At 33.2% G+C, this 144179-nt stretch overlaps 4 protein-coding genes across 6 annotated transcripts; 1 reads left to right on the forward strand and 3 right to left on the reverse strand.

Annotated features, from left to right (window-relative positions):
- Window positions 1-8058: 8058 nt before the first annotated feature.
- On the reverse strand, window positions 8059-14961 carry LOC149477581 (trypsin-like). Its single transcript, XM_089710433.1, has 6 exons — window positions 14888-14961; window positions 13808-13965; window positions 13380-13507; window positions 12715-12970; window positions 11923-12072; window positions 8059-8211 (listed from the first exon to the last, which is right to left on the reverse strand). Exons 1-6 carry the CDS (start codon window positions 14955-14957, stop codon window positions 8059-8061), a joined length of 915 nt encoding a protein of 304 aa, XP_089566559.1. The 5' UTR covers window positions 14958-14961.
- Window positions 14962-35825: 20864 nt separating this feature from the next.
- On the reverse strand, window positions 35826-77912 carry LOC149477582 (dual serine/threonine and tyrosine protein kinase-like). 2 transcript variants are annotated; one of them, XR_016317573.1, is made up of 23 exons: window positions 77687-77912; window positions 62578-62707; window positions 61185-61345; window positions 56765-56881; window positions 55798-56202; window positions 54928-55112; window positions 54421-54515; window positions 53887-54110; window positions 53335-53451; window positions 51110-51224; window positions 50287-50564; window positions 49107-49221; window positions 47603-47690; window positions 46630-46794; window positions 45983-46112; window positions 45449-45567; window positions 45049-45140; window positions 43996-44128; window positions 42693-42874; window positions 41096-41321; window positions 40260-40345; window positions 36975-39665; window positions 35826-35930 (listed from the first exon to the last, which is right to left on the reverse strand). XR_016317573.1 is itself a non-coding variant. In XM_089710418.1 (22 exons), exons 2-22 carry the CDS (start codon window positions 62684-62686, stop codon window positions 39448-39450), a joined length of 3360 nt encoding a protein of 1119 aa, XP_089566544.1. In that variant the 5' UTR covers window positions 62687-62707; window positions 77687-77912; the 3' UTR covers window positions 36970-39447. The 2 variants fall into 2 exon arrangements, 1 of the variants encoding a protein (XP_089566544.1); XM_089710418.1 differs by lacking the exon at window positions 35826-35930 and having other exon boundaries at window positions 36970-39665.
- Window positions 77913-83172: 5260 nt separating this feature from the next.
- bol (boule homolog, RNA binding protein) lies at window positions 83173-134511 on the forward strand. 2 transcript variants are annotated; one of them, XM_089710436.1, is made up of 4 exons: window positions 83173-83957; window positions 121590-121652; window positions 122920-123070; window positions 129637-134511. In XM_089710436.1, the coding sequence occupies exons 1-4, from the start codon at window positions 83589-83591 to the stop codon at window positions 129795-129797; spliced, it is 744 nt and encodes a 247-aa protein (XP_089566562.1). In that variant the 5' UTR covers window positions 83173-83588; the 3' UTR covers window positions 129798-134511. The 2 variants fall into 2 exon arrangements, with proteins under 2 accessions (XP_089566562.1, XP_089566563.1); XM_089710437.1 differs by having other exon boundaries at window positions 129652-134511.
- LOC149477584 (uncharacterized) lies at window positions 97903-100414 on the reverse strand. The gene has a single exon (XM_089710407.1). It carries the CDS (start codon window positions 100320-100322, stop codon window positions 97953-97955), a length of 2370 nt encoding a protein of 789 aa, XP_089566533.1. The 5' UTR covers window positions 100323-100414; the 3' UTR covers window positions 97903-97952.
- Window positions 134512-144179: the final 9668 nt, after the last annotated feature.

Consider the following 144179-nt stretch of genomic DNA (forward strand, 5'->3'; position numbering starts at 1 on the left):
TAAATTAATTATTTAATACGATAGTGCAAACTAAATAATGAAATAAGATTATCACGGACAAGTAAATTCAAATCAGTTACATAATTTATCTATCGTGATTTTCAATCAAACTGAATGGAGTCAAATTATACATTCACTATTCGCATGGAGTTAATTTGCGATTTGCCGCCATTTTCATAAACTTAGTGATTTAATGGAATGAACTCGATTTGTATTAGTTTTAGGTTTAAATTTTTAGTTAAATATGAATAGAAAGTGCCTAACACTATTTTATTTAATTGTATACTAGCTTCGCCCGCGTTTTCAAAGGAAAAGCCGCATAGTTCCCGTTCCCGTGGGATTTCCGGGATAAAAACCTCTAGTTACCCTCTATCTGTGTGTTAAATTTCATTGAAATCGGTTCAGTAGAATTTGCGTGAAAGAGTAACAAACACACACACACACACTTTCGCATTTATAATATTAATAGGATTAAATAATAGAAACATTTAATTGACCTTTGCACACAATAATATAAAATCATAGGTATTAATTTATAAATTGTTTGTAATATTATAAAGTAAACAATGATAAGATATATACAAGTTAAATAAATAATATGAATTGAAATACAAATACAATTATTGGTAACACTTAATAAAAACGCAAACAAAATAGGTAATATTTTACAAACGAATTAGATATTATTAAAATATTTGAATACTTCATCACAAAAGCGCAATTTAATCTTATTGCGTTCAAAAGATATTCATTTCGCTTCGTATAATGTAAATATAATTTGGTAATAATTCTCATTTGTAACATATTCTATAAAAGAGATAATAATGTTCTGTAATTTATTGCTTGGGAACTCATGCGAAGTTATTCTGAGAATATGCAAGGGGTGCAAAATTAGATATTATTTCAATATTTTTTTTAATACAATTGTGTGTATTCGTGATAATATTTTGTTATCAGATAGTTTCGCCAGAAGGTGTAACCTGTCGATTAGAACTATTTTTTAGCAAATTTTATTCAAATCGGTTTAGTGGTTGATGCATGAAGAAGAGAGAGACAGACATTGCTACTGTCACATATTTTATACTTAATGTTAGTAGGTACTCAGTAGTTATACTTACTTCTAGAACGATTTTAACCAATAACTGTTTCCCTTCAAATATAAAATTTAGTTTTATAACGGCGAAAAGAAGCAGGTTCGAATCTCGCCAAACGATCGAATTTTTCATCTAAACAAAAATTTTCACAATATGAAAAATCGTCTAGTCAAATCTCTCAATCAAGATCGTTTAGCAAACTATCATCAAAAAGGTTAACATAAACCGTATGAGCTGTACGAACAACGTGACAAATACTTTTATAACGACACGTCGCGTGACGCGCGTGACGCGTCGCGTGACAGAGGGCCGGTCAGTGCACAAACAATTCCGACACTAGTTTCATTAATAACTTTGTTGGGCACGAAGCGAGCGAAATTCGCTATAATATGTGTGTTGCTGTAAGATTTTAAAAACCGTTGGGTTATAATCTAAATCTATCCCTCGACACAATCTAATGGTGTTAACAAATTAGCGGTGACAAGCGACTTAACTTTGCTCAATTGCATTCATTACACGAATTATCAATGTGTTTAATGCATATTCTATAGTAATAGCTAGACTACAAATGAATAAAAATTAACATTAAAATCTGCATTCAATCAATAACACTAAGTCTCAATGTTAACTACCAGCTGATCGATCAGAAATGTGATAAATAAAATAAATAGGTTTCCATTTTATTTGTCAAGTTAACCATTAGATACGAAACCTAGGTACTCATTAAAAATAAGTTTAATACTAATTATAAGTTACTTCCCTAATTCACAAAATAATCTCCACCTAATACGATACTCATTTCTTAATGAAAATAAATAAAAACCGCGTATTTCGTGGCTCACAGACGACAAGCGGCCATTAATTGCGACGGATGCGCGGGACGCGCGGCGCGCCACCTGCCGGCGCGTTGTACGCAAATTATTTGTATTGTTTATTTTATATTCATTCTTTATTTTAATACTGAACACTATTTTATAAAACTGCGTTATATTATAAGTTTTTTGTTCGTTTGTAAAAGCAGAAAGATGATAATATGACATTTTGCGTGTTAATATTTGAAACAAGGTATGTAAGAAAAGTTTATGGGATACAATAAAACTGTGGGTATGCAATAAAAATAAAAATTTTGTTTTAATAATGTCTGCATGCACAAGCAAATCTTGTAAATGGAGTTATTTAATTGGTGTAAGATTTTCATAAGACATGATAATCTTTTAAGCTACATAATAATAATATATTATCATATTATGAACTTAAATATTATAACGTTAATTAATTAAAAATCCATCGATATTAACATAAAAAATCGTTACGAACCTGCATCGATTTTGGGTCGGTTAAAAATACACTCTTTAAAAAAAGGATATATATAACAAAAGAGGGTACTCAAAGAAAAGCACATAATACCACAAATACTATTTATATACCGTTTGGAGATGGGGCCAACAATAAACACTTCAGCATGTGCTATTTATTTGATTTACGATAAAAACTGCACTTTCAGTAAGTTTTTAATGTATTACTGCAGGTGGGAAATATATTTTCAAGGCTTTGGAGTTGAACTACTGTTTTGTTTGTAACTTGATGTAGGAACTGTTATACAAATTTCGATGAATTCTGGTGCATGGATAGCTTCTGTAGGAAATTTATTGTTTCTTTGAGTGGGAAGAAAATCAGTGTTGTAATGAAATTTATGGTATTCTAAAGTACGTAAAGGATATAATATTAAAAAATACGAATTAATTACATATATTTATACAAACACAATAAATATTTGTATTACGAAATAATATGAAGCTAAAGATTTTTTTCAATCTGACCATATACAACTTAATTTTTAATTAAATTATCAGATTTTCAAAATCAATTAAACGAGGCGCATATACGAAATTAACTGAACCAACATAAAGGTTGTATTTAAATGTAATATTCCCTGATAGATCCGGGACAAGGGATCGCTTGAGGAGTTTTTAATTTAGCCGGGTAGACCCCCGGGAGCCGGACCGCGATGTATTAATATCAAGCTATTTATATATTCATGTTGCAGGTATGTTGTGAAAAGTGGGCGTTTTGTGAAGTGTCTACATTATGTTTTAAAATTGATTCGTCAGATGAAATTACATCAACATTTATAATAGCAATCCAGTAATAGGTTTAAAACCTAAGATGTCACATAATTTGAACCACCTGATAACATTAAAAAGCGTTTACCCTTTACCCTGTTTTTTTTCTGCCTGTTAAAATTGACATCAAAAGAAGCCGCTTAAATTTAACGCCCTTATCTCAGGAACTACAGGAATGAAGGGAATAATATTAAATCGTGTATTTATAAAGAAGCTACAATTTGAATTATAACATCATGATACGAGTGGAGCAGTTATGAAAAATATTTGCTAAAAATATTTCGTTTCAGAGCAGACGAATTTTCGTGCGTCAGTAAGTAATTATTTAATAGAAAAAATTAGTTGATTACAAACTTAATTAATACCTACTTTATTTATTTTTATATAATTATATAAAGTTTTTTATTTCGAAGTCAAATTTCAAACAAGTTAAAAAGCGTTTCCACAATGACCGCAGCACGGGCCGTGAAAGCAATATTCAAAGATTGATGACCGTGTTCCCGTCTCATAAGGACATTGTGGAGAGTCGGACCGCTCACAGAATCCGACTTTATGAACACCATTCAAAATTATCGTAACATAATGAAATTAAAATTCCTTGAATTCTGCGTATATAATGTACTAGCTGTGTCCTGCGGTTTTACCCGCAGTGCTCCACTTCTGTTGGTATTAGCGTGATGAGATATAGCCTAAAGCCTTCCTCGATAAAAGGGCTATCTAACACCGAAATAATTTTTCAAATCGAACCAGTAAGTTTCTGTATAGTATAGATTAATATCTTGTGGGATAGCTAGAATTATTTTCGCAAAAAGTCTATACAATATTATAACGTGTTTGGAATACACTAAGTAAGCTCATATATTATTTGTGTGTCACGATATTCCCCTTTTCTTTAACACAATATAATGTAAAAATAAAATTACTGCAAACAATGGAAAAGATAATAGCATGAGAGAAAAAGTGTGCATACATCGTTATAGCATAATATGTAACATTTGTAACAATGGAAAAAATAATACCGCCTTAGAAACATTTTTCTTTCTATTCTAATTGTGCTAAGATATATTTAATAACTAACTAACCCCCCCCCCCCCTCTTATCCCAACCAACGTCTATGCTAAACTAAATGATGTTCAGTCAAGACGTTGAACGTTGCATTCAAAAACTTGACGAGTTGTCCTTTACCCAGTCAATTACTTAAATGCCGTCATTTAATGAAGGCGCTAGTCATTCAATCAAATAGCAGATTGAACCAGATGACTGCGACATAACAATCTAAGTACCTACTATAGAATCTAAGTACCTTTACATAATTTATTTCCAAAAATAATACACTAAAAATAATACTTCCCTACTAAACACAATTTTCGTCTTAAAATATATTGTTGCTGGCAAGAATCGAACCTTAACCTTTTGCTAAGCTTTCTCTTAGTCTATACTCAACCTATCCTATTCGTTAAAAATAACATTAGCATAACTATTTTACAATATAACCATGCGTATCTATAGTATATACAATCACAGTCAACCCGTAGTGAATCCCAGGAGCGATCAAAAGTTGATTTTTCCTATTATCGACACATTCACATATTCAAGCGTCGAAGCCTTGTTGGTTGTTGCAGAAACACACGGGAGAACGTTTGACACGGTAACGACGCGTTTAATCTATTTATATTTGTGATTTTTTTTTCGTATTTGTAATGAAACCACAAGGTAAATTGAAACTAAGCATTAAATTTACAAATCGAACAAACCTACGCTCTTTTAATAAATTTCCAAGTTGGTAATACGAGACGAGATACGTTCACGAATGTACGCAACAATGGACGTTACGTTACGAAAAACGTTCATCTGCATGATTGAACATTAATTGATATTTCAAAGAGCTATACAATTTCTAGTTCGAAAATTAATTATACGCAAACAAAAACAAGAAGTGCATAAAATGTACAAATAAATAACACAGAAACAATACAAATCGTGAGCTAAAACGTGCTGCCTAAATAAACTTTACTAAAACATGTAAATATCTTAATTTTACGTTTAACTTTGATATTACCTACCTCATACGGTCTATATTTTTAAAGTGAAACTTTTATTACATCGTCTCAAACTTTTTGGTCTGTGTAGCGCATGTTGCGTGACGTACGATAATTATTATCGTACAAATACGATAATTATCGTAAGTTTCACTTTTACCGTGGTTTCATAAAACCACACAACATTTTTTTTTATTTATTTATATCAGGCAGCATCGCCCATATATTATCATTAGTAGTACTTATTCTTGTGTTAGTAAAACTACATATACTTATTTTTAGATTTAAGAGCACTATAGCAAACCATACTTTAAATTTTCCAGAAGGAATGAATTAACACAAAAAACGCAGCGTCCCGCCGCTCTTTACGAACCCCTACATCATCAAAGCTATCTGCATTCACAAAGAGTCCGATCGAGTGTTTTCCTAACATTTACGCTCCGAATAACATTCTGTATGCGCACACGTGACCATGATTTATCTAGGGGGATGGGGAGGGGGGGTGTCTCTCCGTTGTTATTTATCTCTGATTCGACAATGCCATGAATTATCGTCTGAGATCTTGTAAAGGGCTAGTTATTTTCATATTTTTGACAGTGATGGATAACCTTTGGAAGTATTTGATGTATCGAGTGATGTTTGCGTCAAGGTTGGAGTCGAAAGGTTGCTGATGTAATTATTTATGGGTGCTTTTTTCCTTGTTACTAGGGGTTATTGAATATCGATGTGTCTTTTCTAGATGATTTTAAATTCAAAAAGTAGACGAACAAAGATCTAACTACAATATTTGCATTATACCCGTTTACCCTTTCTAGTAAAAGCTTTATAATGAATTAAGTGTGATCTGATATAGATTATAGCCTATACAAAGAGATCCATCAAAAGCCATTATAAATGGACAGTATTTCTACACGCAAAATATTGTTTGCGAATACCCTTCATAGTGCTAAATATGTACTTACTATGTTATACATTAAAAGGTCGTGGATTATAATATGGAGCTCATATTACACTTTATTTTGTGCTCCTTAATAATACATTTTTATTAGAGCAACATCAATATTTTATTATGTACTAGCGACCCGCCCCGGCTTCGCACGGGTGCAATGCTGATACTAAATACACTACAGAAAAACTGTGAACGTTGTATATAAAAACATAGCGGCCCGGCGCGGCCGGCCGGTACCGCCGCAAATGCTACTTCCCGCAATTTTTAAATCTGTAATATCTTCGAAAATATTCACTTAAATCATACGGTGTAAAGGGCCATATAGATCTATATTAAATGAACAATGTATTCAAGGTATTTAATTGGTTAAGGATTAATGCTGTATTGGTGAAAATCGCTTCGAAAATTAGCTATTATTTGTCGTAAAAAGTAAATGACAAAAAAATGTTATTGTGGGTTATCCATAAGAGATAGACATATACCATCGCGGACTTTTCTGTAGACCTTTTCAATATGTATAATACTTAGTACATTATTTTGATAAAACTCGTAGGGTTCAGCCTGCGTTTGCAATATAAGCGGAAAAAATGTAATTTTTTACGACATCACATTAGAAACCTCAAAAATAACAGTACTTCTCCACTATTTAATGGATGTTATTATACATATAAACCTTCCTCTTGAATCACTCTATCTATTAAAAAAAACCGCATCAAAATCCGTTGCGTAGTTTCAAAGATTTAAGCGTACAAAGGGACATAGGGACATAGGGACAGGGAAAGCGACTTTGTTTTATACTATGTAGTGATAGTGATGATTTACTGAGAATGGAACACAGTTTATTACTCCTCCAGGCAAATCGACTCATTGTATCATGGATTAAATTCATCATAGACATAAGTCAACATCTATGAGTCTTTACTTTATAGTCGAGATAAGAAGAATATTATTTTTCAACCAGGAACCAAAAAGTGAAGCCGCAATATGGTACTGTTTAAATACAATTACTGATTCCACCACCACCGCACCTAACTCAAATACAAGAAACACACACATAGACATAAATCCCGTTCCACTAACATATTTCCCTTACAACAGTAAAAACTCGCTAGCAAAATAATATGACACAATTTCCACCACAATAGCTATCTTAATGAAGCGAGGGAACCAATTTAATTTTTTAAAAGATGTTAATACGATTTCCGACGAGAGATAAACAATATTGTGTTCAGGGAAGTCTCATAAAGCCTTACTTCATTATCAACTTGATTCAATTAAGTTTACGCAGCATTTTTTAATTTCGTCGCCTTTATTAAGCAGTGCAGGCTTTATTCTTTTCTGTAATGGCATTAAGATTAAATGTCGGAAAGGAATAAGAAGAAGAAATAATATTGTTTCGCTTGCTGTGACGTCATGGCCAGCTACGTGTATCGACTTATATCAGTGATCGAGTTTGTTCTCGTCTTTCTAAGCTAAAAGGATTGTTCAATTCTTGTTAAAAATGCTATCGAAATGATAGAATAGTAGTTTCGATTAGAAACTATAGAAACTTCTATTGTGAATAAAATAATGTAGTTGGTACCTAGTACGATAATTTTAAAGAACTGCAAAAATTGTAGTTACCTATATTAAAAAAAATCATTTAGCGATTTAGCGGTGCATGACGGAGCATGTTTTGTGTAGTGCAATTTACAATTAACGTTTTAGTAAGTGCCTAATATCTATAAATTACCTACTTCAATTTGGGTTCAACCTAGAAGAATAGCTTATTTATATTTTCTAAATTCTATTAAACATTTTTTTATTACAGTTCAACCACACCAAATAAAATACGCTTTTAATCATAAAATTTATTACAAAGGCAGTCCAGTAACAGATCGAATCCAGTCCCTGGCCCTCGGCACCAAACTGTAGACCCCAGGGTGCTGGGCCCCACCACACCCCACTCCATACGATACCATCCCCACGAGACGACCGTTCACCACCGCTGGGCCACCAGAGTCACCCTGGAAAAAAATAAACGGTGAATTAAAACGTTGGGAGACAAAAAATCTGTAAAAATCTTCAAACATTAATTCAATTAGTTTAATAAGATTTCTAGAAGCACTTTTCAATCGTAAAGAAATTGTTAGCATCGTTATTCTATACTAATATTATAAAGAGGAAAAGTTTGTAAGTATGTATGTATGTATGTATGTATGGTTTTCACGCATAAACTACTGGACCGATTTCAAAAATTCTTTCACCATTAGAAAGCTGCATCTTTACTGAGCAACATAGGCTATATTGCATTTTCAAAAAAATTAGAGATCCTTACCAAAAATGCAATAATGTAACCCAAGGTGTAAAAAAATCCTCAATAAAACTTCTGTCATCGCGTGCGCTGCGGAATCTATTGAAGATAGAACAAAAAAATGTTCTACGGTATTATAGAATGGATCAATATCTACAAGAAAGTCCGCGATACCATATGTCCATCTTCAGTAGTTATGTTACTACAACAACTTTTTTACGTTTTCAAAGTAAATAGAAGTGCCGACAGTAATCAAATATATGACAGTAATCAAATATATATAAAAAGTTTGAGTTAAAAAAAAAAATCAAACCATGTTATCCATACACATATATTAATCCTTATCCCATTAAATGATGTTTTATTATAGACTGTTTCAATACCAGCAAAATACTTTTTAAATGAAAAGAATTGGATATTCCATTCAAAAGATATAACGAATTTTTAAAAGTGTCAATCTACAGAAAATAGTAGGTATACTGTTCGAGCAGGCCGTAGTGCGGGGGTCACGGAGGAATTCTACCAATATGCGTCTTGACGGAACACAGTGGGGTTTTGGTCGGTAGGAATCCGACATAACCCACGGCCCCTCCCCCGGAGGCCGTGGGTATCTATGAAAGATTTCCCCACTAAAACAAAAAAAAGGCCGTAGTGCGGGACGGGGTAAAGGTGATTTTCATGTGATTAAAAATTAAACCTATAGTCCGACCTATAGTAGACTTTTCACTGTAACGATATCGCTATCTATGCGGGTGAAACCGCAGGGCATTGCTAGTAATATTATAAATATGAAAGTATGCGATCTAACTAATAGTGGGATTAATTTTGCGTCATTTTGTGACGTCATAGGTTAATTATATGAATGAATAGACCAAGTTAGGAATTAACTTTTCTAACATAACATGAAATTGAAACATGAAGATCGTGATGTCCGTCTGATCCGTTTAAATAACTTAAATGACCATAAATTCCCTTCATATTATCATATAGATTTAAAGGTTAATTAACTATTCTCTCTAAAGTGTTATAATTAACTAAGTATATTAAAATAATATCAATACATTATCATTAAAAAACACAGTCAGAGGCTATCAACATGCTAACTCATGTGCATTTTAATTATAATTCAAAAAATAATTAATTTCAACTGCAAGTTAAAAACATAATTATAATACTCGTCATAAAGATAAAAATTCCAAGCTGACTTTTCGCCCCAGTAAAGTTCAAAATTCTTTTGTGGGTCAAGGTATTCGTTTTATTATAAAATTCCACACATCAACTAGACTAACTTCAGCGAATTAAAAAGGCTTTAAAATCAATTTTATCCAGAGGTCATGGAGTCAATTTATTTTTTATTAAAAGAACTCATTTGTAAAAAAAAATACATATTGTGGCACTCGAGGACTGCCGCGGTAAAGCTATTGCATAGCATCGCATCGCTGTGCCGGTGGAGTGGGGGTTGTTAGGTTTTTTCGTTACGGAATTTTTACATTCGGTCGCCGCGCTCAAAGTCTGAGATAAAAGTTATACAATAGCTTAAAACTGTTAAGGTGATAATAACATTTTAACTCATATTATTAATTCATGTTCAGCCATGTGCTGTGACAAAAAATTGGCCAAATATTCCTTCGAAATATAAAATAGAATTTACTCTTTTAATGCGTATTTTAAACATTTCAACCGCAAAATCTTGAAGCATTTACTTCAAGCTGCACTCATCCCATCAAAATCTGAATTCACAATAACAATTCCGCAGATGATAAAACACGCTTAATTCCATTAAAGTTTCTCAAACAAAACAGGAGAATCTCACAGTTGCATTATTCATATTTTCTCTGCAATTTTATTCGGAGCATAGTTTAATTATATACGGGATTGTTCAGAGTATAATTAGTCGTGTTTGTTCATTAATTGGATTGCTATAAAAATGTAGGTCAGCCTGGGACACGGTGACATGTATTACCAAATTTCATATTGTTTCTACCACAGTGCCGGATTGATACTAAATTTAAACCACTTTAAACTGTTATTTCGTCGTCCAAAATGTTTCGATGACCTTTCTATCACTAACAGATCCTACTCTAATATAGTAAACTTTTGACACTATACAATATGGTAGTAAACTTTCTTTTAATTTTTTATTTAATGTAAAAAGGAGCTTAAATTATACCGACTCTCATTCTCACGCCCCTAAAATCTGTCGCCCTTAACTGCTACTACTATTAATTACGTCACTGTCTACATTTGATAAAAACTTTCGTTTGTTCAACACTCAAATTATATCATGCATGTTATTGTATAGGCCACGAGGTAATATATTTTAACATTTTGTAATAAATTAGGACGAAAATAATATTTTCGTCCTAATTTATTTCATTCATTACTTCACATATTATGTGAAGTAAGCCGCAACTGAAGTAAGTTTACAGTTTCATAATTATAATTATAAAGATAAGGAATTATAAGTATGTTTTAAAATAACAAGAGCATAATATTTTAACTCAGAAGTAGACAGTTTTACATCTTATTGCAGTAGGTTTCCTAATTTTAATGGATTACCTACTTAGGTACACGTGGATAAATTTCATTTTTTTTTACAAAATTATAGGTACCTAATCATTATTTTTCTTAATTTCTCTAAAATGACAATTTGTAAAGATATGTGATTCTAATCTAAATTGAGAATTAAAATGTAAGCAAGCTTTGATATTATAATAATATGTAGTACATTGATCAACAATGGAACTTACCGAGAGTAATATTGTAGGTATTATGATTCCAGGAACGAAAAATATATTATTAAAAGTATTTAATATTTTATTACAATTCTTCGAATCCAAATTCAATATTTAGATTTTGTATTCATAACAAAATATAATAGTATTATTGCATTATTTATAAACAATTAATTAGCATAATATAAATTATTTACTGTTATACTAATTACTTTAATTATGTTTACATAATCATTAGCAATTGTTTACATTTAGCAGTAAACGTTTCAAATAATTCAATTCTAGATGGCGTTGACGTATCACAAATAGTAATAAATCATTTAAAAATAAAAACTGGGAAAATATAATATATCCTATGTCCTAGACATCGAACAATACTTTGTTAATTTTTATATGCAAACCAATTCAGTTGTTTAGGCGCTAGAGACGAAGAGGCACAGACAGATTTACAGGATTTACTTTCTCATTATAATAATACTAGCTTATCGCCGGCAGCTTCGCCCGCGTAGTCAAAGCAACACCCGCATGGGAAAAAAAACTATCCTATGTGTTAATACATGTTATCCTCCTTGTGTGTGCTAAATTTCATGAAAATCGGTTCAGCAGTTTTTACGTGAAGGAGTAACAAACAAACAAACAGACAAACTTGCAATTTTGAATATTAGTAGGATAAAATAGTAAGTATTTACCTGACAAGAATCCTTGGTACCATTCACATATCCCGCACAGAACATTCTGGGTGTGATCTTGTCGTAGTTCCCGTCTGGCATCGTCCGGCAAGTTTCGTCGGCCATGACAGGCACGTAGGCACGGCGTAGGTACTCTTGCATTTTGCTTTTCTATTAATTAAAATTTTATAGTAAACTAGTGGTCCACCCCGGCTTCGCCCGTGGTACATATTTCGCAATAAAAGGTAGCCTATGTCCTTTCTCGTTTATCAAAATATCTCCTTACCAAATTGCATGCAAATTGGTTCAGTAGTTTAGGCGTGATTGAGTAACAGACATACAGACAGAGTTACTTTCGCATTTATAATATTAGTATGGATGTCAAGATTGAAGAACCCGTTATTGGTCAAATCTCGAAAAAAATCGTGACAAGTGGTTTACCTGAATTTAGATTATTGAAGTAAAAATATCAATAATCCATCCATCTTCATCCTGAGCAATAACTACTCGCAGATAGAGAAACGTAACTTCTGACACGACAAAACGACTCTAAAACAACTTTGGAGAATCGAGTAGGAATTTTCTTACGGATATTAAGTTTAGTAGTTAGTACCTAGAGTTTTTTAGCATTTCAGGTCAGAATGAGGCGCTTGCCCCACCCTAGCCATGGGTTTGATCTTCACAAGTGTCCAGATGTACAATTACGTACGTATAATTTAGTGTTTATCAGCAAGTCATTATCTGTTAAGCGTAGCGTTAGCGTCAATTACCATCAAATGCAACATAGCTATTTTATATAGTAAATCAACATACCTTATACTGCAAATGTCCCCATCCACTGATCGACACCATTACCCCTGGCTTCACATCCTCGATACTCCCAATCGCGATCGGCCTGGAGTAGTCAGTCACTGGAACAGCTGTCTCCAGCAGCACGAGCTGGTAGTCGAAGTCGTGGCTGTGGAGCCTGGAGACGTTCCACATGGGGTGGATGAAGTGTGCGCAGACCTTGAAGGGGGCTGCCTCGCTGCGTTGCGTCGAACCGATGTAGACGTATTTCTCGTATGACCTGTGGATTGTTATATTCTCGTAATTGTGAACAGATAAAGGATTAGAAGCTTGAAAATTTTACATTATTTTTTCGGGTTCTATGGATCCTTGGAAATATTATTGTTTCGTAATTTTGCTCTCTGTTCAAATCGGAAGTATGAATAAACCAAATTATAATTGTATAATAATAACAATTATGATTTCTTTATGCAATAGATGTTTCTTTATCAAACTCCTTTGAATTTAAGATCCCATCTATGTATTTTAACAGGTTTTATTATATTGTAAAACATAGTACAACACTATATTATATTCTGTTAAGTTATAAAAGTAATCTACATAGACTAGATCATACAAGACAAATGCATTCTATGTCTTAAAATTATAAAAAGTATTTCTTCATACTATGTTTGATATACTATACTTACTTACAATGTGCAGCTGTGATGACCCATTCGGGTGCTATGAGCGCCCCTCCACAGTACTTCCCATACAGGACCTGGAAGGGCACCTCCTGGATTCTCGCAAACCGACCTCCCACTATCCTCCAACCAATCTGTAACATAATATTTTTTTTTTGTTTCATAGTGTTGTCTATATTATGTCGTGGCCATATCGTAGGTCGCATTTCATGAAATGGCCAACATAGTTTGATCAGATCGTTAATAATTATATTTAAAAATGTATTTTGTCTGTGCGTTATTATCACTGAACCCCTCATATACCTACGCCCTTACCATATTTTGTGTGTCATCAGGGTAGTTCAGTGGTTTAGACTTAATTAAACACTTAACAGTAAGTAGTAAACAACCTTTGCTGCGACTAAATAAATTACCATTATAACCAAAAAACTTACATCAACAGTCCGTTCAGCGCTGTCCTCCTGATCATACAAGGCCGGCGAGTTGACCTCGTGGTAGTAGCGGTAGGTGCGCGGGGGGACGTAGCGGGAGATGAACAGCGCGTGGTACTTTCTGACACATTCTGGTGTGAGGAGACCGCGGTATTCGGGAACTGTGGTTGGAGATAAAAATATAAAAGTATATTTTATAGCATACTAAGGAACTTTGGTAGGTACAATTTGTGTTAAGGTTCTTTTGATTTCTATTAAATTGATTTTTGTTTTGATCTTTCCAAAATTCAAAGTTACGGAAGTTTAGTTTACTAAATATTAAATAAGCTATAAGATTTATAGATTAAAATATAAGTACATATAATAATAAACGAATCATATGCTAATAAATGTTTGAAAAAAATAATGTAAAAAGTTGGACCATGAAGCGGTATTCGAATCCGCATCGTTTCGACGTAGGTACTGTGGAGAGAAAACGTTTAATTCACATCTTGTTTAGTTGTACGTATTGTCAGTTATTAATACAGTGTAATTTTTTAACTTTTTATATTGTTAATTTTTATTAGTTTCAAAATCGTTCAGGAATACTTTTGAAATTTTATTTACCTAATTTTCTGTTACACTTGCTGTAAACGATGCAACGCTTTTAACCATAAAAAATTAAATAACTTTTGTATGATACAAGTGTAACAATACATTAAATCTTCTAATAAATAAATATTTGACACAGACGAAGTAATAAATACCTACATCTTTGCTCTGTATAGAGTTGCCAACATTTTGACCACTTGATTGAGATTTTTTAGATCATAATGTAAACAGTAAATATTAAATAAATAAACAATAGTTAATGCTATTCACTCGATCAAAGGAACTTTAAGAAGGTATAGTAATTTTAAGGTAATAATAAACTTAAATAAAAACGTTCTTGTGTTGCCGACACCTTTTCCAGTTAAATTTCCTTATATTTTCATTCAAAATATTTGCCGATTTAAAATAACATGTTTGTTTGTAACAAAATAGCACCACAAAGCTCTACCTTAAATAGATAAACCTGTGTATTTTATAAGATGCAACACTAACCTGGTTTATCATCATCTTCACAAAAAGAAGAAATAAACAACGCGAACAGAACCAGCACACACTTGCACATGTTAACAAACACACGAACTAAATGTAATGTGACTAATGGAATCTTAACGCCTCTCTATATAATTATATTTATATACAAGTTTATGATGTGTTTCTGTTTGTGATACTATTTCATTTTTCAACTGTATTAGAAATATTTCAATGTAGGTATGTTTATTAGAGGGGTGATTTAGTTTGAAAATTGTAATTTTATTCCATGCGTACCTATATTACTAGCTAAATAATCCTACTATAAATGCGAAAGTTTATATGTTTGTTTGTTTGTCACTCCTTCATGTAAAAATTGCTGATCCGAATTCATGAAATTTGGCACACACATAGTGGGTAACTTGAATTAATACATAGGATAGTTTTTATGTCGAAAATTGAATACAAAATTATAATATTATGAAAATCAGTATAGGTAGCTGAATATTTTTCGATAAACAACCATAAGTATGCACAGAGGTACATATTGTAAAATTTTGTATTGCTACGATATAGACCGGGAGATATTGACACAAAATTTCGAGTCATTTGTAACAGGATGGCGGTTCTACAGGGGTCTTAGTACGCAATGACAAAAAGAAAAATGATGGTGTGAACGCTGGTACCGGCGGCTTAGTCGCGTGGGCGTTAGTCGAACTCTTCGGAAAAATAGCGAAAGTCAAACGATTTGTAACACAAAAATTTTAGAATTTACCGATAGCCCATAAAAAAGAAGTAGGCGGTAGTGTCATGCCATACTTTTCCGGTGTGACTTACAGCCCGCCATACCGACGCGAATGTGTTGATTTAAAAAAAACAATTCAACCATTTGTACCAGGCAAACTTTTGCACAGGTAACCATTGTCGTGCAGCCATTTACGAAAATCGCCATGCCATACTTTTCGGACGATTCCAAATGGTCGCCATACCGCCGAAAATCTGCAAATTTTTTTTTCTCGCCGAACGATTTGTACCAGTATTGCATTTGGATTTTTGTAGAGTCACTACATAGTATAAAACAAAGTCGCTTTCCCTGTCCCTATGTCCCTATGTCCCTTTGTACGCTTAAATCTTTGAAACTACGCAACGGATTTTGATACGGTTTTTTTTAATAGATACAGGTCTCCCGGTCTAATAAGAAATCTAGCGAACTTTATCGCGTAGGAAAAGGATCAATGAGTATTTTTTTTGTTCGATATGTCAAAATAATAGCTTTAATTTTAATTAAAAATAATCGAGCTTGATGCTTTAAAAACAAAGATCTATAAAATGTGTTTATTTGGCTATGAAAAGTCTAAACAGATTTTTTCAACAACTACTTTTATTTGGACAAGCGTAATGTGAATTTTCTATGTACCTATTGATTTTGTTTTAGGTGAAACGAAGACATTTTATACAATAAAATCTATAAACTACATAACATTTTATTGTTTACTCTTTAATTCTTCAAAGTAAAACAAAAATAAAATAATTGTTATAGAAAATTATTCCGATGAAATAATATAGCTCTATTAAAGCTCTATTATTGAAATAAACATAACATAATTTTAACTTTTCAATACATCAACAGTTGCATAAATCACTGTCGCATAAAATTGACATTTAAATTATTAAATTGTGAATATAAAAAATCAACAAATGAAAGTATAATATATCATTATAGGCATTATATTATTTTAAAATCAAATTAAGCCTGTCTTATTATATGAAACGTATAATAACTATTTCAACAGATTGCACGTTCCCTAAAAACTTCATTAAAATTGGATCATCCTTTTGTTACTTCATACCTAATTCATAAGCATATTAAAACAACACACTCCTTTATTTTGGGCTAGAAAATAAGGCGAAAAATTGAAATTTTCGCAATCAATATAATAACCGTGTTATCAAATATTAAAATCGTGTCGAATCAATAATATTTTAAATAATTTTTAATGCAAAATAATATACAATTAAAACGTCTTGTATTATGTGCGTCAAGATAATTTAAAATTTACAACGTTGAAAAGATCAACGTTTCTTATAAAAATACTTATTATGAAGAAATTCCTGCATAAACGGGAATAGGTACCAAGAAATTCCATAGCATAATATTATTCCCCTAGTATTGTTTTTCCGAGAATTGAATGGTGAGTTCGTCTAGCATTTAAGTCTACTGTCTAGATACCTAATTAAAATCGAGAATGATTAAAACTTTTAAACTCTGACAGACTGAAATACAGAAATCAACTAAAATATACATAATTATATAACATTTTGTTTCAGGAGCTTGACTGCCTTTGACTGCCTCCTTGGTACAGTAGTTGACGCATGAGCGTAGAGCCGAGGGGTCCTGGGTTCGATTCCCGGTGGAGACGAAGAAAAAAAATGTCTCGGTCTGGGAGGACACAGAAGGCTGATCACCTACTTGTCCCTAAAGAAAATCGATCAGTGAAACAGATGTATAATTCATCTGCTCCTTACCCCACTATGGGACATGGGACTTCACTAACCTTTAACCAAAATAAAATTAATTACCGAATCTATTAGATTACCTTTGAACTTTCCCTATAAAATAGCAATTTATCTTTATTTATACTATCTTTACTCATAAGAAATATAATTAAATCGCAGAGTTAGAAGAAAACATATTAAGTATATAAAATTATCAGAATATATTATTTTATACGTGATACAAAATTACAAAAGCTGTTAGAGAGATGAAGATCTTATTTTTGCTTCAAATATATTTTTTCTGAGGCGTCACTTATCATTCTTGAAAATTGGGGCCTAATTTTTTTTAGTTAATTATTAAATAACTATTAATATTTAATATTATGATCTGTCATACAATTCCTAATCATTATTCTTTGCGCAAAACTAGAAATAGATAATTCAAATAATTTATATACGTCAGTGGGTCGACCACGCAAAATCAGATGGACCCATTTAGATAAAGTTTAGTTCACTTCATAACCGTTATTACCGTGTAAGCTACTTTGGAAAGGGCAAGTTATAATATGCATTAAAATAGACGACTCTATAAAGAAATAACATAAAGGATCTTTTATGGTATTCTATGAAAGAACAGGGATTTACATGGGATTTCTGGAAATACCTTTTCATGGACCAGCAAAGGGACTGAGATATCTAAAAGTGAACCATCGAATATAGCTAAATCTATACTATTATTATAAAGCTCAAGAGTTTGTGTGTTTGACGCGCTAATCTCAGGAACTACTGGTCCGATTTGAAAAATTCTTTCGGTGTTAGATAGCCCATTTATCGAGGAAGGCTATAGGCTATAATATATTATCACACTAAGAGCGTATACGCACTATGCGGGTAGCCGCATTGCGGGTAGCCGTCCGGCTGACCGCAAGCACAATTATGTACGGAATATTCATTTCTATGCGCACTGTGCGGTCTGCGGTAGCCGCATCGTGCGTATACGCTCTAAGACCAACAGGAGCGGAGCAATGCGGGTAAGACCGCGTGGCACAGCTAGGCGTTAATACGAAAGATGCTTATTATCATTTATTTCTGAAACAATAATTATAATGTTTCAAAGGGTTTCCCCTAAAATACATTGAATTAAAGGAGACGAGTGAGGACGATTTAACAAAAAGAACAACTTTTTAATTACGAACAACAGTACAAACAAATCGATTATATATGTATAATTGTATATAGTGACGTAAGCAAAGTTTCAGATACATCAATCACATGATTACAATGACGCTTCTGTTGAAATTTATTAGCGTATCCTAACGCGTAAAACATAAAAATCTAAGACGTAAATTATTTAAAAATAAATTTATGGAAACATAATTAAAGATAAAAAAACGTACAAATGAACTAATAAAAGTTTTGATTACGTTCTATAACTAATGCATAAGTACCACAGACATGTATCAAGATAGACTAAGCGAGTGTATGTACTTCCCGTGTCCAAACTAAGACTATGAAACTTACTTGACGCTGGCCTACACTCAGTCCGCGCTTGCAGTTCGCCAAGGAAAGACGTGAAGCTGAATAAAGTAAAATGCCGAATTACGCCGTTATAAACTGTAGAAACTCCACAGCTGTGAGTGGCCGAGTTAGCAGAGATGTTTCCTTCCACCGGTAAGTAATTTTCTAATCAGAATATGCACTATTTATTTTAAAATCAAATAAAGAATATCTGTGGAAAACGATCGTGACAAACACGGATACCAAATCATACGAAATGATTCGGAATACATTGCGGCTTTTACTTGGCACGGTAAAGATCGAGTCGTATGATAACAAGCAATGAATAGCGTCTTCTCATTTTTCTGTTCTCATTTTTCTGTCCAATTTTGTGGTTAGTGATGTTCATTTGATGCAACAGTTCTCGATTCTAATCGATTTTATAATCGAACAGAAAAATGATAATTTGAAGTAGCAATTTTTCAGAAAAAAAGGCATAGATTTTTTTTGTCAAAACTCCTTATTGCTCAGACTATGTTTGTTTTTTCAGTTTTCCAAGTAACCCGAACATAAAAGAAAAATGGATTGATGCAACGGGACATAAAAATTGATTGATTGACAGTTTCATTACTTTCTTTCGATGGCCTCTCTAGTACGTAGTACACGGTAACTCAATGGGCATATGTAAGAAAAAGCTAAAACACATTAGTTTACTTGTTAGAATATTAAAAGGTTTATAAATTTATTTTATCATTCCTCTGTCTATGGTAATTATCATTTTTCTGTCTTGAATCGATTTAGTAATCGATTACGATTCATTTATTTAATTACCTCTTAGACATAGATCTAGTTTGATCTGATTTCTTTCGATTTACTTCGATGGGATAGGACGATACTAGAATCGCCGCGCGAGTGGCGTCCTAATCGATTTAGCGTAAAATGAAATTACCATCACTAAAAAGCGCTCGTGACGTCATAACGCGTCAAGGTCAGTACAAAAAATATGACACGCTTGGTTTTCATACAGATCGCGGTACTTGCGTAGTCTATCTATGTCTGTGATAAGTACGCATATTTTATATGAATTTTGCTTATAAATCTATAAGGTGAATATACAGGGTGTCCCGCTGTTGGTATACTAAGCTCAAAGGAGGTTATAGTTTTGCATACGCTGAGTACGTAAAAAATACTTAAAAAAATCCAGACGCATTTTTTTTTCAAATAGATGAATACTTAAAACTCTATGTGTACACCCATAACAAGCAACCCGCCCATTTTTGCCACTAGCACGTGAGCTATCGTTTAAGATTATGTTTTCATAGACAAAATGCTCACATTAGAGAAGCGGTATATGACGGCTGCGCGAAGCTAGAGAAGAAAACATGGATTTTCAGGAAAAAATTATCAAAAAATTTTTAACGTAATTTTGTTGTTTATGTATTTTTTACGTGATCAGTGTATTCAAAACTACAAGTTCCTTCGCGCTTAGTATACCAATAGCGGGACACCCTGTATAAATCCGTCTAGGTCTGATAATATGTTAATTTATCAGCTGATAATAATATGTATCTGGTAATGTGTTATGTTTTCAATACTAAATCGGGTGAATTTAGGTTATACTTATACAGAATTATTTATTAAAATAGCTGGAAATTTGAGGGAAAACATCGCATTTTTAATCCGAAGAAAAAAAGAAACTAGACGATGACTCTCGAAGTTAAATTCGACATTATGATATTTTACAATTTTTATACATCCTGTCACTCACAATGAGACGATTAATCGTCCATCATGAAGCTTTATTAGACTTCTTCTAGAAGCACTTTTGAATTGCCATAGCATATTTTTAACATTTACCACCGATTCGGAAATCAGTATCTATGGAGAATAACCGGCAAGAAACTCCATAGTTGCTTTTTTATCGAACACTAGCTGTGCCCTGCGGTTTTACCCGCATTACTCCGCTCCAGTTGGTCTTAGCGTGATGATATATAGCCTATAACCTTCCTCGATAAATGGGCTATCTAACACCGAAGGAATTTTTCAAATCGAACCAGTAGTTCCCGTGATTAGCGCGTTCAAACAAACAAACTCTTCAGCTTTATAATATTAGTATAGATTATGATACAAAAATCTTCTAGGAAGTCTTGATAAAACCTCAAGCTATATTGTTATGAGAAAAGCGCGAGTTAGCAAGTTGGCCCATCAATTTTAATGACACCGTAAATAAAGGAAAAGGAATAAGGCCATACATTCAGCTCGTAAGTAACCCTCGATACGCCATAACTGAAATCGCGACGAATGTACGAGTGCTTTCAATGTTCTTGTTTTAGATAGCGGTTTTGTTTTAAGAGAGAGCGGAATTTATTATCCTCTAATCCATAGTATAAAACAAGTTGTTGATACTGTCCGTCCGTCGCTATATATGCTTAAAAATTTAAGTGTATAAATTGTTAAGTTTTCTACAAAGCGGGCGAAACTGCGCGCGGAAAGCTAAGAAGTATATTATAATATGAAAGTTTGTGATGATGAATGTGTGTGTTTACAAGTTTTATTCATTTTGAAGTTAAATATTAATTAAAACAATTTTAAACACATGAATTAGGAATTATATGATGTTCAAACATTACATCTTTTATCCTGATCGAACATAATAGCAAACCTCACAGTTTGCTTTTAACTAAGTTTATCTGCTGTCTTAAATTTCCTAATATAGAAAATAATTAATAACTATATTTTTTGGTAAGTATATTTTTAGTTGTTGAAACGTATCTATGTATATCGTGTTTATTAGATCAAAATATAATGGGGATGTTTGATTATTTATTTGTACAATCATTGAAAAGAGCGTATTTTCAGTTTGACAGTAAATATGGGTACGGTGTACCCAATTATTGCTTTTAACTGACATTAATTGTAAAATTACTTAGCTCTTAGAACAGTTACCTATCTAATGTTTAAGTGTTGTTACATCACATAACGTTTTCTTAAACATTTACAAATTTTTATAAGTATTAAATATCGTTACTTGCATTATTTTTTCAAATCAAACTTCTTCCAACCTAATGCTAAGCGTCCATTACAGGCGGATCGGGCCGGGCCGCATCGCAACGGGCCGTCTCTAATGGACGCGCTGTTTGCTCCTGCGTCCACCTGTACGGGGCGCGGCGGACCGCCTAGGCGGATTTTTATCTAACAGACGCTCGCCGCTCACATCCGCCTGCCTGCGTCCACTAGACGGTTCGGGGCGGGCCGGGCCGCAGCGCACCGCCGGCAGAAATCCGCCTGCGAAGCGATATCCGCCAATGCGTTGCGGCCCGCCCCGGCCCGATCCGTCGCTAATGGACGATGTTTCATACAAAACATAGGCCGGCGTATTTTTGCGTTGCGATGCGGCCCGGCCCGATCCGCCTAGTGGACGCCAGCCATTACAGAGACACATTAAAGACACAATAGAACATAACCTCAATTTTAAAACCCGCCTCACCCACGCGTATACCATAGTCCCTTAAACAGGAATCAATTTGCTATCCACCGTCAGAAAGCAGTAAAATAAAGTGGAGGGGAGATATCTGAGATAAGAGGCGTTTTGTTAGGGACCATCGTAAACCGAAAACGGTTTCAATAGCTCGGGACAAAATGTTGAAAAACTATCAAAATAATATGGAAATGGGTGACTGTGTCCATTGTCACACGGTTTTTCGGGTTCAATTTGGGGATTGTAAACTGTATTGTTGATTGTTGAATGGAAATGGTCTTGTATTTTTACAATGTTTTAACTGGTTTTATTTTAGCTTGGCCTGTATGCTCTATGAGTCAAGGGATATTTTGTCCTTATTTTCATTGAAATCTAGGTGATTCATTCGCAAGCAAAAAATACGTATGGTATGATTTCTTCATAAAAAATACTAAGATATTAAAAGAAAAATAGCATTATGCTCCAGAATATTAATAATTTATTAAAACTGTGCCGAAAATACAAAAAAAAAAACCATTTGCAAATGATCAACTAACATAATACGATTATAAGGCAAGACGTAAAAGAAGTATGTAGGTAATATTTTTATATTATAATATAGAGAGTTTGATAGTAAAATATGTTATTTACACCATAACTTATTCATATTTATGGAAAAAGACGTCATTAAATTGAAATAATGGTGCAATATTTTTGATTACAGGTTTTATGGCAGCTCCTTGACGTGTATGGTCTTTTAACTTGAGTAGTTCCACTTAAAGATTTTTATGTCTGAATTTAATAACATATTATAATATTATGTTATAATAAAAAATATATTCAAATTCATATGGCTCGTTGGCGTTTGCAATAAAGCCATAGAGCCATACGCTCTATATATAATTTATTATATATACTAGCGGTCCGCCCCGGCTTCGCCCGTGGTACATGTTTACGTTTTCTCTCCATAGGAACCATCCTCGTACTTCAAGGAATATTATAAAAAAAATTATCAAAATCGGTCCACCCGTTCATGCGTGATGCTGTGATCAAGGGAAATAGGGATTCATTTTTTATATATTATATGTATAGAGATTATATTTTATTTCCTCGGTATGTATGATTATAATACCTAACATCGATTAACGGGATACGATGTGTGAAAAACTAAAATGTAATATCGACATCAATTAAGAGAGCAACTATAGGTAGGTAGAGTTGCCTGTGCTCTTATCTGTATTAATAATTATTAATAAATATAATATTGAGTTTATTACACACAAACAAACATAACTCCTCATCCTAGTATAATATAAGTAGATAAATTAACTTCATTTCCTTTATCGAAATAATTCAATCCTAACAAATTACAGGATCAATGGAAACAGCTTCCGGCCATGTTAATTTGAACTACGAGTCGTCAAATATTATCCAATATGAGGAACAATACATTTTAACATTTGTCGAATGGAAATTATTAATTTTGAATATTGGAATATGGAGGGTAGTCGCAAAACAAGGAATGAAAAGCGCTTGACATATCTGGGATTTCTATTTATGTTTTTATATTGGTTTCCGCTCGTAGCTTTGTTCATATTCATGTTTATTGTATCAAAATATAGAGTTTTTATAAGATTTTCAACTTAATTTTACAAGATAAAGGGCCGACCTACTTAAGCCATAAATTTTGGTGTCACAGTGTTTGTATTCTATGTATTTGTGAATTCCAATGAAAAAGTTAAGAGAAATGAATTATATTTTAAAGTTTTTTAGTACATAATATATAATTATATACTTAGTGAGTGAATTTATTTTAATTTGTTCTCTTTAATTAATGACCCTGAAACGTTATAGAGTTCATAAATTAATCACATCATCATCAACATCATGCCTTGTATAATAAATAACAACATGTATGATGTACGTTCTCTTGTCTTTCAAATACCTGAAAGAAACAAAATATTAAACGAAATCTAGGTCAAATTTAGCGTTACTAATACCAAAACGGGAAACGATATAAAATAATGCGTATTGCCACATTAAAGGCATATCGGTGACGATGTTTTCGTTTTATTACCTATCAAGGAATGTGTTTATTGAGATATTTATAAAATCAATACTAAAAGTAGCTCAGCAGTTCAATTTGATTTGATTGAATTTTTGATTTGAATTTGAATCGAATTCAATTTGAAATCGAGGTTTATATACTCGTACCTACTAAAATATAGAGCGGAGAAAAAAATATATCAGGAAGTAGGATAAATTCTCAAATTGATGAAGGAAAACTTCGTTATAAAACTCTCATGCCAAATTTCGTAATATTTATGTATCATGTACCATAACACCTAAAATCTTACCCCAAACTAATACTCCTGCAAATCACGCAATGAAAACTTAATACATACTTAAACCGAATAAGAAATCAAATCCAACCTTTTCTTATCTGATGAGGTGATCCAGAAAGCCTGCAATTTTCCCCGCAGTCGGTCTCGTCAGCTCGGACAATAGCAATCTCAGGCTGGCACCTTGAGCCGGTATATTTCAAGAATTTAAACAATTGCGCGCCGACATTATAAAGACGCAACAATACAGAACCTTGCTCGTTACGGGACAAAGGCCCAGAAACGCCTAGTTTTAATTTTAATGAAGCAATTATCCTTCAATTGCTGAGAACTGTTTCAAAGGAGACCTTATAAAAATGTTAATTATGCTGTATAAAGGGCATTGGATGCGGATTCAAACTGTCATGGCGACGAAATCCCTTCGCTTATTCATGAGCTCCTTGTGGAGACGGTTGCATTGCGGTTATTAACTAGCTAGGATAGAAAAGAGAAAGAAAATAAGGATTGGTATAACAGATACATTAGACTAAGACAGAAGAGAAACTTTGCTTCTTGCAATGGTAATGCATATTGAAGCTTTATAATGTTATGCCTATATCACTAATTAATCATAAACAACCATTATCTAACTAAAATTATTTTCTACGTTAATAACTGAGTATCACTAAGGAAGGACGTGGGCGCGAAAAACTAATACACGAAGCCCATTCGTTAAGAATTTATTGACAAAACGAACAAACAAAGGTTATACTGAAAATTTTCGAGTTGAGTTGTTGTTAAACTTACTACCTATATTAAAGCCAAAAGCTTATAGACCGAACTACGTACCCTTTATAACCATTTGTTTGTAAAAGGAACGGCGGTTAACGTCTGCAATAACAAACCAACTCCACATTACAAAAGGCTAAATTTTCAATCATTAAAAAAGATAATAAGACGGACAAGTCGGAAGCTGTCAAAATATTCATCGCGGGGGGTCTCAGGGCGCTCGTTAGCCTCGCATTCATTAAAAGAAAACCTTTTGTTAAGGTGCAAAAATGACTTAAATAGAACTTTTTAAGTGTATATTGTCCCTTTAGATTACGAAAGGGGAAATCTTTTGGGAGGGGAGAGCTGATAGCGACTGTTTTTGCACTCGTAAAAACTAATAAGAGCCTCTGAAAAAAGGATTTTAGAGCTTTGTGAAAGGGGGTGGATAAATAGCAGGCTTTAGGAGGTTTTAAAACGAGATTAATTTAAGTGATTGCCTTATGTAGTCGCAACAGAATGAGGTAGTGTTCATGCACATAAATTAATAGAACTTTAAAGAATTATTAGTATTGTTTCGCACATTACATCTCTGCCTAATTATCTTACAACAGGTTCAGAAAGCAGTTACAGCAGAGAAGAGCGGGCTTCGGTATGAACCAAACCAAAGCTTTAAATTCGATAAAAAGAGGTAGAATCTATAGTTTAGTAATAAAGAAATAACAGCAACACAGAAGAAAGAAAATTATTTATTTCTAATCAAAATAATTCACGTGTAGGTACTTACATGAATATACTATGTGTCCTGCCTGCACAAAAATAATTAGGTAGCAACCTCCTTTAAAAATAAGTAAAACAATAATAATTATTTAACTAAAACAAGGAACAGTCCCAAGGGATGATATCACAAGATTTATCAAAGTCAGCTCAAAACTGTCACATCATTACGACTCGCCCGGGGACTCCGGCCTTATAACAATTATTTTATGTTACGATTTTTTTGCGAATCCAAGTCATTTTACTTGTCATATTATCCTGTAGATAAGAATGGTTTAAATATAAATTTTAAATACGGAAAAATATTGGTTTCATCTTTTCATTTAATCATATAAAAAGAGCGTGTTTGCCGAGCACACGTGTCAGAAGGGAAACTTCTTTGGCAAGATGCAAAGATACCATATTTCGCCTTACTCCATGACGTGACGGTATTGCAATAGTTCTACCTACTTCTCCTTTTATGTTCTTATGAATAATCTACAAATACCAAATTGATAAATATCATTTTGTTTACACGTTAGTAATAATGTTAAATTGTTAATCATATAATTTTGATCTGATTGTCTTTAAAAACAACAAACTTTAATGCAATATTCAGAATCTCTAACCACCTCAACTCTTAATTTCCCTATCCCCAACATTTATACAACTTAAATGCATTTTTAACAAACAAAACTTAATTTTTCCAAAGACTAACAAGTAAAACCTAATTCACAAACTCTAAGCTCGAATGAACAATCCTGGAAAGTTCTAGAGTCTATGAATCGAAGTTGTTGACAGGCGAGCTGAGCCCATGGGAACGGCTTATCTCTTCACAACTACTAACTGATATTAATTGAAGATTAACGTCAAACCATATTTTAAAATGGCAAAAAACTAGACTTTCCATCTACTTTTTATGAATTCCATTGAGATGCTTTATGTCATTATCGATTATATTGGAAAGTGGATATCAGTATTCAGTACGGCCGTACTACTAAATATCTAACTACTTTAAGTACCTACATAATATGTATTTAAAAACAAAGATACTTAGTTATTAAAATCATTTAAAATTTTTACAAAAATAAGTAAACATTACAGATGAAAAAAACTCCCGAAGGAATAACATTAATTAAGAGAAAACGAAATCGCAAAAACTGATAATTTTAAAATACATTTCAACCCTCAAATGAGTAAATAACCCTTGAGAGGAATAATTTAAAATACAAGAAAGTGGTAAAAAGGGCCCCCGTAACCCTGAAAAGGTAGCGAGAATTTTAAGGGTTATTTGCAATTAGAATTATTCTCTAGAGTACTTGAATACGGGTTGAAATGAAACCGTTTGGGCCACTTCGACCCCGTGTTTACGTGGAACGGGTTAAAACGAATATAATAGAGTGTTTGCGTGTGTTAATTGTATTTTCTTGTGGAGGGTTATGTGTTGGGTTGAAAATTATTAGTTTTTAGTTTGAATTTTATGTTGGCTTAAGGCTTTTTATTATAAAATTTATTTGCCATTTTAATCCATCAGTCCTCGGAATCACAGACACAATAGAAAATCTATTGTGTCGCGCCCCGATCGGGGCTTACGGTGGTCAATGGGTTAATGAGGTATATTTATATCATTATTTCATTATACAAGCTATTCTTTATTGTAACTACGATGGATGCTCCAACTTAGAGCTAAAAAAATTGAAGTGCTTTTTACAAGAAATTGGTAGAACATTCAGGATGAAATATAGTCGCATTAATATTAAAATTACTAGGCCATATCCATCTTAATATACAGTTTCAGCCCAACCGTTTTCAGTAATAAAGTGGTTATTTTTTTTACATTTCTGGACAATATGCCTAATGCTGCACAACATGTTTTCATAGATAACTTAAAATTAAGATGGACGCTTTATATAATTATAAAGAGCGATCTCTTTCAGACAACTTACAGGGCTTAACTATGCTTAAGTAAAGCTTCAAGTATAGTAATAAATTATCTGTAGTAAAGCCATATTTAATAGTAATAAATGTAATCTACTCTAGGCACTTTACAAATTATTTATTTACCTAGATATGATAAAACATTCTTCCCTACCAAAAGTCACAAATATTAAAAAAAAAACCACAAAGCTAATTAATAAGTGATAATAAGCTTGGCTAGAATTAGTGTCGCTGCAACGGTGTCGCGTTAGCACGTTCGTTCTGCTCACAAATTAACATAATTATTGCATTATACTGCGATACGCTGGATTATCACGAAAACAATTTGTACATTGTTTTTTAGAAAGAATTGCGAGTAAAAATTGAAATTATTTGTCTCTAAAATTAGTCCTAGAAGTATTTATGCATATGCGTTACAAAGCTTCTTATAATAATTCCAACATTCAAAACATTACTTTATTATTAAACTGAAGAGATTAAAAAGAAGGATCATTACTAAATAATGTATCATTATAAAATTATATATTTGTACCTCAAATATTATAATACTGAAGTCTATTGTATGTTTAGTGTTTACATCCGTAACTATGCTTGAGAAATAAACGTTTCGATTTAATTTGAAAGTCATAATTTCTAATTACGTGTATACGTAAAACGTACGTGTTTCATACGTAAAATTTAAGTCTGGTGTTACCAGTTCGTATCACTAATCGTTATTTTTAAACCTATGAAGTAAACTTTTTGTGTTATTGCATGCAACAAATAATGCTCGATGTTTAGATTAGCCATCAGATTTTTTATAATTTACATAAATATTCGAGAAACGAACCGAACATCTCTTGATTTCATCTCTTGCATAAAGCACTTTACCAGAAGTCGGTCGACGTTATCCCGTGGTAATCCAAAAAGGATGATTCGATTTTGATAACTCTTACCAAGAAAAAGATCCTCTATCTTTGAATATTTAAGGCTTTATTTTATTGGGATAACTGAATATTTCAGTCGGTAGGATAAAGCGGGTTACCTTCACTTCATTCACATTTACATAATATTATATGGAGGAAAGTTTAATTTTTGTTTATTTGTAAGAAGCTCAAAAATTGCTTAATCGGTTTGTAAATTATTTTGCAAGTGGCCAGCTCTACATCTTATAACTTATTATGTTTTAGAAAATTGGAAAAATGCGCTGACTCCCACTAGGTTAACTCAAACAATCATCAAGTAGGTAAAATAATTACTCGAATTATAAAGAAAGAAAGAAAGACGAAGAAAATACTTTTATTTAATAGCACGTCATATTGAAAAAAAATACAATTAATATATTTTGAGTTACTAACAAACTTTGCAACAAATCCGTAAGCTGTTTAAAAAATAAACTGTTTACTATACAGCTACATAATTCTACGAACTTGGACGCAGACAAAGCTAATCCACAATAATATCATTGCGCAGTGGATTGAGGGCCTAAAGGGCTTTATGAATAACTCCTCACTCGGTAATTGAATGAGGCGAGTGTCACGCGACACTGCGAGTTGGTGATTACTGATCTAATTAAGGCTTTCACGAGCTGTAGGCCAGGAGCTGGTTGGTTTTTAGTCTTACATTCATAATTTTATTTCTGTAAACTTTTACTTCTTAGTTGTAGTGGAAATACATTTTAAAAGTAATTATAATACCGAGGTATGTTTAAAGCTAGAACTTATTTTTCATTATACTAACACTATTGAGCGGATCCAAAGATACAAACATGTAAAGTTGAAAACCTTCACGTTAAAAAACACAAAACACAACTTACATTTTCATAGATAATATAAAATATAGGTAATATTAAAAATAATGTTATGAGCTTACGGAATCGAATATGTGTACAAAGTTATTTTCTTTTCTTTCGTAGGCAATATATATTCTGATATTATGTTTGTGAGTTAATTTGAATAATACCGTAAGGAAAATATGTTTGGAATATTATAACGATCGGATTAAGACCCCAAATGGTGTTTTGTAAATTTATATGAGTATAATAATGTAACAAAAACAATTAATGCTATGTAAAAAAATATTTTTTAAGTTTTTAACATTTAACAGGTTGCGGTTTCTTTCTTAAAATAATATGTATGTACTCCTATTTTCAATGAAATCAAGGAAGCCTGTAATTTATTTCTTTCTTTTTATATTTTAACGTTTATAAACTTCAAATGCAAAAAATACAAAATAAAGGTAATTTAAACAATCTCGAAGTCGTCTCCCGTACCGTAATCCAGGAAACACAGAGCAGTGAAAGCATAATATACTTCTTTCAATCTTTTATTTCACTTCAAACAAAATCAAAGTAGGTATAATAATTTGAATTGTTTGAGCATTTAAAAAATAGGATTCTTAGGCGCGGGTCAAACACAAGCGGCGCGGGCGCGGGCGTGCCATAAGCGCACCTCTTGAATCTGTTTTGCACCGCGTCCTTCTTATACATTTTGTATGAAAGAATTTTGGACAGGCGTCGAGACGGCACGCCACGGTTGTGCCACGGTTTCGCCGCCTTTCCAAAATTATTTCATACAAAATGCCAATAGTGCACCCGATGCACGCCGGCCGGCAGCGCGCCCGCGGCGCGCCCCCGTCGCGCCGCGCCGCTTGTATATGTCCCGCGCCTTACAAACATTCACGGATGCTCCATAATTTAAGTATTATTGAATTTAGTATAGAGTATATTGTAAAAACAATAAAATTGTACTACTGACTTACTTATACAATTCAAGCTATTAGTTATAGTTAAATTGCACAGTTTAACATAATTAATAATAATTATTATAAACGTAACATTTTTAATTTTCTAATACTTACTAATAATAATTATTTTTCCTTACAAAATTAATCTGCTTAAAAATCAGTATTTCCTCTCTGAATCGCCTACTCTGTGGCCTAACGTAATAAAGTAGCAGACTGTTCATTTGATGTACGAATGTGCTCGCATGAAGTTATGCAAATATCTAGTAATTAATCGATCTACATAACTCTGTTTGCTGAGTTTTAGTTTTTGTTGAGTCTTACAAGATTACAGTAGAGTCTTGTAGTTTTGACCGTGAGCGAATTTTGATATATCTATACTAATACATATTATAAAACTGCAGAGTTTGTTTGTTTGAACGCGCAAATCTCAAGAACTTACTTCTCCGATTTGAAAAATTCTTCCGGTGTTAGATAGCCCATTTTATCAAGGAAGGCTATATGTCATCACTCTAAGACCAACAGGAGCGGAGCAAAGCGGGTTAAACCGCGGGGCACAGCTAGTAATGTATAATATAAATAATATTTCGCATAAGTCAGAGCAAATATGGCAACGAAGCAATTTCGCTTGAAATTTGGTGTAGGATTAGCTTTATGTAAGTTCTTCAACTTGATGGGATGGAACATAATATGAATAACAAACAGAGTACTTCAGAAACAGAGTACCTAATTATAAAAAAATTACTATTTAAGACTTTTCTAATTTTGTTTGAAAATGATACGATGCTACGTCATAATATATTTAACAATGAAGTGAAGTAAATGTAGAAATACGTATACAATTGAATTTTGTAAGTAGAAATTCTAGCAAGAAAAATGCAATATCTGCCCTAGAATATACACAACATACTACAAGGCAGCGAGCTTATTCCCAAACATCTTATAATAACATTCCACTCACTCTGAAGATTTTTCATTAAAAACGAAATCTCAAATAAATAAATTGTTTGTGCGGCTCATCGTTTGAAAATCAACAAGTTAAGTAAACGAGGTTGGCAAAACAGAAGAGCGTCGGCATAAGCCGCGCGGATATCTTCAAAATATTTACACAAAAAATCCCAACGAATATAATTTTACTTTTTCGGACTTCTGGGTAATAGATTATTTTGACAGATGCGCGCCTGTCTTATGCGTTTAAATCCACAAAACTCATTTTTGAAGTGAAACTTATTTAGGCGCGTTGAAAGCAAAATTCCAAGGTCGCGTCATGGCAATACCGTCACGTCATGGGGTAAGGCGACGATATTGGTAGCTTTGAATCTTGCCCAAGAAGTTTCACTTCTGTGTGCTCGGCACACACGCTCTTTTTATTCTAGCTAGAGTCTTAGAGCTCTTTTACATTCTTGGTTTGGTTGTAGCGTCTTTGTTGTTGGGTATTATAACATTAATTATCATGTTTAATTTGTAATAGGATCAATTATTGAAATATTCGCGCTTTCGAAAAAATATCCGTTCAGTAGTCAATATATATACAAAAAGGCTTCTATCATATTACTCCACATTATTTTTTCCTTACGTGTTGAAATCACTTACAAATATTTTCATAGCAACCTAATAAAGCACGTTCGTTGGGCTGTGGGCATAAACTCGCCTGCCGCATCTACGCCATTATTCTGACAGCTAACGAAGGCGCGAAAACCGAGTTACTGCGAAGGGTTGTTTTATCAAAGACTTTGTTTCTCTCATTCTTTTGTTTTTCGTATAATTTCACGTCAATAAGTGCTGTACGGACAGATGGCGATCTGGAAGTTGGTTGTTTGCTGTTTGTTACGTTGAAAAGACGTTTGATTTGGGGCTGACTTCGAAAAGGTTTTCTAAAAAAGAAGTTAATGAATTACTCTTGTTGACGACTATTGTATTTCTATAACTGAAAATTATTAGGTATCCATACCTACTTAATATTATAAAGCTGAAGTTGTTTGCTTGTTTGTATGAACGCGCTAATCTCAGGAACTACTGGTCCGATTTGAAAAATTATTTCAGTGTTAGATAGCCCATTTATCGAGGAAGGTTATAAGTAGGCTATATATCATTACGCTAAGACCAACAGGAGCGGAGCCACGCGGGTGAAACTTACATAACTAGCTTACCAGTTTACGAGATTATTTAACCATGAAAAGCTTATTAAGCTCGGTTGTTACCTACTTCAATACAAAGCATTTAAGATTCATCTCCATAAGTCAAGTCAAGGAATATCCAGGCAAATAAAGAGCCATGGAGAGCATATCGCGATTACATCCCGCATCTTATTACAGAGGTCCATTGTTTTGATCCACAGAATTTCGGGATTACTAATCCATTGTTTGGTTTGTTTGTTGGGTAAAGTGCAGTTGAGTTTGTGGTAATGAAGTTAGGATCGTTTTTAATATTGTTTTGATGTGATGATGAGCTGTGGGATTTATGTAATTTATACCTAAATATTATCGTGTCAAGGTGTTTGATATTTTTAATTGCATAGATATTTTTTATTCATATCGTTCTTTTTTATCAGAAAGCGTTTTGAAATGGATGTAGTAGTCAAAACTTTTGGTAAGCTACAACCTACTCACTCTGTAGCAAAAATGAGAAAGTTTAAGTGACATATCACACTAGCGGATTGCGAGCGGTTTCAAAGCGGAGCGGGTGCGCAACGAATACGTTGCGGGCGCGCAACGAACACGCCGCGGTTGCGCAGCGAATTCGTTGCGGACGCGTCATTTTGTATACTCTCGCACAAAAGCCAGCCCTTCCGCCTTGCCTAACTTCCATTCAATATTTCCATCGTTTCTGTAGCACTCAATTTTTTAACCGTACTGTGGAAATGCACTTACTTAACAGTTAACTAAAGATGTAATAACAACTGGAGTTGTTAAAAAAAGGTGCTATAAAATTGAATTACTAGGACTTTTAGAATGTACCATACATTCCAAAAGTATGTAACGACTGACCAGTATAATCTCTCCCATAGCAACGTATGTTATAAAGAGATTTTGTGAACCTAATTATGAGCAAAGTGATAGTGAGTTGCTGGTTGCTTGATAAAATTTTCTATTCACTGCTATTTATCTAATAATAAGATAGCCCTGTTTTAGTTAAGGAGCTTTAACATTTATTTCACTAATGAACTTTCTTAATGAGCAATTAAGTTATCTGATTGCATTTCGACCAAGATTTAATAGATAAAACAATACCCTAATCATTAACATGTTATGAAACTCGTAAAAAATAATGATCTCATAATTATTATACTATCACAAGTTATAAGTAACAACCAGCACGGATTCCATTTTGTTAATGAGTGTACATGACTGCGACGTAAACGTTGCGCATCTGCCACGCGTCCGCAACGAATTCGCTGCGCAACCGCAACGTATTCGTTGCGCACCCGCTCCGCTTTGAAACCGCTCGCAATCCGCTAGTGTGATATGTCACTAAATGTTTTTAGTTACCACTAAAATATTGAATTTTTTTGAAATTGGTATCTGAGACTTAACTCGAGTAAAAATTTATATATTCATATTATTCATAATACTAAAAGGAACCTAGGATAAAACATGAGACATTGAGACGTCTTGTATCTCGAGACCAACCCAAAACTATCAGCGAAATTAAATCCCATCTCAAGTGAACTGCCTCCGACTCCACTGTATGACGGATGGTATCTTTTTTCTGAATAAAATCACATATCACTGAAAGGGCCCGCATTTACATAATACTCGAGTTTGAATTCGTACGCGACCACAAAGACTAAATAATGCATGCAAATTCTGGGGTAGATTTAATGAAAACCTAGCTTCTATTGAAGCGGTTTATAAAAACGAGCGAATTGTTCCCAGGCGCGCGGAGAATGGGTTTAAAATCCTTTTTTCATAGTTTATTACTTATTGAATAACGGTGATTTACACGGTTTGGAGTGCGGGAACCTATGTGCAGTGTTAGCTGGAATTATAAAGGAATGCAATGTCGTAGAATTACTCCATAATGAATGTTAATACCAATAGATAGGTACCTATACAAGATTGTGGTCGATTTTGATGAGATTTTCTTTTGATATTTATTTTAAATACAAAAAGAACCGTATTTCCCGTTACATTATATGAATATTGAGAAGAAAATTGTCTTATTTAGCAAGAGAGTAAAAATGTCAAAGTAAAAATCGATTCAGCAAACTTATACGACCTATTGGATACCCAGTGTTAATCTCAAAGAATAAGAGCGTATACGCACTATGCGGGTAGCCGTCCGGCTGACCGCAAGCACAATTATGTACGTAATATTCATTTCTATGCGCACTGCGATGCGGCTACCGCAGACCGCACAGTGCGCATAGAAATGAATATTCCGTACATAATTGTGCTTGCGGTCAGCCGGACGGCTACCCGCATAGTGCGTATACGCTCTTAGGGTTCATATACTTACGTAAACCCACGAGAAAATTAAAGGATAATTTGGTAATAATTTTAATAATTAGACTGCACGCGATAAATTCTTCACATCCACAATATTATATTTTATGCTAATTTTATGTCTGCTATAAACGTTATAAACCTATATTGTAAACGTTATAAACCTAAACGTATATGTTAAAATGTGGATTGGCCTTGATAGGAACTGACTTAATTCTTAAACTTCCTTTATATTATTTTAAGTAGCTGTAGATTAGTAGTAGTAGATTCCCTGCCAAGCTGTTTCGAAACGAGATGTGTGTGCACTTTTTATAGTGAATTTTTTTATATTTTTGGAGGGCAAGCGAGCGGATGCAATGCCTGAGGTCAACAGCAAAGTGCCATAGACGTTCACGACGTAAGATTGTCATTCAAGTAAGGGAATGTAGGTATTTTCAAAAGTTCAAGTTACTTTATCAGATCTAATCGTAAATTTCAATAATTTTTCTGTTTAATGAGGAATTATAGTCTTGTTATAATTAATAACAGTTGTGAATTGTGATGTGTTAAAATAAAACAACAAATAGCTCATATAAAAATACTTTATTAAAGAAAATATAATTGTTCTTACAATAATATTATTATTGGATAATATTTTGTGACAATAATATAATACGCACTTTTTGTTACTAGACCGGACTCTCAGTGGAGTTTCGTTTGCAAAAATAGCGGACCTAAATCTGACTTCTGATATATATTGTATAGATCCCAGACATCCTATAGACAGATGTTGCCAACCAGTTTTGTGGTCCCCCTCCCCCCACCCCAGTAATTAAATATGGCATACAAAGAAAAAAATAAAAATTTCCAAAACATGCCGTGTGGGGTATCAAATGAAAGAGCTTATTGAGTAGATCACGAATATATAGCATACTATAACATTTCTTACACTTTCTCTAAGATTTTTTAGAAAATTTACGAAAATGCTCCATTTTTGAGTTAACTTTAAACCACTATAGATTGAAAACTCATGAATATATTTTTTAAATTATTATTTTAAATAATTAACAATAGTCCATTGTTTACGATTCAATAGTTCGTACAGTGAAATAGTTGCATGGGGGAGTGGGGGGAGCATTCAAAGATGGCGAGTATATTTTCAAGTTTATGCCAGAAATAAAGGCCTAATACAAAAATATCGGTGTCAGGGCTTACATCACATTAATCATAATGAACATTCTTGAATCAGCCTCTGTGTGATTAGATTTCAAATCGGTAACTTCAGTGAAAGTTGCGCCTTGCAATTTAAAACATTTTGTGGGGTCATCAAATCCACCACATACATATAGCTCACTTATATTATATTACGAACTATTGAATCGTAAACAATGGACTATTGTTAATTATTTAAAATAATAATTTAAAAATGGAGCATTTTCGTAAATCTTCTAAAAAATCTTAGAGAAAGTGTAAGAAATGTTATAGTATGCTATATATTCGTGATCTACTCAATAAGCTCTTTCATTTGATACCCCACACGGCATGTTTTGGAAATTTTTATTTTTTTCTTTGTATGCCATATTTAATTACCGGGGTGGCGGGAGGGGGACCACAAAACTGGTTGGCAACATCTGTCTATAGGATGTCTGGGATCTATACAATATATATCAGAAGTCAGATTTAGGTCCGCTATTTTTTCAAACGAACATCTCCTTGGAGCCTGCTCTATACACAATACATTCGTTTTAACTTTTATTTAACGAAAAAATAACATTCAACAAATATCTTAAAATATCGATAGATGGCGCTGGAATAAAAAGTAAAACAGATTTATTTAATAGAAAACACAACTGAGAAAATAAGTTAAAATAAAATACATACACACTCACAATTTCTTATAAATGTAAAAATATTAAAAAGGAGTAAATTGTATAAAATGAAGATTTTGAAACAGCGCCACCTATCGTTTCTAACCTAAAACGTTTATAAGCTTACTGTACCAAATTTCGAGATCATTCTTACATAAAAGATTTTAACAAAACACTGAGGGTATATACTCATAACAATACTTATATAAATATCACATAAATCAAAGCAAGCAGACTTAACAATACATAACCTAAAATATTTCACCGCCATTTTGAATTATTTAAATTACAACATTATAATTAAAATGGCGGACGCTTATTGTAATGAAAAGGGCATTTAAAATATTTATCAACAATAATTGAAAAATTAGGAATGGTCTGAACCGAAATGGAAGAAAATTGATTGAAAAAGGATCGTTAATGACAAATATTTAAAATCCATAATTAATATTATAAATGCGAACGTAACTCTGTCTGTCTGTCTGTTACTCAATCACGCCTAAACTACTGAACCAATTTACATGAAATTTGGTATGGATATATTTTGATACCCGAGAAAGGACATAGGCTACTTTTTATTGCGAAATATGTACCACGGGCGAAGCCGGGGCGGACCGCTAGTTAGGAATAAAATCATTCAAAATATAGGTTATAAAGCTTGTTGATACAGACATTTGTTAGATTATATCAATACTATATTGTCTTTTTTACTAATTAAGATACTAAAAGCCAGTTTCACAACTTCTGGATATTTTCTGTTTAACTTATCTGTAAATTAAAAATGAATATAATGTATGAAATGGAAAAACTTCAATCAAGGTGTAGAATAGGCTATCAGTGACTTTATCAGCAAGTCGTGAAACTGGCCCTTAGTTGTAAATTATAGGATTACGTGAACTACATAATAAACATCCTATTTTCATTATTGCTATGCGATTAAGAAACTGTATTTGGAAATAACTTTTAATATCAAATTGGTACTGTAATTAAATTGCTAGCTAAAAGTTGTATTGAGTTTATTCATAACAGCTGTTAACTAAATAACAATAAAAAACATATTTAGAACATTACTACACTATATTGTATAAAGTTATGAACATGTTAAAGAGAGCTTAAAATATGGATATTGTAATAAACTGGAAACTAAAAAGATCTTTTCTTTATAATGATTATTTTATTGAAACGTTCAGAATTATAATATAGAGAAGTGATTCTTCTGTTTAACACTGAACTTTTTCTTACAGGCAGGAAAGCAAAACCGGTACGATTGGCTAGTAGTTTGTAATTTTTTTACAAATATAATAACTGATAGTTAAAAAAATAAATAAAAAGTAAGTATACTTTCATCAATCTTTCCTAATTAAAAATCTGTTTAAGGAAGGAATAATACGTATTACAAATAATCCAACAACAAATCACAATTACTATGAATGTACAAAAATACAGAAAAGTTATTTTAAACAATTTAACGCAGAAAAGAAGATTGCGTTTTATACGAGTTTTAAATATAATATTTAGCACCAATTATTGATAATATATAATTTTATTAAAACCTATTAATACATGTATCAAATTCTTATACACAAAAATACATAAAGTTTGAAAAAGTAAACGCATTTAAAACGTGTTGCTATTTAGTTATTAAAGTAATTATTAATATTTAAACTTTTCTTTCATTTCAAACACGATATGGATCTGTTCCTAGTCTTCCAATTATCTTCTTTATCACAGATCTACAGTAGAAGATCTATTATCTCCTATAACTATAATCTTACCATCTTATACAACTCTTTTCAAATCTTCTGAAAAAGTTGTTCAGAAATATAAGTAAGTGCCCAAAAACATACATTTCGGAAAATATAACATTTTTATCTCCTAAAATTTTTGGAAGGGATTCTCTTCATGCGCAGTATACAAGTGATTTTTCCGTTACTACTAGAGATATAAAAAACTTATAATATATACCGAAAACACAGAAATAACTATAAGAAATTTACGATATACATAAATATTGCTATATTATTTCAACATAGGAATGTTTGGCTTTAAGTTTATTTATTTTAACCGTAATTTTATTAATTCATCGTTGTTACATTGTTAACACCTTAAACTTCATAATATTATAATGTGATGTAAATCAACCCTGACTGGGATGGATGGTTGAAATTTAGAAATTTGAGACATTTTTAACTTCAAATACTCAATTCAAAAACTCAGTAACATACAATACAATACAAATATGCCATACATTCAACATCATTTTTTTAAACCGGCCAATAGTTGCATATATACATTCAATAAGTTTTTTTCACTAAATTAATCATCCTGTATACCTCCCCTACCCATCCAACCCTGTCATATTCAAGCTATCCTCCTCCCCCCCGCTATTATACGTGAGGTTCTGGTTCCCCTCCCTCTCCGCGTCCCTCAGGACCCTCTCTAACCGCGGCTGTATGTCCCCCAGTAGGGCCCGCTGGCTGGGGTCCGTGGCCCAACACGACTGCATTATGTCCCAACACTCGTCTGAAAATTGGGGCAAACGCTCCGGGCGGAGCCCTGGGAAAATGTGTTAAATTAGAATAAAAATGTTGTGTGGTTTTATGAAACCACGGTAAAAATGAAACTTTCCGAACACTGCTTTATACCTACTCGGCAGCCGACCGTCACGCGACATGCGCTACACAGACCAAAAAGTTTGAGACGATGTAATAAAAGTTTCACTTTAAAAAAAAATAATGGAAAATGTATTTGTAATCAGAAAAACAATAATAATGGTGGATCCGGCTCGAAGGACCAAATAGTTCCTACCGTCATGTTTTTGGTTGGACACATCACACAATATTACATTTCGTAGATACAACTTTGCTCCATTTATGAGGGTAACGTAGTTTTTCTAATAATAATTTATATTTCTTAATTTATCGATTATCTATACTAATATTATAAAGCGGAAAAGTTTGTTTGTGTGTTTGTTTGTTTGTTTGAACGCGCTAATCTCAGAAACTTCTGGTCCGATTTAAATAATTATTTCGGTGTTAGATAGCCCATTTATGAAGGAGGCTATCATCACGCTAAGACCAACAGGAGCGAAGCAATGCGGGTGAAACCGCGCGGAACAGCTAGTAATAAATATAGTGATACTACACACACCTTTTTTCACTTTACTCCACAATTGTTCTTTATTCTGGAATGATTCAAATGCTGCGGGTAGTTTGACGGTACCAGCACACAGATACCTGAAAATAAATAATAGTGTTAGAAAACATCATTCCAATAATAATTATTAACCTGAGTTGTTTCTACAGTAAATCACAACAGAAAATCGATCCAAGATAACTACTGTCACATCATTGGTGCTACTTTTTAAATAACAGTAGAAATAGAAAAAAAATGTACTTAGCAGTGCAAAGCGGAATAAAAAAAGTCTTGTTATTTATTTACCTAAAATCGGATTTTGTTTTATTATACCGCTTTATACTGCTAAGAATATGCTTTGTACCCCCGTATGTACCAACGAAATTATTCGATTATACCTTACTTCAATATAGGATAAATCGGTAAGATTAGGATTTATTTACCTCTAAGTCTTGTTTAATTGTAAGAAATATTTTAGAAGTATTTTATATTTATTTCTGATTGAAAGATATATTTTTTACCTCTATCTTAATTCGGGATACATCATAAATATGAATCTATTCGTTCTGTAGATTCTTCTAAAATATAAATAAATATTGCATAGCATGCCTTCAAGCCACACCTCCGCCCGTCGGGAGTGGGGAGCGTGAGGTTTTTTCGTTACGGAATTTCTAGATTCGGTCCCCGCGCTCAAGGCCTGCGATAGAAGCTATGCAATAGCTTAATAAAATATTTCTCGTTCCTGCATTTCAATGCAAACATTTCAAACGATTTTTTCACGTAGTAGAATAGAAACCACAAATTTAATTGTAATCCTTTTCTTTCTTTTTCGATTATTATATGCCACTCACCACAGCAGCACTCCCAGCGCATACACGTCCACCGCCGCGTGATACCGCCCGGCCAGCAGCTCGGGCGCCATGTGCAGCGGCGTGCCGACCAGCGAGCCGCACACGAGCGCGCCGGCCGCACAGAACCCCAGGTCCGCTAGTGCGGCCCGACCCGACGCGTCCACTACTACGTTCTTTAGTTTTACGTCCCGGTGGACTAGGCCGAGGGAGTGCAGGTAGCGCAGGCCTGGAAACGATTGAACTTTGAAAATTTGCTTGAAGAGTGATCTTTGAATTGAAATCGTGTTCAACGAGCCGTTCCTAACTATCTGCAGACACGAAATTCATGCCATAAAATGGCTCCGGAGCGAAATTAAAGACAAACAAACTTTTATCATATAGTGTCATCAATGGAGAAATCTTTTGCAAACACAGATACTATACTGGAATAGTGTTAACTGAATTAAGTTCTGCAAATCGAATAATATTGAGTGTAGGGAAATACAATAAGAACACGATTCATTTTATGATCAAAATTGGGCTTCGATAATTTTACATTAACATTATAATATCAAAGTTTTTAGAAAAATAACGCTTACTTAGCGATAAAAATAGTAGTTGAAAATTTAATAATGATCTAAATAACATTGACTGAAATACGCTACTATAATATGGATACAGAATCTGCTGTTGTTTATTTTTACACTTAACTACATCGGCATCGATTGAAGGACATATTCTTAAGCGTAGATGATGAAGGTTTCGCCAACATCCGGTCCTTGTCATTCGTGAAAATTTTAAAATATACTTTCGATGTATAGAATAATGTTTTTTATTAGGAATTTAAATTATTGCGATCACAAGAAAAGAAAATGTTTACCGAATGTCACGTTAGTCTATACTTATATTATTATAAATCTGAAGAGTTTGTTTGAACGCGCTAATCTCAGGAACTACTGGTCCGATTTGAAAAATTCAGTTATTTAGTCAGCTATGGACTGCTAGTTTTTAACATAAAACAAACAAACGAAAATAATGTTTTTTGGTCGGTATTTGTATTTAAATGTAGACTTAGTGAGCCTCGGACATAAAAAGTTACGTGCAGACTGAAAATCAGCGCTGTTCAGGTGTTGAAGCCCGACAGTGTAGTTGTTAAGCGTGTGTAACATGTGTAGTTGTTAAGTGTGTGTAACATGTGTAGTTGTTAAGTGTGTGTAACATGTGTAGTTGTTAAGTGTGTGTAACATGTGTAGTTGTTAAGTGTGTGTAACATGTGTAGTTGTTAAGTGTGTGTAACATGTGTAGTTGTTAAGTGTGTGTAACATGTGTAGTTGTTAAGTGTGTGTAACATGTGTAGTTGTTAAGTGTGTGTAACATGTGTAGTTGTTAAGTGTGTGTAACATGTGTAGTTGATAAGTGTGTGTAACATGTGTAGTTGTTAAGTGTGTGTAACATGTGTAGTTGTTAAGTGTGTGTAACATGTGTAGTTGTTAAGTGTGTGTAACATGTGTAGTTGTTAAGTGTGTGTAACATGTGCAGTTGTTAAGTGTGTGTAACATGTGCAGTTGTTAAGTGTGGCAATAAATATTTTTTATTTCTTTCTATGAAGGCCACTGACCGTCCACGACATCGCAGGCTATGCGCATGCGCTGCGCGGGCGCGAGGCCGGCGCGCACGGCCGCGTGCAGGTCGCGCGCCCACCGCTCCGACACCAGCACCACGCTCACCCCCTCGCCCCCGCCGCTTCTTTGTACCAACGAGCCCAGGAGACGCACTATGCGCGGGTGCGGGGGGATGCTCCTAAGGGACAATTTCCATATACATAGTTTAGATAGGTAGCGGGAGGACATTCACTCCGTGACCGCGCTGCTAAGTACGCGAAACGTCGGGATAATAATATAATGAATATAAAATAATAAGGTTTATAATACGTTAAAATAAGTTTGTTTTTGCAATAAGAAAATTAAGAAGTACTATTTCATACGAATCTACTTTAACTGCTTACCATACTTATATAGTTTCTGTCTTAAGATATAACATACTATTACTGGGGTTACTCAACAGTCAACAGTCACAAAACACAACAAACACAAAAGTATTGATTGACCAAAAAAATGTATAAGAGTAACGCATTTTGACACTGACTGGTCTTTATCTATTAAATGCTGCCCTTTTATCGTCGTCGTTGGTCTATTTGATCTACAATAGATCATATGATCTACTGCATAAATATGCAGTTACATTTAAATTTCAAAAGTTGAATTTATTAGTGTTGCAATTTTCCTATTAATTTGATAAACTATTTTATAACTGTCACGATTTAGGGCAGCGTCATTCGCGGCTAAAAAGCCCGATTCTGGAGCGACAATAAGGCCCACAAGTCTCACACTCATATATGATGACGTGGATGGTGATAAATCGTTTAATCTAGGCCAACGATCACGAAGCGCATCGAACCAACTGCAATCGTGTGCTCAACCCTCACGAACGAGACTACGCCAAGAAGTACGGTTCGGGCGAGCTTTTCCCAGGCCGTACGAATTCTACCTATACCCGTGGCCCCGTCGTTGATGCGGCTTGACGGAATACAATGGGGTTTTGGTCGGTAGGTATCCGACATAACCCACGGCCCTTTCCCCGGAGGCCGTGGGTATCTATGCAAGATTTTCCCATTAAAAAAAAAATGGTTGTCTGTAAAGTCGGTTTACTGACGATAGTTGAACGTGACAACTTCCGATTGTGCTTCTTTGTCGCTCGTTCCGCGCTCTCGCTTGCACTTCAAGCCTTACATGGAACGCCTCAGAGCGAGGTAACGCCGCATGAGTCATGTTTTTTGCGTGCAGCCGGCTCTATCGAATTATAAGACGTTGTCACGTCAAAAAGGCCGTATCGCTAGCCACCTATAACTCCCCAAATCTCACCTGGTATAAAAGAACTCCATAGCCAGTTCGTGGTAATGCCTTGTGTCGGCTGGCAGCACGGACTTGGCGGCGACCGGGCTGTGCCCCGCCCACGCGCCGCGCACCGCGTACACCACGCCGTACTGCCCGCGACCTGACCAGACCACAGTTATGTAATATAATCCATACTAATATTATAAATGCGAAAGTAACTCTGTCCGTCTGTCTGTTACTCAATCACACCTAAACTACTGAACCAATTTGCATGAAATTTGGTATGGAGATATTTTGATACCCGGGAAAGGACATAGGCTACCTATTATTGCGAAATATGTACCACGGGCGAAGCCGGGGCGGACCTATAGTAATAATATAATTAATAAATCGCATTTAAAATCCAATTAATGTCTAAATATTTAAGTCAAAGAAAAACCCGTTGAAATGCCGAACAAACAATAAAAAAGCATTGAGTTACCATATACTACGTACTAGAGAGGGCATCGCTACTAAACTATATTTAACACGAGTTAGAGTCAATCGTCTCAAACCATTTTTGAAGTGAAACTTCTATATGGGAGTTGGAAAAAAATTTAGTGTAACATTTTTAGGTTACGCGTGACATTTTTCCGTTACGCGCCATCTTTTTCCTATCCCTACCACGCGTGATTCGGCGTATTTCTGTAAAGTTGCAAGTAGTAAATTATTTTTTGAAAAATAAGGTCTTAAAGAAGTTTCACTTTTTACGTATGTACACTGGTACACGCACACATATTTTTTTAACTAGCCGCTTGTCCATGCTTTACCCGGTTTGACACATAAATTAATAATTATAACAGACAAAAGACCCTATGTCGAGTGTCACGTTCCACCTTTTCACTTCGACTTTCCTCTAATTTATTTTCTCTCCGGTTGTCTGGAAGAAATCGCTGCATTATTGTAATAATTCAAAGAGCGATAAAATATTAATAAATAAATAAATGTTTTTAGTAACATATCAACTTTCAAATACGATTAAAAATAAAAATAGTAATGGAACACGATTGAAATAATAATAAAATATTGTAACATACGCACCGATCTCTCGGCCCAAATCCGGAGTTCCGTACATGAGCAGATCACACATCGATGTACTCTCTAAACATAGACGAGCGAACGATGGTGCGTATCTGTAAGAAAATACCATCAAATTGTCATTCATTCATTCATTCATTGAGTTGTTTTTTATAGCATTACTCGTAACATACATAAACAATAACATAATAAATTTATTTTTTTCTTATTCTTCTTATTCTAAATTTGAAGGTAGCAGTCAATAGATGAAAAAAACATGTCTTTCCTAACTACTAAAGTCTACTAAGTTTATATGAACAGAATATTTTTGAAACTACCGTCAAGGACTTAAATATTATCGTCCGTGGCTTGATAATTCATTATTTTGTACAATAATTTATATACAATTTAATTCGTAACTTACTTCTTTCTTATCGCCAACTTAACGTCTTCCGTGTGATGCAATCGATTCGACAAAGCGCTTTCGAGCGACGCGAGCGCTGACTGATAGCGCTCGTGTGCTACGCTTAGACGCTCTAGGATCTGGAATTTAAATTTATACTTTTTTTTTTTTAAATGTATAAAAAAGTGGCTCACATTTTAATTCAGTTATCTATTTTTCGATAGTTGAATAAGGCTGTCTCATTTTGATGTACAATCGCGTGTGCGTTATTGTGCCGTTGCCGTGCACGCACAAGCGTGTTGTATATGCGTGTCGGTGTTGTGTATGCGTGTTTTGGATGCGTGTTGTGAAAGTGTTTTGTGAATGCGTGTTGTGAAGGTATGAGTGTTGTGGATATGTGTTGTGGATGCGTGTTGTGGATGCCTGTTGTATATGCGTGTTGTGTATGCGTGTTGGTGATTAAAGGTCGCGTGGCAATACAGTAACGTCATGAAGCAAAGCGTTAATTGTCGATCTTCGAATATCGCACAAAGAAGTTCCACTTCTGCCACTTACCTGGTGGGAGAGCATGCGCGCGGTGCGGTGCGCGCTGAGCGAGGCGAGCGCGCCGAGCGCCGCCTGCCGCCGCCACGCCGCGCTCAGCGCACAGCACGCGTCCACAGACCCGCCGCCCGGCACGCGCAATCTGCGGAAAAGCTTTATTAGTTAATAGTTACAATAATGTTTTATTTTAAAAACTCTGCCTAAAAATGCGTACTTAGGCAGAGTTTTACTGCGCTGTGAAAAAAAAAGACGTGTGGCACTCGGGGACTGCCGCGGTAAAGCTATTGCATAGCATGCCTTCGAGCCACACCTCCGAGCCCGTCGGAGTGGGGAGCGTGAGGTTTTTTCGTTACGGAATTTCTCGATTCAGTCCCCGCGCTCAAGGCCCGCGATAGAAGCTATGCAATAGCTTAACAAACATACAATTTCACATTTATCACCGTACATGATGTACTCACTAATTTAGGAATTACACCGCAAATGTTTTAAATAAATAATTTTTAAGCCTGTTTGGGTCGATTCCAAGTTGTGAACCAAAAAAAACTATATGATATAAAACGATGTCCTCTATCGCATCTATCTCGCAATATACTCATAATCTACTGCACGAATCGTTGGTCTATTTTCACGAATAAACAAAACACAACACTAGCGGGTACCTGTGCAGCAGCCGCCGCAGCGAGTCGAGCAGGCCGCGCAGCAGCGAGTAGGAAGCAGCGGGCTGCAGGTCCACCGCCCGCGCGGCGCCCGCCAGCGCCCGCGCCGCCGCACTGGCCGACCGGCCGCACGCCTCCGCGCACGTGCCCTCCAGCGACTGCAGGCACCTGCGGGACGTGGGACAGAAGGTTCACTCCCTAACAAACGTCAACTTTAGGCATAAATAATAGCTAGCGCGGAACATACCTAAACTTCGGAGTGAAACACCCTGACGTGGTACACTACACGGGACATTCGACACACGTGACACAACACGGGACATTCGATACACGTGACACAACACGAGACATTCGACACACGTGACACTACACGGGACATTCGACACACGTGACACAACAGGGGACATTCGACACACGTGACACAACACGGGACATTCGACACACGTGACACTACACGGGACATTCAACACACATGACACAACACGGGACATTCGACACACGTGACACAACACGAGACATTCGACACACGTGACACTACACGGGACATTCGACACACGTGACACAACAGGGGACATTCGACACACGTGACACTACACGGGACATTCAACACACATGACACAACACGGGACATTCGACACACGTGACACAACACGAGACATTCGACACACGTGACACTACACGGGACATTCGACACACGTGACACAACAGGGGACATTCGACACACGTGACACAACACGGGACATTCGACACACGTGACACAACACGGGACATTCGACACACGTGACACAACACGGGACATTCGACACACGTGACACTACACGCATTCACAAGACGCGTCCACTTCCATTTTTTCGAAATGTATTGGCTCGGTGATTTATCATTCTTTTTTGAATCAAGTATGTATTCAAGTGAATTAAAAATATATAATATACACTTTAAATTGTAAATATAGAATAAAGAAATAATTAATTATTACCTTTCTAATGTACCGAAATATGCATCCTTCAGACAATCGACGAAATTGACTAGCTTCAAACTTATCTTGTGGCTAAGTTTTGAGAGAACTGAAACAAAAACATTGAGGTATACAAATCTCAATTATGTATACAAAATAAACATACCTACTCTATTGTGTATTTCGTGTCGAAATAATTGTCAAAATAAACTATAAGATCAAAGGAGAATGACCACGGGTGGTATCGGTAAAATTTTAGTTGTGCCACGTATTCGTGATATTGTTAATTCCTATTTGTATTTATAATGATCATATGTATCAATATTAAGTCTTAATTATACCGGATAAATTGAAATAATAGTAAAAGTTATTCTTTTGAAACATGTATGACCACGTATGGAATCGGTAAAATACTAGTTGTGTCACATGTTCGTGATATTGTTAATTCCTGTTTGTATTTATAATGATCATATTTATCACTATTAAGTCGTAATTATATCGAATAAATAGAAATAAAAGTAAAAGTTTTTGTTTTGACACATATATCTATCTCTCTTGCAAGCGTCCTGCGTCATATGTCATAGTTGAATGAATATGTTCGACGCACTGTTCGACGTTATTTATTTTGAAATAATGTTTATTACGATTTACTTTTCACATTTGTCTTGTAAATTAAAATATTACCTATGTAATAAATGTAAAACTTAACGTTCATCGTTAGTTTAAACTCGATAAAGTATTTTTTTGAAGCGTTGAATAAAACTATTGTTTTATTTTTATTGTCGTGAACTGCGGCTTATTTACATAAAAACTTTAATCGTTTCTAAAAGTACTAACATCAAGCTTTAAATTGAGCTATATTTCATCTTGACACAATAAGTTTGATTGTGATACCAAGTGCCATAGTCACTTGGGCAATCTCCTTTAAATAATGTTTATCAAAACTCTGCTTGACATTTGCATAAGCAGAGTTTAGCTTGTGAAAAAAATGGTGTATAATTTCAGTATAGCTGTTTTTTTAGCATGTACGTCAATAATTATAACAATATAATAAAACTAGCTTCCACCCACGACTTTGTACGTGCATCCCCGTTTTTCCCCGTTCCCGCAAGAATTTCGGGAAATCCTTTCTTAGCGGATGCCTACGTCCTAACATCTACCTGCATGCCAAATTTCAGCCCGATACGTCCAGTGATTTGGGCTGTGCGTTGATAGATCACTATATCAGTCACCTTTGAGTTTTATCTTTCTTAATACTATTATAAAGGCTAAAGTTTGTATGGATGTTTGTTACTCTTTCACGTAAAAACTACTGAACCGATTACAATGAAATTTAGCACACATATAGAGGGTAACTTGGATTAACACATAGGATAGGTTTTATCCCGGAAATCCCACGGGAACAGGAACTATGCGGGTTTTCCTTTGAAAACGCGGGCGAAGCCGCGGGCGGAATTCTAGTATATTATATAGATAAATATGAAGTATTGTGATAACAGATATAAATATTGCAGTTAATACTAACCTGTCCTCTGTACATCAAGCGATGCGTGTTTAGTAGACAGAGGAGCGGAACAACCGGACAAACTCCACACGCTTGAAGATTGGCAGCGAGTGCCGAACGAATCGCCAACTATGCTCTGAAATGTGTGTGAAATTGGCTTAAAAAAGTACACGACGTTACTAGTCTATACTAATATTATAAAGAGGAAAGGTTTGTATGTATGTATGTATGGTTTTCACGCATAAACTACTGGACCGATTTTGATGAAATTTGGCACAGATAATCTTTAGACCCTGAGAAAGAACATAGGCTACTTTTGCGAAATATGTACCACGGGCGAAGCCGGGGCGGACCGCTAGTTCTTGAATAAGTGAAAAATCTTAGAGGAAATTAAGATATCAATAAATGAGACTGCGAGAAATGTATGTTTAATAAAAAGGTACAGTACGATTCACGACAAATGGCGGCCGTCTGCACACGTACACTCATGAAGAAAAGACTTAAGACAACATAATATTTTAATGTTGGTTAAATAATTTGTGTAATGTTGTAAACGCTGGTTATGCAAAACCAAAGTCTTTTCTTCATGAGTTCTTCTTTGGCATATTACTATAATATATTATGATGTTACATATGTATTTTGTAAAATTAAATTGTAAAACTGACATGATTAAAAAGAGCAACTATGGAGTTTCTTGCCGGTTCTTATCCCTAGATACTGCTTTCCGAATCGGTGGTAAATGTTAAAAATATGTACCTAATGACGTTTCGAAAGTGCTTCTAAAAGAAGTCTATTTGAATAAATAAATGTTTGAGTTTGAGTTTGAATAATCCCTACTATCCCTACTAATATTATAAATGCGAAAGTAACTCTGTCTGTCTGTCTGTTACGCTTTCCCGCTTTAACCTCTCAACCGATTTTGATGAAATTTGGCACAGACAATCTTTAGATCCTGAGAAAGAACATAGGCTACCTTTTATCAAAACACCATGCGGGCAAAGCCGCGGGCGGAAGCTAGTAAGTTATGAAATAAAATGTGATCGTTACTGACATACCTACACTCAAATAGGTTGTTTTTTTACGCCTGAAAAAGTAACATTATTCTAAAATTAGTTTGCAAATAAGCCCAGACGTAACCAAGGCCACCAAAATTTAATTACCAACGGCACGAGAAACTATTTCATATCCATATATTTTTACCTGTAATCCATAACTCTGACTACCCGCAAAACTTTCATCATGCGACGGCACGATATCGTAGTCGTCGACGTTAAAACTGTCGTACGACAGCGCCTCTTCCACGTCCGACAATTCTTCACTTTGCTGACTCGAGTCCGTTATATCGTAGTCTTTTTGACTTGATTTATGACCGGTTTCTTTGGGTTTAAAACGGTTAAGTTGTATTATGGGCGAGTCGCGCGGGGAATAGAAAGTGGAGTTCGATATTAGGAATTGCTTGTCTTGGTGGCAGGGGAGATCTGGAAATAATAGATTTATCTATAATATAAAAATGAATCCCAAAATGTGTTGGTAAGCGCATAACTTGAGAACGGCTGAACCGATTTCGTTAATTCTTTTTTTATTATATTCCTTGAAGTACGAGGATGGTTCTTATGTAGAGAAAACGTAATATGTACCACGGGCGAAGCCGGGGCGGACTGCTAGTTATTAATAATAACTGCTTTTTACGTTTTTCTGTGTTCGATTTGTATTTGGACGATTCAATAGCGCTACTAAATAAGGTCGAGTTGAACAAATAAATGATAAGCTTGAGTTCAAACATCAAAGCAATAACAGATTTCTTATAGAAGAAAAAAATTATGAATTATTTTTATAATAAAAAAAATCTTGCCATTATTATCGTTGCTATTATTTTTTGTAAATTTAAAAAAGGTTAAATTTATTAAAGTTATTATTGAACATACAAATAAAAAGTTTTCTATATCTTTTAAGGGTTGCTGTTTATATTTTTTTGTATGTTATGAATTCACTCAAAAACGACTTAACCAATATTAAAACAAACCATCCACACTCCAGTCCATATTCTGAATATCGGTTTTCATTTCATCCAGCACTTCTTGGAGTAACTGTATCAATTCCTGTTTTTTCTCTCCCTCTGTGAATTTCTCGGTTATCGTCTGAAAATAAATTTTAAATGCTTAATTTTAAACTCAAACTCAAACATTTACTTATTCAATTAGACTTCTTTAAGAAGCACTTTCGAATCATCATTACATATTTTTAACAATTAACACCGATTCGGAAAGCAATATCTATGGAGAAGAATCGGCAAGAAACTCCAAATATAAAAAAGACGTGTGGCACTCGGGGACTGCCGCGGTAAAGCTATTGCATGCTATGCCTTCAAGCCACACCTCCAAGCCCGTCGGAGTGGGGAGCGTGAGGTTTTTCGTTACGAAATTTCTGGATTCGGTCCCCGCGCTCAAGGCCCGCGATAGAAGCTATGCAATAGCTTAAAAATCTGTAAGTGCATAAAACATTCCCAACATGAAAATTGTAGTATTTTAACTTTTAAACTGAATGTGTTTTTGACCAACGAAGCTAAAGATTTTAAAAAGGATTAAAATAAAGTCTGTAATGCATCTAAATTATATGCTATAAGATAACATAATATATTGCTTAATCGATCGAGAATAGATTATAATGTGTATATAGAAATCTATATTATATTCATATTAACAAAACACAACGCATTTATTAATTTATGATGATTTTTATTCACAAGTAATCAATGCATTCGATTCTAGATGGCAGATTTCGATTTTTTGAGTAACGTCTCTGGTATTTAAAAATAAAAAAGGTTTATTGACACAAAATTGTAGCGACGTCAGTTCTTTAAATCAGAAATTGTTTATTATGTTTAGAATGGTTTATCAGTAAAATCAAATCTTAAAATTACTTGTATCGGTCATTATTATCATAAATATGTAATCCCACCAAAAACATTTTCATGTAAAATGTTGCCAAGACGAGTCCATATGACTCGCCCTGTCAAAAAGTTATCAGATCTGATGTAGAGCCAAGCTTCTAACACTACACGCCCTAACTCTACAAGGCCTAACTTCACAAACTCTACACCTTAGTCAAAATATGTGGCTTGGCCATTTCGCTACATTCACATCGGCGTAAGGTGAAAAATTAATTCACTGTTCATTACTTTTGTGTTATACAATAGTTCTTTTAGTAACGAACGGCCAAGCCACATATTTTGACTAAGGTGTAGAGTTTGTGAAGTTAGGCCTTGTAGAGTTAGGGCGTGTAGTGTTAGAAGCTTGGCTCTACATGAGATCTGATAACTTTTTGACAGGGCGAGTCATATGGACTCGTCTTGGCAACATTTTACATGAAAATGTTTTTGGTGGGATTTCATTTCTTTTTGTAAGTTGTTTGTAACAATTTTTTTATATTTTTAGCTACTGTGTGGACGTAAGAGGCAGGAGACGTTCGCTACACTTCTATTCATTCATATTTATATGATCTGATCTGAAGTATATGTCTCAATATATGTCGATTAAATTTTTAATTTTTTTTTTAACAAGGAGTACCTATACATAAATATATCTAGGGGAACCAAGTTTTAGATTATTAGATTAGACTTCTAGCGTCATCAAAATTTAATTTAAAATTACAGGTCTCATACAAACCATCCCCTAGTTTAAGGGGTTGGGGGATGAAAGTTACAAGTTTTATAATTTTTTTGTTGTTTGTGTGCTAATACTAGCTTACATACAAAATTTCAGCTTTCTAGGGCATTAGGAAATACCTTAAGAATTTTGATGATCATCAGTGAGTCAGTAACGAAATTAGCGTTTTTTAGATATAAATAAAATCTGAAGTATAAAAGCTAATGTAATTAAAACTTAATATGTTCAATAAGTCCGCTATTGACAATATATCCCTAAAATTTTGTTGATCTAGCATAATCCAAACCCAAGTTATGAGGGTTCAAAAAAAGTCGAAGCGCTTCGAGAAAAGGTAGGTAGTGCCCGTGCGCGTAGTCGCTTGGCTCGTCTTGGCGTCAGATCGTAATTGAAACAAGTTAAGCAAATGTGCAGTTCAAACAAAACAAAATAATATATTATTCTATGTCGTCGTTACTAGGTTACGTTTTTGAATTTTGTCGAACTGTCAAATGTTGCCTATTAAAATGGCTCTACTATAACAATGAACATTAAATATATGAAAGTACTTTTCATAATTCTCTAGTGCCATAAATAAATAAATTACCTCATACAAGTGCTGTTCCTGTCTTGCAACGTATTGTATCTTTTTGGGGATCACTTGTAATTCCCTCGCAAGATCGAACGACGCGAGAATCAAACGCTGTAGTAATTTCACGTGAATCTGTAGAGAAAAATTATTTTAAGATTTTGATTTCCACGAATATAAACTTTATTCCGATATTAATAAAGATTACAGTATCTCTTCGTATTCTATAATAATAATATTCGTATTCTATAGTAAAAGTCTGTATTCGAAAACAGACTCTATTGCTGAAACATTAAAACACAAAACCGCTCAGCTCTCTCAGCACAGAGCACTGCGTCAACAGAGTACCTACTGCGCACATTCCGTGGCGAACTAAAATTATTACTTTAACCACACATTCGAAAATAGACTACTACGATGATAAAAAAAGTACAAAACCGCTCACTTCGCTCAACATTGCAACAACATTTAAGATTTGCACGCATTCCATCACGAACTAGAGTTATTCCTTTAACCACACATTCGAAAACAAACTCTATTTCTATAGTAATAAAACACAAATTCCCTTACCTCGCTCAACACAGAGCACTGCTTCAACAGAGAACTCTGCGCACACTCCGTAGCGAACTTCAGCACATTGCTCAATAACACAGTGCGACTCTTGACAGTTCTATTGGCGGGCTCTTTTTTTCGTTTCTCAGTCTCTGTGTTCGATTTGTCTATGTTTTTCAATATGTCGCTATCGTCTAGTATCAGCCAAGTTGATCTTACGTGGTGTTTTGGTGGTGGGTTTGCTAGAAATTAAAACATTATAAATAACAATAAAAATGTAATTTTAAAATTACTACGTGAAATAGAATATGAAATATTTATGTTGAAAATAATAATATGTATTCCTTACGCAATAAATAAAACAACAGGGAGAAGTTGATTTGAAAGAAACTATGATTCAACAAATAGTAGTCGTTGACACCGCGAGAGAATGCACGTGCAACAGCTAGTTCATAAGAATATCTTTAAATATTATGGTCTTCTTGAATTTATAAAATTGAATTTTATAAACTATTAAACGTACTGTACCATTTTTGATAAAACTGTACTCACATATAAACTCCCACTGATCGAGCAGTTCATTCATGAACGCGATCTTCTCTTCCTGCGCACGCACATCAGATTGTGCTGGTTGTTCTTGTGTGTGTCTGAAATATTTACACATTGCATTTACTGAAGTATCAAACATCGTATTTGATTCAGGTTTTAAGGACTTAAATTGCATAATCAATTTAAAAAGTTTTACTGGAATGCGATTCATAGATAGATATATTTATAACGTGTAATAAAAATGGAGTTTCTAAGTTAGATCTTTCTAAAAATAACTACATTCAGACGAAATATATACATTTTATAAGTCTGGTCTTAATAAATGGCCAGTTAAACTAAACCAACATATAATACGGGATTATATTATGTAGATGAATTATTTATTATATTATATTTGTAACTACTAATAGCAGTTTCAAACTTATAGTTATCGTTTTTAAAGCTGAACAACAGTTAAAATCTGTCCTTTTCCAACTTAAACTATATCCTCCTTCTCTTCTTATCTCTTACCTGATACCACCTCTCAACAGATCTCTATCCGACTCCGGCAGCTCACTCCCGTCTCTAGCCGACTCCGTGCACTCGCTAACTTCTCCCAACTCTTCTTGACAAGAGAGAGAAGAGTCAAAGAAGAGAACGAACAAGAGTTGCGCGTTTGGATCGATCTCCTTTATTTGGTGGAAGTCTTGGAGATTCTGGAAGTATTATACACATAATCCTACTAATATTATAAATGCGAAAGTTTGTGAGGATGGATGTGTATGTGTGTGTTTGTTACTCTTTCACGCAAATACTACTGAACCGATGACAATGAAATATTTTAGCATTTATAGAGAGGGTAACTTGGATTAACACATAGGATTGGTTTTATGCCGGGAATCCCACGAGAACGGGAACTATGCGAGTTTTTCTTTGAAAACGCGGGCGAAGCCGCGGGCGGATAGCTAGTATATTTTAATGCGATTGTAAGAGAACGGCGTATCTACCACGCGTTGTTATTTACGTCTTAATAATAACTAAAACTGTACTAACTTATCACCTAGACATATACATAATATTATCGAATTGTAGTAAAATATGAGGTGATAATATTGTAAAAAACGTAACTGTTCAAAAGTAACATTATTAAAATTTACATAATATAAATTACACAATTATTTTTCAACGTGCGAAAACCAACATTTCAATTTGTTTCTACATAATTTAATGCACATTTACCGAAATATAATTCACCAATAATAATTTTTCACAAAAAACTAAACAGCGTTGTCATCGATACTGGACCAGAATTAAATGTGACCACACGAAAGGCAACGCTTTCAAATAAAATAAGAAACTTCAAAATCAGTTCACCCAATCCAAAGTTCTACACAAACATACCTCAGCATTAAAAACAGACGACTCAGCGTTCCATACACCTTCGGTATTTTCCACTTTTTTCTCTTTATCATTTTCAGTCTTTTCAACATTATATAAACTGAAAGTGGTCCAGAAATCTTCATCGCTTCGAAATACCGCCATTTTATTAACTGTCTCATTAAATATTATATTAGTCCCATATCTATCCAAAGCATATAAGTATATGGGGGCATAATTTCTAAGTATTGCTTCTCTTTTCTGGTAGAAATCGGAATAATTTTCTCTAAGAGTCTGATAGTTGAGTAGACCAGGGTCTGAATCGATGTCTGGTGGTATGATGATGCGAAGACCGTCTTTAAGGAAGGAATTATTGAGTTCCACTTCTAATACTGTTGTTAGGTCGTTGTTGTCTTTTCGGAGGAGATCCTAGAAGAAAAAATATGGTATTAAAATATTATGAGGGACGATTTATTCAATTTTTGTATAAATTAGAATCATGAATATATGAGTAAAAATATATCTGTTCGTTTTCATAGTGCCACACAGAAAGGTTTGTATTAATTTCTGTGAATTATGTATTATAAAATTCTGAAGTTATTTTATTTTAATTAAAATAATCTATCGCTATCGACTGTCGAAAAATCTTCTTAACTTACAAAAGAAAATACTTTCTCACGAGAAAGGATTCGAACCCGCGACTTTTTCGCAAAAATAAATTATAAAACTACATAATATTATGTTTAAGTAATATAATCCTATCCTCCTACTAATACATATTATAAATGCGAAAGTTTGTAAGGATGTGTGTGTGTTTGTTACTCTTTCACGCAAATACTAATGAACCGATTACAATGAAATTTGGCACACATATAAGAGGGTAACTTGGATTAACACATAGTCTTATCCCGGAAATCTCAAGGGAACGGGAACTATGCGGATTTTTATTTGCGCGGGCGGAGCCGCGGGCTGAAAGCTAGTATGTAAATACCTGAAGAGGCAAAGTATCCCATGGCTCCCTATTACACTCCAGGTCCTCCACTAACTCGAATTCCGAAGTACCGAGGGTTAGATGAACTTGCGTACTGGAACCGTATTGAATACGTAACTGCAAAAGGTAAAAAAATTAAACATAAGTATGATATTCTCGAGACGTTTTATTTAGTCGGACTTCTCGATTTTTTGTCACTAGAGTAATTAAAAAAATACTAGATTATTAGACATTACTAGTCTATAATCCATACTAATATTATAAATGCGAAAGTAACTCTGTCTGTCTGTCTGTTACTCAATCACGCCTAAACTACTGAACCAATTTGCATAAAATTTGGTATGGAGCCATTCTGCGCACGCGCGGCCTGTGGATAGAGAGCATAGCGTACGGGATGTGGGTGGGAATAGGTGGGTGGTTGGTAGTACTTTAATCAGTCGTAAAAATGTCCAATTTTAGGAAGATTAGAAAATGATTTTAACAATAGTTAGGGAAATTTCGATTGACAGAAAAATTACGATAAGTCGGGAAAAATTTCTATAAGTCAGGAAAATTTCCATAGGTCGGGAAAATTTCTATAAGCTGGAAAATTTCCATAAGAAAGGAAAATTTCTATACGCCCGGAAAATTTCTATAAACAGGGAAAATTTCTATACGTCAGGAAAATTTATATAGATAAGGAAAATTTGTATAAGTCAGGAAAATGTTTATAAGCCAGGAAAATTTTTATAAGCCAGGAAAATTTCTATACGTCAGGAAAATTTATATACGCCAGGAAAATTTCTATACGCCAGGAAAAATTCATAAGTCGGTAAAATTACGATAAGTCAGGAAAAATTTGTATAAGTCAGGAAAATTTCCATAAGTGGGGAAAATTTCTATAAGCTGGAAAATTTCCATAAGGAAAATTTCTATAAACAAGAAAATTTTCTATACGTGAGGAAAATTTCTATAAGCCAGGAAAATTTCTATCCGTCAGGAAAATTTCTATAAGTCAGGAAAATTTATATACGTCAGGAAAATTTCTATTAGCCAGGAAAATTTCTATACGTGAGGAAAATTTCTATACGCCAGGAAAAATCCATGTCGGCAAAATTACGATGTCGGGAAAATTTCTATAAGAAAGGAAAATTTCCATAAGTCAGGAAAAAATCTATAAGCCAGGAAAATTTTTATACGTCAGGAAAATTTCTATAAGCTGGAAAATTTCCATAAGAAAGGAAAATTTCTTTACGCCAGGAAAATTTCTATAAGCTGGAAAATTTCCATAAGAAAGGAAAATTTCTATACGCCAGGAACATTTCTATAAACAGGGAAAATTTCTATACGTCAGGAAAATTTATATAGATAAGGAAAATTTGTATAGATAAGGAAAATTTGTATAAGTCAGCAAAATGTTTATAAGCCAGGAAAATTTCTATACGTCAGGAAAATTTATAAAGATTAGGAAAATTTCCATAAGTCCGGAAAATTTCTTACGTCAGGAAAAATTCCATAAGTCGGGAAAATTTCTATACGTCAGGAAAAATTCTATGAGCCAGGAAAAATTATATACGCCAGGAAAATTTCTTTACGTCAGGAAAAATTCTATAAGCCAGGAAAATTTCTATACGTGAGGAAAATTTCTCTTTGCCGCAAAAATTTCTATAAGTCAGGAAAAATCCAAAAGTCGGGAAAATTTCGATAAGACAGGAGAATTTCTATACGTCAGGAAAATTTCTCTTTGTGGGGAAAATTTCTATGTCAGGAAAATTTCGATAAGTCAATAAAAAATAATATTATAGAGATTATGATAAAATACGTATTTAAGGCGATAGAAACGATTCAACTATATTTAAACGTGGTATGCATAATAAATAACCTTATATTTCGTGTTTCTCATAAATAATTCAGAAGAGAACTTAATACAACGGTTCCGTGAGATGGGAGAGGATACGGAAGATTGCTCTAAACCGTTGTTAGGCGATTGTGAAGGTAATATTATTATTTATTTCATTAGTATTTAATTTGATAGATAAATTAAAAAATTTAATCCTACTAATATTATAAATGCGAAAGTTTGTGAGGATGTGTGTGTGTTTGTTACTCTTTCACACAAATACTACTGAACCGATTTCAATGAAATTTAGCACACATATAGAAGGTAACTTGGATTAACACATAGGGAACACAACACTTGGATTAACACATTTTATACCGGAAATCCAACGGGAACGGGAACTATGCGGGTTTTCCTTTGAAAACGCGGGCGAAGCCGCGGGCGGAAATCTAGTATATATACTATATTTAAACACGCGTAGAAAAAAGGTCTCCTTTTTTTTAACATTCCAAACCCCATTTTTGCATAATAATTAGAATGATTATCTCATTGATTCATTAACAATTTTGATTAAATTACTATGTATAATTACATTGAATTATCATAATATTAATTATATTACGAATATTTGAACAGGAATTCAAACTCAAACATATAAATTAGATGTGAATTAATAACTTAGCCTCTTTATTAAATCCTGATTAAAATAAATTCAACTTAATGAAATCCAATTATTATGTTTCTAAATAACATCGATGTTAACATACACATTAAGTTGATCATTTAAACTAGGTATACCCAGAGGCGGCTCGCCCTAAGGAGCGCTGGTGCAGTGAACTCCCATAAATAATTATAATAAAATCATAGTCCTTAATTTAATTATTACCATTAATTATTACTATTTAAAATCAATCGTAATCTTTAAAACTACTGTTAATACCAATGAATATATCCATCATTCCATCATCCCATACACCTGTATAATACCTACTGTATTATGTAACGCGCGAAGCGGAGCGCTCACGATTGCGCTCCAATGAAAGAAGATTTAGTACATTTCCTAATACGAAATCCAATAGGAGTGAAAGAGAGGGTTTTGCCAGAGCCCTGCGCGTGAAACAAAAGATTTTCTATGGAAAAGTAGCAAAATTCGGAGCGCCGCACCTGCAAACGTTGCCGGTTCGTTTTTACCGCCAGGCAGGACAGCGATTGCGCGCGAGGTTGCCAGTTACCACTTCTATAATATAAACAAAACACTCGAGTCAACTTCAATGCACGCGCGCGATTCATGCAATTTTCTAATTAAAATTATAAAATACGTGTTGAAATAGCCTGTAGTTATCAGTATTACTTGTGAGTGTTAAAATGAACAATAATTATAATGTGGCGTTCATTAAAAAGTGTGATAAAACGTTACAAATTCGGCTTGAATGTAAAGCTAAGGGACCGCCACGGCCTGAACTTGATCTTACGCAAAAATGTACGACAAAAACGAAAACATATACGCGTGTGTTTAAATCTGAACAATATGTGAAAACACCGTGGTTGTGTGGTTGTGATGAAAGCAACAAACTATTTTGTTTTCCGTGTCTTTTATTTAAAGCGGGCGCGGCCGGCGGAGGTGAGAGTGCTTGGACTGAAACGTGCGTTGACGACTTAGCTCATCTTTCAATCAAGATAAAAAAACATTCACAATCTCGGTACCATTTGTTGAATGAACTGCAATTGGCGTCTATCGGTCTTGTCGCTTTAAGTTATAGGTATTTTTGCACACCAAAAAGAAAGACGTATCACGTATGCATTTTCTTTATAAGTAATTTTTTTGATAAATTGTACTGCTTTACACCATGTATTTTCAGTGTTTTATTTCAAGTGAACACCCATAAAATTTTGTCACGAGCCGCCTCTGGGTATACCTATCTGATAGTTAGTTACAAATATTGAATTTAATTGTTTTTAAATTTATTTGTTAAATATTATTATCAATTTTAATCTTCATTAATATCAATATAATATGAATAATTTGTATGTCCTCTAAAAAAAAAGTTTCATTATTGTATTAAGAAATTTCTTTTAACTAAATATTTTATTATTTTATTAATTTTCCCAATAATTCTAGTAATCTTGAAATTAGTAGAACCTAAGCCCAATATTAATATATCTGCATGATGATTAAGATAAGTGTTGTGAATCCATACTAATATACTAATAATATTATAAATGCGAAAGTAACTCTGTCTGTCTATTACTCAATCACGCCTAAACTACTGAACCAATTTTCATGAAATTTGGTATGGAGATATTTTGATATAAAAACTACTGGGCCTATCCGAATCAAATTTTTATGGGACCAATTCGACACCATTCCGCATCAAACAAAAGAATCACGTAAATCGGTTTAGAAACCTCGGAGTAATCGGTGTACATACATAAAAAAAAAACAGGTCGAATTGAGAACGAGAAAGGAGGAGTCCTTTTCTTTTGAAGTCGGTTATACGGAATATTATCAGTATAAATATTTAATTTATACTGATAATATTCCAGAACCCTCATAATTCTTTGTTTAACTAAAAAATTGCCTCCAAACTTAAACCTACATACCCATCGACACCCCCTAGGCAAGTTTTCCGGGAGCAGTCTCCTCCCCAGGACGCAGTGCAGCAGACGAGCTCTGGCCCGTTGGCTAGTTCCCAGGATCACTAGAGCGGTTGGCCGGGAGGATTGTACTCCGAGCTTTTCCACTCTTTCTGATACCTCCGCATCTATGTAAAAAGTAAAAACCATTTTATTTATTTATTAATTGCAACAGTATACATGCCCTCTTTATTGTTTTGACTCTCTTTTTTCTGAATCTACGTTGTACGATCACAGCTCTGTATGATCATAATCTTTTTATTTATAAAACTTTTAATCTCTCGATTATTTGTAACAATTTCGCATGAATAAGTGAGGGATTGGAAAATTCGATTCGTATCTTAAAGTTGATACCTTCGGAAGCAAATGCACATGAAATTGCTAATCTAAAGGATCAATTAAAGTTGTGGTCAATACTTAATAAAATATGTCATGCACTATATAATATACGCGATGTGTATATTGTTGAAGGAACAGGATATCCTGAAGCCTAACTAAACCGATTTGTGAAGCTCTGGGGTGCATTTGAAAGCAATATTTATATTTTTAGCAGAACGGTTGTTGTTAAGAAATGTTCTTACTTCTAACTTAAATCTTTGCATTATTGCATACTAGAGCATTCTTTTAGATATGAAAAATATCTTGTACCCAAAATAATGTATAAATACCCTTACTTTTTAAGATAATGATTTTATAGTCAAACGTATCTAATCTGTGGTCAAACAAAGATTTCCGTGCATACATTCAAGTACATTATAAAATATCAAGTGTGTGTGATACCTGAACTTATCAAAGAAAGCATTAGACACAAGACAGCTAATATATTTCAGAGGATATTATATGATCGTTACTATCAGGTATCAGCCCGGATATTTCCCAGGAGACTGTCATGGATCTGATGCCGGGTTCGTATTTTCTCTACTAATTTAAGTTGTAATAGGATCCACATGAAAATTCATCGTTATTATTAAGCTTAGTGGTATATTCCGAAATATAGACTATACTAATATTGTCTCACAACAGGATATAACAGTAGTATTTGAATTAATATTCCTTCCCATTCATGATGTAGACCATAATTTGTTTAAATCATTGTTGTGAACTGTTTAAGTTTAAGTTGTAGGTACTTCCTAGATGTATTAATTATAGGTTGTATCTTTATTATATGTAGATGTATTAATTATGTTGTAAGTTTAAACTCAATTAAGCATCTAATTTCACATTATTCCCACTTCCATTGTACTGACGTAAAGTGCGCAGGTATTAGTATCTATCTACAACCTCTGCCCTAGTTATAAGAGGAGTAGTACCAACCAAAGCCTATAAAACAAAAACAACAGCAACACAAGTCACAACTTACCGCAAGGCAGTATATCCTGCACATCTTGCAGCGCACGCGTGGTGTCGCGCAACAGCACGCGCAGGGTGCGCACGCGCCCCGCGGACCGCCGCCAGCCGCCACCCGCCATCCGTGCCCATACGACTTTGTGCTGAAACCATTTACATACAATAAATACCTACTCACAATAACTACACCCCTATTAGCGATAATCTATACTAATATTATAAAGCTGAAGTGTTTGTTTGCTTGAACGCAATAATCTCAGAAACTACGGGTGCGAATTGAAAAATTATTATACTATTAGATGGTCCATGTATCGAGGAAAGCTATAATACTGATATAGATCTTTAATCGTGAGATTCATGGTAAGACCAATAGGAGCGGAGCAATACAAGTGCAACCGCAAGGCACAACTAGTTACACTATAAATGAGGCTTATATTATTATGTTGTTAACATTTTTCTTTAATCTATTGACTCTTACTAGCGTTCTACTGCATGATAAAACATATATTCATTGTTGACCTTCTATGGCCCATATAGATAAAAGATACGCTTTAAGCAAAAGGTAATTAAAAGCATTGTAAAAAAGACGTGTGGCACTCGGGGACTGCCGCGGTTAAGCTATAGCATAGCATGCCTTCAAGGCTTCAAGCCACACCTCCGTGCCCGTCGGAGTGGGGAGCGTGAGGTTTTTTCTTTACGGAATTTCTGGATTCGGTCCCCGCGCTCAAGGCCCGCGATAGAAGCTATGCAATAGCTTAAAAGTAATCTTTTGTAGAATACGGCACAGACACTTTTGTAATGTACCTAAAATTTCAATAGTGCAATTTTTCCCTAAAATAGGTAATCTTTGCCAACATTAATATTAAGATACAAATACATATTATACAGAACATTAAGTTCGTGTTTAGTAATTGTTATCGCGTAACAATCGAATTAAATTGAGCAATCGAATTGAAATCATATATCAAGCATGTAACAATAATTTTCATAAACTACCTAAGTGATAATAAAAGAGACGAGGAAACGGAAATGCTATTTCTTAATAGGGTTATAATCGACTTATCATCGTAATACAATGGCATATCATTAGATTTATTTCCGACAATTATGCCTCACGAGAATTTGATATAACTATGGCATACGAGAGCTTAGATAAACACATTAGAAAACTATCATTATACCAAATCTCATCATCCTCATCATCAGTCCATGTAATGTGTCCATATCCATACTGCAGGGACAGGGCCTCCTATGAGAGTAAAGGCCATGATAATCAAATCTTAATTATACAAATAAAATCTTAATTATAAATCGAAAATATACCGTATCCAACTATCTTTTGCGACTAAACCAATGGTTCTATTTTCAGTAATAGAATAGACCTTGGAAAAGGATAAAGGCTAATTTAATTATATTATTGAGAAAACAAAACTTGATATGAGAGGAATCGCGGGCGAAAGATTAGTGACAAAATTAAAATAAGATGGTACAGTACAGAATTCATAACTGACGTGTATCAATATCAATTAAACCCGTTTGTAAATAAACAGTTACCGATAAGTTGGAACAGTATTTGTCCATTCTAGCGACATCTTATACTGTGACGCATCGATATTATTAGCTTCATACGTAGCTAGTCCAGGAGGAATCGGCGCATGAGTACCGAAAACTATTCCACCTCAATTTTTTTACGTGATCCTCTTCAAATTGCCCTACTGATGATATAAATGCATGTTGCCATGGGGCAACCCGGTGCCATATTGTTTAAACCGAAATTGTTTAAACAATTGCAAGGAATTGTTATTTTTCAACCGGACAAATTTTTTTTATATTTTTTATCGAAATACCAATAAAAAAGGTCCAATTACTTTTCACGATAAAGTTAATATTTTCAAAGATATGAATTTTTTAAGGTTTGAAAAATCTCAAATTTGGGTACTTTCGACCCATGAAAAATATATTTAAAAAAAAAATAATATATAAGTAATATTTTTTTTTCAATTCTCTATACAATAGTTAATAATATTGTTAATAGAGATTTAAGAAAATTTCATTGTTTATATCTGTTTTTTAATTGTTAACTTCGCGCGCTCACAAGTACGCGCCGCTTACCTTTAAGTATCGCCGTCTCTCTCTTACTCATGCGCTGCATCGGCCTCTCTGTGTCTTGAATCATTATTTATCATTTATCTTAAAAACTATCAACTTTATCAAGATTTCTAAAGAGAGCAATCTTATTAATAATTAAATTGTCTACAATTTGTTTCTTATATATTTTTTTCTGAAATCAATTTTTTTAAAGTTATTTAAGCATAAATTGAAACATGTAATTAAAATTACTTTTTTGTCAGTTTATATTACTTTTTTGTTATTGAAACAGCAAGTAAGGTAAAAGACCCAGTTATTGACACTGGCCTAGTTGTTTGACACTCGCAATTTGATTTTAATTAAAAGAATGAAATGTTCTCAAAAAACCAAAGATCTTAAAATTTTTAATTCAAAAATTATATTTATTAATTTATTAGAATTGATTTGTTTTTTTTTTAACTAAAATAAAATTTAAAGTGTCAATAACTAGGTCTTTTACCTTATTAATTACATTGAATAACTTCTTCAAACGAAAGTTATAGATGGAGAAGTATGAAATAATAAAACAAGATTTAAAAATAAGTATTTATTTATTATCAATATTATTTTTATATATTATATTCTTACAGTCTTCTGAATCACAACCACATAGAAGTATGCAACTTATATTATTTGTGAGCGCGCGAAGTTAACAATTAAAAAACAGATATAAACAATGAAATTTTCTTAAATCTCTATTAACAATATTATTAACTATTGTATAGAGAATTGAAAAAAAAATATTACTTATATATTATTTTTTTTTTAAATATATTTTTCATGGGTCGAAAGTACCCAAATTTGAGATTTTTCAAACCTTAAAAAATTCATATCTTTGAAAATATTAACTTTATCGTGAAAAGTAATTGGACCTTTTTTATTGGTATTTCGATAAAAAATATAAAAAAAATTTGTCCGGTTGAAAAATAACAATTCCTTGCAATTGTTTAAACAATTTCGGTTTAAACAATATGGCACCGGGTTGCCCCATGGCAACATGCATTTATATCATCAGTAGGGCAATTTGAAGAGGATCACGTAAAAAAATTGAGGTGGAATAGTTTTCGGTACTCATGCGCCGATTCCTCCTGGACTAAGCCAGGGAACAGGAAAAATAAGTATAAGGTTTTCTCCTAGATATATTAATTCTGCTGAAGTTTTATTGCACTAGATTCTAGAAGAACTAGGCTACTACTTAGAATATAATTGATATAGGTAGATCTAGAGAAGGGCAGTTTTTACTTTTAACGCGCGAGCCATTTTTTTAAAGAACTTTTTCCCGTACAAAAACATAAATCTATAATATATAAAAATGAATCGCAAAATGTGTTGGTAAGCGCATAACTCGAGAACAACTGAACCGATTTCGTTAATTCTTTTTTTATTACATTTCTTGAAGTACGAGGATGGTTCTTATGGAGAGAAAACGTAAAAATGTACCATGGGCGAAGCCGGGGCGGGCCGCTAGTAAATAATAAAAACTAAGGAATAATGAAACTTTTGGCTGGTAGAAGAATTTTCAAAAACTTATTTGGTAAAAAAATCTTTGCTATTTATAATTTACTACTTATGTAGCTTTTTGTAGGTGTTAATAAAAGCATATTAGCATATTAATTGTTTTCACATAAGATCCTAACAAATTAACCCGCGCTTATCACCTTCTGTAGTATTTCCTCCATTATTCGACACTAGAGTGAATTTATTTATTTATTTATTTACTCTTTATTGTACAATTTTACTTTATTGTACATTTATCTCAATATCTATGAAAAATTATCAATAGCGTAAGAATTAAAAAAGTACATTTCTTCCTTTTTATAACCTTCGGCTATTCAGATATAAGACAGGTATTACCTATATTTTATCAATGAATCTCGAAATCTCTCTCAAACACATTTCCATGCTGAATCAGCTCTTGATAGCGTATGACGAATCTAAATTATTCATTGCGAAATCGCTAGCAAGGTCAATAAAACTGATCTACATCCCATTTAACCGGCTTTAAAAAAAGGACATTTTCGAATAGGTATACAGTTAAATTTCGACTTTTTGAAAGAAAAAGAACTAGCATTCACTTGAAACAAGCTCATGATATGTAATATGTTTTAAATAACTCGATAGACTAAAATAATTTTATAACGAATAAAAATAGTTGCTACCTGGAAAAAAGATCAATGATTAAATTAAATAAAGGTTATCATAAATACATTTACATTGCAACATTTTGGACAATAGAAGAGAATAGAACAATAATTTTCGAATTTAAAGATTTTTTTTGTTGAATATTTTATAGAAATACCTTGCTCTAGTTGATACTTAAATCTAAAATACAACTGCTTCTTAAATTATGGGACGTAGCTAAAATCTCACAAGGGAAGACTTTTCGTTAAAAGCTATGACGACAACATTCACACGGACGAAGTCAGAACCTAAACCTATTATATTTAATTTAACAAGAAAATACTTTCTCTGTGCATCAAAAAAATAAAGAAAAAGTATTTAAAACGTAGGATAATACCCTACGAGAAATTATTTTACATTTAAAAAATAATTATGCCTATTTAAATTTAATTAACATAATACTGTAACAAGGGCCATTTTAATCCACAACCCTGAATGGCAACTAACTAATGAGAAAGAAACTACAATTACAAGAAATTAATTTTCAAGAAAACTCAACAGTTCTAGAAACTCGAGTGTAAAACGTAATGTAAAACTTATGAAAAATGAATGCTATTGCTATTTTTTTTTTTTTTTTTTTTGTGTGGTGTCTCTCAATGTTAGCCAGAAGGGCTTCTACATTTTAACGCGGACGCGGGGGTGAACTGAAGGTTCACCCTGGTAGCGACATGCACAAGGGCGTCCCCCCTTGACGGGGACCACGAACCTCGGCTTGAGCTGTCGCTTGAGTGGAGGAGGCCAGAAGGGCCCTAATCGGACGGGTGCTATTGCTAATGCGACGAATACACTACGTAGGTTTTGAAACCAAAAGTAACTAAGTATTTGGTCTCTATGTAAGTATTATTCTGTAGCAGTAATTTCTGTCTCAAAGTAGCTTTGGCACTAAATTAATTACATAACAATATTATGTACATAAAATATACAGATTTAATAAATTGAATCATTCAAAACGTGCTTATCATTGTATTATTCACCACGGGTCTTTTCCCCCTATTGCTTGATATTGTTTATGTCATTAATTTATGTATATCCCTTTAATTGTTTCTGTAAGATCTCCAAATAAATAAATAAATAAAGATAAATTCATGGGATTACGTATGTGAAATATAAGATACACATTGACCAATTTAATTATGTACTAATTACACCGCACGGTTTTACTTGTGCAAAAAGCCACAGCTTTAATGACGTAGCCTACTTTTACCGTAGGTCTTTCAACTACCTCATGTTCATCCTAAAAGGTGCTGTGGTTTACTGAATTTATAGGTACAAAGCAAAAAGGTTACTAACATTTAATCGGATAAGTATAAGTTAACTCCTAATTAATTGTAATGAGATTATATTAACATGAGCAATTACTAAAGTATCGCATACTACTTTAATCTATTACACTTTATTGTGCTATAATATCCAGATACATTTTCCTAGATGCCATTCCAAATAAGCCATCGATCATATTTTTGGAAGGTTTATCAACTAACACGTCTTATACTTTCTGACTAGACTACTCCCAGTAAAACTTGGTGAAAAATACTATAATCGAATTATGAAATAAATAGTTACTATATTAGACTTCCAACGACGTTGAGATCAAGGAGAGTGGCCTATAAACAAGGTTGCGGCTGATAACCCGCAGGACACTGTCCCTGCTGGTAGGGTTGCTACACCTGTGTTTTTTTTTTTTTTTTTTTTTTTTTTTTTATGTCAGAGCAAGCAAAGGGGCAGGTGGGCCACCTGATGGTAAGTGGTCACCACCGCCCATAAACACTTGCAACACTAGAAGTGTTGCAGGTGCTTTGCCGGCCTTTTATGGACAAATAAGCTCTTTTCTTGAAGGCCCCAATGTCGTAGTTGTTCGGAAACACCGCAGGTGGCAAATTGTTCCACAGTTTCACCGTACGCGGAAGGAAGTTGCGGGTGAAGCGGACAGTGGTGGAGCGCCAACCATCCAGATGGTGCGGATGGAACAGATTTTTACGGCGTGTGGTCCGGTGGTGGAACTGTGCGGCTGGTAGTAGATGGAACAATTCCTCAGAGCACTCCCCATAGTAGATTCTGTACAGTATACAGAGAGACGCAACGTCTCTTCGCACTGACAGAGGATCGAGCCTATCGGAAAGCCTACGGTCATCGACAATTCGAGCTGCTCGACGTTGGATGCGGTCAAGAGGAAGGAGTTGGTACTGTGGAGCTCCGGCCCAGAGATGAGAACAGTACTCCATATGCGGTCGCACCTGAGCCTTGTACAGCTGAAGTCGGTGGGCCGGTGTTTAATTAGTTATGTAAGTACCTCGCTTATGAATCATAAAAGTTTATTGGAACAGTGATCATATTTCGATAAAAAGCTATGTAATACGAATGAAAATATTGAATTATTATTTAATTCAATCTATATGTGAAAGTTCCTTTCTTCCATCAAAACGCTCTTATGCGCGTTTGCAAAATTTGTGCTACTATAAACTGTATAACTATAGCTTACTTATAATAGCCACAAAAAAAGAAGTTGTGTATAGAAAAGCCCATAAAAATTTTGCAATCAAGTCATTTTAGCACAATAGTAACTGATCATGTCACGTCAGTGTGACATCTAATATTTATAGTCTCTCCACTATAAGAATTGAAAGTGATGTCCAAAAGATTATCGATTGTGATACCATTCCTTTTATAAATTCAAAATATTATCATAAATCGAATCAGGTAACTACGTAAATAATAATTACAACGTAAACTACTAATAAAATATGTAATAATAAGACCACATATCAATGCATTTTATGTTAAAATTAAACTAAACTAATATTTTATTATTTATTGGTTTCTAATTTCTATCTTAAAATTTGGTTGTCTTTATGTTTAAATTACATAACATAATAGAAGAGTTTTTCTGTATCGGATATATTTTACAGAGTATTTCTATCTTTCTGATTATTATAATTTATCGAACCATCATTGAATAATTCTGTGTAGACATCACTAAGTGGGCGTGGCCTGTCCATGAAGTACAATATTACTTGTATAACATTTTAACCTAAACAATTCAATCCTTCTTAGGCGTGAAGCTGTCAAAAAGCAAATAATATAATGGACAGAGTATAGTTATAACTTGTATTTAAAGTGTTTAAGTTTTTTTTCCGTTCTCAGATGTATATAACCATTTATCCACATAATATATAAACTCCTATAATTTATCAGCTTATGTGAAAGTAAATTAAATAAGAGTGGTGGCAGCCCTACAGGCGACAGTTTTACATTCTGTTTACCGCGACGCACGCGAAGTGTGGTCAAGTAAATCGATTTCCTTTAATACGATAAGATTCAACCCTTACTGTGTACGACTATGAACTTACACATTTATAATGCATAATTATCATGCTTACATCATGTATTAGGTATTTGATAATAATTATAGGCTCGTTAATTCGTAGCAATAGAAAATTCGTGAAATTAATCAGTCCTATTTAGTACTTTTAATTCTTCAACTTTTTGGCACTTTGTGTTTACTTTATAAAAACAATGTGTAACTACACTATGGCAAGGTCTTTTATTTGAACATTGATAAGCAAACATGATCAAATGCATAAAACTGGAACCAAGTTGCAGAGCATGTACCTAAAAGTCTAAAACCTACTTCTTACTTGTAAGTACATGATTAAACGACAAGATATTTTACAGTTATTCTGTATGTTATATGTTTACTTAACTAAGGTAGTATTCTTTCATTATTATTTTTAGAATCCTGAGTTTGCATTAACAAAATAGAATTTATTAGGCAATATCATATCATCATATCAAATGAATAGACATATTATAACCAACAATAATGTAGTTTAAAAAGCAGCATAAGCCGCGCTCTTTCACTCTCACGCATAAAACAGATTGACGTCTCACTCGCTCATCTACACGTATCGGGAAATTGCCTGACCATGCATCTATAACATAGAGTAAGGCTATAATATTATATTATCACGCTGAGATCAATAGGTCGGAGCAATGCAGGTAAAGCCGTGGGCCACAGCAAGTAACTTTATATTATTCATATTATGTATAATTATTTTTATCATCATGATCAAGATCAGATTAAAATGTGCAAAAGATAACTTAGAAAGAGAACGATATATTCCTTGACATTTTAAATAATTACGAACGTTTATTTAAAAAAATAAGGCACCTTAAAACCAGACTTACTTAATTAGTGTAGAATTTCACAAAGATCCTTTGAAAGATAGGCAGATAATTTGATAAAATATATACAAAAACATTTATTTTGGATATGTAGAAACATTTTATAAGGGTCAATGTGTATATTTGTGAACAGGGCTGATTGGAAACAACTCCACTTACACTTTTAATACCTATTCTAAACAACTCTACTTTACAACTGTAAATAATATTTCATTTTTAACCGACTTCAAAAAAAAGGAGGTTCAATTCCTACCAACCAACTACGTTAAAAACAACCGACTTCAAAAACGGAAAAGAAAAAAAATAAAAAAGATTTGAAATTATTAATTACTACATATTATTTAGATGTGCTATTTACTAAACAGATTTGATGTCAGTGCACGGGCTCAATACTAAGTGCTTAGTGCTTGGCACCGACTTCAATTTATGTTATTTTTATATAGATACAATTCCGGTTTTCAAACATTTGGAAATTCATATGACTGATTATAGAAAAAAATTCTTGTTAGTTGTTTACAATCACCCCTGTTCACAATTACCCACCCTGACTATATAACTGCATAATATTATTATCATGACACATAAAAATAGAAAAGCACACCACCAGCATTTTATCACAGCTTCACTTGCATTTGAATCTAAGCTGTTCTCAATTTATAATGAAGTCATGCAAAAAACTTCATTAAAATCGATCCAGCCGTTTAGGCAATCAGTGACAATCACAAACAGAAGAAATATTTCATATACAGATAATATTGTACGCCAACTAAAATTTATTAAATAACAATTGCATAAAAATAGTTTCTGATGATATTTTCTGTTTCCATAGCAAGTGATAAACTGGTACAAGAACATTAATTTTATCTTGCTATGGACAAAGCCAGGTAGAGCAACTATGCCACTAAAATTACATATTCTTTTAAACAATTAATTAATATACCATAACCAATTACTTAAACAATAGATAAGAGTTATTTGTTTATCAGAACAGGTTCAACATACATACAAATATTTGATAATTAAATGTAATTGTAGCTATAGTAAACATTATTCTTTAAATAATATCAATGAGTTGTAGATTTCTATGCGAACAGTGTCATATTTAGAAATTAAATACTTTTTAACGGATTTTAAACGCGATTTGTTCATTATATTATTTTCCCGACGTTTCGAACACTTTACAGCGAGCGTAGTCACGGGGAGACCAGTGTCATATTTTTTCCTCGTTTTTTTACAACAGCGGTTTGACTCGCAGTGCTCCGCTCCTGTTGGTTTTAGCGTGATGATATATAACCTATAGCCTTCCTCGATAAATAGGCTATCTAACACCGAAAGAATTTTTCAAATCGACCAGTAGTAGTGCCTGAGATTAGCGCTTTCGAACAAACAAACAAACTCTTAAATGAAGTTATATTATATTATATCAAATACGAAATAGCAATATGTATATGAATAACTAATTTAGGATAACGCTTGTTAAGAAATATCCTAAAGAAATATATTTACGGGTTTTTTTTTTTTTAATATTATGGTTACAGTTTTAAGGAATGCATTTCTAAGTATTTCCTTGCTTCATTATATACAGGGTGTCCCGCTTTCGGTATACTAAGCGCGAAGGGACTTGTAGTTTTGCATACACTGATCACATAAAAAATACTTAAATAACAAAATTACGCGAAAAATTTTTTGCTAAATTTTTCCTTAAAATCCATGTATTCGTCTCTAGCTTCGCGCAGCCGGCATATACCGCTTCGCTAATGTGAGTATTTTGTCTATGAAAACATAATCTTAAACGATAGCTCACATGCGGGTGGCAAAGTTGGGCGGTTTGCTTGTTGGGGGTGTACACATGGAATTTTAAGAATTCCTCTATTTAAAAAAAAAATGCGTCTGGAATTTTATAATTATTTTTTACGTACTCAGCGTATGCAAAACTACAAGTCCCTTTGCGCTTAGTATACCGAAAGCGGGACACCCTGTATATGTACATAATTGCAGTATTTTCAAGCAATGCAATACCCAAAATATATTAACACTAGCGATCCGCCCCGGCTTCGCCCGTGGTACATATTTCGCAATAAAAGGTAGCCTATGTTCTTTCTCAGGGTCTAAAGATTGTCTGTGCCAAATTTCATCAAAATCGGTCCAGTAGTTTATGCGTGAAAACCATACATACATACATAATTACAAACCTTTCCTCTTTATAATATTAGTATATTAGTATAGATAGAATGCTATTCATATGACTAAGCCTGAATATTTGTGCCTGAAAAACTGTATTACCGCGGTTTGTCCCTTAGACACATAAAACTGAAAGAATAAAATAGATTAGATCTCTCTGGCGGGTCACGAGTGGCCGAGTTGGTCCGGGCATCCGCTCGGAATGGCGCGAAAGGATGCAGGTTCGAGTCCCACCATGTGATCGATTTTTTCTATTCTTTATAAATTTATACCAAATTACCGTTAATTATTGTAAAACCAACTACCCGAAATCATAGTTGAATTGGTTGCATTCTCAATATTTAAATAGTTGAATTCATTATTATTTAGGTACATATAGATTATATTATCAAATTGCAAATAGTTTTCAGGTAATAAATATAGATTAGCATGTATAACAAGTGAATGTTAATTAAAAATTACTATCAGGTGGTAAATTTGTTTTTCTCAAACTGTTTCACTGAGTTATTAGACCTTGAAATTTAAATTACTTATCAAATAATTTCTTATTATCCTGTATTCATGTTTTTTGCTAATCTAATAATAATGATTAAGCCCTAGAAAACATATTTATTACATTTTACATATTGAATAAACCAATCAAACAAAAAATCAACAATAATTTACATAGGTAATACATATTAATTTTTAATTAATGCAACCTATGTTGTGAATATAACAAAAGCAGAATACATAATATTATATCTAGTTATATCAACGTATCATTTAATTGGTTACCTAACAGTTCTATAGGTAAAACTGTACATTATAGGGCGTGGAATTTGGGGGTAGTGGGGGGTGGAGAGAGGGGGGGGTGGGTACTAGGAACTTCCCCTGTAAAGGGGGGGGCGCGAAAATTAATAGTTTTCGAGATATTTACAAATTAAGTTTTGGTCCGCCTAAAGCAAAGGGGGCGCAAAGCTCTTTGATTTGAAATATGACAGATTTAATGTAATAGACATTAGTATGACCTGTAGTTTTTTTTTTTTGTTTGAGTGGGAATCGCCCTAAAGTCGCTTCTGGCACTCGCCGGCCGCTGCCGCGGCACGCTCGCTTCGCTCGCTCGGCTCGTGCGGCAGTTTAAATGTTAACCTAACACGCTCGTCGCTTCGCTCCTCGCTACCTATTTGTATGCTAAAAGTAAAAGTTTAATAGTTTTGTACAGTTTTAGGGCTTAACAGGAGTACGCACGAAACGATCTCGACTGAAAGGCAGCAAACGAACGGTAACTGAAAATGACGTCGTTATTGTTTTGTTCCACGGTACAAAGCGTACAATTAATATTGGACAGCGCTAGTCGTCCGCTAAACGGATGAATAAAATAATTTAATCGTCCGATAACATCTATTTATCTATATAGTTAGGTTATCGGGGTTTCTTTAGAGAACTGCCGCACGTATTATAGGTTTTTTGTGGGGGGAGGAGGGCACACGTAGGTATTTGATTTTTTTTTGCGCGTCGACGGAGCCCCGCTTCGCGGGGCTCCTATTTCTGTGTAGTTTTTTTTTTAAAGAAACCTAACCTAACCTAACCTAACGGCTAACCTAACCTAAACTAGATTTTTTTTTTCGCGTCGACGGAGCCCCGCTTCGCGGGGCTCCTATTTCTGTGTAGTTTTTTTTTTTTAAGAAACCTAACCTAACCTAACCTAACGGCTAACCTAACCTAACTTGATTTTTTTTGCGCGTCGACGGAGCCCCGCTTCGCGGGGCTCCTATTTCTGTGTAGTTTTTTTTTAAGAAACCTAACCTAACCTAACCTAAAGGCTAACCTAACCTAAACCTAACCTAACGAATTGAGGGTGAATATCTCCGCCATTTTTGATTTTAGAGAAAAGTTGTTCCTATAAAACATGCTTATATTAGCGTTATCTTTACGATAAAACAATAATAAATAGGTGTTAAAATGACACCAACTCCATCAAAAGTCCTGCGCCCCCTTTGCTTTAGTCCAACCCAACTAGCTTTAGTGTTAAAAGGTTATCTAGTAATCCGAATAATCGGACGATTAAATTATTTTATTCATCCGTTTAGCGGACGACTAGACACTTCGATTAATATTTTTGTTAAATTATAAATTGCGAATATTAATAATTTTATTTTATTTAATCTATTTTACAAAAACTATACTTATAGTCTGTCCACTATAAGAATTGCTTTTTGACAGCTCGACGGGTGATACCAGAAGTGATGTTCAAAAGATTATCGATTGTGATACCATTTCAATTATAAATTCAAAATATTATCATAAATCGAATCAGGTACGTAAATAATAATTACAACGTAAACGTACTAATAAGATATGTAATAATAAGACCACATATCTATGCATTGTATATTAAAACTAAACTAAACTAATATTTTATTATTTATTGGTTTCTATCTTACAATTTGGTTGTCTTTACGTTTAAATTATATAACATAATAGAAGAGTTTTTCTGTATCGGATATATTTTACAGAGTATTTCTATCGATTATTTTAATCTATCGACCCATCATTGAATAATTCTGTGTAGGCATCACTAAGTGGGCGGGACCTGTCCATGAAGTACGATAATTATTTGTATGACATTTTAACATAGACAATACAATTATACATAGGCGTGAAGCTGTCAAAAAGCAAATAATATAATGGACAGAGTATAATAATAATTATTTTTAATGTTGTTGTTAAAAAATATACAAATTTCATAAATAAAATTTAAATTATAATATTTTTTTTGTTAGATAGAAATGTTTTACCTGAAATGAAACGCGTTTGACAATCGCTGTAGGTCAATTTGAGGTATTTCTTTAGAAATTTGCGGCACGAATTAAGGGGGGGGAGGGGAGGGAAAGGGAGGGGGGAGGTAAGGGGAGACCCCCTATAAAGTGGGGGGGTGAGGAAACCCCCCCTTCTATTTTTTTTTTAATTTTTTTTGAGATTATATTTATACTAGCTTACCGCCCGCGGCTTCGCCCGCTTTGACTTAAACCTAATAAATTATATACTAAAACCTTCCTCTTGAATCACTCTATCTATTAAAAAAAACCGCATCAAAATCCGTTGCGTAGTTTGAAAGATTTAAGCATACAAAGGGACATAGGGATAGAGAAAGTGACTTTGTTTTATACTATGTAGTGATGTAGTTAGAAATATAACGAAGATTATGGGCTTTCTTGACTGCTCCGGCGCTGCAGAACGTGGCGCTTGCCCCCGTGTACCTCGTTGCAGGCAGGAGTCTTCACTCGCCTTCGTAGCTTCGGCTTTTTGGTCGCCTTTGGCGACCAGCCTCAGCCACTCCGGCTCGCTTGACTCTGCCTGCTCCTCAGCACACGCGGGCGCCACGCTCCTCCGCGCCTCCGACTTTTTAAATACACTCTAGTGTATGACAGACAAGTACCACGTGGAATCGGGGTGGACAGATTCGGTTCTGTGATTAACAATTTGTGTGCAATATACTTACATACAATAAAAACATTTTTTTTTAATAATTATTTTTCAAATCTTGTATACATGTTTGATACAATTTACAATGGCAATGAATGGATCCATTTTATTTTTTTCCACCCATCGTCTCCACATATTCTATAATATTATCACCAAAGTTTGCTGGGTGGTTATAGTTATCTTTTTTAAAAAATCTTTTTACAACATGCCACTGGGACTCAAATGGGTCAGAGGCAACAAATGGGTTGTCTGGGTCTGAGTGATTAACTTTTTTATGAACATACCCATATTGCCCCAAACAGTCATATGCTCGCCAATAACCCGTATGAATTTTTGTCCCCTCAGCAACATGCTTTTGAATGAACTATGGTTTTTAATATGTACATTAAGACATTTGTTATCTCTTTCAAACACAATTCTTGTAGTTTTGTCAATGTACCTCAAACAATTTTGAACATAATCTCAAAAATTAAAAAAAAGATTTCTCTGTAATTACACGTTTCCGCACGAAAAGCCGCTAATGTATGTTTCGGGGCATCATTATCGATCGATAAAAATTAAAATCGCGCCGAAATTCGTGCCGCACGTTTCTAAAGTCAACCCCAATTTGACACTGTCATAACAGTAAGTTCGCGTTTCAAAGATAAAATGGAGTAAAATTTTCCGATTTTCAAAAATTCGTGACTCAAAAACAAAAAGTTTTCGCGCTGTGAAATTTCAGATTTAGGTTCCATAGGATAATAGATAACCACAAAAAAAATTACGACTCTCAACTCCACGCCCTATAATGTACAGTTTAGCCGTTCTATATTCAATTTTCTTGATCTATAAGAAGGTAAGCAGAAAAAATAAATACGCCTTGTGCATTATGAAATATCGTTCCGCAACACTTCACACGTATTTTATCGAGCGAAACCCACAAGTACACAAATTATAAAGCAAGTTTATTCGGCTTCTGCGTAAATAAACAATGCAAAACTTACAGGTATGGAGCAATAGTATTCTTGCTAATTTATATTGCAAAGCGATTCCTTCAACACTTGATTGCACTTTAAATCACACAATATAACAACACACTAAGTTCTTTTCTTATTTAACATTATGAAACTTAAATTAAAAATAAGAAACAAAAGGAAACTTGTTTCTTTCGTAAAATTCGGAGTTCAGGCAGCGGTTTCTTCTGCAACAGTTGAAAAACGAATAAGGAATTGAAGTTGACACAATAATATGTCAGCAGTCAGTTTGACAACTGACATTACGGTTGCCATTTAACTCAGAGACGTTCCGCTTGAAAATAATTATGTTAGTCCGTTTGAATTTATTTCAAGAAAAAAAAAATTTCAAGAAAAATATTTAAAGATCTTTTAATTGGTTATTTTGACAAATTCATAAGAATTCACAACAGTTACAAATTGAAACTACAACAGCAGCTAAAAGTATTTGTGTTTAAGTTTCAAATAGGAACAAACGACACAAGTTTTTTATATAATCACTAGCGGCCCGCCCCGGCTTCGCCCGTGGTACATATGAAAAATAGATGTTGGCCGATTCTCAGACTTACCCGATATGCACAGAAAATTTCATGAGAATCGGTCCACCCGTTTCGGAGGAGTATGCAGACTAACATTGTGACACGAGAATTTTATATATAAGATTTATATTACAAACGTACCTAATCTTTTATGTAAATAATTTAGCAATTTTAAGTGTCCACAGAGGGTGGATAAAAAATTATATTTTCGATTCTACTTACTTGCAAATTTAATGGTCAAAACTTCAATTTATTATTAAAATATTATTTTAATTTCAGGGATAAATTTATTCAAAGTTCTTGCCCACATTGTTGGCCTAGGTCTAATAATAATAATATCTCTAAACTTTATCTCTTTAATTAATTAAAAAGTGAGCCATGTCAAGGGACATCCGGATGGAACGAAGTGATAAGTTAGAGAGAAACAGACAGAGAACCACGCGCACGCCGCACGGCTTAGAGCGGGGGCACACGATGCGTTGCGGCGGCGGTGCGGCGCCGGAGCGGTGTCGCTGCGTCGTCTTACATAGAAATATCTGTGGCATGTCACACGATGCGTTCCGGCGCCGCACCGGACTTGTAACCACCAAGACGAGGCGGGGAGGGGTGAATGCGGTGCGACGTCGGAGCGGCACCGCTCAGTTGTTTTGCATCACAAGGAAGGACACGCTGTGCAACGCTGCTACGACGCCGCTGCGACAGAACAACGTTACGGCGCCGCACCACTCGTGTGCCCACTGACACGGTGAAATCTTTGCGGTGCGGCGCCGCAACGCATCGTGTGCCCGCGCCCTTACAACTCTAGCAAAAAGTGTCGTGACAACTTTTCGTAAGAATTTTTTTCCGTCTAGCCCCCTTTCACAACGCGCGATAAGGAACTTCGTTCCAAAAAGCGTTCGCAATAGGTACTTTTTTCATTATATTTTCTTCTTTTTATGTAGGTAGGTAAATATTCAATCTACCCTCCCTCATGTAAATAACTATCAGCAATCAGGTTCGATTTAAGGTAGTTATACATAATAAGGTAGGTATGTAGGTAATGTTTTTGCAAAGGAGAATGGGCATTTTACTATGGAAGTTGGGCCTGAACCCTTGAGTTGGACCAATACACATGAGATATTGTTTTTATATTAGATCATAACACATACATAACGGGAAAAATATATATAAAAAAATAATCAACCGGGTTTTTGTACAGTCACATCAAGTTTTATTTCCTTGTGTATAATTTTTTTGCAATAAATAACAGCTGTTATAAGACAATGACAATAGCTTTATGTTACTCCAATTCACTTTCACTTACAAATACGTACTAATCTTAAGGCTGCAGTCTAGCAAAATTGCGTTTTCAACAAGTTATTTGACAATTTTTTCCCGGCTAATGAAATGATAAACTGAATTTTTTTTTCTTGTTTATCAATTAGTGTTATATACGCAATGCGCGTGAATTTTTTCACATTTGTAAAGTTACTTTATGTTACCTTAATCAGGCCTTCAAGATAAGTCTCTTTCCCCCAAAGACATTTCGAGCTAAGTTTGTGCACTCACTACGTTGCAACCGATTACAATTTACACAATCTGATCAGCGCATTATTATCCTTATATAGTCGTTATTAAAAACTGCTGAATACAATTTGCGAAAAACTTATGATTTTCTTAATTAGAACGTTATAAATTCATTAAATTTCCCATTTTTTGCCTTACAAAATCTATTGATAAATACTGCTAAAAGTTATTTTTTCCATTAATTTATTCGAGTTGGTTGAAGACCAATGAGTATTAATCCTTTAAAAAAATTTTTTTTTGAATTTTGATAATTCTTTAAATATTAAAAAAATATTTAAAATAATTAGGAAAAATCCTAGCGAATTTCTTTAGTCGCGCTCCTTGGGCCGGAGCGTTCTGACGTGTGCTCTACGCTCGATTTTCCTTCATACCGAAGTGAAAGTTGCTCTACTTCATTAAATTTAATATTTTTGTTAATTGATTATTTTTATCTTAGTTTTGTGCAAATATTCGTATTTTTAAACATTTGATTTCGATATGGAAAATAAACGAAAAAAATACGCGTGTAACTACTAGAAAAAAAATTATCTTCGAACATAAAGTTAATGAAACCAAATAGATTGCAAAGGTGATTGGCAACAATTTCTTTATTTTACGGGGTGTCAGTAAAGGGATGTATATTTCTTTAAAACTAAAGTAAGCTCATAAATTTTCTTATAATATAATTTTTTTGAAGTTCCAAAAATGTTTATTTTTCGTTTGAGAAATACGAAATATAATATAAACTTGTATTGAGAACTTGAACTTCCCAAGTTCATCCGGGGAAATCCCCATACGGGGAAAATGATTTGTTTACTCCAAAATTGATCCGAGGTGTTTTAATTTTTTCTTCTAGTCATTTTTAACGTAGCGGCATGTTGTTTGATTATTAATTTTGTAACTTAAATACAGGATGTTGGTTTTATATTCTGATCTTACAGACGCGCTGACAAATTTAGTCCGCCATTTCTAGTTTAGTCTACCAACTCTAAGTACCAATATTAAAACGAATGGATTATCATCACATCATCAAAACTCAGATGTAATGGAAGATCACAATAACATAGAAAATTCAGTGGGTGTTGAGAACTAAACAAACAGAAGTAACAGAGACGCGAAGAATAAAAAAAGAGGATGAAAACGATAATTCGTTGATGCTTTCCCTTTTCGACGTATTGTTAGGGTACATCACCAATCTGCAAAAAACAAAACTGATGATTCCCAATTGCTGATTAAAAATGAAAAACAAATAATCAACAACAGTGGTGAAAATATGCTGATCACAATCATGAAACATCCTTCAGTGGTAGCAGATTTACTCATTTAAAATGTATTGGTGAACAGCGTAAAGGAGAGTAGGACAGGAAAACATTATGAATGTGGATGGTGGATTGTATACAGGGTGTAATCGATAAGTATGTGCAGGCGATTATGACGTTATTATTGCAGGTATCAAAAAACTTAAAACTGATATCGAAATTACTTTACCTAATGAGCAAAATGACAATAATAACTTTTTAAAAGTATAACGAGAAATATCTAAAAAATTTACTTTATACACTCCCATATCAAAAAGGGAAAATGGGACTAGTAGAAGTTAAATGTCTAATTCCGGCAAAAGACATGAATGCGGAAGATGCGGTTAAAAAAAATTTAATATTTGAAATACAATGCAAAAAATAACACTTTTGTCATAGATAAGAATCATGACTATTTTTTCCAAATTCAGGGACAACTAAACGTTGCAGAAGCAGAAGTCTGCTTATTTGCTGTTTGGACTGGAGTGAATCATTCGTTAAAAATAGAATATATAAAAAAGTATGTAACATTTAGGCAAAATAAAATGATGGACCATTATCAAGATTTTATATAAATTGCCTACTGTCAGAATTGATTGATTCGAGACTTCAGCATTCGATGCCCATCAAGGACCCATCCTATATCATTCAAGCGATTGAAAAAAAAGAGATAAATCCAGTGCAACCGATAAAGCATCAGAATGCTAGCAAAAGATTTATTAGGTTTATAAATATAAATCTATATATTATACATAATATAATAAATCTGTAGAAGACGCAAAGACTGACATCCGCGCGGACGGAGTCGCGGGCGGAAGCTAGTCAGAAATAAATATCTTTTGTTTTCATTTGCGTATTTTTCTATTTTATAATTTTTAACACAAACATTACATTTTTTTTATTATATACAAAATTTGTTTATCCGTTTTATTAGTTAAACTGAACAACTTTCACTAAGAAACTTAGGTCGAAAAAAATGTAGGTATAGAGTTATGCATTTTGTATGGAAAGCTTATTTTTTTTTATATTTCGTCCAAATTTCTTTGTAAAAGTTGATCAGTTATATAAACATGAAGTTGAAGATATCAATAGAAAGTATTCGCAAATTTTGTGTACTGATAAAAAAATCACCCGGTGTAATTTTCACGAAAATTGTTTCAAATTGTCATTTTTGGTACTTATTACGAATATTAAATTATACGAATGATTTAATTTTTAAAAATTAAGTGGAGCAACTTTCCCTTAGTACATTTGTATTATTTACATATAGGATGACAGGATGCATTTGTTTGCACTACTAGACCAAGCCCTTAAGCCTTCTAAAAACCGAAATATACACTAATATTATGTTTTGTAACAGGTACCTATACCGTGTTTATTATAATTTAACGTAGTTAGACGTTTTTTGTGGTTAAACTCAGTCACTCCAGTGACATTTAGATTTATACTTACTTCACTCGAATTAAAAACACCGTTATTGTGCGCAAAATAATAGCCAAATTAATAAAACTTTTTGCCTTGACTGTACAAGAACCCGGTTGATTTATTTTTTTATTTTATTTTTTTCGTAAGGTATTGTATGTGTAATGATCTATCACAAAAACAATATTTCGTGTGTATTGGTCTTAGCCCAAGTTTCAGGCCCAATTTGCCCATTCTCCTTTACTGAACAATTTTGATCATAGTGCGTAAAAGAATTGAATATTTTGAATGTGAATTTCTATTATAATTTATGGCCTTGGCCTCTGCAAAAGTCAGCGGTTACTGCCTTATATTCAGTTTTGAATTGAATTCCATGTTAGTTATTATTCGACTGCACTTTATTAATTCTAAAGCATTATTCATTTTTAAAACTCTTTAGACGGTGCGGTTCTTTATTAAACAATGATAATGATAAGATAATACTATAAGTATAGAGTGAAGAGAGAGATTTAGTAGATGTAGAGTAGACTATTTATTTACATTCTTACTAAGTAACTATTTACATTTTAGATTTACAGATTTTTGTTCATATGTTTACTTCCTTGTATAAATACTTACAGACTTAATATTATATACAATTTACGTACATGGTAATTATGTATCAGAGTGATAGGTGCTGAAAGCCAAAACAGAAGGCGCGCGCCAACGCCATCTGGTCGCGATAAACATAAACTAATGCACTCAGATAAGAACCATCAACATGAAAATATCGTTCAACTGACCTACTTCCCTCGAACAGTAAAAATAGCGGTCGACAATAGCTCAAACACTATTTTTAGGCGCGTATCGCTAAATTGTTAACTAAGAACCTTATCTTACCTTGTTCTAACATCTTCGCAATCAGTCCGTGCGATATAGCTCACGGCGCAACTCCTGAATATCTACCTATAGGCGACGTACGATACGTAAAAATCGATATTACGCGCTCGCCACCAGTACTCGTTTACTCTTCAATAGTGCCGTTTTAGTTAACGCTAGAGATTCGTAGTTTAGTAAACAAGGGAACATGTTTTAAATTAAAATAAAAAAATGGAAGCGTCAAAGAGATATATTAGGAGTGATTCCGCGAGTTGCGCGCACATGGTCGAGGAGAACACCGCGAACAATAGAAAAACTGATCCCCACGAGAAGCTGAAGGCGTTGTTGAATTCTCCCGAAGACGACACGGACGATACGCTGCCGCCGTCCGACGCGCCCAAGTTCGGGACCGTGATCCACAACAGGATCTTCGTCGGCGGCTTCTCGCTGACGACCACGGATGAGGACCTGTGGAAGTTCTTCTCGGGCTTCGCCACGGTGACGGCCGCGAGGGTGATCTACGACCGCGCCGGTGTCTCCAAATGCTACGGTTTCGTCACATTTGCCAGCCCCAGAGTCGCGAGGCTGATTGTGAAGCAGGTGAGCTTTGTCTTTGTCTGCCATTTGCGCGGCAATCGACGGTACAGCATTGAGATTTTAAAATCTTTGTCTTATCTGATAACGGAGATAAGTTGATAATAATAGATCGTTTTAGTTGTACACTTCAATTTTGAACAATGTTATTGATTTTGAAATCATTTTCATTTCCATTATTTATAAACGGCGGATGGATTTTCACATTTTCTTTACTATAAAAAATAATAATTAAAACAATAGATACCTATTATGCATGTATTGATAATATAGGCGGAAATGTTTTTTTAAGTATAGGTAATCCATGGTTTAGACTTTAGGTTAGTTTTACAATGGTTCTAAGTTTAGATTTCGATATATATTTTAGCTAGATATATTTAGAACCTAGATTTAAAAACCTTGATATTGTAAATGTGTCTTTTTCCTAAGCGTATTTTATTTTTATACGCGTGTTTGTTAAATTCATACACATGAAATAATTATAACGTTAATATAATTGATCAAAAATAAAACATGTTTTTACTTATTACGTGGAAATTGACAAGGAAGCCTATTATCCATTTTAACAATGGAAATAGGTACCTAAATATTTTTCTTTTGCGTTTTATATTGTAATTATTATGAGACTCCCGTTTAAGAAAATAAACGTTACGAATTCTTAATTTGAAGAAATTCATCCCAAATTATTTTAAACGAAAAATATTTTTGCTTTAAACAAAAATTACGACAAAAAAGACTCATTAAAGCTTGGACAGATAGCTTCTTAGCAAATTCTTAACAATCCCGAGTCATTTTCAATATTTCTCTCGCATTTTATTAGAATATAAAGTATCTTATGTTTGATTTGTTTTATCACTAGATTTCCGCCCGCGACTTCGCCCGCGTTTTCAAAGGAAAACCCGCATAGTACCCGTTCCCGTGGGATTTCCGGGATAAAACCTATCCTATGTGTTAATTCATGTTACCCTCTATATGTGTGCTAAATTTCATTGTAATCGGTTCCGTAGAATTTGCGTGAAAGAGTAACAAACACACACACACACACACACACAGCCTCACAAACTTTCGCATTTATAATATTAGTAGGATTGTTTTAGCATTTAACTGTAACGTTTTATTATAATAACAAACGCGGAAGAAGTTCTTTCAGATAATACCAAATCTAACCGCAGTTTAAAATATAGCTAAAATTGTTTTTTTTGACATTCACATTCACATAGAACACAACCTTCATATTACCGATAAGATAATAACTTAAATATTATCATACTTATCTAGGTATATAAATATATTGAATAATCCACTACATAACACCATATTATAGAACAGTCATCGATATGCTAATAATATAAACCCAAATGTCTGTCTGTCTTTACGATTACACGCATAGGTACCTAAAGCACTGAACAAAAATTGATAAAGTTTCATCCGCCTCCCATGATGTTGATTATCCACGTGGTAAGATTTTTCTAATATGTACAACGATAAAGATATCAATAACATACAATAAAATCATCCGTCGCGTCTGTCTGTTCGCGATAAAGTCAAAAACTACTGCACCGATTTTCATTCCGTTTTCATCAGTGACTAGCGTGGTTCTTGAGAAAGGTCAAGTTATATTTATAAATTTATAAAGAATAGAAGAAGTTAGTTGAACTAGCGGCATAGAAAATACGCAAAGATGATTTCAACCATTTCTTATATACCTAATTATATATGTAAAAATAAAGAGAAAACCACTTCATGCTTCAGGAATAGGGTCTTCTTTTTATGTGCGTATTTTTAGTAATATTCATATGTCTATTTCAAAGATAAAATATATTGAAATATTACTATGAAAATATGTAATTACATATTTTCATAGTAATAGAAAATATTATTTAATTGACTATAATGATAACTGATGAATAACCTTTACTATTACTTTTTACTAATAAATATTGTCTGCTGTTAAATTTATTCAATAATTGATGATTTTAATACAAATTAAGCTTTATTTTCCTCGTCGCAATCAACTTTTAACGAGCGCACGGCGTTAATTGAAACGTGATCAAAATCACGTATTTAAATGCATTGCTGAATACATTTTTTTATTTTTGTAACAAAATAAAATATTGGAAAAGATTTGTAGGCATCTTATATCCTATAAACAGTATAAGTACCTACTTCTGCTTTTTAAGAAACTTCTAGAGATTTATCAATTAAACAAGCTGTGCCCTGCGGTTTTACCCACATTGCTCAGCTGCTTATGGTTTTAGTGTCATGATAATTGATATATAGCTTTTAGCCTTTCGTCAATAAATGGGCTATCTAACATAGAAAAAAATTCATATCGGACCTGAGATTAACGCATTCAAGCATTCAAACAAACAAACTTTTCAGCATTATAATATTAGTATAGATTGATAATATTTTATCAAGTACATATTTCAATATCATATTATACATCCTATAATATATTATGTATAATTATGTATTTATAGATAATAATTTAACTTTGATAAAATTAAACGTTATTTCTTCCGTTATTTCAAAACAGAAGAAGTCAGATTAAACTAAAAAAACACCTGTTAATTAGGTTTAGATGCAAATACTTTTATATTTATAAACATTGCAATTAGTAAGACGCAAAATATTTATAAATCAATTAAGTAATTAACTTGTTCTGGTATATTCACTTAATTAATAATAACAAGAAAATATTGTATGAAATTTTATCCTTGCTATAAAATGTTTGTAAACATTAATTAAAATACGCTCGCTTTTTTCTAGCGAATAAATAATCATATTTTAGTAATTTACCTATTCATAGGTAGGTACACAGATGGCATTATACCTAAATACAAAGTGATATTATGATGACGAAAATTATTTGAACGAATTATTTATTTTCCAGAAACCTAGATATTTATAGATAGAGAAAAAAATGAAATTCCTGAGCATTAAACTAATTGAAATCGTATCATAAAGACGATCAAATGAATTCTAAAATCTAAACGATAATATTACCACTATGCCATTACTATGTATTATCACAGATAATAAACTAGCTGTGCCCCGCGGTTTTACCCGCGTTGCTCCACTCCTGTTGGTGTTAGCGTGATGATATTATATAGCCTTGCTCGATAAATGGGCTATCTAACACCGCAAAAAATTTCAAATCGGGCCAGTAATTCCTGAGATTAGCGCGTTCAAACAAACAAACAAACTCTTCAGCTTTATAATATTAGTATAGATATAGGTACTATTCTGTGTTATGGTATCCTCGAATATCTTAAGTAAGTGAAACTAAGGTATCCCAAACTCAGCAAATCGTTATCTTCGTTTGTCGGGTAACAAAAGGTTTTGTGATGTGTTGACGAGTTCTATAAACGATCTCTAATTTAATATCATTGAAATTTCTTTCAATATATTCGTACCTTTATCTATCTAGTTATTTATATGGAAATAATATTTCTTTTTCTAAAATATTTCTATCACGGCTGAATTACATTAACCTGCCTGAAGTTAAACCTATTCCACCACGTGATAGCCTATACGCAAACTTATTTGAAATCTTGTGCAATAATTTCATAATTTATAAACACAACTAGCGACCCGCCCCGGCTTCGCACGGGTGCAATGCTGATACTAAATACACTACAGAAAAACTGTGAACGTTGTATATAAAAACATAGCGGCCCGCTCCGACTTCGTATAGATAGCCTGGCGGCCGGCCGGTACCGCCGCAAACGCTACGTCCCGCAATTTTTAAATCTGTAATATCTTCGAAAATATTCACTTAAATCATACGGTGTAAAGGGCCATATAGATCTATATTAAACGAACAATGTATTCAAGGTATTTAATTGGTTAAGGATTAATGCTGTATTGGTTAAAATCGCATCGAAAATTAGCCATTATTTTTCGTAAAAAGTAAATGACAAAAAAATGTTATTGTGGGTTATCCATAAGAGATAGACATATACCATCGCGGACTTTTCTATAGACCTTTTCAATGTGTATAATACTTAGTACATTATTTTGATAAAACTCGTAGGGTTCAGCCTGCGTTTGCAATGTAAGCGGAAAAAATGTAATTTTTTACGACATCACTTTAGAAACCTCAAAAATAACAGTACTTCTCCACTATTTAATGGATGTTATTATACATATAAACCTTCCTCTTGAATCACTCTATCTATTAAAAAAAACCGTATCAAAATCCGTTGCGTAGTTTCAAAGATTTAAGCGTACAAAGGGACATAGGGACATAAGGACATAGGGACATAGGGACAGGGAAATCGACTTTGTTTTATACTATGTAGTGATGACACAATATTCTCCATATACCTACATTATTTTACATAAGCTTAACGAATAAATTAACCATAATACCTCCTCAAAAATGCCCATCAGCCACCAACTTGAAAAATTGTCGAAAAATAAAAAATCGCTGAGAACTAAAAATACCATCAAGTATCCGCTCGGCTGAAGTGACTGTTCAGTTTCAAAGACTTGAAATACTCGAAATGTGCGATACCTCAGACAATGGTGAGAGGCTTTTGAGGAACAATCTAAGATCCATTGTGACCGGGATTTGAACTCGGTTCAGCTACTGGTTCATGCTAATTGTGTAGGTCGATGTGGAGCTATAGGGAGAGCTGGTAAAAACCCTACTAATATTATAAATGCGAAAGTTTGTGAGGATGGATGTGTGTGTGTGTGTGTGTGTGTGTTTGTTACTCTTTCACGCAAATACTACTGAACCGATTACAATGAAATTTAGCACACATATAGAAGGTAACTTGGATTAACACATAGGATAGGTTTTATCCCGGAAATCCCACGGGAACGGGAACTATGCAAGTTTCTCTTTGAAAATGCGGGCGAAGCCACGGGCGGAAAGCTAGTTTAATATAGGGTGTTATAATTGTAATTGACTCAGCGAAGGATGCAATAAATGATCTCCAGATTATTTTTGGGTGCTTAACAAGAACATTCGTTACTAATATAACTTTTTATTCTAATGTTCTAGTTTCCAAATATTTTAAATACTTAGAGTCAAAATAATGCTTTAAAATTTCAACTCTGTTTTGAATCACTCTATCAACACAATAAAATCCGTTCAGACTGACATCGGAAAGTGACATTTTTTATACTTCTTATATATAAAAATGAATCGCAAAATGTGTTGGTAAGCGCATAACTCGAGAACGGCTGAACCGATTTCGATAATTCTTTTTTTATTATTTTCCTTGAAGTACGAGGATGGTTCTTATGTAGAGAAAACGTAAACATGTACCACGGGCGAAGCCGGGGCGGACCGCTAGTTTACTATAAAATTACGAGCTTTAAATCACACAAATGATCCGTAACAATAAAGCTTAACACACACAACCTGAACGCTTTCCTGTGGGTGTGTCCCATAAATGTGTACGTGACCTAATTCAGAAAACAGTGCGAATTGGCGAGGTCACAGTGAAATCGCGTCAATAACAATTGAAGCCCTTTATAGGCTTATAATTATTAGAGAAGAGTAATAAGAGAATATTGGTTATTAGATGTTGATGTTAAGATCGTAATCGTAATCGAAAATAATCGTGTCGTTGATGTTAAGATCATAGTCGTAAGAAAATAATTGTCGTGTCGCAAGTAATAGTATTATGTAGTTAGATATAAGTTACATATTATGTAAAATTGAATTGTAATATTGACATGATTTTAAAAGAGCAACTATGGAGTTTCTTGCTGGTTCTTCTCCATAGATAGGTACTGCTTTCCGTAATGACGATTCGAAAGTGCTTTTAAAAGAAGTCTCATTGAATAAATAAATGTTTGAGTTTGTTTGAGTCGTAAGTTATAAGAAAGATTTATTTGAAGTTAGACTTGAGTCCCATGGGTCCCATGGGTTCTATGCCTATGGCAAAAAAATTGCAGATTTGTTCACGTAGATACGTGAGATAGTGACTTGACTTACTTGACTTATTGTCCTATGTCCCCTATGTGGGGCAGAGGTATGACATAGTGACTTAGGCGTAAATAAAATCGTAGGTTTTTTTAACTTGTTATTATGTATATGAAAATCAGATAAAGTATTGACAAATTATCTTGGGAAAAATAGATAGGTAAGTATATGTTTTATTTGATAAACAAAGATACGAAATATTATGTAAAAATACATTCGTAAAATGTCGATCGTTCACAATATAGCCACTAGCTTATTGCTAGGTGATTCTGTTTTATCTAGAGCGATCTAGAGCTGAAATTATTCGGAAACTAAACCTGTACTAACCCAGACTATACAAATGCAACATTGTTTTTAGAATATATAGTTTTTTCTAATCAATTAATTTAGAAGTGATTTTTTTATAAATACAACCAATAATAAAATTAGATACTAATTTTATCTGTCTTTTGAAGGTATAATGAAATTATGAAGGTGAATATTCACCTATTGATATCAATAAGGTATTTCACGTAAAAATGTAACAGATATTAATACTTGCCTGAACTTATTATTTTCGTACAGTTCCAAATAACAAATAATATTAAGAAAGACTTAGATAAAACTACATTTTCATAAAGAAAATGTGATTTTGTATCGCGACTGTTTTCTAATAACTCGACCTGTCATGATCCCTTATCAGAATGTCAAAAGTTTGATTAATTTCGTAAAAGCAGTTCCCTTTTATTTTTTGGGGTTACCGCTTTGGCGTTTTGACTATGAATTGACGAGAATTTCATTGCGTAGTTTTTTCTACTGAATTTTTGTACATACATATAATTTGATTGTGGTTATAGGTAAACCAGAATCTCATGGCAATTTGGGAAATCAAAATTTTGAGTGTGCAACCCTAGGGAAAATGGACTGAACGATCTTGATACTGTGTATTTTTTATTTTGTCCTCAATATCTTTAGTCACATTACACAAGTGGATAATACTGTATTTAATAATGAGATATCCACGTATTATTATGTAGGTACTTATTACATGTATAATATACATATTACTTTTCTAAAGGTAATACATAATATGTATTATGTATTTACACATACCTATATTTGAATATACAGGGTGTCCCAAAAAGTAGTGATATACTGAAGCTGGGAGGTAGAGGACTTAGAGGGCTATCCGAATCACCCCCATTTATGTTATGCGATTTTTCGTACTTTCGGAGTTATGACGTTTTTTTTCAATTTTTCATCTATCGCCGAGTACGATGAGATTTTTATTTATGGTGACGTGAATTATTGCGCTAGATGCTTGATTTTTTTTGTGTGCTAAGCTGAAAGATAGGCCAATTCAGTATGGTAACATTTACTATCGTTAGATCTTCGAATAGAATAAAAAAAAGAATTAAATGCCAAGAAAGATAAAATTACCCAGTATGTTCATAACTTCAAGGGCTCATAAAAAAATAAAATCACATAAAAAAGGTTTTCCATTTGGCTTTTAAAAACTTGCTCTATCGATCAGATAGCTACCCTAAAAATTTCATTTTATTATTCAGAAGGCTTCAATCGAAAAATTGAAATCTAAATGTGGTAAGTGCAAAATTTTTATTAACATGATGATCATTAAAACCAATAAATAGGTGTTTAATTACCAGAATTTTTTTAAAATAGCCCCGCCGTTGCTCAATGCAAGTGCGACATCACCGTAAAAAGTTGTCTTTTAAATGTCTGAATGCTCTTTTATCATTTTTAATGGTTTCTTCTGCTACTATGAATTTCCGGGTTATTTCGTCCAAATTGTGGCAGTCTCTCGTCTTTGTAGTATCCCCACAGAAAAAAATCAATAGGGTTTATGTCCGGAGACCGTGGAGGCCAGGCTAAAGGGCAAAAATACCCTGAAAGATGGATTGGTCGTTGCAGCCTGCGCATGCGCCGGTGACGCCTGCTTTAAAGCCTGGCCTCCACGGTCCCTCGACCTAAACCCCATTGATTTGTTTCAATGGGGATACTAAAAAGACCTCGGCTACTTGAGAGAATGCCACAATTTGGACGAAATAACCCGGAAATTCATAGTATCAGAAGAAACCATTAGAAATGATAAAAGAGCATTTAGACATTAAAAAGACAACTTTTTACGGTGATTTCGCACTTGCATTGAGCAACAGCGGGGCTATTTTAAAAAAATTCTGGTAATTTAACACCTATTTATTGGTTTTAATGATCATCATGTTAATAAAAATTTTGCACTTACCACATTTAGATTTCAATTTTTCGATTGAAGCCTTCTGAATAATAAAATGAAATTTTTAGAGTAGCTACCTGATCGATAGAGCAAGTTTTTAAAAGCCAAATGGAAAACCTTTTTTATGTGATTTTATTTTTTTATGGGCTCTTGAAGTTATGAACATACTGGGTAATTTTATCTTTCTCGGCATTTAATTCTTTTTTTTATTCCATTCGAAGATCTAACGATAGTAAAATGTTACCATACTGAATTGGCCTATCTTTCAGCTTAGCACACAAAAAAAATCAAGCATCTAGCGCAATAATTCACGTCACCATAAATAAAAATCGCATCGTACTCGGCGATAGATGAAAAATTGAAAAAAATGTAATAACTCCGAAAATACGAAAAATCGCATAACACATATGAGGGTGATTCGGATAGCCCTCTTGGTCCTCTACCTCCCAGCTTCCGTTCATCACTACTTTTTGGGACACCCTGTATATAATTATGGCATGTGAAAATATGGATGTAATGATTATGCAGATCAAAACTTATTTACTACATATATTAAACGATTGTTTATAATTTTTTATAAAATAAAACAATAATAAAATAAAATCATGTTTATTTTCGTAAGTATTAACACATTATAAAATTGACTTGTACACCTTGGACTTGACAAATAGCCGAATTGGAAACTCCTGTAATAAGTTTTTATAAAATTATATTTTAATCAACAAACAATATTATAGTTACCTATTTATAACATTTTTAATTTAAAGTATCAAAACGGGTAAGTCCAACTTATCAATAAAATCTTTCATGCGCCTTAAAATTGAAAATTGTGATGTGTTTGACCCTTCTTCATCGAATATTTTCCTATACACATTGTAAACAACACCTCTTGCTTGTGATCGCAGCGGTTTTATCAACATTTCGAAGATTTTGAAGACAAAATCCTAAAAATTTATCATCAACACAAATAATTTGACAACCAATTTGATAGTTGTCAAATAAAGTTGAAATCTTTTATTTTTTAAATATAAATATGCCATCAGATTCTGGTAGACCTATACCTTATGTTATCAATTTTTAATTGTGAAGGTTCGTCCCTATACAGATAGTATGAAAGATATATACCTTCGAAAAATACTATTTTAAAAGTTTTAGAGCTCTTATGTCTATTTAATCGAATAGATTTTAGTAGTGTTAAACGAAAACTCTTTTGAAATTCTTTCAATAGCGAAATTATTTACATTTTCAGCTCAAAGCAAACCGTACCTTTAATATTAATCAAAATATAATAATTAGTATTTCATAGTCTTTTAATAGAAACTACGTAAGCTTTAGTCAATCAAAATCTCGTTTATATATTTTTGCCATAATTCACGTTTCTAAGCATTTATTAACTTTGAGTGAGTAAATCGGGCGTCAAACTTATATATTAGATAACTTATACCTACACATGATTCACGAAGTTTTTTACAATATAATATTACATCGATCAGGTCATATGAATACTCAGGTCTAACTTTATTTAATAAATATCGGATTTCATAAAGAGGCAAAGTTTCTGAACTTTTGCTTATTATACAATACTAGCGACCCGCCCCGGCTTCGCACGGGTGCAATGCTGATACTAAATACACTACAGAATAAATGATAGTTAAAAAAAACTAAAAAACACGCTTTATCAAATTAGTGTATTGTCATCGGTCCTCAATAAATCTACAAAGTTTGAACGAAATCTGGCCGTTTAAAGTGGGTCAAAATCGCGCCCAAAGAAGTCGGTTACAAACAAAAATACAGGTGAAGCTAATAAAAAGCGTGTAAAAAAAAAATAGATAGCCGGGCGGCCGGCCGGTACTGCCGCAATTTTTAAATCTGTAATATCTTCGAAAATATTCACTTAAATCATACGGTGTAAAGGGTCATATAGATCTATATTAAATGAACAATGTATTCAAGGTATTTAATTGGTTAAGGATTAATGCTGTATTGGTTAAAATCGTTTCAAAATTAGCCATTATTTGTCGTAAAAAGTAAATGACAAAAAAAGTTATTGTGGGTTATCCATAAGAGATAGACATATACCATCGTGGACTTTTCTGTAGACCTTTTCAATGTGTATAATACTTAGTACATTATTTTGATAAAACTCGGAGGATTCAGCCTGCGTTTGCAATGTAAGCGAAAAAAATGTAATTTTTTGCGACATCACATTAGAAACCTCAAAAATAACAGTACTTTTACACTATTTAATGGATGTTATTATACATATAAACCTTCCTCTTGAATCACTCTATCTATTAAAAGAAACCGCATCAAAATCTGTTGCGTAGTTTCAAAGATTTAAGCGTACAAAGGGACATAGGGACATAGGGACAGGGAAAGCGACTTTGTTTTATACTATGTAGTGATACAGCTTATAATAATTGATATTATGTACTAAACGTTACTATTATATTATCTGTGCTTATATTAAGTTGAATAGAAGCTTTGAGAAATAATACAACTAGTAGATCCACCGTTATGTGCCTTGATTTTAAAATAGCTGTCAACAAGTTACCTTAGATTTAAGCTTTAGTCATCTAGAAAATTTTGTATTTTATGTTTATAGTTAGAAGTCATTATCTTTTTATTAACTTTTAAAAGTCAAAACAAGGTTTAAAATGATTTTTTAATTGGTGTCATTATAATTTTATTACTTCCCATTTAACAAATCCCAAAACCCATCACCACACAATCAATAATTCTAACCTAACATACGAAATACCATTTTAATTCACCATTTCAATCCACGTGCATAACATGCAGAAAAACTAAAAATTTCTCGTCAAATCTCGTTACAGTTTCACAGCAAAAGTTCACACCGTAATCGTAAATGTCAAATGTTAAAAAATAGTTGAACGTTTCTTTTGAAGTTCATAGAAACGCGAAACAAAGGACCTGGCGCTCCACTGAGCTTCAGTAATTGAGATGATGTGGGTTTGATTGAGGTTTTTTTACAATTTTACGGGATGCAATACGAGGTGTTTAATTTTGTTTCTTAAATCGTGATTTTTTTATCAGTGGGTTGTGGATCGAGCAGTATAGTGCGCGAAAAAGTGCGCGTGAGCTTATGGCTTTTTCTAATTCTCGTTATGCTTTCAAAAGCCGTTTTTTGGTTGTGTATAGTGTAGGCGATGGTGTAGACGGTTGATTTTTCTTTACTTTTATAATTAATTTCTTATTTATTGTACTTGGTTGTAATGATCAGTTAGTAACGCATAAAATTATGTGAAACGCGTCTTATTCATAGGCCGGGAATGTTTTTTTGCTAAATAATAAGCATTTCTATCTAATACTGATGATTAAATGCATGGTTAAAGATCAGTTTTGGATTGCAATGCAGAAGTAAAATAATCTTTCGTATCATGTGAAAAACAATGATAAAACAATTGCATATTGATAATGTCAATGCTTCGATAACGGTTTCGTAGAAGCGAATACTTATTATATCAGAATATCGCTAGAATACGTTGAGAAGTGAGTCGGGAAAATCTCCAATACATGTACATAAATACCACGATTCGTACAAATAAAATCTTTGATTTGATCAAGGCCCCATGTCAATTTTATTAGAAACTACTTCAAAAATCACTCTCAAATAAAAGTTAATAATAAATTCAATGTAGTCGTGTGATGTAGAAGCGTGGAGATTAAATACATGTAATCTATTAAATGGTATTTTGCATGCATAAAATTAAGTTTTTACTACGACATTTTTTATCAAAAATGTAAATATAATATGTAGGTACAGCTACTTGCTTTCGAATACATATTGCACATTCAAACATGGACATAAAATGAAAATATCACAAGTTTATCAAATAAAAGTAATAGAAAACTTTCCGTTTCCATAGAAAGTGTATCCACCCTATAGGGTTGTGCATTAATAAAAACGTATAGAGAATATTGACCCACATCAACCCTAGTGACATAGCGTGACACCGCTCGAGCTCTCATAAAATATAAAACATTTTATTATTAGAAGCACGCTATATTATGAATGAGTTCCATTTCGCTTCATTTGTATGTTTATTGAACATCTCATGGGGAAAATATTTCCAAGCAATTGTTATGTAACGTTGGAATATCGATTTATCTACGTTTTTAATTATCATAATATTATGTGATGGAAATAGATATCGTATATTGAGAAAGGTCAGTCATTTAAAATGTCGATAATAATATAGATATAACTTTTAATCATGCTTCGAGATCTATGACTATTTATGTACTCAATTTTATGACAATGTCTCTTCCTCACTTTGCTAGTCTCCATCTACAGACTATCATGGCCCAAATTCAGAAGGGCATTTAAAACGAACAAACATAACATTCCGAATCAAAGGTTTTTACTCTTATCTCGTATCTGACGTTACTGATAACACTGTGACGCTGATAACGAAGATGCAATCAGTCATATTTTTATCTGGCACACGACAATATCCCTGTTTGTCTGCTACTTTGTGTAAAATTATATTTTATGATTAAATTGTTTAAACAAACTAACTACTATTTACTCTACAAGAACATTATTCGCGGAAGAAACAAAGTTGGTATTCGGGATCATTAGGAACTAAACTTCATTCGCACAATTAGCGTTATTATTATTTTTAGTTATTATTCATTATTAATAATGATTTCAAATTTATTCTATGAGCAATACATGATAATGAAATACATGCTAAAAGCTATGAAGCTTGATCACTATTTGATTTTCTTATCATTTGTACTGACACAACTATGTACGTGAGGTACTAACCCACTTAATACATCTGGTTTAATATTTACTTTAATATCTAAGTTCATACTATTTCTATAAACACAGAGTAATAGTTCCAACAAAACTGTCCTTTCTAATATGTTCCAATTTAACAAACTTTGTCCAAAAATCTAATGACATAATATTGAAGCTTCCACGCCACATTCTAACGAGTGATCATTAGCAAAGGATTTCATATCAAAGACAAAAAGAAGCATGTCAATCGATTGGACCATGAAACTTCCATCTATTCTTCTATTCTATGTATGTCTACATAGAATAAAACAAAATCGCTTTCCGCTGTTTGTCTATCCCTCTATGTATGCTTAGATCTTTAAATGCCGTCTATATGCCGTTTTAATAGGTAGAGAAACCACCCTAGAGAGAAGGTTTAATTTCTCAAGTTTTAGACAAGACGGACGAACCCGGCATCATAAAGCTAGTGTATCTTAAAAATTAAAATGACTTACGAATTGAGAAAATAATATTTTTGAGAGCAGTCAGAGCAGGGAGCGTCAGTTAAAAGGCAGAATTTAAATTAACCCAATCATTCGATTAACCAATAGCATAGGTAAGATAATTGCAAACAAAAAGCTCGGAATATTTACACCATAGCATACAAACAAAAGAACAAATCGAATGAATTGTTAATAGAGAGTTCTGTTTATTCTTTGTATTAAATGTTGTGAAAGAATACTTGGCGTTCCACTTGCATCCAGCATATTGTGAACGCAGTATAAAAGGTATTTGTGTATTTGAAACTAAGCTGACCTCGCTTGTATTTGGTTCTATATTTCTATAGAGGGTTATGAATTATGCTTTGAATCTGTATAAAACGTGATGTACATGGTACTAGGAATATGATTTTGTTACCGTTTACTTTTTTTGAGTTCACTGGCTACAGGCATTATTGGCATTATTGGCTATAAATAATCTTCTTGCCTTCACTACATTTATTTATTTATTTATTTATACATCTTTGACTTACAGTACAAAACATACCAAAACGCACAAAGATAACAATTATTACAAAGTCTGACTTAAAAATAAGGTACAATTAGAGACAAACGATACAATATTAACATTAAATAGGTCCACTTCAGATTTAGCACGTAAAAATTTATTTAACAAATTGAGTGCATGATGGGTGGGTGCACTCCAAGCGGCTCGCGTCCGGAGCAGGCTCTCCGCGAACAGCGGACGCGAGCGCCACTGCACGGAGCAGCTCGGTGCCCACACACCACAGGCCCCCAGTGCCACGGGATTGTCAATTTTGCTATTTAACAGCAGATAATAATGAACCATAAGCGCGCGCTCTCGTCGTAGCTCGAGTGTATCCATTCCAACCATCCCCGTAACGTACAAGGATGGATATAAGTAGGGATAATATCCATACATCTTCCGGAAAAGGCATCTTGAGAACTTACGTTGAATTTTTTCAATCATTAACGTGTAAATTTTTTCATGCGGGCTCCACACGATAGCGTTATATTCAAGCTTACTACGTACAAACGCATAATAAAGGCTAGTGATAACAGTTTTGTCATTAAAACGAGCAGTCTGCCTAAAAATAAATCCAAGGGCTTTATATGCATTATGGCATAAATCAATTATGTGGTCATTAAAACTTAAGGAACGATCGAATAATACGCCTAAATCACGAATCGAATTCTCTCTAGCTACAATCTTATCCAAAACTTTATAGTCATAGAGATGTGGAGATTTACTCCTAGTAAAAGTCATTACTTTACATTTTGCCTCATTAAGATCTAAACGGTTCATTTTACTCCATTCGCAGACGCTATTTATATCGTTTTGTAATGCCTGACAATCTTCAATACTTCCTACAGCCAAATATAATTTTAGATCGTCGGCAAACATAAGACACTGGGAAGAACTAATAACATCTGGAAGATCGTTAATCATTACCAGAAATTGAGTAGGTCCGAGGGTACTGCCTTGACTGATACCAGAATTGATGGCATATGGATCTGAACGATAACTACCAAGTTGTACAAATTGAAAACGATCCCGGAGGTAGTCTGCAAAATATTTTACCAGCCTGGGAGTGAAACCAATCATAGAAAATTTGCGCAAAAGGACGTCATTATCTACGCGATCGAACGCTTTTTTAAAGTCGAAATAACTGACATCGATTTGTTTTCTCCGATCTAAGTTTTTAGAAGCGTAGTCGACGAAATTAATTAAATTTGTTGATGTTGATCTACGGGCACGAAAACCGTGCTGACAATCCGATAATCGAGAACTTATTTGTTGTGAGACGTGATTATTTAAAATAATTTCTAGTAGTTTAGCAAAGGTAGATAGCACCGCGATAGGTCTATAGTTCTCAATGCTCACTTTGGAGCCACTCTTTGGAACCGGTGTAACACGCGAAGTTTTCCATACGGTAGGATACGTATCTGTTTGGAGAGACAAATTAAATATGTAGTGAAGAGGTTCAATAAAAATTGATATACAGTCTTTAATAATGAACGGCGGTATATTATCCGGACCTGCTGCCGAATGCGGTTTAAGGCGCCGAATTGCAAGCTTTATATCAGATTTTGAAATGTAATCTATAGAAATACGTGATGAAGCGACGCCGGATACAAGCGAAGCCTCCTTATAATCAAGTTTTGGTTTTTCATTTAAAAATACTGATTGAAAATATTTAGCGAATGCATTTGCGGCGTCAATACCACTTACTTTAACACCATCATAGTCATATTCGATACGCAACTTACTAGATGACCGCTGCTCCTTTACAAATGCCCAGAATTTCTTGGGATCGTCTTTAATGTTGGTTTCAATTTTTTTTATATGGTTCTGATAAGCCTGATTGATAAGTATTTTTACTTTACTTCTATAGTATTTAAACATTTCAAGGTTATACTGTAGACCAAACTGCTTATATTTTTTTAAATTAAAATATTTAATTTTTATATTAGTAACAACTTCCGTAGTGAACCACGTCGGATAAGTATATCGTGAACTATTCATAGCATGTCTCTTTTTTGGGACGCATTTATTGAAACAATTAAATAATTGTGTGTACAATCTATCTACGGCACTATTTACACTAGTACAGGAATAAACGTCATCCCAACGCAATGATTGTATGCACGCATATAATTCATTATAATCTGCTTTACGGAAATTCCATTCATTTAATTTACTACCAGACGGTACACATGAATCGTTTATATTGTAAGTCCTTAAATATGCTAATTTCACCAACAAAGACGGATGATAACTGTCAATGGGGACAAGTGGTGGTGTGTCACTACTTACCTGTAATTCCCTGCTACTGGCATTACTTAATACAAGGTCAAGAATTCCACCCATCTTATTCTTAATAGTATTATACTGATGCAACTTACTGAAGGAAATCATATTATTATATTTATAAATAACATTTTTTGATGCTGAATTTAAGTTAAAATCGCCAAATATTACAATTTTATATGATGAGAAACGTGTACTTAATTCTTCTAATATTTTAAAAATATCATAATAAATGTCCTCATTAGTTACATAGTATAAAACAAAGTCGCTTTCTCTGTCCCTATGTCCCTATGTATGCTTAAATCTTTAAAACTACGCAACGGATTTTGATGCGTTTTTTTTAATAGATAGAGTGATTCAAGAGGAAGGTTTTAGTATATAATTTATTATGTTTTAGACAAAGCGGGCGAAGCCGCGGGCGGGATGCTACAGCTAGTATATTATAAGACAAGAAGGCAATTGAATTATTGATTCTTCATGGCTGTATTATCGCTATGAATTTAAAATGATTGCCATAATATGATAGACGTAAGCTCTCCTCTTTCCCGGGATCTTACATAACTTTTATATATGACGTAGGTACCTACACGTTTAACGAAATAGTAGGAATTGGTGACAAGATTCAACCTTTTTATTTTTGGTGTACATTTTTGTTTTTCCTCAGTCAAAGATTTTGTGTCAATTATTTTGAAGTTGGCAATAAAGTGTTTCTTGGCCATTAGATGATCGGCAGTTGGCAACACGAATATGGTTTAATGAACGCTTGCGAACAGCTTCATTTTAACGATAAAATTTTACTTTTTACATGATCATAGATTTTTTTGGTTTGAAGAATGAATTTCCAGTGTTTTTTTATGTGTATAGTAAGATGTTGTGCGATATGTACACACGAATTTTCATTCGTAGAAAATTACTAGATTTCCGCCCGCGGCTTCGCTCGCGTTTTCATAGCAAAACCCGCATACTTCCCGTCACTGTGAGATTTCCGGGATAAAAAGCCTATGTCTTATTCTTCAGCTACCTACATACAAAATTTCATTGTAATCGGTTCAGTAGTATTATTGCGGACTCACAAACTTTCGCATTAATTATAATATTAATAGGATTATTCTAAAAAAAATGATAATAATTTAATGCTTATAGGGAAATGGAAAAATAAAAGTCCTTAAGAACATACCTACTTAATACTTATATTAAAAATGCAACATAATTAAGAAATGTCATTTAATCTTTCTTTAGTAAATAGATAGCCTTATAAAAATACTGAAAGCCGTTGTAAGAGACTCTCATTAAAATTGTAGTTTCTTTTAAAAAATAAGTTAGAAATGAGCGTCATACGCCACGCTGTTAGGGTTGCCACTTGTCAGATTATAATATTAAGTTGAATTTTTCTTGATAAAACTTTGTACAAAATAGCAACTTTAAGTTATATAGCTTGAAAAACTTATTTCTGTAAGCATAGTAAGAAATTTTCAGTATCTTTCATAAACGTTTATATGTATAAAACATAGCGTAGGTACGAAACAAATTATAATATGAATCTTATCTTTCTCTGTATGAATATTTTGAAATTTTATTATAATATAGAGATTGTTAGAGATAAGGCCATTTGTAATTGTCTTGTATACCTACTGTTTGTTAATTATGTGTGCACTGTGCAATAAAATGCTATCTATCTCTTTTTGTATGAATCGCCTGACTTTTAAAAACCTTGGCCTTTAATAATACTTACCATTGTTAATGTGATGCAGGTACTTTATTAAACATTGGACATTATTTATATTTATTCAGAAATAATTACGCAATTATAATTTAACTAGCTTACCGCCCGCTGCTTCGCCCGCTTTGTCTAAAACCTAATAAATTATATACTAAAACCTTCCTCTCGAATCACTCTATCTATTAAAAAAAACCGCATCAAAATCCGTTGCGTAGTTTTAAAGATTTAAGCATACAAAGGGACATAGGGAAATAGGGACAGAGAAAGCGACTTTGTTTTATACTATGTAGTGATTATCTATATAAAACAGTTATCTCAACCCTATCCCCGTCTTCTCAAGGAATGCACACTCCAGTCCCAAGTTATATCTTTTTCTCTGAAGGAGTTTCGTGTTCGCTTGAAACGTTCAAATTAAGGTTATTTCAAAGCCTTATTTTGTAAAAATCTTCACTTAGCCGTTTTCTTTGCTTTTAGACGTTTTTGTGACGACTTTCATGTTAAGTGCTAGCGTACTCGGTTACCTACATACTTGCAACTTTTGTAGAGTTGTACAAAAAATGTTTAAAATGTATGCATATCTCAATATTTGAGTAACTTGTTATATTTTATAGTTAGGATTAATTGCCATTGTGAATAAAAAAGGTAAGTACCTAGATATTAAGGTTCTTTTAAAAATGTAAAAAAGGAAAGAACCGGTGACACAAAATATCATCACTACATAGTATAAAACAAAGTCGCTTTCTCTGTCCCTATGTCCCTATGACCCTTTGTACGCTTAAATCTTTGAAACTACGCAACGGATTTTGATGCGGTTTTTTTAATAGATAGAGTGATTCAAGAGGAAGGTTTATATGTATAATAACATCCATTAAATATTGGAAAAGTACTGTTATTTTTGAGGTTTCTAATGTTATGTCGTAAATAATTACATTTTTTCCGCTTACATTGCAAACGCAGGCTGAACCCTACGAGTTTTATCAAAAAATGTACTAAGTATTGTACAAATTGAAAAGGTCTACAGAAAAGTCCGTGATGGTATATGTCTATCTCTTATGGATAACCCACAATAACTTTTTTTTGTCATTTACTTTTTACGACAAATAATGGCTAATTTTCGAAGCGATTTTAAGCAATACAGCATTAATCCTTAACCAATTAAATACCTTGAATACATTGTTCATTTAATATAGATCTATATGGCCCTTTACACCGTATGATTTAAGTGAATATTTTCGAAGATATTACAGATTTAAAAATTGCGGGACGTAGCGTTTGCGGCGGTACCGGCCGGCCGCCATTGCACCCGTGCGAAGCCGGGGCGGGTCGCTAGTAAAATATATTTTAAACTAACTTACACTTTATAATAATATATATATATATATAATATATATTATTGGTATTTACCTATATCATAAATAGTTTATTGGGTAGCTTTACTAATTCCCGGGACTAAGCGGGGACTTGGGACGTCCGCAAAACTGCGGTTACTAAAACTTCAAAATACCATAACATAAGACTGTGTTAATAACCACAATTAGCGTGCAAAATGACTGGAATTCGTATCGAATATTTCGCATAATTTCATTATTATATAGAGTTTATATTACGCACTATTATTGTCTTGTTTATCGAGGAATTAGCTTGTTTTAACGTATTTAAATTTGGATTTATTTATTCTTTATACGACTCAATCAGACTTACCGCTATTTTCGTTATATTATAATGAAGATGGAAAAAATACATTTGAAATGAGATCTTTGAGGTTTAAAAAAAATCGTATTCGTTATAACATCAGCTAGCTATACTGCGAGAAAATACTCTCTAAATTCAGTTTAGCTGTTTAGGAGAAGTAAGTATATGAAAGTATACTATGCGCTTATTTTTGTAAATTATCAAAAAATACGTACAAACAGTCACTTAAATTGCTATACAGTTTGCATATTTAAAAGAGCAAGAAAAATGCAAAATTCTCGTAAAGATCTAAGATATAGTGATAACTTTGCAAAGCTTAAAGATTGAAAATGCAAGAGATTGCACGATATTCTTCGAGAAATTTCCAATCTGTCCTCAAGGATAGAATGTATCGTAAATTTTAATATATGAAGCGATTCCGTTTATCTATACTAATATTATAACGCTGAAGTTGATGTTGAAGTTGAAGATGAGTTTGTTTGTTTGAACGCGCTAATCTCAGAAACTACTGGTCTGATTTGAAAAATTATTTCGGTGTTAGATAGCCCATTTATCGAGGAAGGCTATAGAGTATAGGCTATATATCATCACGCTAAGACCAACAGGAGCAGAGCAATGCGGGTGAAACCGCGGGGCACAGCTAGTATATCTAGATATGTATGAAACTGTGTAGTTTATTCTTGATAACTTAGATTAAGTTACTCATACGATCTTTAAGTACCTATGCGTCAAGTTATACTAATTAAAAGTTTGCTCTTGTCAACATACGAGATTATGATATGCATCTTGAGGAGGTTATATAGCTTATATTTTTGTAAATTATACTATTCTGTTAATATTACAAAGCCGTATTTTGTTTGGATGTGCTGTGTAGAAATGTTTATTGGTATATAACGCGAAAGCTCCGGAACAGTTTGATCGATATTAGGTTCAAGAATAGATATATAAATGCTATACGGTTTATATCATGTAGTCACATTGTTATCCAAAACTTAACCTGCACACTTAGGTCGTTAAAATATTTCTTTATAAAATATTTCTTATATTTCAGCATTTAATTCTATGTATTTTGGGATTCTATTCTATATTGAGATATTAAATCGAGGATAAAAATGTTTTATACTCGAGATTCGTACCTAAATATACGTCTTTGCTTTACCTTTTCCAAGTTACAACCTTGTTTAAATAGGTCACCCACTTCAGCTATCGAATTTCAAAGAGGGCAAGGAAAAGAAACACAACTCCATAAACTCAAAAAGTAATAAGTAACCAAAATTTATGAAATATAAAACCACAAAACCACACAATGATGCAAAGATACTCAGCATAATATGTCACATTCGTCAAATTTATTACATTTATTTTTTCGTGAAACAAATTTTGACAAAAAATCCGCAATAGGTGCGCTTAAAAATCGGAAAAGCATAAAGAAATATAGATACCTATGTATTATGTATATTAAACGAATGTGACCTGACTTATTACAGTAGTCACACGTCGGTAGTCTAATGTACAAACAAAGTTCAAATTCACGTCGTTACGTTGTCGTGTCTTCTAATTTGTATATATTCTTTACCATTTATTATATCTCCAGCCTCCTCTCAGAAGCTCCCGCAGTCACGTGAATTACTTTTTTACTTAAAAGGTAATAAAAAAGAAATAAATATATCCCAGCCTTCAGGCAAAGCCCATAATAGTAAACCTACCACTCAGAGCCGTCGTTATAATCTTGAAAAAAATTAATCTCTCATTGAAAATGAGTGACTTCGTTGACATTTAAAATGGCGGACGACTTGACATCTTCAATGATATCTGAGCAAGTATCTGAGTGAGGAGAAGGGGTAGTGTGTCGCCCATTCAAACTTGTTAAAAATTATATCTTATATCATAGTTTTATAGTATAATCTTTACTGTATATTATGTTTGTTTGTTTGAACGCGCTAATCTCGAGAACTACTGGTCCGATTTGAAAAATTATTTCGGTGTTAAATAGCCCATTCATCGCTAGTAAGTAAAAGTTAGTTAAAAGTAGCATTTAAAAATGGGAAAGTTTGTTAGGATTAATCTTTGATATTCTTTCTTCTAAAAACAACGCATAGGATTGGCTAACATTGCCTTTATTATTTTTTAAGAAATAGCACATAGTTTTATAGTCAGGATAGGCTAGACTACCTATTTTTTATCCGCGTACGCGAGATGTGGTAAATATTTTTATTTCGTACGAATACTATTCTACGAAAAATAAGAAAGTGTTATTCTATATGAGTTAGTTATGACGACTTGGACTTAGAAAGATTAAATCTGATTGTTTAAATCTTGAATAAATTATAACAGTTTAATATTAACTCTCATTTAATTATTTTGTGTTAATCACTCACTAATATTTAACGCAATTATCCCAAATGTCCACAATTATAAACAGATAAAATGAAATTACCAAAATACCGAGAACTAACCAATGAACCAAGAACTAAATACAATACATAAAACTTAATTCTTAACTAGAAATGATAGAGAACATTATCTAAATCAACAAAATATATTACTAAAATCTTGAAGAATCATCAAACAGTTTGCCCGTAGCAACCGGACCGAAATATTACACAAGATTATTCAAAGGGAACCCTAATATTGAGGCCAAAGGAATTCTGGGATAATGAATCAGCAATAAATAAAATAATCTTAGCCTAGACTTTTCCAGAACACTAGAGTCTAGACTATTTAGGTTTTGTTATTTGAGGTTGTTGACTTTTGCGTACTTCTAAAAGTGGTTAATAGTTTTGTCGGTTATTTTTTATTATATTGATAAATACTCCGGTATATTACGAGCAAAACAAGTGAATTTTTTGAATAGAGTTAAATATTATTGTAATATAACGTCTATTCGTTTCTACAACTAGGACGACGCGACGCGATGTGTGGATAGAGTAGCCCGATTATACAGTCTTATTATGTACATACTAGCTGCGCTCTGCGGTTTTACCCGCGTGGCTCCGCTCCTGTTGGTCTTAGCGAGATGATATATAGTCTGTAGCCTTCCTCGATGGATGGGCTGTGTAACACCGAAAGAATTTTTCAAATAGGACCAGTAATTACTGAGATTATAGCGCGTTCAAACAAACAAACTTCAGCTTTATAATATTAGTATGTACATTATAATACGTACATCATTACATGGGATACATAATATTTTTGCATACAGGCACCTAATTGAAGTATAGAATACGATTTATTCTTACAAAAACAATATTTTGTATCTAGAAATTATCGACGACGCGGACGTGGTCACTAAGCGACAAAGTCACTTGAAAAATAAAGAAAAAAAATTCGTAATTCGTTTCTAATAGATAATACTTCTAACTGCCCTCTTGAATACTTCATTAGATTGAAAAACATAAACGCCGAAATTACAGATGTACCTATATCGTAAAAGTAAATAATTTGGAAAATCCAAAAGTGCACGCCTCATAATTTTTTTTTAATAAATATTTATTCTTTATTATTTTTGTTTATTTAATAACAATTAAACCACATCGAATCAGACCCTGAAAAATGAAAGGGTTCTATTCCTGAGCATACTCAAGCGTAAGAGAAAAAAAAAGACTCGATTAGTAAAGTATTTCGGTCGCTATCGTGTTAACAAGAAAAAGGATCCGCACATACAGACACACGGACGTCCAAGACAGAACTTTTTTAAACTGTTTTTTAACTAGTTTAAATAACAAAAATGACTTCAAAAATATCATGAACGTTAAAAATAGTGTTTTTTCTTAATATGTGTGTGTATGTATTATCTTACAAGTGCAATGTATGATACATAAAGACATTTTAAGTTTGAAAAATCAGATGTTTTGCGCGAAGTGACAGTAGTACCCACCTCAACGCTTCGCTTATGAGGCGTGCAATTCCACTTCACGCACACAACGTCGTTATTATAATCTACTAGCGGTCCGCCCCGGCTTCGCCCGTGGTACATATTTACGTTTTCTCTACATAAAAACCATCCTCGTACTTCAAGGAATATAATAAAAAAAGAATTATCGAAATCGGTTCAGCCGTTCTCGAGTTATGCGCTTACCAACACATTTTGCGATTCATTTTTATGTATAAGAAGATAAGATTTGAACATTTTATGTAGATGTAGATTTTTACTCATAATATTTTGAAAAACAACTCGCAAAGTCCAGTCAAGCGATTGATTTCAAGAGAAAAAGCGCTCCAAAGGTTCCCTTTGTGAAATAATCACGGAATCTTCCCAGTCGTGTATTGTGCAAAAATGGAAAATTATTATGAACAAGAACCCTTAAAAGTTCTAAATTGCGACGAGACGGGGAAATTTATAATATTCTCGCTGTTCGTCACTTTACGTGTTTAATAACGTTGATAGAAATTTCTAATTTGTGTTTTCATTACGTTTTTAATTTACGTTTTTTCAGTGAAGAGTTGGGAATTTGAGCGGGGAAAATCCATACTAATATTATAAATGCGAAAGTAACTCTGTCTGTCTGTCTGTTACTCAATTACGCCTTAACTACTGAACCAATTTGCATGAAATTGGGTATAGAGATATTTTGATACCCGAGAAAGGACATAGGCCACTTTTTATTGCGAAATATGTACAATAATATTATGTAGTAGTTAATAATATCAAATCTTTTTTATTTCTTACTTTTCCGTTTTTGAAGTCGGTTGTTTTTAACGCAGTTATTTTTATTTAATACTTTTTAGTGTATTTTTCAACACGAATCAAACGAGCCCAAACTCGATAAAGTTGAGTCAATATATTACTGAGTTCCTATGGCCACCTTCCGATTCCATCATCAAATCAGCTTCATGTCATGATAATGTTTCATCGCTATCAAATTTACATACGTATACAAAATTTCAGCTCGATCGGTTACCGGGAAGTGAATCAAAGTTACTTGCTACAAATCAACTTAGTCATCGAGTACAGACAAAAATGCTCATAAAATAAAAACTACTGGGCCTATCCGAAAAAACATACGGTGTACGGTGTACATACATAAAAAAAATATACCGGCCGAATTGATAACCGCATAAAATCGCATGGAGAGCTTAATTTTCATTAAAGGCTCTAATCGCACGGAAAGCTAAATTTTCACAAAAAAGCTCTAATCGCACGGAAAGCTTAATTTTCACAAAAAACTCTCATCGCTCGGAGAGCTTAATTTTCTCAAAAAGCTTTAATCGCACGGAAAGCTTAATTTTCACAAAAAAGCTCTAATCGCATGGAGAGCTTAATTTTCATAAAAAGCTCTAATCACACGGAAAGCTTAATTTTCACAAGAAGCTCTAATCACACAGAGAGCTTAATTTTCACAAGAAGCTCTAATCACACGAAGAGCTTAATTATCATAAAAAGCTCTAATCGCAAGGAAAGCTTAATATTCACTAAAAACTAATCGCATGGAGAGCTTAATTTTCATTAAAGGCTCTAATCGCATGGATCTTAATTTTCACAAAAAGCTCTAATCGCACGGAGAGCTTAATTTTCACAAAAAGCTCTAATCGCACGGAAAGCTTAATTTTCATAAAAAGCTCTAATCGCACGGAGAGCTTAATTTTCACAAAAAGCTCTAAACGCATGGAGAGATTAATTTTCACAAAAAGCTCTAATCGCACGGAGAGCTTAATTTTCACTAAAAGCTCTAATCGCATGGAGAGCTTAATTTTCACAAAAAGCTCTAATCGTACGGAGAGCTTAATTTTCACAAAAAGCTCTATTCGCACGGAAAGCTAAATTTTCACAAAAAAACTCTAATCGCACGGAGAGCTTAATTTTCACAAAAAACTCTCAACGCACGGAGAGCTTAATTTTTCTCATTAAGCTCTAATCGCACGGAAAGCTTAATTTTCACAAAAAGCTCTAATCGCACGGAGAGCTTAATTTTCACAAAAAGCTCTAATCGCATGGAGAGCTTAATTTTCACAAAAAGCTCTAATCGCATGGAGCTTAATTTTCACAAAAAGCTCTTATCGCACGGAAAGCTTAATTTTCACATAAAGCTCATCGCACGGAGAGCTTAATTTTTCTCATTAAGCTCTAATCGAACGGAAAGCTTAATTTTCGCAAAAAGCTCTAATCGCACGGAGGCTTAATTTTCAAAAAAGCTATAATCGCACGGAGAGCTTAATTTTCATTAAAAGCTCTAATCGAACGGAAAGCTTAATTTTCGCAAAAAGCTCTAATCGCACGGAAAGCTTAATTTTCACTTAAAGCTCTAATCGCACAGAGAGCTTAATTTTTACAAAAAAGCTCTAATCGCATGGAGAGCTTAATTTTCATAAAAAGCTCTAATCACACGGAAAGCTTAATTTTCACAAGAAGCTCTAATCACACAGAGAGCTTAATTTTCACAAGAAGCTCTAATCACACGGAGAGTTTAATTTTCACAAAAGCTCTAATCGCACGGAAAGCTAAATTTTCACAAAAAAGCTCTTAATCGCACGGAGAGCTTAATTTTCACAAAAAGCTCTAATCGCACGGAGAGTTTAATTTTCACAAAAGCTCTAATCGCACGGAGAGCTTAATTTTCACAAAAAGCTCTAATCGCACGGAGGCTTAATTTTCAAAAAAGCTATAATCGCACGGAGAGCTTAATTTTCATTAAAAGCTCTAATCGAACGGAGAGTTTAATTTTCACAAAAAGCTCTAATCGCACGGAGAGCTTAATTTTCATAAAAAGCTCTAATCGCACGGAAGCTTAATATTCACTAAAAACTAATCGCATGGAGAGCTTAATTTTCATTAAAGGCTCTATTCGCACGGAGCTTTATTTTCACAAAAAACTCTCAACGCACGGAGAGCTTAATTTTTCTCATTAAGCTCTAATCGCACGGAAAGCTTAATTTTCACAAAAAGCTCTAATCGCATGGAGCTTAATTTTCACAAAAAGCTCTTATCGCACGGAAAGCTTAATTTTCACATAAAGCTCATCGCACGGAGAGCTTAATTTTTCTCATTAAGCTCTAATCGAACGGAAAGCTTAATTTTCGCAAAAAGCTCTAATCGCACGGAAAGCTTAATTTTCACTTAAAGCTCTAATCGCACGGAGAGCTTAATTTTTACAAAAAAGCTCTAATCGCATGGAGAGCTTAATTTTCATAAAAAGCTCTAATCACACGGAAAGCTTAATTTTCACAAGAAGCTCTAATCACACAGAGAGCTTAATTTTCACAAGAAGCTCTAATCACACGGAGAGTTTAATTTTCACAAAAGCTCTAATCGCACGGAAAGCTAAATTTTCACAAAAAAGCTCTTAATCGCACGGAGAGCTTAATTTTCACAAAAAGCTCTAATCGCACGGAGGCTTAATTTTCAAAAAAGCTATAATCGCACGGAGAGCTTAATTTTCATTAAAAGCTCTAATCGCACGGAGAGCTTAATTTTCACAAAAATCTCTTATCGCACGCAGAGCTTAATTTTCATTAAAGGCTCTTATCGCACGGAGAGCTTAATTTTCACAAGAAGCTCTAATCACACGGAGAGCTTAATTTTCATAAAAAGCTCTAATCGCACGGAAAGCTTAATATTCACTAATAAAAATAACTGCGTAAAAAACAACCGACTTCAAAAACGGAAAAGTAAGAAATAAAAAAGATTTGACATTATTATTTACTACATATTATTTATATGTGCTATTTATTAAAAAGATTTGATGTCGGTGCACGGGCTTAATACTAAGTGCTTAATGTTCGGCACCAACTTCAAACCTATTTAATAAAAAAATCCAAAAGTGCACGCCTCATAATTTTTTTTAATAAATATTTATTAATTATTATTTTTGTTTATTTAATAACAATTAAACCACATCGAATCAGACCCTGAAAAATGAAAGGGTTCTATTCCTGAGCATACTCAAGCGTAAGAGAATAAAAAAGACTCGATTAGTAAAGTATTTCGGTCGCTATCGTGTTAACAAGAAAAAGGATCCGCACATACAGACACACGGACGTCCAAGACAGAACTTTTTTAACTGTTTTTTAACTAGTTTAAATAACAAAAATGACATCAAAAATATCATGAACGTTAAAAATAGTGTTTTTTCTTAATATGTGTGTGTATGTATTATCTTACAAGTGCAATGTATGATACATAAAGACATTTTAAGTTTGAAAAATCAGATGTTTTGCGCGAAGTGACAGTAGTACCCACCTCAACGCTTCACTTATGAGGCGTGCAATAGCACATCCATACTAATATTATAAATGCGAAAGTAACTCTGTCTGTCTGTCTGTTACTCAATTACGCCTTAACTACTGAACCAATTTGCATGAAATTTGGTATAGAGATATTTTGATACCCGAGAAAGGACATAGGCCATTGGCCATTTATTGCGAAATATGTACCACGGGCGAAGCCGGGGCGGACCGCTAGTTAAATATAAATACTGAAACTGGCGAGGGTCTCTCTTTTTGCTTTTCCATCTACCACATTTACTTCTTCTGTTAATTATTATTTATAGTTTATGGTTAACTTATAACTACATATTTACATTTTTATATAAAATCTATTTGAATTTAGATATCGTTTCAAACAATACCTAATAATTTACCTATTATGTATAATAGCTACTACGTCTAACAAAAAAAAATAAAAAATAAAAAACTCTATATTAAACACACAGGTCGTTTCCCTGTAAAATCGATTTCTAGTTTAACATTTAATTAGAATTGAAAGATTTCGCAAGAATTATGTAATAATAGATTTTACACACTATCTATATACATACACAATTTACTACTATCATGAACATTTAAATGTACATAATAGGTAACATAACTTAAAATTATACTATCACTAAGATTTTACATTGCTAACTACCTAGTTCTTTAGTTATGTTCTCTTCAACCAATTTTCATCAAACGCGAATATTTTTCTCAGTTCTCCTAAAGATCTCGAAGCAACATTTTAATTACTTCGTAAATCAACGATGCGACAGAACAATTGAAATGTTAAAGGTCTAACGTAAATTCTATCGAGATAGGCTTTTTGTGGCGATTCACTCTAGGGCATTAACAATATTCCGTTGGTCTCGAGCACTTTAATTAAGAGCGTAAGTGTAGGGTAAGTAAATAATGCTATTTTTGTATCAATAATTAAAAAAAAACACGTTAATATGGATTTTTCTTTCGTGAACGGGAAAGTTATCTTGGTTATAAGGTAATAAGTAATATTTCTAGTTTTTGTATATCATGATTTCGGAAAAGAAACAAAATCGATATTATATTTTTTGGAACGTGTAGACTGTAGACGATGAGTTGGTCTGTGCTATTAAAATAAGTTATGATTGTTTTTAACATTACCTACATTGTCTGTGTTTCTCCATATACTATATAATTTACTTGTTAGTGAAATTTCTCACCATCAATCCAGTTGATGAAAAGATAATAGACAAAATCATGAGACAAACAAACAACAAACAGACAAGATACTGGAAGCTAAACAATCTAAACATACACATGATATTTTAGCATTACAAATCAAAACTAATTATGTGACAACTGACAACCTATAACAACACGTAACTATCAGCAATATTACAATATGTATAGTAATACTAGAGATTGTTACAAGCAATTAATTTGTACGTAGATTAATAGATATGAAACGTCGCGAACACAAGTACAATTATACGTAGCAGTGACGTGGAATAACCCCAAATTTCTGAGCTCCTTGTAATCGTGATTACTTCCATTTAAAAGTATGTGTATTGCTGTTTATATTGTGTGATTGTTTCTTTCTTTACGAATAATGTCAACGTATTTTATGTAAGAAAAGAAATTACTATTTATAGTGCTTTCCGAAATTTCTGCTTTTCGAATCGGTGGTAAATGTTAAAAATACTATTGTTATATCGATTCAAAAGTGCTTCTAGAAGAAGTCTAATTGAATAAGCCAATGTTTGAGTTTAGTTTGTGATTGTTTCTTTCTTTACTAATAATTATGCAACAGTAGAAGCGTATTGAAGCCAAAAAAAAAGCAATCGTATTTAAGGGCTTGGTCTAGTAGTGCAAACAAATGCATCCTGTCATCCTATATGTAAATAATACAAATGTACTAAGGGAAAGTTGCTCCACTTAATTTTTAAAAATTAAATCATTCGTATAATTTAATATTCGTAATAAGTACCAAAAATGACAATTTGAAACAATTTTCGTGAAAATTACACCGGGTGATTTTTTTTATCAGTACACAAAATTTGCGAATACTTTCTATTGATATCTTCAACTTCATGTTTATATAACTGATCAACTTTTACAAAGAAATTTGGACGAAATATAAAAAAAATAAGCTTTCCATACAAAATGCATAACTCTATACATTTTTTTCGACCTAAGTTTCTTAGTGAAAGTTGTTCAGTTTAACTAATAAAGCGGATAAACAAATTTTGTATATAATAAAAAAAATGTAATGTTTGTGTTAAAAAATTATAAAATAGAAAAATACGCAAATGAAAACAAAAGATATTTATTTCTGACTAGCTTCAGCCCGCGACTCCGTCCGCGCGGATGTCAGTCTTCGCGTCTTCTACAGATTTATTATATTATGTATAATATATAGATTTATATTGATAAACCTAATAAATCTTTTGCTAGCATTCTGATGCTTTATCGGTTGCACTGGATTTATCTCTTTTTTTTCAATCGCTTGAATGATATAGGATGGGTCCTTGATGGGCATCGAATGCTGAAGTCTAGAATCAATCAATTCTGACAGTAGGCAATTTATGTAAAATCTTGATAATGGTCCATCATTTTATTTTGCCTAAACGTTACATACTTTTTTATATATTCTATTTTTAACGAATGATTCACTCCAGTCCAAACAGCAAATGAGCAGACTTCTGCTTCTGCAACGTTTAGTTGTCCCTGAATTTGGAAAAAATAGTCATGATTCTTATCTATGACAAAAGTGTTATTTTTTGCATTGTATTTCAAATATTAAATTTTTTTTTAACCGCATCTTCCGCATTCATGTCTTTTGCCGGAATTAGACATTTAACTTCTACTAGTCCCATTTTCCCTTTTTGATATGGGAGTGTATAAAGTAAATTTTTTAGATATTTCTCGTTATACTTTTAAAAAGTTATTATTGTCATTTTGCTCATTAGGTAAAGTAATTTCGATATCAGTTTTAAGTTTTTTGATACCTGCAATAAAAACGTCATAATCGCCTGCACATACTTATCGATTACACCCTGTATACAATCCACCATCCACATTCATAATGTTTTCCTGTCCTCCTCTCCTTTACGCTGTTCACCGATACATTTTAAATGAGTAAATCTGCTACTACTGAAGGATGTTTCATTGTGATCAGCAAATTTTCACCACTGTTGTCGATTATTTGTTTTTCATTTTTAATCAGCAATTGGGAATCATCAGTTTTGTTTTTTGCAGATTGGTGATGTACCCTAACAATACGTCGAAAAGGGAAAGCATCAACGAATTATCGTTTTCGTCCTCTTTTTTTATTCTTCGCGTCTCTGTTACTTCTGTTTGTTTAGTTCTCAACACCCACTGAATTTTCTATGTTATTGTGATCTTCCATTACATCTGAGTTTTGATGATGTGATGATAATCCATTCGTTTTAATATTGGTACTTAGAGTTGGTAGACTAAACTAGAAATGGCGGACTAAATTTGTCAGCGCGTCTGTAAGATCAGAATATAAAACCAACATCCTGTATTTAAGTTACAAAATTAATAATCAAACAACATGCCGCTACGTTGAAAATGACTAGAAGAAAAAATTAAAAAACCTCGGATCAATTTTGGAGTAAACAAATCATTTTCCCCGTATGGGGATTTCCTCGCATGAACTTGGGAAGTTCAAGTTCTCAATACAAGTTTATATTATATTTCGTATTTCTCAAACGAAAAATAAACATTTTTGGAACTTCAAAAAAATTATATTATAAGAAAATTTATGAGCTTACTTTAGTTTTAAAGAAATATACATCCCTTTACTGACACCCCGTAAAATAAAGAAATTGTTGCCAAAAAATTGTTACCTTTGCAATCTATTTGGTTTCATTAACTTTATGTTCGAAGATAATTTTTTTTCTAGTATGTAGTTACACGCGTATTTTTTTCGTTTATTTTCCATATCGAAATCAAATGTTTAAAAATACGAATATTTGCACAAAACTAAGATAAAAATAATCAATTAACAAAAATATTAAATTTAATGAAGTAGAGCAACTTTCACTTCGGTATGAAGGAAAATCGAGCGTAGAGCACACGTCAGAACGCTCCGGCCCAAGGAGCGCGACTAAAGAAATTCGCTAGGATTTTTCCTAATTATTTTAAATATTTTTTTAATATTTAAAGAATTATCAAAATTAAAAAAAAAATTTTTTAAAGGATTAATACTCATTGCTCTTCAACCAACTCGAATAAATTAATGGAAAAAATAAGTTTTAGCAGTATTTATCAATCGATTTTGTAAGGCAAAAAATGGGAAATTTAATGAATTTATAACGTTCTAATTAAGAAAATCATAAGTTTTTCGGCAATTGTATTCAGCAGTTTTTAATAACGACTATATAAGGATAATAATGTGCTGATCAGATTGTGTAAATTGTAATCGGTTGCAACGTAGTGAGTGCACAAACTTAGCTCGAAATGTCTTTGGGGGAAAGAGACTTATCTTGAAGGCCTGATTAAGGTAACATAAAGTAACTTTACAAATGTGAAAAAATTCACGCGCATTGCGTATATAACACTAATTGATAAACAAGAAAAAAAAATTCAGTTTATCATTTCATTAGCCGGGAAAAAATTGTCAAATAACTTGTTGAAAACGCAATTTTGCTAGACTGCAGCCTTAAGACAAAAATTAATATGACAAACTGACTCAATCATGCCCTGAAGCGGTTTTGAAAAAATAAACAATAATAAATATTAAAATGAAATATCTTTTGGTATTCATCGATCATAGGTTTGCTAATTGGCCTACTCATAAATAAATGAAATAATCCTAGGAGATACAATAAAAGTTATAATTAGATGAACTCCGAGCCAGACGGCTTACCGTGAACTGGAAAATTATGTCTGATTTTAATTTGGTACCTAAAATTAGACACTATTTAATAGTAAATTTGTACCAAAAATTTGATGACGTAATTGATATAAAATATATCCAAATAAATACTTAGAAACGATAACAACTTGAAAATGTAAATTCTAAAAGGATCGCTTGGTGAAAATCTTCTCTTTCCATTCTCAAATGCTTTTCTCTGCACGTATATTTGAAATATACATTCGACAATTCTGCAGTATGGAAACGATATAATATGAATCATCCCGGGACGTGGAGAGAACATATTTTTACTGCGAAAGATTTGCTGCGTGTTAACATTATAGAATTTATATGCGCATCTTTGCGGTATATGTGTGCATATAATATGTGCAAGAATAATAATTTTGGATATTTTATTACTGATAATAACAAGACGTACGTTTTATTACTATTTTACTTCTAAACAATATAAGCCATTGCTTGTTATTTACCAATATAAGTAGGAGCTGGCGTGTGTGTTTAATAATTATGTATGTATCTATTTACTTATTAAATCAATAATTTAATATAATTATTATGATAATAATTTTACTGTATACCGATTTAATTTAGATAAAACCAATTTTATTAAAACATCACAAAGTTAACAAGTAAATAGAGATTGCAGTATGTAAAAGCATTTCGAAGTAAAGTATGTCAGCCGAGTGAGATGATCGGGAGTGAGCACTCAGCAGGTGACGCGAACTTTGGCTCAATAAGGTGCTTGAAACAGTGTCCGTTTGTTGGAATAAATTCGTTTTTGGACATTTCGTATATAAGTGTACAGGGTAGTACTAAAACTTAAACATTTATTTATTAAATTAGACTTCTTCTAGAAGCAATTTTGAAGCGTCATAACAGTTATAACATTTAATTTAAATTTTCATTGATATCTTCGTGTCCGTGTAATTGTAAATAATTTGGAAAATCCAAAAGTGCACGCCTCATAATTTTTTTTTAATAAATATTTATTAATTATTATTTTTGTTTATTTAATAACAATTAAACCACATCGAATCAGACCCTGAAAAATGTAAGGGTTCTATTCCTGAGCATACTCAAGCGTAAGAGAAAAAAAAAGACTCGATTAGTAAAGTATTTCGGTCGCTATCGTGTTAACAAGAAAAAGGATCCGCACATACAGACACACGGACGTCCAAGACAGAACTTTTTTAAACTGTTTTTTAACTAGTTTAAATAACAAAAATGACATCAAAAATATCATGAACGTTAAAAATAGTGTTTTTTCTTAATATGTGTGTGTATGTATTATCTTACAAGTGCAATGTATGATACATAAAGACATTTTAAGTTTGAAAAATCAGATGTTTTGCGCGAAGTGACAGTAGTACCCACCTCAACGCTTCGCTTATGAGGCGTGCAATAGAAAACACAGGCTCTTGAAAAACAATTCTTACTATCTTAGGAGCCTGGGTCACTTTGATTTGTAAAATTATTACCTATGTTAAAATAAATGATTGATCTATTTATTTGTTTATTTCATTTACCATTGATTCAAAAAGCAGTATCTATGGAGAAGAACCGGCAAGAAACTACATACCTTTCTAGTTGCTCTTTTAAAATCATAATATAATTAGTGTCGATTTTGGTTTTTTGAAGAGCGCTCGTGAACAGGGGAAAATTTTTTATTGTTATCTATTCGTTGTTCATAACTATGAACTATAAATATAAAAATAATATACTAATTAAGTAGATGGTGAAACTTCACACTTCAAATACTTATTTATATAAACAATTTTATCTAAAATGCAAATATGTACCTACCTACGTTGTCCGAAATCTGGAAGTATTGAATAGAAGAATAGAGAATTAAATATTTTTATGAAATACGATAATTCCTTCTTTCAGCAGAGTGTAACTTATTTAATACTAGCTGCTCCGCGCGGTTTCACCCCTGTGGCTCCATTGCTGTTGGTGGTAGCGTGATGATATATAGCCTATAACCTTCCTCGATAAATGGGCTATCTAACACGAAAGAATTTTTCAAATCGGACCAGTAGTTCCCGAGATTAGCGCGTTCAAACAAACAAACAAACTCTTCAGCTTTATAATATTATAGTATAGATAATATTTTTTGGTACAATAATAAATAACATTTGATATAGAAATATCTGTTTGTGAGCTATAGCTGCCACGTGTCATGAATATTTAACTTCCATATTTTCGTCTGAATAAGTGACACCCGACAGTCATAAGCATTATTAAAATGGCGTCAGTGCCTTTAAATATAGGAAGAGAAAAACTAGAATAAATTTCCATATATCAAATATGATAAGATATTACATAGATTTATGATTAAAACTGGCTTTCCGCAGGTGCCATTGCGTGCGGTGTGTAAAATTTTACAAATTATATAACAGTATGAAAATCGGTGCAGTAGTTTTCGAATATATCGTGAAAAGACAGAACTGATGATGTATGTAGTGAAGAGCTTCTGTGAGATTATCGTTCTTACTTATCAAGAAATTATTTATATACTAAATAGGGTTCGAAATAATAGAAACGATTTAGAATAAGATTAAAATAATACAATATAAATTAATAATTTATTCCAATATAAACTTAAATACATTTTTACGAAGGTCAACGATTTAAAGTTTTTCAATTGCAACTATGGTCGAACGGTCAAGAGTCGACGTTCTCATACTAACGACTCTTATGTACAGTTGACTGCACGGATCGAGATAAAAATACATTTAAAACTTGTAATAAAAAAATAAAGTCAATAATAATTATACCCTATACCTACAGATACTTGAAGCCAGTTTATAATATGTAGACGAAGACTGTGTAATAATAAATAAATATTTCAGGACATAATTATAAATAAATACTTAATATGGATAATTAACACCCAGACAAACATCAATACATAGCAAACATCTATGTTCATCACAAAAATATTTGCCCCGGGTGGGAATCGAACCCCCGACCTCTGGCTTGGAAGTAACCGGTCAGTTAATAGTAATATTATGTAGAATAAAATCATAAGTGGCTTTTGTATGAGTAATTTAATATTTTCTGTACACTGAGTGGAAATAACACAACGTAAAAGTGAGCATAATCTCGATGCAGATTATACTGATCCATTATCCACACAATACATATTTATCTCATAAATGCGAAAGTCAGGTCTCTTAATATGCTTTTCACTCAAATCATATCACTGACTAGCTGCGCTCCGCGGTTTCACCCGCTTGACTCCACTTCTGTTGGTCTTAGCGTGATGATAATATATGACTTATAGCCTTTCTCGATGAATGGGCTATCTAACACTGAAAGAATTTTTCAAATCAGACCAGTAGTTCCTGAGATTAGTGCGTTCTAACAAACAAACTCTTCAGCTTTATAATATTAAGGATACCTAGATTTGGATGAAATTTTTAGTTAAAACAGCTGTCTACTTATCTAAAAATAGTTAAGTAGACCATAATATTGTTTTTGTTTTTATACGCGTATGAAATGACGAAGCACAACTAGAAATCACTACTTTCAAGCAGGATAATATTATAATACGCTATATATATTATCCACTGTCCACGTCCAATTTTAAGATAACAGTTGCGCCGGAAATTTAAAACAATCAACACAAAATGGCGTTTGTTAAAATCAAGTTATACAGAGGCCTCTTCAGAGTGCTCCACTCTCGTTTCTCTTGAATTTATTCGTTTAACTGTAGTGCCTATTGTTTTATATTCTCCAGCCTTTTGCCAGAATGTGTAGTCGAGTTTTAAAAGACTTTATTTCGTTGTTTGGGTGGATTCAAAGTTCAAAGGCTTTTTGATAATAATGATTATGATGTTATATAAAGTTGTACATAGTTAAGAATATTATAAACTTTTAGATTATAAATATCTTATTTTATAATATTCTGGTATAAATAATTACGGAGGAATTACCTTTACTGATCTTGAAATATTATTACAACTGTCATGTCTAATGTATCTTATATATTTACAAATTATAAAATAATATTATGTATAAATAGGTTTCTATAACAGTTATCTAGTGCACATTCAAAACTATGCTTAGTGTTTTGGTCACAGCACTAAATTCAAGACCACATATGACTGTAGGATGTATTATCTCGCCTACTTCAAGTCACAAAAAACTGTTAGAAAGGGATTCACAAACATATCATCGTAAGAAAGAGTTCATCTCTACGGTAATAATGCTATGAAAGTATCAAATCTTTTCTTCCCTCGCATCCATGCTTACCATATTCGTAAAAAATGAAGAATACATGAAAATATATAAGAAAAAAACCAATAAAATAAGAAATAAGCGGTAATAGAAGCAATACCTTCGTCCCGGGTGCCACTTACGCTCAATAAAGGTAGGTAGGTACATTTAAAGGGTTGTGTTCTTTTGATATTTCTTTCAATAGTAGTTCTTTATATTTGTGATGAATTGGTTTTCCATACAGATTGTATAGGTGGAAATCTTTTAGTGGAACCTTTTAGGGTTTTGGGCGGATTTTTCTGAATAATTTAGTATAACGGTTGACGGATATTTTAAAGATATATTACCAGAGTGAAACGGGTCGGTCAGCACCATCACTACATATTATAAAACATAGTCGCTTACTATGTCCCTATGTCCCTATGTATGCTTAAATCTGTAAAACGACGCAACGGATTTTGATGCATTTTTAAGCTATTGCATAGCTTTTATCTCAGACTTTGAGAACGGCGACCAAATGTAAAAATTCCGTAACGAAAAAACCAAACACCCCCCCAACAATGAAATGCGACCATTTCATGAAATGAGCAAATCTACGATATGGCCACGACATATTCACTAAAAACCTGTCTATGATGTTAATAATTTTTAATTTAATGTTTTTAATTTTCAGAGTGGGGGTGTGATGTTTTCACCTCTAGGACGCTTGAGAGTTGCACAGGCTGTGAGGAAACAGGTAATAACATTATTATAATATTAAATAACGTCCATGTATCTAAAGTCGGAATTTCTTTACCTCAATGATATTAAATATCTGTTGCGTTAAGCGTATATAATATAGGTACTTATTTCATGATTATCCCAATTCGCATTAGATAGTATTAAAATGGTATTTTACCTGTGTACGTTTACCCACGTTTTTTCAACGAAAGTAATTTATTTGTAAAATATTGTCTACACAATAGATCTCTATCTATTGTATATTGCACTAAAATAAATTATCTAGGTAGGTACATATTTTATAATCAATAGTAAGTGCGAAACTTTTTTTATCCATTCTCATTTATATAATCTACTAGCTGTGCTCCGCGGTTTCACACGCATTGCTCCGCTCCTGTTGGTCTAAGCGTGATGATTTATTAGCCTTTAGCCTTCCTCGATAAATGGGCTATCTAACACCGAAAGAATTTTTCAAATCGGACCAGTAGTTCCTGAGATTAGCGCGTTCAAACAAACAAACAAACAAGCTCTTCAGCTTTATAATATTAGTATAGATTTTATCCGACACAAAATATCGTTCCAGAATGTCCGCTAATTTGTCCTTCCAATCATTAACGACCAATACGATACTGTTAAAATTGGACAATTAAATAAACCAACAAAAATAACTCGGCCATTGTACTTAATCGAACTTGTTTCAATACGTCTTCAATCTCATCGTTTTGGATACAGGCCAAGGAGACAAACTTATTTAAATATTGGATGCGCTATTTTTATTTTGGCGAAATGCTATCGGAGTAATGTATTACGGTTTTAGGAAGTCACAGTTATATTGTATGTATGGTAGTGGTAGGGAGATATGAGGATCTTGGAGCTTTGTAACGCACTTTTTGTAAATTATTACCTTACTCTCGTAGATCAGCTGTGAAAATGTCCTTGGTTGTTGTGAGTCTTATTAAATCGGCGAAGATAATACAAATATCATGTTAATTACATGAAGAAGCTTTCTTAAGCTCTGTCAATGTTGAAATTTTGCAACCTGCTGACACCTTTTTGGTCTTAAAATTTTGAATCTTTAAAACATTACATAAAGCGTGCTTATAGCATTTCAAAATACTTTTACGACACCCCGTTTAACAGTGATTCGAAACGGAAACTGCTTTAAATGTGTAGTCTTAAATAAATTGTTAGTCTGCTTAGATATTGTTTAAGTAATATTTATTTAAGCAATATTTTTTTGTACAATTAACTAAGTTTCAAATACCAATCTACAATATTCACAGATAAGCCAGCTTCCCGTGATCAGCTCAGAAGCGACCCCGCTGCAGGCGCCGCTTTGCTATCAGCTGATCTGCCCGCCGCTCGCGCCGCTCCCCGCCTGCGCACCCTGCGAGCTGCCGCCGCCGTACGCTATGTATCCTATGCCTTATGAAAGTAAGACTTTTTATATTTATAATAACCTCCTCCTTTTTATTGAAGTTGGTTAAAATACTACAGCATTAAAATGTTCAAAAATTAAATACAGACGTTTCATGTAAGTAATATTTAAATTTTGTGTGGTTAGATATAGATTTCACAAAGCTACTATTGCACGCCTCATAAGCGAAGCGTTGAGGTGGGTACTACTGTCACTTCGCGCAAAACATCTGATTTTTCAAACTTAAAATGTCTTTATGTATCATACATTGCACTTGTAAGATAATACATACACACACATATTAAGAAAAAACACTATTTTTAACATTCATGATATTTTTGATGTCATTTTTGTTATTTAAACTAGTTAAAAAACAGTTTAAAAAAGTTCTGTCTTGGACGTCCGTGTGTCTGTATGTGCGGAGGATTTTCTTGTTAACACGATAGCGACCGAAATACTTTACTAATCGAGTCTTTTTTTTACACGCTTTATATTAGCTTCACCTGTATGTTTGTATGTTTGTAACCGACTTCTTTGAGCGCGATTTTGACCCACTTCAAACGGCCAGATTTCGTTCAAACTTTGTAGATTTATTGAGGACCGATGGCAATACACTAATTTGATAAAATTTTCTATTTTTTAGTTCGGTTTTCTATAAAAAGCGTGTTTTTTTAGTTTTATTAAACTATTATTATTTCTCTTACGCTTGAGTATGCTCAGGAATAGAACCCTTTCATTTTTCAGGGTCTGATTCGATGTGGTTTAATTGTTATTAAATAAACAAAAATAATAATTAATAAATAATTATTAAAAAAAAATTATGAGGCGTGCACTTTTGGATTTTCCAAACTATTTTTTATTTTGTTTACAAAATTATTGCAATCAAATTTTATTTATTATTAAACATACATACATACAATTACAATTACAATTTATTACAATATACAATTAATATTCATGTAAAATTATATAATTCAAAAAATGACATGAAAAATGACGTTTGTGGCGGTTGAAGTGACAGTCGTTCTAACATTTCTTTAATTTTATAAAAATATATAGAAGTCTTTTTTAACAGTAACAAACGTGATAAAACAATCATAAGTATAAGTATTATAATTAAAAGTGTTCGTTTCGTGTTATGTGCAGTGACAAAAGCAAAAATTTAAAACAAGGTGATCAGCTGTTGAGCAGCTGAGTTTGACGTTTACGTTGCTTATTATTTCGTTTGAACCTGTTCAGCAGTTCAGCACTACTTTTAACTACTGGTACGAATACTCTGAGAATCAAACTGAGTTTGTATTGAATTTGTTTGTATTGAAGCCAACAATAGTATATTTTCAAAAAATTGCATTGTGAAATTCCCTTGAAAATAACCGCCATCTATCTAAAAATAGCGATAACTTTCATCGAAACATATTTCAAGTAATATGGCGAAAAAATGTACTGCTTGTGGCAAATTCTGCGCGACAACAGATGGCGCAAAATGTAATAAGTGCAGTGCAATTTATCACAAACAATGCATGAATATTAGTCCCGGTTCTCGAAATATATCCAAATGGATGTGTAAGGAATGCATGAACAAACATGACCTACCTGTTATCACCGACCTATCCCTTCCCGTTGGCGACGAGGCGAAAAATAAACAAAATTCACCAGAACAATTTCAATCACCGTCTCTCGTAGATGAGATCAAACTCCTGCGATCCGAATTATCTGGTCTTCGGATGGATATGACGAATTTTACAGCTGCTATCCATGAATTTAATAAGAGGTTGGGGGATGTCGAAGCTAGGCTGTTGAGATTGGAAAGTCAGGATATGCAGTCTTCCAGTGAGCATACTTCGGCTGCCAGTAGCGATGCTATTGCGAAACTTGAGGCCCGCTTGAATCAGTCCGAGCAGGAAAATCTACTCAACGATGTGGAAGTAACAGGTGTAGTTGAGTCCAGTAATGAAAACCCTATACATGTAGTGATTACGCTTGCACAAAAAATAGGGGTCGAGTTGAGTGAACACGATATAGTATCTGCTAAACGCGTTGGTCTACGTCGTAATCAAAACACTATCCAGAGTTCTAACATCACTTCAAAACCACGCGCGATTGTCGTTCGCTTATCTAGACGGCATCTGCGAGACGAGCTTCTACGCGCGGCGCGCGTGCGACGCGGCGCGGACACGGCCGGTACTGGGATAGGCACAACAACAAACCGGTTTTATATAAATGAACATCTAACTCGTACGAATCGCAACCTGTTTTATTTAGCACGACAAAAGGGACATGATTGGCGTTTTATATGGACTAGGGGTGGTCGAATATATGCTAGAAAAGACTCTAATTCGAGAATTTGTTATATACAATCAATAGGGGATATAGATAGTGTTTTTGGTAAAGATTAATTTGTTGCTAACTGTAATAATAAGTTGTTTAGAACTAGCCTGTAATCAATATCATGAACTTATTCACTCATTAATTACTATTTTCAACATCATTTTTTATAACTTCAACAATCATTTCATAATAGTCGTGTGCTGTCTACTATTGTATGTTATAAATAGAATCTTATTTGTTGTAGGCAAAATAATAACAATCTTTAATGTTAAATATTTAAGACACGGTTATTGTTGTAGATATTACGTGGAAGTAGTAGTTATTTCTTTTTTATTCTTTATTATGTTATTGTGTCACGTATTGTTATATATATTGGGCGGTAGACGAATTCAAAATATTTACAAATTTTATTGCTATGTAAATGTATTAAAATGTATTTTATTCATATTATTTTCTATATTCTATATTACATGTAATTATATTATATTATATTATATATTTCAAGCTTATCATGTCGTTCCACTGAACATATTAATTCTAATGTTATTTCTTTTTAAAGCAGCGTATTAAAATTATCTTTTTAAACTACTCCTACCTATATATTATTTGTATTTTGTGCTATTGTATTGTAAATGATGTTTGGTCTTAAAAATAAACTTAAAATTGGTTTGCTAAATCCTGGATCCCTTGGTACTCGGCATGATGAGTTTCTAGTCGCGATGGACCGACACGGTGTGGACCTGCTGGCCATTAACGAGACTTGGCTCCGGGAAGGAGAAAGCGGTCGTGCACCTCGTGTCCCCGGGTATAGTCTCCGGCATGTACCACGCCCTTCGAGTGTGCGTTCCCGTGGTGGAGGTGTAGGATATTATATTAGGAATGGCATTAATGCACGTACATTGTCTCACCCTAGTAATTATGAGGTTGAGCAGATGTGGGTTAAGGTAGTGGTGCGTCGTGTAACAGTTGTCATCGGCACGGCATATCGACCGCCATGGATGTCGATAGATCTATTTTTGGCAGCTTTAATGGAATCTGTGGGTTCATTCATATGGAGTGATAATATTATTCTACTCGGAGATTTCAATGTAAATTTTCTAGATGTAAATCACATTAATTACCAAAAATTAAATGATTTCTTAATTGCTACCAACTTAAAGCAGATTATCTCTAATCCTACGCATTTTACGAATACGAGTGAAACGTTACTTGATTTGGTGTGTACTAATGCCACTGTATTGAATACTGAAATAGACTATATCAAGGACCTTAGTGGTCACGCATTTGTTTCATGCACTTTTGACTTCAAAATTGATAAGCCAACACCAAAGTGGATCTCATCAAGGCCAATTAAGGATATTCACTTGGAGGATTTCAACAAAACACTACGGTCCTTAGATTGGGAGTTTATTTCTGGTTTGAATGATGTCAATGACAAAGTGACCGCTCTAACTGCTCTTATTTCATATGTTTTTGATCTCCATGCACCCAAAAAGACTATCTATATAAAACACAAATATCCTCCTTGGTTGACCTACAATATAAAAATGATGATGAGGCGCCGGGATGTGGCTCAAGACGCTTTTCGACGATCTAAAAAGTCTTGTCATAAAGAGTTTTACACTGATCTAAAAAAGTATGTAAACTCGGCTATCTTTCGCGAAAAAACGGTATACTTTGACACTTTCATCAATGCTAATATTAAAAACTCGCAAGTGTTATGGAAACATATAAAGGCTCAGGTTAATGTCAAACAGAGGTCAGATCTTATCCTTCCAACGCATCTCCGCGACCCAAACAAATTAAGTGCTCATTTTCTTGACATACCTGGACACGATCATGTTCTCCCCCAAACACTTACGAGATATCAACATCATCGTCATAGTGACGCATCGTTTAATCTAAAGCCAGTGTCTCAGGACACTGTTTTAAAAGCTTTACAAGAGTTAAAATCACAAGCCATTGGTGTTGATGATATATCACTAGACATGTTCCATCTGACAACGTCTATGACCTTAACGGTGCTAACGGACATTGTTAACAGTTCTATATCATCCAGCACCTTTCCAGCATTATGGCAACATGCACTTGTAAAACCTATCCCCAAAAAAGAAAATCCTTTAGCTGATAAAGACCTCCGCCCGATTAGCATTCTGCCCTGCCTGTCAAAGGTGCTTGAAAAAGTTGTGCATAAGCAATTGATGGCGTATCTTGAGGGTAATAATATATTGCCTGAATTACAATCCGGTTTTCGTAAGAACCGAAGTACGGCTACGGCGTTGACTGACGTGCTGGACAATATTTTGAGCGCGCACGATAGTGGCAAGGGTACGTTGTTGGTGTTGCTAGATTACTCACGTGCTTTCGATACTCTCAATGTGCCATTGCTGTTATCCAAGCTAACATTTTATGGTTTCAGTTCGCAGTCGGTGGCGTGGTTCAGTAGCTACCTCAGTGGTAAACGGTGCCAAACGGTTGCCGTGAACAAGGAGGATGGATCAGTTTCATTTTCTCAGTGTACACCAGTAACCAGGGGTGTACCTCAGGGATCTATACTCGGTCCATTGTTGTTTATTCTCTACAGTGCCGATATTTTTGATTGTATACAGCACTGTAAGTACCATGCCTATGCTGATGACATTCAATTATATATTTCATTTGATCCCTCACAGACAGCTGCATCAACCGCAAAACTTAACAGCGATCTAGATCGTATATCAGCTTGGTCTCGCGAGAACTCACTGGTGCTTAATAAGGATAAAACAAAATATATGATTTTAGGCACTCCTAATATGGTCCGTAGGATTGAGTGTGAGAACCCAATTATTTTCATTGAAAATAATTCTATAGAACGCGTAAATGAGGCTCGAAATTTAGGAGTGATCTTCGATGAAAACCTACGTTTCGAAAAATATGTGAATACAACTATAGCTAATTGTTTTTATCGACTTAAGCTCCTGTATCGCATTCGACAACACCTAAACGTCGATGTACGAATCCGACTCTGTGAGAGTCTGGTACTCTCCAAGTTCAACTATGCCGACGTTATGTATGGTCCCAGGTTATTATGCCGTAGCAAGAATGCGATACAGCGTGTTCAAAACGCGTGTGCGCGTTTTTGTTGGGATATTCCTCCCAGGACCCATATTACTCCGTACCTGGTAGAGGCTAGGTGTCTTAAAATGGAATATCGTAGGCGGTTGCACCTCGCGTCACTCCTTTTTGGAGTGGTCATAACGAAAGCCCCGAAATATCTATACGATAAACTAACCTGGATGGGGGAGGGCAGCGCCTATGACACCCGTTCCTCATTTCGTAAACTTGCCATGCCGAGGAGTTTCACAATTGCCTTCAGGGGAAGTTTCAAATACTCCGCAACTAAGTGTTGGAACAATCTTCCACCACCTATATTAAACTCCAACACATTAAACTCTTTTAAAATTAAATATAAAAAATACCTGTTACAGGAGTTCAAAATCCAACCTTAGTTGCGTATTTCTCATTAGGTCTTAACGTATTTTATATTATGTAGGTATATTATCATTTTATCTGGATATTAATTACTTTATTGTGTATTGTTGTTGTTGAAAAATGTGAATTTTATTTATGTGTATGTATATCGTGTGTTTTTTATTTACATGTTCTAATTAAAATATATATTTGCGAACGTACTGCCGCTCCAATCACTACAGAGAGGGGCCACTGAAAATCAGTGTTGCAACTGTGTCGCAACATATACTGAGTGGCTACCTGGTTTGGCTCCACTTACTTTTCCTCACATTTATTTTATTTTATTGTATTAATAAGATTGTTAATTTGTTACCTACTGTTATTTTAATTGTTTACTTGTTTATCGTTTATTTAACAGTTTTATTTGTTTGAAACTGCTTGTTATCTGTGTTTTTATTATTAATTTAAATTTTATATTGTGGAGTCAAATAAATGTTTCTTTCTTTCTTTCTTTCTTTCTAATTATATAAATAAAAGGCTACCAAAACAATTTATACAAGCCAATGTTTCCCTATGCAATGTTATGTCTTCTGGTTAATTTTGTTTATAAAACAGTCTAAACGGCTTGTTTACAAAAATTTTTGTTTATTTCCATTAATTAATTTTAATGTTTCACTTAAATCACGTCTAATTTATCGTAATGTATAAAGACATCTGTAAAATTGTAACTCACCAAATAGTCAATATTTAATTTCTTAAAAAAGACAACCAAAACGAAGCAATAGACTTATTTAATAGACAATAGATATGCCTGTTTCAGCGGGCCCCCTGTACGGGCCACCCGCGCAGTTCACGCTGGTGCCCGCTCCGTACAGCACCGCGTGCTGCGAGCCAGCATGCTGCGCGCCGCTCGACAAGCAGCCGCGCATCCCACCACCCCCACTACACCCAGCTTTCATCTACTAACTTACTCAGTTAGGGCGCATTCCCATTATGTCGTAGCATTTATCTTTGGACGACTGTCGTATCTAGCTGTTCCCTAAACGATTATTTGTTCGCTGCAGTCGTTTGGGAAGACACGAGTAAACGAGACGATATTTTTGACGTGGCTACGATAGAGCCATCAAGTTTTAGTTGTAACGATTTTTATCGTTTTACGACTATCGTGCATCAATCTGCAAAAAATATCGCAGACGACCGTAAATCGTGCCATTCTATAATATGTGAACACCTCCATTTAAATATAAAAGTCACGCGACACTTAAAACTACGATTATCTGTCGTCACGACAAAGTGGGAACGCGCCCTTATTCAGCGCTCATTTTAATTTAAGTCTGTATCTTTTGTAACTACGGAATTATAATGGATTGTAAGAAGCTTAGCTTACGTGAAAGATTATGTGTCGAAGTCGGATATCTTTAGTTTAAGTTTTGGTACTCTATGCGCTTCGTACAAACAGTTGTTATCTACATGCGTAATATAATAGTTGTGTGTAGATTCCGGTCTCCAGTCATTCCTTTCGCTCGAGTCTTCCAAATATCATGCTCAAATTGGGTTCGCTTATCGTTAACAGTTAAACGAGATATGTATATCAGAAATAGGTTCTGAAGTGATGCAAGAAGTGTTCAAGGTTTAGAAATTGTCTATCGAGTTAGTTTTCGAGAATTTATCTGACGTGTCGTTGTTAGTTTCGTTAATTAGTCGTACTGTAACGCTTTTAAATTTTTCGTTGAAGCCACTGTCGCTCGTAATATAAGGATTAGCAGCGTGATTTCTGAATTTACACTCGATGAAAATCTAATGATTCAAAATAAATGTATCGATGTACCTAACTTAGATGTATTGTCTATCGATGTGACGTATGTTAAGGCTTGTACGAATATTGTCGTCACGGGTCCTCGCGAAGGGGGGCGCGTGATGGAGGCTATATTCTAAACCGTAGCTAAATATTAACTTGTGAGCACGTGTCTCAGCGAAACTTCGATACGGTCGTGTTATACATGTAGACGAGTCGATTGTTGTTATAATAGGTAAATAATAGTAACATATAGATTCTGTTATATTTGGTATCTTGTTAAAAATAACCGCACAAAGAAATGAGGACAAAGTTATCGATAGCCATAAAGTTTTCATACGTTGTTGAGATCGCTTGTTATCCTTTTAAAGGAGTTACGTTTAACAATAACAATAGAATATAAAATAATTAATTTGTTGCCCTAATATAGAACAGAGAACCTATTTTTAGTAGTTTAGTTTTAGATGATATTGACAATGAATTATATCTGGGGTCCAAATGTGATAGATAATGTGAATCTTGAAATTCTGCTGAATTCTGCTCGAAAAAGCAAAGCATCTATGATATTTCACTATTCACATTTCCACTGCTGTTATATCATTGTGTTGGTTTTTATATTGTTTCAAAATGATTCGAAACCCCGTTGTTGATACTCCAGGACCAATTACTTTGGTAGATTTTTGAATTATCACTGTAAAATTCAATTGCACACCCGATAGACGGCAATATTTTGATGAATTTAACGATTTCAATAAATAATTATATTTTCACGTTTTATAATGCCTTGTTTTATAAGCAGGGGCACATTTATGTACAATATTTTCAGAAAGGATTATTCTATTCGCTTCATCTACATAATATCATATTTATATTTCGTTAAATTTATAATCGTTAAGTTTACAGTATATGTTTATGCTACCACATCTATATTAAAATTAATTATACCTTCGTTTACTCGATTTCATAAAAATATTGACTACAATTGCGCTTATTTTCCTAGACCACGTTCCAGCTTATTATCAAATTAGTATAAAACGAGCCTTATAACAATTTTTGGGTCTGTTTCAAGTAACTACTCAAGGGAAAGGGCTGAAAGAGCATTGACTTTAAAGGATGGATTGATTTGAACTTATAATTGACCTAAATGTCTGGGTTATTTGTCAGACTTGATATTACCAAACTGATCATTACATCAGCCTCATATTATGAAGATGTTAATACACAGTTTAGAGAATATAATATGACGAAGGTAATTCTAAATTTGTTTCCGAAAAAGGTTGGGAGGGACTGAAAAGAAATCATGAAGATATATTATTCAGAAAAAAATAATTCTTACTTTTGTTTCAAAATACTACTTTTATTTGTAGCTAGGGAAATAATATATTATCAGAACATTGTGAAACAGACCATCAACGTTTAAGGCTCTCAAATATTATCTAAAAGTATTTTTCTAATACTCTTAAATGTATCTTATCAAATATCATTATCAACATCTGTAGATGCTAGGCTTCAAGTATTAACTAATTATAGTCTTACTGAAAACGCTGTCAATTTACTATCTTGGACTTGTACTACTATATTATAGCATTTAAGTGTAGCTATAATTATGATTACTTTATCCTTTACTCTAATCTATTTATTATTGCCTGCTTCTTTATTTTGTGTATTTTCAATGATTATATTCTGATCGTTTAATTTGGAATCTATTTTGGAAATTGAACGTGTTGTGATTTGTTTAAAGGTATATTGTGATCACTCAAATGCAGCTAATTTTAGACCTATTTTAAGTAAAAATATCACTTATCTATCAGCTTCGATTTTGCTATAAATATATGCCCCAATATTAATGTGTTCTTCTCACGACGTTAATACATTAATGATTTCATTTCGTTCTCATTAACCGGCATATATTTGTGGCAATTAGTCTATCTAACTACGTGGCCTAGACACTTACTGCCTGACATATCGGATATATTAGAAATCACTACGCTATAGTTTTTATTTTACGTGTATCTGTATATAAACTTTCGCTAGACGTATTTGAATTTTAACTGATGTAAATTAGACAATATTAATGTAACCGAACCTAGATGTCTTAATTATTATCTTCTATATAAGCGATCACTTCATCGATATTATTAAGCGCTTAGTATTAATGTGATGTCTATTGTGGTAGTCAAGTTTAAACTTTTTAAATATTTCTACAAATAGCATGAGCCTCTTGTTGTCGGTGTGAATTTTAATAATCTATTTCGTAAATGTCTATTACAGTGTTGCTTGATGTCGTACCTCTTAAAATTACAGAATTTATAATTAATATTCTAAACTTCCTCGTATCTCAGAACTTTTAATCTTACCAGTGTATTGATCGTGTAGTAGCTTCGTTTCTTTTTTGCTGTTGTTATCATCAGAATTGTTGCGATTACCTTATAATATGTTGTTGAATGAAGAGTAGATGTCAGTATTGGTCTCAAAGTAGCCGTCCTGTGACGAACATTTGTTTGGTCTAAGGCCCTGATGTACTTTTATATTGATTCCGTGGTAAATCTTATCCGTCTGATTGAAGCATAGGTTATACAGGGACAAAGACAATACATGTGGTTGGAATGGCGTAAGGGAATAAGGAAAGGCGACTGTAATGTTCGTTACATGTACTCGTATCTATGCTTTTTGGCTGTTACATTTTGCAATCGATCGTTAAGGTTACGTTTAACAATAGTATCAGATTTATTACCTTCATAACCACAAATTTTACATTTATTACATGTTTTAGAATCAAATTGCTTTAGATATTAAATTTTTAGAGTTACAATGAAAATGCATACTAATGTTCGTCAAAATGTGCAGTTGTTTGTAAAGTACGTACGCCAACAACAAAACGTTGTCCAGTCATTATAATGTTTAGAAAGCTATATATTTGTTAAATATTTGTCCCCTACATCAGTAAGAATTTTTATAAACCTTTACAAATTTGTAGTCCGACGTTTTGGTTATGATCGTTCTACCCTTTTAGATGCTAAAGATGTATCGCAGATTATTTTCTTCGTAAAAACATTTCATAGCTGTATTTTAACTGTTGACTACTTTTAAGAAGTCTATTTTAAAATGCTACGCGTCGAAAACTGTTATACGACCATTTAGGCTGATGTATTGAAATCGATAATAATACAAAATAAATAAAAGAAAATTATACTAAAAAAATCTAAGTGTGAATCTATTTATGTGTATTTGTAGATCGATATACGTAATGAATATTCATAAAAGTCTATGTGTTTAGATATTGCTAAAAATATTCCACAGATAAATAAGATATTATTATTATAGATATATATTAGAAGTAAACGCTACTAACGACTAGGGATACTGGAATAGTAACGCTCCGTAAATCCGTGATCATAATCTATCATTGCGCACATAATGTTATATTATTATACGAATTATTGTAAGTGGAATATACTGTCGAATATAAAGCATCGTATCATCGAATGTAGGTGATTGTTGATAGATATTTATAATTATCGTCTAGCTATTATATGTGATATTGTTATTGGAATAATAGATATTTTAAAGGCTAATAATGATAATTAATTCTATATTCTCCTTGTTGACTTTTGTGTAATAGAATAAAAGCGTTTTAAGACATACTGTAAGAATACAGAATGGTTGGGTTTGATGTGTTTTGGTGTGAAGTGAGGTATTCGTTCGTTCTCTTACATTTCATTAATAATTGTAACATTCAGTACAAATGAACAGAGATGAACAGAATAGTATGTATTATGTTTTATTAAAAAAATATCAAATATTAAAGCAAACTTTGAGCAATGTTTACGTGCATCAACAAATTTGGATAAACTATTAAGAACTATTGTGTTGATCTCCGTATAATCTATACTTATAATAAATCTGTAGAGAGGCCAATTCTGTACATGAAATATATTTAAAAAAAAACTATGAAGGGGTGATAAGGGATCGCTACTGATGCCAAAAATGCAATCAGTAAAATTTTTGTCTGTCTGTCTGTCTGTCTGTCTGTCTGTCTGTCTGTCTGTCTGTATATTCGTTATAGAAACAAAAACTACACGACGGATTTTAACGAAATTTGGCACAATTATTCTTCATACTCCTGGGCAGGTTATAGTAAAAGAATCATGTAAATCGGTGTAGAAACACCAAAGTTATACATGAAATACGCTATAAGTCATCGCGCGTGAATTACATGCCATAAGGATTATTTTTGTGTATCAGTTGCCGCGTTCGACGCGCTTCGCGGCGGGAGCTATAAAGAGGCGGCGGGTCCGCACCCGTTTCGCGTTGTCACGGCATCACGTGTGAACGGCTGAACCGATTTCGATAATTCTTTTCTATTATATTCCTTGAAGTACGAGGATGGTTCTTATGTAGAGAAAACGTAAATATGTACCACGGGCGAAGCCGGGGCGGACCGCTAGTGTGTAAAATAAATTGTTTTATTCTTGTAGGGTAGCAGTAAATATGTGCGTATTGGAATTACGCTTCTAGATGGCGCTTTATTAAACTTTTATTAACACGGAGAGATTACAAGGATCTTTTCATTTTGGCTTTAATAAATTATTTATTTTGTTCATTTTACGAAGAATGCATTTAAAAATTATATATTAATTATTTATAAATTAAAATACGTATTGCAAGAAATTGAGAAAGCGCCCTCTGTAGTTTAAAATGTTAACCGTTACAATAAATACCAATATTTTCTTTGCTTTTGTATTGATTTTTGGATAAATTTAAATTAAAATATGTAAGGGAACGAATAAATCAGAATGAAAAGTGGTAAAAGCATAACAAAGACGTTTTTAGTATAGATACAATTTCGATTTGCTCAACATTTATTTTGTATCTGGTCTTTCACTGTTATTTATCGATACATTGATATAAATGTATTTTAATATTGATTTTAGTTGTGATTTACATAAATTCTTGCAATCTACCTACCTATTCATAAAAAATACGTTCAGAAAAATATATTTAAAATCTTTGTAAGTATGAAGATTGTAAAAATTAAATATAGTTAATACAATAATTTTTTTGATATTTTACAAAATAACGTATCTATCAATGCCCAATTCATCAATTAATAAATTTATCAATAATTATAATTTTCTAAAAACCCTATTATTTTGTTTATGTGAACAATTCGGAAGCTTAATTATTATTATTCAAATAAAGTCATGATTTATATGTATTATAGTTATTAATTAAAATAATTTAATTATAAGATATATTTAAGTACACTATGTTTTAAGTTATCTAAGTTAGTTGTAAGTATCAATGTATCGGTAAACATACCTTCAAAATTTCCCAATCAACTTCCTATCAAAGCAATATAAACAGAGTTCATATCAAAGTCGCAACATCGATACTAAATATATATAAGTACAATAAATAAAGCAATAACGAATAATGTATTATGTAAGTCACGTATAATAAATAATTATAATATAAATGGCTTTTTATTTATCACTCTTCATACCGCACGAAATCCCCCAACAGTATCCCATTCAGTATGATGATGATTTGAAAATGATTTTTAAAAGGTTTCTTCTAAATGGTAAACGAGCAAGGAGCACATATTATTTTTTTCTTACCCCTACGAACCGTCACACAACAAAAAAACCTTCCCAAGTCCCGCCTCGTGATCGAGTTTTTTCTATCCATACTAATATTATAAATGCGAAAGTAACTCTGTCTGTCTGTCTGTTACTCAATCACGCCTAAACTACTGAACCAATTTTCATGAAATTTGGTATGGGGATATTTTGATACCCGAAAAAGGACATAGGCTACTTTTTATCCCGGGAAAATGACGCAATCCCGGAAATCCCACGGGAACGGGTACTATGCGGGTTTTTCTTTGACTGCGCGGGCGAAGCCGCGGGCGGAAACCTAGTTCTTTATAAATTACATTTCAATGCCATAAAACCAAAAATATCATTCAATAAAAAAACCTTTTTACTTAGTTTACACAAAAAGTCATATTTGTTTCTACGTCATCCTATCCTTATCCTAATCCTACTATTGTTATAAATGTGTTAGTTTGTGAGGAAGCATGTATGTTTGTTATTCTTTCACGAAATAACTGCTCGAAAAATTTTTGGATTTAGCTTTACTAAATTATTTAATTTAATATATGTTAAACATCACAATAACACTCAATGAGAAGAAAACTATTATCGTGATATTATAATATTATGTAAAAGGACGTAGGTATCAAACCTTTTGCATACTGTGCTAGCACTATTGCATCCGCCATCCATGAAAATGACTAATTCCATTTTGTTTAATTTGAAATTTAAATTAGATGAATCATTTACCCGCATACTTGGGTAATAATAATTGAATTTATCTTGCCAGATAAAAATTAAGATTACTGCCATCTAGCGATAGTTGTTGACAAACAGAAAATAACGCCACCTGGTGAATATATTGAGAAATAATAGAACCCATTCAGCTAAAATATACTTTACCGGGTAAAATTTTTCCTATTTTCAAAAAATGTGAACATTGAAATTTAGGTCAATCTGAAATGAGATGCAAAATGGTTCGTTACTTATAAATTTGAAATCATATCTTATATCTTCAAAATAATAACAACACGATATAATTGCTTGTCGCTTGCTTTTTAGTGGAAACCGTAAGATTAAAATATTTTAAACCAAAGACCCGTTGATAGGATTCTAACACAATTCTCAGTTTTTGTCGGAAATAACAGAATAACGATTTTTTAAATAATAATCTTCTATATATAAAAATGAATCGCAAAATGTGTTGGTAAGCGCATAACTCGAGAACGGCTGAACCGATTTCGATAATTCTTTTTTTATTATATTCCTTGAAGTACGAGGATGGTTTTTATGTAGAGAAAACGTAAATATGTACCACGGGCGAAGCCGGGGCGGACCGCTAGTTTAAAATAAATTTATAATTACTTTAAGTAAAAAACCTTAATCAATAATATTTATTTGATTATGATACACTATGACAATTATATAGAGCTATACAGACTGTCGCCCGCGGCTTTTCTTACATCTCTTACACTTTTGCAACAAGTAGGTTACCTGGTTGAGCTTTTAAATAACCTTGCTCTATTTATGAGAATAAAATCCATCTAAAACGGATCGATGGTTCTACAGTATTCTACGGCTGACTCTACGTAGTCCTAGTAAAACTTTTACATGCATTTACATATTATATACATTAATATGTTCATAAAAAACTTTTTATCAATAGTCAGATTCTATTTAATTACTAAACGTTCATAAACTTTTATGAGTAGCAAGAAAAGAAGAAAAATATAAATACTAACATTTTAAATTAGTTCAGTAACAAAATATCAGCGATTACATAAAAAAATAATACGAAATAACTACCCTCAAAAAGCCATAAGTTATTTTGACTTTCGTGACAGCCAGTGATAGATAATAAGTCTTGAAGACTCGTTTAAACTCCATCAGGCTAATATTAAAGGGCGTTTTATTTCAGCCAAGGGTGGATGAACCCTGCTATCAGAGATACTTCTAGCCTATATGTTGGATCCTGTCCAGGGTTCCAGGATGTGGGAAGGATTTGATGCGGCATTCTAGTCAAATATGGCTAGAAATTATTTCTAGTGTTGTTACTATTTATTTTTAGTTAAGATGGTGTGATCTGGTATTTTAAAGTTAATAGGTAGTATAAAATATTGAATAGTATTCTTCACCATCATTATAATTATTAATAATACATATATTATCACGAGGTAGAGATCACTTGACCTAATTCCTTCTTTCCGAAACTACCTATAAGACATTACATGGATGAGCAAGAATGCGTGAACATAAACCTACGTAAATTTTTATAAATCTATAAAAATAGGTTTGTCGTAGAAGAGAATCAAAAAATAAAGTAAAACTAACTTTCAAACGAACTGAATACGCAGTTTATTTAAGCGTAATTATATAGAGCAATGATTGTTTGTATGTTTGTTAAGATATTAGTCGAAACAGGTAAACATTTTACAGGTACTTAAACTATCACAAGAAGGCAATATAAAAAATAAAGCAAATACTATAGAGACATACTAATGAAACAAATCTCAACAAACTTTCAGCGTCAAAATAAAACTAGGATACTAGGATACCATATCCACACATTCATAATCCCTGGCGTCTGATAGCGCTTCAGCCCAGCACCAATATTATAAGTCCAGACGCGATGTAAATTGTCAAAAATAATTTTAGAATTTACGATGTCCAGAGCCCGCTGGCCACCTTAGCAGCGTTATTGCGATCTTATCGGCAAAAAACCACTTTAAATGGGTTAATGTGTTTTGTTTGAACAATTTTTTTGATTCATTGCAATCGAGATTACGATTCGACGATTTGTGTGAGTTTACATTTTTTCGGAACATTCTTGTGCGGTTGGATTGGTGGATAATTGGGGAAATATTTTTTCATAAGTATGGTTATTTGTATTTTTTAATATTAGGATATTGAAGTGAAATAAAGGTAAAAATTTACAGCTTTACGAGCTCCACGGCCCACAAATAAAAATAAATAAATGAGAAAGTATCTTACTGCGTTTGTTTGATTGTTTTTACGCTTTACCCACTCAACCCGTTATTGATGAAATTACGAACTGAGTTCCTAAAATACATTTTTTGTACAACTTTTGTCAAGAACAAAACTTCGAATGAAATAAGGGATAGAAATATGTACCTACGGCTGTCACGCGATACCGTGAAATGCCCAGAATACTAAATATAAGTATGGGAAAAACTAATTTATTAATTCCAATCTGGAATCCTAGGATTTATTGTCATGGTACCTGCATATAAAGTAGCCTTAGTAACTCCTACGCAAGTACTACTAATTTTGAAGAATCTGTCTTTATTCTTTACAAAAAACTATCCAAGTTTTTTTTATCCATTTCAATATAATATTATCTAGTTTTTAGATAGTTTAAGTAAAATAATAATGAATATCCATATACATCCTACTTAATATTACTTTTTCACACATCCTATTAATTGACTTTGTTTTATTCTATGTAGTGAAGTACAGCATACCTAGTTTGTAGCTGTTGCTTAGATCATTAAGTATGATCTAAGAGCTATTGTTACCTACTAACTTTGACTTTTTCTCCGTTTAATCATTTTTAGCGCTGTGTGACTCATCAAAACCAATTCTTTGAATGTTGAAATTGAAAAGATAATTTATTCTTTGATATACATTTTCGACACAACTTTTTCGCTGTTCTATTACTAAGCGATTTCCCAAAACTAATTTGACTTGACCCAAAATTCAATGCATGATGTCATATTTCTCTAGTCCTAAAAACCATGACTATTCGAATAAAATGGGGTAAAAATTACAATTAAATTAAATTCGTTATTTTTAAGAATAATACCTATGTTAATGTATTCCTATCCTATGAAACTGCTAATTTTAACATAGTACGTAAAGATAGTTGTTTCATACAAAAACGGCTGATCGGATAATGATGAAATTTGGCATAGAGACAGAATAATTAATGTATTCTGCAACCTGATTATTTTTACCTAGGTACCACCATACGTGAAAACGGAAATTAAAACTTATATAATAAAAAAGTATGTCTGTATTAGTATTTACACGGAACTACTGATGTGCTAATAAAAGTTTGCTTGAAACTTGCACAAAGAAGAAAGACACTTTGAACGAACCCAGACTGAAAGCTTGTATTTATATTTAATTTCTTTATGTATAGAGAATAATAAACTCGTATAAAAATCATCTAACTCATAAGTCGGAACATAGTTTTTTATTATTTCGAATTATCATACATTTTCCAAGTTTCTACTGAAAATAAGTTTTTCTGCCTTTCAATCTAGGTCTCCACTTTTTGTATAATAGCTCTTAATATAAAGGTATTAAGGGCTATTAACACAATGTTTGGTCGGGTAGCAACACAAAAACTTCATGACCTTGTGTCTAAAACGTATCTCGTGCCTAAATCAAACACTTGACTCTAGTCCTAGACAAAATTTCTAATCTCAATTCACTTTTATAAAATCAACTTTAACACTCTGACTTAAAGTTAAAATTCCATTAGACAACGACGACATTTTATCTGTATACAAATTTGAGTTCTATTTGAGGGGTGGAGAGTTGGTTTTCGATTGTGACTTTTTTAAGGGTGTGTAGTGGGCTCGGTTAGGCGATTAACACACGGCACCGCGCACCGCGGCGGTTGGCAGTGAATCCCTACAAGGAAGGGACCGTTCGACCGCGCGGTCGGGCGGTGTATGTGTGTTTGGTATCAACGGATTTAATAGAAGCCAATGCAAATTGAGAACCGCTTCACCGCCAACCGCGGCGGCACGCGGCACCGTGTGTTAATAGCCTTAGGACGTCCTCTAATAATTAATTGAAGTTAGAAGACTATTATTGTTATCTTCAATGAAAAATAGAGGATTGTTTCATATTTTTGTCGAAAAGGAGTTAAAACTATATTAGAAATAATCAGCTTTTACTTAATGCGACACAAATTTTATAGAATAGGCATGACGAAAGATTTTGAAATCCTCTTCCATAATGTGTGTATACGTTTACTATACAAGAAAAACCCTTTAATTCGGTAAAATACTTAAATTTAACGAAGATAAAAGCCATTCTTCAAAAAATATTTATTAACTGTGCCAAAACAGCTCGCAGGTGTCATGGCGTAGGCGTGACGTCACTCTTTAGTAAATACGTAATTATTTGTACGCATTGCGAAGAAAATTAAAAAAATATTTATTTAATATGTGTTATAGAAACGAATTTCAAAGTTTATAAGTGGTGTACAGTATTGCAGTGTGAATCCACATAAAAATAATGCTCAAAAATGTGTTAGTAATTATTTCAAGCGAGAAAATAATAAGAAATGATTGTATAAAGTTGGCGCGGAGAACCCCGAACCATGTATTCGTGAATTCGCAATTATATTTCTGTTCTGAGTCGATAAAGCATACGTGAAACAATAGAAAATAAATATAAATGCGTATTCTCAACATATTCATAACAACAAAACACATCTGACGTGAGTTGTTTACTTAAGCGTGACGTCACGCGTGTTTTAGTCAAAATGGCCAACTGCAGAATTTCAATGTTTTATTTTATTGATAATCTCATTAATCTTAATGTTTTTAAGATTTCTAAGTCACTATATTTAATTTATTTATTGTACATTTTCCCTTAAAAACACTAATACGATCATTTATGGATACTGTCGTCATACCTATTGTAACTGTAGGTATTCTGCTACGCTTCCCTGACCACTGTTGCATTATAGCATGAATGTTAGCCTTTTTAGGGAACAGTCTATGAATCGGGTTGTACCTATTTGTTTATTATATCTAAATTTATATACTTATCAAAATTTTTTGAAGTGTAACCTACAAGATCAAACTGAACATTTAACATTATACAGGGTGCCCGGTAAATAATGAATAACTTATAACTTTCAAATAGCTTATAGCAGAAGTTAAGGCAACATATAAAAAATATATATACCGACCGAATTGATAACCTCCTCCTTTTTTTGAAGTCGGTTAAAAATATAAATAAAACCTATATCATACAAAATATTGTCCTAATATAGTAAAACATGAACATTAATTACTATTACTATGTTAGAAACTTTGAAAATATGTTGCTACAATCATCATATTGGTATTATTGCTATAAATACATTGATATTATGTAAATGATATACCATGTGGTAGTTGTATAGTAGGTTCATATTCTTTGTTTCAAAGAAATAATGGCAAGACAATTATTACTATTCAATATTTTATTAAATGTACATAGGTTTGAATGACAGGTCTTTTGCCACTTTTACCTAAGCAGTTAATTATTTACTGTAAGTTGTCTGATAGAGATCGCGTGGAGATCGCTATCAAACGAATAATTAACACTTTGTTGTACATTTGTATATACATAATATTTTATTTATGGTAACTGTGTGTGTAATAACACATTATATACTTACAATACTCGACATAAATATATAAAGATCCCACATTTTCTTCTTGATTTTGCTTGAAAAAGTTCACATCCGTTGCTCTAGTTACGATGTAATTAGAGAAGATTTATATTAAAATATATCAGACTGTAGCGGCATTGCAGGCAAATATTTTATATTTATAGTGCATAGCTTATCTCAGCACTTGAACTATAAATCTATATTCAACCGAGTGCGGTTGCTGTGATTTTTTTAGTAGTTTTCTTTTATAATGCCATTCTAAGTTTTATAAACAATTTGAGATTAGGTTAAGTTTTTTGTATGTAATTAAAACCTGTCCTGATTGTACTGAAAGATAAATCATATAAAAAAAGGTTCATAAATGTTTTTAAATAGTCGAATGTCGAAGTTCTGTCATTTTTAATATTATAGTTAGTTTAGTCTGGTGCACATAGGCTAGGTACTCTATATCTGCATCATATTGCGTAGATGATATTTACCTATATGATAGAATGTCTTGTATTCAAGCTTATTTTCATTTTATTGCAATCAATCTTAACCACAGGTGAAGTAAATAATAAATATAAAAATAGGTCTCATGTATGCGTCGTCAATCGTGTTTTAAGCGACTTTTAAGACGACGCGACGCTTCGCGCGCTTTCTCTCGTTATTGAAATCAAAAATTTCTTAGTCAGACTAAATTCTCCTCCAACGGGAATTATTATAATTAGCCTATAAGTTTTCGGTGTTTATATGCTACCTACTAAAAATAATATTAAATTTCACAGGATGTAGTGATGAGATGTTTCCACTTATTTTAATCGTATATTATTTCATTAAAAACTGTTGTATTTAACAATCAAACTAATGAAGTATTTAAAGAACCAATATGTTACACACAAGAACAAGTAGCGTTTCATCATAAAACATTTTACTTACTATATAAAGCTATATTTTATATTAAAACTAATAGTTGAAGGTTTGTTATTTGAACCTTATTTTGTATTAGAAACGGGTGTTAATATTATTTGAATGTCTGACTAGCATATTAATTTTACGAATAACCATTTTATTAAGGCAATTTTTGTATTATTCCAAAAAAATGGAAATGATAATCGTATAACTACAATCGAATAATATTATAATTTACGATTAGCCCGAATAATACGTATATAATATTTAAAGCACTTTACAAACTGACTCAAGTCAACAAAAATTATATTATTTCACCGGTCATTTTTACCATTTAGTTACATAACAACAACCGAGCGATTAAAATACTTTTACAATCTATAAAATACAATAAAATGAATCACACATCAAGTAACAAGTTCAGAACGACTTTTCCACACGACTGTACATTAACCCATTCATGGCAACCACATAATATTAAAAGATACAAATATGAACAAGTATATAGTGGTGTAAATGTAAAGTGTAACATTAGTAGCAATCTGCGAGTACTACCCGTGACGGCGCTCCGGAACTAGCAGCTCTACAACTTTGGTACAGTCGTGTGGAGAAATTGTATGGGACATTTAATTTATTTTACTCAA

Source organism: Colias philodice, chromosome 24 (genome assembly GCF_061535455.1).
Source record: "Colias philodice isolate Cphi_HAF_F1 chromosome 24, ilColPhil1 Martin Lab GWU primary, whole genome shotgun sequence".
In the NCBI taxonomy this organism is placed as follows: domain Eukaryota; kingdom Metazoa; phylum Arthropoda; class Insecta; order Lepidoptera; family Pieridae; genus Colias; species Colias philodice.

Excerpts from the sequence above, each read along its gene's own strand:
- LOC149477581 (XM_089710433.1), bottom strand. The coding sequence starts at position 14,957 with ATGTGCAAGTGTGTGCTGGTTCTGTTCGCGTTGTTTATTTCTTCTTTT. Across the intron at positions 13,966-14,887 it reads TGAAGATGATGATAAACCAG|TTCCCGAATACCGCGGTCTC; the intron begins GTTAGTGTTGCA and ends CTCCAACCACAG. Across the intron at positions 12,971-13,379 it reads ATCACAGCTGCACATTGTAA|GTCATACGAGAAATACGTCT; the intron begins GTAAGTATAGTA and ends AACAATCCACAG.
- LOC149477582 (XM_089710418.1), bottom strand. The coding sequence starts at position 62,686 with ATGGCGGGTGGCGGCTGGCGGCGGTCCGCGGGGCGCGTGCGCACCCTG. Across the intron at positions 47,691-49,106 it reads GCTTGATGTACAGAGGACAG|TTCTCTCAAAACTTAGCCAC; the intron begins GTTAGTATTAAC and ends TTTTTGTTTCAG. Across the intron at positions 39,666-40,259 it reads GTGGAGTAAAGTGAAAAAAG|GGCTCCGCCCGGAGCGTTTG; the intron begins GTGTGTGTAGTA and ends ACATTTTCCCAG.
- bol (XM_089710436.1), top strand. The coding sequence starts at position 83,589 with ATGGAAGCGTCAAAGAGATATATTAGGAGTGATTCCGCGAGTTGCGCG. Across the intron at positions 83,958-121,589 it reads CGAGGCTGATTGTGAAGCAG|AGTGGGGGTGTGATGTTTTC; the intron begins GTGAGCTTTGTC and ends TTTAATTTTCAG. Across the intron at positions 123,071-129,636 it reads GTATCCTATGCCTTATGAAA|ATATGCCTGTTTCAGCGGGC; the intron begins GTAAGACTTTTT and ends AATAGACAATAG.
- LOC149477584 (XM_089710407.1), bottom strand. The coding sequence starts at position 100,322 with ATGATTTCCTTCAGTAAGTTGCATCAGTATAATACTATTAAGAATAAG.